At 41.6% G+C, this 143,350-nt stretch overlaps 7 protein-coding genes across 12 annotated transcripts in view; 3 read left to right on the top strand and 4 right to left on the bottom strand.

Moving 5' to 3' along the window:
• The window catches only part of LOC309396180 (G protein-coupled receptor kinase 5-like), a 78,449-nt gene extending 62,918 nt beyond the window's left edge, over positions 1-15,531 (bottom strand). Inside the window, exon 1 of the mRNA XM_081961069.1 lies at positions 14,649-15,531. Within this exon, the coding sequence (XP_081817195.1) occupies positions 14,649-14,700 (52 nt within the window). The 5' untranslated portion in view covers positions 14,701-15,531. The remainder of the gene's footprint in view (positions 1-14,648) is intronic.
• Positions 15,532-19,762: 4,231 nt separating this feature from the next.
• LSM1 (LSM1 homolog, mRNA degradation associated) lies at positions 19,763-27,937 on the bottom strand. Its single transcript, XM_081960524.1, has 4 exons — positions 27,700-27,937; positions 26,014-26,082; positions 21,298-21,413; positions 19,763-20,287 (listed from the first exon to the last, which is right to left on the bottom strand). The coding sequence occupies exons 1-4, from the start codon at positions 27,899-27,901 to the stop codon at positions 20,117-20,119; spliced, it is 558 nt and encodes a 185-aa protein (XP_081816650.1). The 5' UTR covers positions 27,902-27,937; the 3' UTR covers positions 19,763-20,116.
• Positions 27,938-30,324: 2,387 nt separating this feature from the next.
• BAG4 (BAG cochaperone 4) lies at positions 30,325-39,425 on the top strand. Of its 3 annotated transcripts, none has more exons than XM_081961141.1 (5): positions 30,325-30,633; positions 35,096-35,197; positions 36,003-36,221; positions 36,882-37,124; positions 38,533-39,425. In XM_081961141.1, exons 1-5 carry the CDS (start codon positions 30,484-30,486, stop codon positions 39,019-39,021), a joined length of 1,203 nt encoding a protein of 400 aa, XP_081817267.1. In that variant the 5' UTR covers positions 30,325-30,483; the 3' UTR covers positions 39,022-39,425. The 3 variants fall into 3 exon arrangements, with proteins under 3 accessions (XP_081817267.1, XP_081817266.1, XP_081817268.1); XM_081961140.1 differs by having other exon boundaries at positions 30,327-30,633; positions 36,003-36,257; XM_081961142.1 differs by lacking the exon at positions 30,325-30,633 and adding an exon at positions 30,695-30,995 and having other exon boundaries at positions 36,003-36,257.
• Positions 39,426-46,778: 7,353 nt separating this feature from the next.
• On the top strand, positions 46,779-71,893 carry DDHD2 (DDHD domain containing 2). The gene is made up of 18 exons (XM_081961063.1): positions 46,779-46,920; positions 49,443-49,661; positions 50,683-50,873; positions 52,845-52,934; positions 55,079-55,199; positions 56,458-56,547; positions 59,206-59,338; positions 59,909-60,117; positions 61,034-61,101; positions 61,876-61,998; positions 62,755-62,850; positions 64,067-64,183; positions 65,587-65,742; positions 67,317-67,419; positions 68,418-68,591; positions 69,272-69,434; positions 70,012-70,135; positions 70,360-71,893. Exons 2-17 carry the CDS (start codon positions 49,451-49,453, stop codon positions 70,091-70,093), a joined length of 2,127 nt encoding a protein of 708 aa, XP_081817189.1. The 5' UTR covers positions 46,779-46,920; positions 49,443-49,450; the 3' UTR covers positions 70,094-70,135; positions 70,360-71,893.
• Positions 71,758-96,315, bottom strand: PLPP5 (phospholipid phosphatase 5). Of its 4 annotated transcripts, none has more exons than XM_081961065.1 (7): positions 96,053-96,315; positions 78,877-78,985; positions 78,000-78,090; positions 77,484-77,547; positions 76,404-76,528; positions 74,075-74,245; positions 71,758-73,219 (listed from the first exon to the last, which is right to left on the bottom strand). In XM_081961065.1, exons 1-7 carry the CDS (start codon positions 96,142-96,144, stop codon positions 73,050-73,052), a joined length of 822 nt encoding a protein of 273 aa, XP_081817191.1. In that variant the 5' UTR covers positions 96,145-96,315; the 3' UTR covers positions 71,758-73,049. The 4 variants fall into 4 exon arrangements, with proteins under 4 accessions (XP_081817191.1, XP_081817190.1, XP_081817192.1 ...); XM_081961064.1 differs by lacking the exon at positions 96,053-96,315 and adding an exon at positions 80,077-80,303; XM_081961066.1 differs by lacking the exon at positions 96,053-96,315 and adding an exon at positions 80,048-80,204.
• Positions 80,371-109,118, top strand: LOC309396177 (uncharacterized protein). Its single transcript, XM_081961062.1, has 3 exons — positions 80,371-80,389; positions 96,507-96,601; positions 104,766-109,118. The coding sequence occupies exon 3, from the start codon at positions 104,776-104,778 to the stop codon at positions 106,942-106,944; it is 2,169 nt and encodes a 722-aa protein (XP_081817188.1). The 5' UTR covers positions 80,371-80,389; positions 96,507-96,601; positions 104,766-104,775; the 3' UTR covers positions 106,945-109,118.
• A 1,091-nt stretch (positions 109,119-110,209) lies between these two features.
• Positions 110,210-121,525, bottom strand: LOC309396182 (major prion protein-like). The gene is made up of 2 exons (XM_081961071.1): positions 121,307-121,525; positions 110,210-113,202 (listed from the first exon to the last, which is right to left on the bottom strand). The coding sequence occupies exon 2, from the start codon at positions 113,189-113,191 to the stop codon at positions 112,493-112,495; it is 699 nt and encodes a 232-aa protein (XP_081817197.1). The 5' UTR covers positions 113,192-113,202; positions 121,307-121,525; the 3' UTR covers positions 110,210-112,492.
• Between the last annotated feature and the right edge of the window lie 21,825 nt (positions 121,526-143,350).

The following is a 143,350-nucleotide window of genomic DNA, read 5'->3' as shown; positions in this document are numbered from 1 at the left end:
ATTTACGATGGCACTGAAAAAAAAGCGACTTAGGATCATTTTTCACACTTACGACCGTTGCGGCATTGCGATTTACATTCGGATGCTTGACAACCGGTTGATATTTATGACGGTTGCAGTGTCCTGGGGGGGAGGGTCATGCGATCCCCTTTTGCGATCCTCTGACAAGCAAAGTCAACGAGGAAGCCAGATTCATTTAACAAGGGTGTTACAAATTTAACAACTGCACTAATTGACTTAACAGGTGTGGCAAGAAAGGTCACAAAGTGGGGCAAAAGTCACTTAACAAATTTTGCAATCAGCATCCTAAATTTGGGGTTCCGATGTGTTTGTGAGTCAAGGTCTACCTGCGCAGGCATTGCACTAAGCCTCAGCACGTTGTGCAAATCTAGTCCCTGTAGTTTGTAGAGAGTATTTTAGTTCAGCATGGAGTAGACAGGCAACCTGTACTTTTCCAGATGTTGCTGAATTGCAACTTCCAGCTTCCAAGAAATCAGGGTCACTAATGAGAGCCTGGAAATTGTTGTTCAGCAACATCTGAGCGCCATAGGTGGCCTGGCCTTATCAGGTTTGCTGAAAAGAGCTTGGCAGAATTTCTTAAATAATACCCAGCATGGCTTTGTGATTTAAGGCTGTCTGCATATCGCACACAGCTAGGTAACACATTTTTTTCTTCTTCAAACAATTGACAGCCTTCTGTGAACACGAAGGAACAATTCCTTGTTTGTATTTGCTGTATTATAAATTGACTTTTTCCTCCCGCCCTTTAATGGACTCTTTGCCCTGGACTTTCTCAGCCTCAAAGCTGTTCAATGGTTGTTTGTTGACACAACTTATATGACTGTCCTGTCCTGCAAAAATTTGGTCCTCGAGGTAACTCCTCCACCCTGGCTGTGCATATAACTCATAATCAATCCTGGCTTAATCAACAAGCCATGGCTTCATGCAGAGGGTGAGCTAGATTATAAAACTGTTCGATTGCCTTGAGATCTTGCTCTTCCACCAAGTTGCAGCCTATGTTGTCAACTTTAGTTAACCACTGTTTGTATTCTGACAGAAACCAAATTTCTCAATTTCGTTCTTGCAACTAAACAACAGGAGGGAGGAAAAAAAATATTAACCTGCCCAAATTAGCTTTACGAAACGTACATTGCAGTCATTCTTCCAGATGTTTCAGAACACAAGCCCTACTGGTTCACTCAGATAGACAGTAACTGGGAACGCTGGTCAATGGGAGTTGCCCCAAATATCTGAGAGATGCTAGATTCTTACTTCTGGTTTAGCATCATGAATAACGTCTACTTTTTAAACCAGGAATGAGCAGTAGTTTGCAGACAATGGCATGCTTTAAAAATATAAAGACTGGTGTGTGTGTGTGTGTGTGTGTGTGTGTGTGTGTGTCACACAGAGTATTATTGATGATATCATGTCCAAATCCAAATAACTGATAAGAATTGGAAGGACTGGGAGTGGGGTAAAGGGCTAATATATCTCTTTGGGCCTCCACATCAGGAAGAAAATGTGAGCGATGAGCATTTTATATTTACACGTGCACTCTGGATGTAGCTTAAATAGTCTTCTCTTAAACCAGGGGTGTCAAACTCACGGCCCACGGGCCAGAGGAGTTATGTGTGGGCCACAGCCACCGTTTTAATATAGGGAGGGGGGGAAAGTCATGTAACAACAATGTGACACCGTGAGTTTGACAGCCCTGTCTTAAACCCTGCTTTTTTGTAATGTATTGTTATTATTCAAACCAACCTAGAACTGAAGAGAAATTTCCCGACAGTCAGAAATCAATGGAACCACTTGCCTCCAGAAGTTGTGGGTTCTCCAACACTGGAGATTTTTAAGACAGTGGACAACCATTTGTCTGAAATGTTACAGAGTTTCCTGCTTGAGCAGGAGGGTTGGACTAGAAGACCTTTGAGGTCACTTCCAACTCCGTTAGTCTGTTATTATTTTAAAAAAAAGAGCTGCCTTGAAGAGCTCAAGCTATGTTACACAGACTGATTCAGTTTAATTCTATCCCATGTGATATTCACACCAACAGAAGCTTCCTTCTTGGGCGGGGGGGAGGGAAGCATCTTTGCGGACATGATTTGGTTTTTTTTAATCAGCTTCACAGCAGGAAACACAAATCTTCTTTTTCACACGATGCTGATAATCCCATAGTGCATAGACATATTTTTAAGGGAACATGTAGTCCAGTCCATACCTGATAGGAAGATTCACAAAAGGGAGTGGTATATGTGAGACAGACAAATCCATCCTCCCATTTTAATATCATTAAATTTAGGAAAATAGGAGAGATGGACAAGATATTTTTCAGTCAAATATAAAAAAAAAACGTTATTCTCTCAAAGTCATGAAGCTTGACTTACAAAACATCAGACTTGTGAAAAGCCCCAGCAGGAAGTTGATACACAATCTCTCTCGCTTAACAAACTCTATAATTGCAGTAAATCATTTGGGCTCGAAAACTTTGATGTGCAGAACGGAAAGGAAATTGGTTTCAACTGTTTTGTCGCTTTAGAACTGTGAGCTGCCCAGAGTCATTTGATTGAGATGGGTGGCCAGAGACATTAAATGCATAAATAAATCCCGAAGGCTCTGAGGAGTCTTTGTTTAGACCCATACCCAGCGATATCCGCATGTTCAGTTGAGATCTTTGACATACTATATCAGGGGTGTCCAAACTTGGCAACTTTAAGACTTGTGGACTTCAACTCCCAGAATTCCCCAGCCAGCTGGCTGGGGAATTCTGGGAGTTGAAGTCCACAAGTCTTAAAGTTGCCAAGTTTGGACACCCCTGTACTATATATACTAGTGATGGCGAACCTTTTAGGGACCAAGTGCCCAAATTGCAACCCAAAACTCACTTATTTATCACAAAGTGCCAACATGGCAATTTAACCTGAATAATTTGTGAGGAATTTCAATCACTCTTTCACAATTTGACTTCTCTCTGGTGGCACTGGATTTCTTTGTGCTCAGTGCTTGGCTGGGGGAGTGGAGCGCTTCCCCATGCCGCCCCCTTCTTTCTCTTGTCCCACTGACAAGGGAGGACGAAGGCCAGTCTCAGGGGATGGCCCCCACCCTGAAAGATCCATCCCGCTGTCCTCTCCCAGCCCTCTTTGTTGGCGGCAACAGCAAATGTACCGCGATGAAGGCGGAATGCTGTTGCCACTCAAAGACAAGCGCTTCGCTCCCTCACTAAGGCTCCGGCCATCGCCACCGCTGCGACGGGGCGACAGGCTGCTGCAGCAGAGGGGTGAAAGAGCCGCATGGGTCGCATTGTAGCTCCGTGTCATAATGGGCTTCAGGAGGAGGAGGGGACCCCATCTCCCTCACTGTGAAGTGCAAGTGAAAAAGTTCACTCAATCCATTCCAACTTCACGAGATCTTTTTCTTTTGCGAGAAGTTGGAATGGATTGAGTGAAACGCAATGGAAAAACGTGATTGGAGCTGGACTGGGGCAACGGCTTGTCTACCCACAGAAAGGGCTCTGCATGCTACGTCTAGCCATAGGTTCTCCATCATGGGGATATGCCAACTTTTGCAATCTAGGTGTCTCTACTTGTGTTGACTTCAATTCCAAGAATTCTTAGCAATGTCTGGACTGGCTGCAAAATCTAGAACTTTATACCTGCACATCTGAAGGGAAGGCTGATATATAGATCTTTATGTTTGAACCTATTCCGTGAATTACTATAATTCCATTTGGCTAAAATGAACCAACTATATAAACGATGTTTTGTAGAAAACTCGTTTCAACCAACTACTTCAGAAAAACCTTTGAATGTTGCCTTAATGCTCTGCAGAAACCATCCTTCTGAACTGAGGCTAGATTTATGCCTAGGCTAGATACACGAACATTGAGGAGTAGAAAGACTCCTCGATGTTCAAACCTTAGGATTCACTCATGCTGATCATTCATTTTATCTTCACTGATTCCACGAACATGAAATTAAGGGAAGAAAAATCAGGGATGGCAGGAGAAAGAAAGAAAGAAAGAAAGAAAGAAAGAAGGAAGGAAGGAAGGAAGGAAGGAAGGAAGGAAAGAAAGAAAGAAAGAAAGAAAGAAAGAAAGAAAGAAAGAAAGAAAGAAAGAAAGAAAGAAGGAAGACTATTCTATTATTTCACCCAAGAGCAAGGAGTCTGTGAACTGAGGAAGTGTATGTGCTGTTATCTCTGTTCAGTTTTCCTGACATCAGTTAAATTCCATGGAAGACACATGATGAACTTTTCCTGTGGGACTTTTTAAACCCTAATCTGGCAACAAATGTATTTATATTAATTTTACCAAAGAAGTTATTCTGAGAAATCAGGTCGCCCCCTTTCTGCCTATCAAAAATATACTTTGCAGACAAGTCTAATTCTTCCCTTGGCATTAAAAATAAAATAGCACACTTTTTTCCCTTTCGTCATTGGTCAATTCTAGAAAGTACGAAAAGCAAGCGTACATGGGGAATCTCTCTGACACCATTTTGCAATTTGAAATTAAATAGGGTTTGGGGGGGTCAGAAAAAGCTGAAGATGACCTGATTACAGATGGGCAGATGCTAAATTGGGATCTTCTGGGAAGAAACCAGAATATTCCAAGGCAGATGGGTCAGAGTTACTGACGTTACATGGCTGGAGAACAATTTCCCAAAAAACCACAATTTTGTTTCTTTTAAGAAAGCTTGTGAGAGAAAAAAAGAGAAGCAAAATCTTGAGCATACAGGGGCAGAATTACTGAGCAGATGGTCAGCAATTTTAAATCTGCCTACTTGAGGTGCTATAGGTAAGTCTTTTGTTTACGATCATCCTTAGAACCAGAATTTCCATTGCTAAGCAAAGACGGTTGTTAAGTGACTCACATCTTCATTTACCGCCTTTTTGCCACTGTTGTTAAACGAATCACTCCAGTTGTTAAGTAAACCATGTCATCATTAAGGGAATCCCCATTGTCTTTGCTTGTCGGAAGCCGGCTGGGAAGGTTGAAAATGGCGATCCCATGACCCTGGGAATGGGGCAACCATCATAAACACACATCAGTGGCCAAGCATCTAAGAACTAAGGTCGCGTGTCTGTGGGGATGCCGAGAGGGTTGGAAGCAGTGACGTGCAGTCAGGTGAGGCAAGTGAGGCACAGCCTAACCTCTCATCATCAGGGCAGCGAGTCATTCGATGGGAAACTTGCCTTTTGGGAGGAATGACCCAGCTTGGCTCCCGCTTTCGATCTGCCGCCCAACGACCGAACGGAGAAGCAAAGAGGCAGGAGAGACAAAGCAGGAGCCAAGCCGAGTCATTCCTTCCAAGAGGCAAGTTTCCTATCGAATGACTCGCTGCCCTAGACTCGAGGGGGGGGGAGAGGCTTCCTACGCTCTGTCCGCTCCCCATCTGCACTGCCCTCGCCCAACAAGCGCGTCCCGGATTCCGTGCAGCTCTGGCAGGCGGTGCCATGGCCGAATCCCAGGGAGGAGGGCGGCAGGTCGCAACTGAGCATGCCTGACTGTGAAATTCTGGGAGTTGAAGTCCACAAGTCTAAAAAAATTGCTGCCTCACCAAGTATAAACCTCACCGCACGTCACTGGTTGGAAGAGCCAAGACCAGTTGCAAGTCATCTTTTTCAGTGCCACTGTAATTCTGACTGGTCACTAAACAAATGGTTGTAAGTCAAGGACTACCTATAATTTGTTGCTAAGTGTAGGTGGTGGACTTTCTGGTTTTAGTGAAAAACACAATTTTTCTACCCTAGTGTAGCTACGGCTCTGTAAGTGGATTTCTAAATCTTTCACTTCCAACGTGAACTAACTTTAGTTTACTGATCTATAATTTGGTTTTGATGTTTCTGTTGTTTTAGAAGCAACTAGCCCATCTTGGCTGATCTTGATCTACTAAGCGGGATTAGTTCAGTCAGGGTTGGATAATATTCAGATAACCGGAGAATCATAGGGATGTTAGCTAGGTGAAGGGATAAGGAAAAAAAAAATCTTGAAAAAGGGCATAGCAAATCACTTCCACAACTCCGACAGAGGCAGTTAGTAAGAGTTAACCAAGAACTGATGACATCTTTACCTTTGTGTTACATTGCAAAATTATCCCCTTTTTATTAATCTGGATATTTAGCATCCTGCACAGTTTCCCCCAAATAAGGAAAGAGAGAGAGACTGGAGTTTTAAAATGGGCATCCCAGTTGCACATTTTACCTTTCATTAAAAGAAACCTCACTCGTTAAAATCAGCTACTGTTCCAGTCAGGAAAATTATATTCATTTTATTACTGTTTTTTTTTAACTTCTGCATAAAGGCCTTTGATTAATTAACTGACCAATTAACTGATTAATGGAGCATTGCAAGAGGACAATCCAGGCTACATTGGTGCAATAAGCAAAAGGCAAATCCGAAAAACTGCCTCAGAAAAAAGGATCACACTGACAAATAACTTGAAAGAAAATTTGGAACTTAGTTGCTATATATGTTGACCGCAGTGTGAATCTTAAATACACAAAGATGGAAAGACACATTCATTCCCACAATGGAAGCCTGGATGATAAAAATGAATTAGCAGAGATCAATTAAATAATTTATCTACCTTTGTTTCTACCTGGAAATTTTTGGACTTTTTGCTTGAATGAAAAAAATGAAACTGTTTTTAGATGTTGATGATTCAAATGATTCTGTTATTACAGAAGTGATTAAAATGCTATGAAACTTAAAGCAAAAGGTTGAGGTTGCAATATTTGTTTTGTATTCCACCGCACTGGAAAAAAAAAACCAGAGGTCCTTGCTCCCTCCCTTTTCCTTTACACTTTTCTCATTCTTTCTCACAGTTTTCTTACTTTTGTTTCTTTTTTTCTTATAACCCAACTTAAGAAATGTAGTATGCACTGTTTTGAATCAAGCAAACAAAATGCAATTCCTTTTAGGATACAGCCAACAAGCTCTAAAATGCCCCAGATTGTAGGGCTGCCCAAAATACCTTTGGCATGCAGAAGAGACAAAAGGGAAGAGGAACAGAGGAAAATGCAAAGAGGCTGGAAAGAATCACAGAGAAGACGCATTTTAGGAGATTCTAAAGCAACTTCAGACTGAGGTAGAAAAACAGAAGCTTTTTTTTTTTTAGAGAAGAAAACTTTCTGGAAATGGAAAAGATTAAGAAAGAAATGCCTTCTGTGCTTAGAATTCTAATAGAAACTTCAACCTAAAATAATTCACTAAATTCCCCAATAGTTTTAAAAGACATTTAGAAAAAGCTTTCAAAGAATTCCATGTTCAGTTCCAGCTGTGCATGGTTTTCATTAGGAACGCTTATACCTTCTAGATTTTTTTGTAAAAAAAACATTAGTTTCCATTTGCTTAGGAAATTTTCATTGCGTCAAGAAATGCTGTCTTAAAGCCAGACTTTTTATAAAGTCCCCCCCCCCCAAATATTTGATTGCATCTGCTCATTAAAACAATCGGAAGCATTTGTTTTCATATTTCCCTCCACCATTTAGGTGATTAGGAATTTATACAAGGTCTGGTATATCTTCCTTCCTCAATTATTCTTGCAAGATGCCTCTGAAGCAAGATAACTTGAGAGATACTTTAGTGTCATCCAGATATAGTTGTTATTCAGTGGTAATCTGATGAATGAAGGCGAATATACAGTATGTGTCCTAGGACAGGGGTCTCCAACCATGGCAACTTTAAGACTTGTGGACTTCAATTCCCAGAGTTCCTTAGCCAGTTTTGCTAAGTCCACAAGTCTTAAAGTTGCCAAGGTTGGAGACCCCTGTCCTACGATAATGTTGCAGCATCCAATTTGGGTCGGTTACCGGAACCAGAGGAGGTTTTTTTTTTTTTTTTGTCTTCTGAGATTTTGGATTCATGCTGGAGCCCATCCTCTGGGAATTCTCTGTGTCACAGAAAGAGGTTTCCTGAGGATGGGCTCAAGCACGAATCTGAAAGCTTGGAAAACAAAAACACCTCTGGTTCTGGTGACCGACCCAGATTGGATCCTGCACTGGTAATCTGAATTTGATTTTTCCTGGACAAAGCCCAACATTATCCACTGCACTACAACAATTTTCTTAAGTTACACACATCTGAACTTAGGCTAGGGCCAAACCAGATGAAACCACCATTCCTGACGCAACATAGCTCTTAAACTTGGATTAAGAGCATAGAGTTATATTAGGAAAAGTCTACATACAGCAAAATTGTTTCTCTCCCTGATGACCTGGGTTATAACTTTTATTGCTAATGGTCATGTTGTCTGGAGCTAGTGGAAATACTAATCTGAAAATCTAGAAGACATCACACTGGAGAACTTTGGTCTAGTCCATTGGTCACCCAATGGTTGGTGGGTCTAGGGCAGGGGTGTCCAAACTTGGGAACTTTAAGACTTGTGGACTTCAACTCCCAGAATTCCCCAGCCAGCATGGCTGGCTGGGGAATTCTGGGAGTTGAAGTCCACAAGCCTTAAAGTTTCCAAGTTTGGACACCCCTGGTCTAGGGTGAAAATTTTGGTGGTCCGCAGAAAAATTATTTGCATTTTTTATATTGCACTAAATACTATTTATCTTTTTTTTTAAAAATCATATTAGTGGTCCACCGCATTTACAATTATGAATTTAGTGGTCCCTGATGTCCGAAAGTTTGTTGACCCCTGGTCTAGAGTAGACCAACATGGACATCTTCCAGATATCCTGACTTCAACTTGTAGAATTCCCTAGTCAACAATCGCTATCAGAAACAACAGCTTAGATTTCCCAACTTATTCTAAGTTTTCTTGCCTATTTGGGGAAGGCTAGTTTCATCCAGACAAAGCTAATCATGTCCTTCATTCACATCACACTAAACTAGAGTTTGTTTTGTCTAATTAGGGTTCATTGAAACTTTTAGGCCACAAGCCACAATTTAAACCTATGGATTGAAGATCATGGCTTGATTTAGCCTGGCCTATTCATGTATTAGAAATGATGATTTACAATTTGCTTCTGTGTTCTGGCCAAGCCCCTACCAATTTATAGAAGTGCATAACAGCAGCTAAAAATAGGTGGAAAACCAATCCACACCAATCCCAAAACATTGCTAATTTGTCTTGTTAAAAAAAAAAAAGTGGAAAAATCCTGACTTTCTCCTCATGTATATCTGGTAAATATAATAGAGATTTTTCCTTTCTAGCCTATCTAAAAATTGCTGGGGAAAATTGAGGATGATTGTAACCAGCTAGGACTTTTAAGTTATGGAATTGCACATTTTGTAATCGTTGTTCTCTTCATCCATTTTATTCCGAGACATTTTAAAGTGTACACAGTGTGCTCTCAGCTAATGCATATTCATACAAATAGCCTCATTGTTTGAAATGCTAACAGACATGCTGGAAAGAGCATGCTTCCTGCGGACATGTAGTGTGAATGCTGTTTTAAGCACGGAGATTTCTGCTTTTAAAAAAATCCACTAAGCCTTGAAACATCCACAAAACAATAGAATCCACTTGACTGATTAAGGAACATGGATCAAGATTCTGGAACACACCTTAGTGCCACAAAATGAAGCACGGGTGCAAAAAGGACCACTTATATGAAGAAAACTTCAGATTTAAATTCTAAGGGGGGGGGGATTTCCATCTGAAAATCTGCCAGAGTTGAAGAAGAAGAGAGGTAAGCAACCTGAAGCCCAAGATCCAATATGCCTCCAGGGATTCTTCCATTTGGAGGCAAGAATCACGCGAATATTCCTAAAAGAAGCTTAACATATTTAAGAAGAACAGCCACAAAGTCCAGGGGGAGATGGGAGTGAAACAAAGAATCAAAACTACACAGCATCTCTTCTCTGTCCCATATGTGGCTCATGACGCTGGTATTAAAGTTGTTCAACCACTGAAATAAATCAGAGGAAATGTGCTTTTCGAACAAGATCTTGGTTTTTTTCTTCTTCTTGTTAAAATTGCTTTGATGTAGTTTCACTTTTCAATCATATTTTGGAAATAGAATTACAGGTAGTCCTTGACTCGTGCCTATTTGTTTCGTGACCTTTTGAAGCTAGCAAAAATTGTGAAAAAAAGGGAGGTATACCCAATCCCTCCACTTAGACACGTCGTGGCATGCTCACGTTCAACTCATCAAAATTTGGCTGATTGGCAAAGGCAGCATATTTATGACAATATGATCACCCTTTGCAGACTACTCAGCCTTATGACAAACCATCAATGGGGGAAGCCGGATTCAGTTCATAACGTGCAGTGATTCATTTAACAACCGCTGCAAAAAAAAAGTTGTAAAGTCAGGCGTCACTCACTGAAAAAATTGCCTTGCTTAGCAACAGGAATTCTGGTTTCAACTGTGGCCATAGGACTACCTGTATACAGCTTAGTGACAAGAGAGTTAAAAAGTAAGCACTCCACTCCTCTGCCCACAATACAATCTCTAACGCCACCAGGCTCCAAATTTTGGGCTTGGATAACCTGGAACTACGCCGCCTATGGTCTGCCCTAAGCATAGTACAAAAAATTGTTTGCTACAATGTCCTACCTGTCAATGACTACCTCAGCTTCAACCTCAATAATAAATGGGTAAACAATCGCTACGAACTCAAGGTAAACTGCTCCAAACTCGATTGCAGAAAATACGACTTCAGCGGTCAACGCCTGGAATGCTCTACGTGACTCCGTTGTTACATCCTCAAACCCCCACAGCTTCAACCTCAAACTGTCTACCGTGGGCCTTACCCCATTCCTAAGAGATCCGTAAAGGGGGCGTGCATAAGCCCACCAGCGTACCTACCGTCCCTGTCCTACCGTCCCCATTTATTCATGCTCATTTCCTTTTTTCATGTCCATGTTTATACTTGTACCTGTTATCTTGTACATGTTTGACAAACAAAATAAAAATAAAAATAAAATGAAAAACCACACTTTTTCCCTTCTGGAGCCTTAAATTCCGGGGTCAGCTAGAACTGTCACTTTCTTCTATCTTTCTAAACAGAAGTAGTGAATCAGAATCACGTATCAGTGCCTCTTTATAAAGCCTTAGTAAGACCACATCTGGAATACTGCATCCAGTTTTGGTCATGGCATTACAAAAAAGATGTTGAGACTTTTGGAAAAACGTGCAAAGGAGAGAAACTAAGATGATCAAAGGCCTGGAGGCTAAAACATATGAAGAACACTTGGAGGATTTGGATTTCACTAGTTTAGAGAAAAGAGGGACTTGGGGGTGTGGGGGAGGGACACGATAACAGTATTCCAGTATTTGAGAGGTTGCCACAAAGAAGAGTGGGTCAATTTATTTTCCAAAGCCAGAGAAGACAAAAACAATGGATGGAAACTAATCAAGGAGAGAAGCAACCTGGAATTAAGGAGAAACTTCCTAAATAGTGAAGACAATTAGCCAGTGAAACAGCTTGCATTCAGACATTGTGGGTGCTTCCTCACTGGGGTTTTTAAAGAGACTGGACAGACACTTGTCTGAAATGGTATAGGATCGCCTGCTTGAGCAGGGGGCTTGACTAGAAAACCTCCAAGTTTCCCTTCCAGCTATATTCTGATTCTGATCAACATTTGGATGACATTATGGCTCCCTAAGGAAAGGAGTGGGGAAAACATCTCTCGTTCTGAAGGGCTGTAACCACTCAACAAAACTCATCATTCCCAGGCTGACTTACAACATTTATACAATTACAAAGGGCTTAGGAATTCAGCAACTGTGTATGTGCATTTTTTTTTAACAAAAGAAAAGGGCATGTGAGGACAACAGCTTTTCGTCACTCAATTGTGTCTTCCTGTGCTGTTCATTCAAACCTCTCAAGACATATTTTCTTATCCTTTTTGAGCTCAGGAGTTCCTAATTTCTCTTGAGAAGGCCTAACCGCCCCATCCACCCATCCAGCAGGGTAACCTTTACAGCAGATTATAGCCAAGCAGCTCCCAATTATTGGTAGTCCTTAACTTGCAACCATTCATTTACTGACAGTTCAAAAGGCCCCGAAAAAGTGACTTGTGACTGTTTTTTTCACACTTACAACCATTGTTAGCATCCCCATGGTCATGTGGTCAACATTCAGAGGCTCAACCACTGGTTCATACTTATGACGGTTGCAGCATTCCGGGGCCACGTGATCCCCTTGGTGGCCTGCTGACAAGCATAGTCAACGGGGAAGCCAAATTTACCTAACTGCCATGTTAGTAAATTAACTGCAGCGATTTATTTCACAACCAGGAGAATAAAGGTCGTAAAATGGGGCAGAGCTCATTTAACTGTCTCACTTAGCAAAAGAAATTTTGGGCTCAATTGTGGTCATAAGTCGAGAATTATCGGTATATCTGTCTTTGGAGCATCTTCCCAGAGCACTTCTGAATTACATCTTGTAAATGATAAGCCCTATATTGGGGTGTCCAATTTTGGCAACTTTGAAGACCTGCGGACTTCAAATCCCAGAATTCCCCAGGCAGCCATGCTGGGATTCTAGGAATTGAAGCTGGGATTCTGGGAGTTGAAGTCCACAGGTCTTCAAAGTCGCCAAAACTGGACACCCCTGCCCTATGCCACGAATTTTTCTGTAGTCTCTCCGTTTTTTCTACCCCCATCAATAAAGGCCTGCTCTCCTTGCCCTAAAGCAGTGATGGTGAATGTTTTAGGCACCGAACGCCCAAATGTGCATGCCCGAACTGAAAGGTGCGCGGACATGGGTGCTGCGCATGCATAGCAGAGCCCCGAAGACCAGCTGGCCGGTGGGAGGTGGGGCGTCTCAGCACTGGCTACATGGCAAGAGGTCAGATCTTTTTCTTTTGTGAGCTTCTGTTTTCTCGTTTGCAGGGAAACAGAGGCTCACGAAAGAAACGCCACGGAGATCTGACCTGGGGTGACTCCATGCGTGGCATCAGAGAGGGCTCTGCGTACCACGTCTGGCATGAGTGCCGTAGGTTCGCCATCATGGCCCTAAAGTTTCATGACCTTGCCGAAAAACAACTGCAGGGGCCTCGAAGATGCAGGCCTGGGCTTTGCCTTCTAAAGGCCACCCTGTGTTTTACTAATTCACATAAACAGCAACGCAGTCTTGACACGTAATGGCACCTGAGATTCCCACCCCTAACAACCACCGTTGAAGATACACACAGAGTATTTTTGTCTATAACGAACTGAAGCGTGCCACTGTTTATTTGGCATTTTCAGACTCTTCCAGAAAGAGCTGAACATAACTCTACCGATCTGCGTAAAGCAGAGATATCTCAACGCACCGTGGAAATGTAAGGCATGTGACATCTCAATCTTGGTCACACACAGGAACTGAATTCAGCTCTGAACAAGATACTGTAGGCTTCTTTATTCTAACCTACGTAACCGAGACAACAGCATAAAATTGATATTTATAGCGAAAAATGCATTTTAGAACACTTAACTATTTTGTGGTGCTTTCCGAGCTTGGTGGTTTGCTTGCAAATGCTTCATTATCTGACTGGGTAACATCGGTGCACTCGCTGATGTTGTTAGCAAGTCATGTAATGAAATGTGCGCAAGAAAATAACTAAACTCAGAGAATATCAAGGATTCCACAGGTCAACCCTGAGCCACATATATTCTCTCCTGTTGGAACAATTGATTTTGTAGCCTTTAATTTGCTGATCTTTGCCTTCTTCCAAAAAGGCCATTCACTTTCCCATTGCTAAAAAAAAAGGCTAAGCATTTTGTGCATAAATGAATGAACTGGGATTTAGACCCAGTGGCGAATTCAACATTTTATCCAACATTCTTAATGTTTAACTGTTCTTAAAACAGTTTTTTATAAAAAAAAATAACGAAGGAAGGACCCTAGGAGTTAGAAGTCTTGATCTCTGATTGTATGGCTCATAAAAAAGGCTACAACATCATCGCTGCTATCATTAAAATCACACTCTTACATATTTCATTGCATTTTATTGTTGCCCATCTCGCCACACAGCGACTTTTTTGTAGCATCTTGCCAGGGCATTTCTGGCAAGTAAGCTGCAAATCTAAAGAGAACGTGCGTATGTTTAAGAACCTGTTATAGTCAGTTAAAATTTCACTTATGGAACGCCTATAGACCATAACAACTACCTTTAAGATTTTTAACATACTGTACATCCATTTGGAATTTTAAATAAAATATGCACTGCTTACATCCCCTTAGATTTAACTCTCAAAAGTAACTTTATAAGGTATCCAGGATTCCTCTCTGCCCCCCACCCCCAGTTCTAGATTTAAACTATGGTACCCCAACACCAGCCCATATCTCTGGATCTATCCCTTTGGCTGTTCTTTTATGAGATGTACAGTGAGAATCATGGTTGTTTATGCAAACCATCAGTCTTACACGGACCAGTCTCTACCTCTAAAAGCAGCCAACCCTGCAGGAGAGTTGTGAAAATAAAACTCGAGGAGGAGATGACTGAAGAGTTGTGAAAAATTCCAGGGCAGCCACGCACAAGGCTTTCTTTTTTTTAAAAAAAATGCAAAAACTCCATACATTATTCGTTTCCCTTAACACCTTTGCAGGACGCAGCTCCATTCGGAGACTCTGCCGGCCAGAAGTCGGTGCGCTGGCTCAACTTTTCTCCCCCCCCCCTCCACTCAAATTGCGCGGTGGTCTTCGGAAACCGCCCCCGGCTCCCCCCACCCCCCTCCCCCACCCCCTCCTATGCCGCTGCCTCTCTTACCTTCTCTGGCTTTCAGTAAAACTGTATTGGCTACAATGTTCTCCAGCTCCATGGCGCTCCAGCTTGGAAGATGCTGCGGCGCTACTCAACCCCGAAGGAGAAAAACAGAGGGGCGAGGAGGGAAGGGGGGGAAAGCGGAGGCGAAAATCGAGGCTCTCGAAGGGGGAACCGGCTGTTTCCTCGCAGTCGTCTTCCAAAGGCCGGTGTCCGCTCCAGCTTTTTAAAAAGAGGCCGCCAGCATCCTAGACCTCAAGGTATCCCCTTCCCTCCAGCCCCAGCGCTGGCTCTCCGGGTTGCTCGCGGGAGGATCGCAGGAAGATCCGGCAGGGCGTGAGGGGGAAGCAGGATCCTCTCTTTCCCCCACCTTTGCAACAACCGCCGCAATGCAATCCAGGCAGAGAGAAATCCTCTTAGCCGCGCTCCTTCGTCCGTCCGTCCGTCCGTCCCCCCCTCCGCCAGCGTACCCACGGCTTTCCGGCGCCGGCGAAGCTCTTCGCCTGGGGCGGGCGGAGGGGGTCAGCAGCGCGGAGGAAAAAACGCCCCCCCTTTACCCTCCTGCCCAGCAAAGCATGCCCGGGGAGGGGGCCGTGGAAACAAGCACGCTAAAGCTCAGCCCCGGGGAGATGTGCAGGCGGAATGGAGGGGCGCGATCCTACTTCTCGCCCGCCGCCCAAAGCAATGCCGATCAGGGTGGGTGCGGGGGCTGGGGTCCTTCCAAAAGGGGAAAGCCAGTTAAAAGGGAAATTCTTCCCGCCGACGCAGAGCGGAGAGAGCGCGAAAGGGGGAAAAGCCAAGGCGAGACCGCTGGAATCTTTCTGTCCCGGCAGGAAATAGCAGAGATACTAGAAAGAGCCCCGTAGCGATCAAACTGGCTACAGAACGTTCCAAGAGGGCGGGGCTCCGAGCTGGTGACGTCGACGCTCACGGGGGAGGGCCCCGATGTGTCAACGTTCGAAAGTTAGGTAATCGCCTCGGTCCCACCTTAAAAAAAAAAAGATTCCCGAGTGCATGCTGGGAAATGTAGTTTGGCAAGGGAAGCGCTGGAAAGTTTGGCTCTCTTAATGCAAGGGGGGGCTCCAATCTTGGCCAAAACTTTAAGCCTCAACTCCCAGGATTCCCCAGCCAGCAAAACTATTTGCTTCTATTGTTCAGTGAGACGTTTATTAAAAAAAATGAGTACCGCCCCGTTTTACGTACCTTTCCGCCCCGGTTGTTAAGTGAATCATTGCCCTTGATAAAATAGATTGTGAAGCGAGTGTGGCTTCCCCGTTGACTTTGTTGCAAAAGGTGATCACATGACCTTGGGACACAGCAACAGTCGTAAGTATGAAACACTGGCCAAGCAGCTGAATTTTGATCACGGGGAGCTGCAAAGGTCATCACTGCGAAAAACGATCATGTCACTTTTTTCAATGCCTTTGTAACTTTGAACACTCGCTAAATGAACTGTTGTCAGCCAAGGAGTACCAGTATGAAGTCTAGCCAAGAATGAGCATTCCCTGGTTCCTTAGAAAACCTGAGGATACATCTCCAGAGGCTGGACAGCTGAATTAGACGTAGTTATGAGGCCACTGCCATATATTCACGTGGAAGTTTTGTAGATAGTTAGATGGATTGTGCGTCTATGTTTACTTCTCTTTGTGATGTTCTCATCATAATGCTAAAGACCAAGTCTATGCATCTGAGGAACTGAGCTGCAACTCAGGAAGGCAGAGATGCTTGTTTATCAAAATTTGCTAAATCAGAAAAAGTACCACCAAGCTCTTCCTGATTTTTCCCCACCATGGATCAGTGTTTCTCAACCTTGGCAACCTCAATTTCACAACCAGCTTGCCATAACACACCTCTACTACAATGCTGTCGAGGTATTATACAGTAGTTAAGATACCAGTGAGCTCTTGAACAATAGACCAATTCGCTCTCCAACGGGCGGTGCCCAGGAGTAGGGCCTTCTCTGTGATGGGCCCAACCCTCTGGAATGACCCCCCCCCAATATTAGAACCATTACTGACCTCCGCTCCTTCCGTAAGAAACTCAAGACCCACCTGTTCCAATTAGCTGGCCTAGCCCATCTATAGTTCTATTCTTATCCTCCTGGCAGTTATTTTTAATTATTTTTAATTTTGGGGTAGATTTTAGGGGTTGATTTTAACGTTGTTCTTAATTTTATTTTACTGTAGAGTTTGTATATTGCCTCCTCTATTTATATTTATATGTATGTATGGTGTTTTTTACTCTGACTGTACACCGCCCCGAGTCCCTTTGGGGAGAGGGAGCGGTTTATAAATCTAAATAAAGTTAAAGTTAAAGTTGTAAGGAATGAGTTGAGGCTAACTTACTAGATATGGGATCGATCAAGATTCTATTATGAACCTTGTTGGCTCACAAGCACAAGTAGATGGCTCAATGGGTCCTTTACAGATTCAATGGGCAAACCATGATGAGTTATCAGTTTTTTTCAGTCTGAACTAGGATCTTTTTAAGTTGAACCCCTTAAATAAAATGATAGTGATACAAATGGAACACACCTCTTTTTTTCCCCCTACCAATTTGAAATGACAAGGGGGCAGGAGGGGGCAGGAGGGAAAATTAACGTATTACACTCTTGAGAAGCAGAGAAGTAAACGAAGCTAATGAAGAAGCGCACAATTTGCAAAACAAAAGCCAGGATTTGGGGAAATGGATACATTTGGCCCCATGGCATGCAGAATTCTGTTGTTTTAGCTTATCGGATTTTTGGTTGGGCACAGAAACCAACCAACCTATATACGGTAGCTAACATATAGCCTAAAACAGTAGCCTGTCGGCTATGGCTACAGGGAACCTCTTCAATATACATCGTCAGAATGAGAGGTCTCCAGGCTGCTTGACTCCCCCCCCCCCTGGACTTTCTTTTTTTAACTTGTGGGTATATGTTTGCAATTATCACAGGTAAAAGCAGACAGGACTCCAGACTGGCAGCTTATATATTATTCATTTATCTTTTCCCGTTCCATTCAAGATGGCATTCAAGGCTATTAGGCATCAGCTAAATTAAACTAAATTGAGAAGCAGAAAACACCACAAGCTCGCTGCTTGGCTGTAAAAACCTATAAAAAGAAATTTTCCTCCTATCTCAACCCCAAAAGGTCCTTTGCCATCGATATTGCCCCGTGGGTCACATCTTGGTCACTGCTTAAGGAAAACAATGCATTTTTGCTTCTTAAAGACCTTATTCTCCGGCGACTTCTGCAAATTAAGTACGACGGGTCTTCAGAAACCAAAAACCACAACTTCCAAGTAGACACTCATTGTTTGCTGCACCACGTAACAAGACTGCAATGGGGAAGTGTCAATTTTCTCACGTGAAATCAGTTTTGGGCTTTGCTGAAGTCTCTGCCCCACCTGGCTTTGAATTTTAAGGTTTAAAACATTTCTTAAAGAAAGTGAGAAACTGACCTGCTGTGACATAAACCTGCCTTTGTTTGAAAGTGAGCTCGATTTCCGAGAAAACAAGACTAAATTGAATGAATGGGGATCATTCTTGGGGACTAGAAGAAATGGCAGGAACAATCATACTTCCTGCTTTCTGGTAAATGGCTGCTTACACGATTGCATTTAGTTTTGGTTGCCACAATGCAAGAGAGATGTGGAGACTCTAGAAAGAGTGCAGAGAAGAGCAACAAAGATGATTAGGGGTCTGGAGGCTAAACCTTAGGAACAATGGTTGCAGGAATTGGGCACATACAGTCTAATGAAGGATAGGGGTGACATGACAGCAGTCTTCCAGTATTTGAGGGGCTGTCACAGAGAAGAGGGGATGACAAGAAGTAACAGATGGAAGTTTATCAAGAAGAGATCCAACCTAGAACTAAAGAGTAATTTCCTGACAGTGAGAACAATTCATCAGCGGAATGGTTCGCTTCCAGAAATTGTGGATGATCCCATCACTGGAAACTTTTAAGACGACAATGGACAACTAATTTGTCTGAAATAGTATAGGGCAGCGATGGCTAACCTTTTTCAGATCGCATGCCAAAAGCGGGGGGAGTGCTGGGGGGTCGTACATGGGTATGCCCACATCCATAATGCTATGCGCATGACCCTGCGTGGATGCGCACTCAACCCCTGTCCTCCCCTTTGCTTTTGGCCTTTGAGGGACCCCTTTTTCGCCCTCCCCGGGCTCCAGAGGCTTTCTAAGAGCCTGGGGGTGTGTGAAAACAGCCTCCCCCGCCCTCCCAGGCGGCTTCCCTGAAGGCTCCGGAGGGCAAAAAACAGCTCTATGGACAAACCGGAAGTCCGGGTTGCCTGTATGGCCGTTTTTCGCCCTCCAGAGCCTTCAGTAGGCTTCCCTAAAGTCTCAGGAGGGCGAAAAATGTCCCTACGGGCAACCCGGAAATGACTTCCGGTTTGTCCGGAGGGCTGTTTTTTGCCCTGCGGAGCCTTCAAGCTTCCCTGAAGGCTCTGGAGCTTGAAAAACAGCCCATCACACAAATCAGAAGTATGTTCCTGATCTTCGGGTTTGCGCGTTGGGTGTTTTTTCAGGGAAGCTTTAGGGAAGCCTCCGGAGGGCGAAAAACGCCCGAAAAAGAAGGCCGAAGTCAGCTGGCCAGCGTGCAGTTATGTGCTGGAGCTGACAGGGCAACGCCTCGCGTGCCCTATCAAATGTGCCATACGTTCACCATCACGGGTATAGAGCTTCCTGCCTGAGCAGAGATTGGACTAGATGATCTCCAAGGTCCCTTCCAATTTCGTTATTCTGCCATTTTACAGATGAGAGTAACAGAAGAGAGTATCTGTAGCTCAGGGTTAACTATAGAATTATTGGTGCTACCTGAGCGTAGCACCGATAATTGTTTGCAGATGTTACATTTTCATCAATGATGGATGTTACCCGGTTCAGCACTGAAACATCTGCAAGCAAAGCTCAGAGGCCATCAAGAACTTTTCACAGACAAGAACTCAGATGTTCCTGTCAAACCTTCTCCCTCCTATTTGTGGGTTTTAAAGTTTCCATCAGCCCAGTTCAGAAGACAAAAGTGTTTTTTTCTTGTCATTTCTTTCTCCCCCTAGAAAAAGGCCCTGGCAACTAAGAAAAAAGACAAATTCCCAGTAGTGCTCCCACTCTGGCTTACGGCAGTGTTTAGAATCACCTTTTATTTACAGGTTAGAGAGGGTTACTTCCCCACTTCTTCCAGAAGTCATCCCTGTAATAAAAAATAAAAAATAAACAAAATGTCCTAATCCAACCTACTCTTTTACAATTGCGTCATCATGCCGGATTATATTTAATCTTCAAAAATAATGATTTTTCGTGAAATGGGAAGAACTACAGTTTATGTCATGGGGATCCAACTGTTTTCTGCACTGGGGGCGGGGGCAGGAATCTGAAATAATAATAATAATAATAATAAAAAAATAGTTGTCCATCACTTGGGCACTTCAGTACACAGTCTCCTCAATCTTTGGGAGACAGTTCAGGTAAATACTTAGTATTCGTCTAATGTATCAGCCCTTGGAATGGAGAGGCCCCGTTCCTTCAACGCTTGCATTTTTAACTTGTCTGATTCTTGCTTCGTTTGCTGCTCTACCCGTTGAACTTCCAAGATTTCCTCTATCGAGACTTGCTGCAAAGGGGTGTCACTTTCCTTTTCCAGATCCTGCAGTAGAAAAAGAGTCAGTACTTCAGGGCTTGAATTTGGGAAGAAACGGTAATTTCCTCCCTCTGAGACACAAAACACATATGCTGTGAATTTGTACAGGTATGTTTAGTGCCCCTGTTCTATTCCACATTATCAAACACTTCTCAATTTAAAAAAGCACCAAAAGAAACCATTTATCATACAATAAGAATAAAATAAAGCAAAATGGAAGGGGAGGGATTACTCAGTTGTTAAAGATGTTTATTTATTTATTTCTAGGATTTATAGACCGCCCCCTCTCCCCGAAGGGACTCGGGCGGTGTACAGGCGTCTCATTAAAACAAATACAAAAGATAAATATCTTATCCCCTTAAAAACGAATTAAACCTGATACAGCTGTACAGAAAAGTAAAAATTAAAAGCAACTAAAAAGCATACCCCTAAAAAATTTAAAAATGCAGGCTTGAGGGACTAAAATTGGGAATTAGGCCAGGCCGGCTAAATTGAACAGGTGGAGCTTGTTGAGCTTGTCAGCTGGAAAGCTGACAGTCCAAGTTTGCGACCCAAGCTTCGTGCAACAGGGTAAACTTCCGTCCACCTAGAAGTTTGAAAGCATGCAAATTCAAGAAGACAGGTACCACTTCAGTATTCTGTGCTCCTTTGGCATTTAGCCATTCTGGACAAAGGACCACTGAAAATGTCTTTAGACCATGTTGGCTCCCTCAGAAGAGCACCGTGCTTTAGATTTGGACACAACGGGACAGGGAAACTTTTACCTTTTAAAGAATAAAAAACTCCTTAAAAAAATCAAAATCCTTCCCCAACCTTGTGGCCTCCAGACAGATCAACCTACAAGTGCCTGCAATCCCGATTTAGGTCAGCTAATATCAATTCAGAATTAAGTTGTAGCAGTGCTTCTCAACCACTGCAACTTTTAGCTGTAAGAATTTCAACTCTCAGAATTCTGCTCCAAGAGGCCTGCAATTCATTGAAAAAAAAACAGAAAAAAAAAACAGTTGCTGACTTACAATTTCTCCCAGGAGTACAACATTCTCGCCTCTGACTACGAAGATGCCACGAGGGATGTCACCATACTTTTTGCCCACATGAATGCGCTCCACTGTTTGGTGCAAAACCAGATTTGCTGAAAGTTCAGGGAGAAGGAAGGAAACAAAGATTGAAAGAGTGATGATGAAATGTGTGGCTGCAACACGGGTGTAAAGGAATAGGCTGCAACGTTCCACCTTTGTGTTTATGTGCAACCGTGTTCTAAAGAGGTAAGCAAATAGTACCAATTAGCAAACAAAGTAATGAAAGTACACAGCTCAGGAAAGACTAGCTAGTGTCTGGGTTTGCACGTTGCTTGAAATCACAGTTCCCTTGGCTACCATTTGTTAAACAATCCACAGTTCACACAATACTCTAAGTCATAAACAAAATAGCTGAAGTCACATTCCATGTTGTCGGAATTAAATATGCTTGTGAATCCAAGAGTACACACCTCCAACATTCAATTTTGGTGATCTGAGAACAATCCATCATTTTTTAAAGGTGTTAACAAGCCCAAAAGCTTCTGTTTGGTAATCAGGAGATTATGGGATCACAAAAAGTAAATGTGGCTATTTACAAATATGGTTTTAGCAAAGAATGGTTCCTTTGGAGAGATGTGCTATCAGGAAGTATATACCATAGGTAGTCGTTGCTTAGTTACTGCCTCGTTTAGCAACTGCTTATGTTTAAGATGCAAAAGTAACTTTACCACCAGCCTCTGATTTAAGGACCTTTTCGGGTCTGTAAAGGAAAGGACAGCTGAAGGAAGATCAGAATTTGCAGTTTTGCTTAGCTATTGTTTCACTGAATGTTACGATCCCAACTGTCTATTTCTCTATGCTTTCTCACTGAGTAGTTGCCCTCCTTCAGCATTTCATATGCATAGCAAAATCAAAAGCAGTTGACATCCCTCATTTTTCCAACAGGAAGTCTACTCTGCACAGAGGTATGCAAATCCAAACTCACACAAATTTACCCTCTAACTCATCTGCTAGCCAACGATGTGCAGGATTTCCATACATATAAATAAACATGATGACAGAACACTAGTTTCCATTCTTTCAGCCCAAAATGGACTAACCTACAAACAAATTAGCACCATCAGCTTCCAAGTTGGATGTAGGGCAACGGGCTTGCTGTCCTATATGGCCATCTTGAAATTGCAGAATGCTAGGCATGGTTCAGGGGGAAAAAAGTTGTATTGTACATATTGGATCTGAAGTAAAAAAGATTATGAAAAATGGAATGGAGATGCATTCCAGATCAGTTGGCAGTTAAGCAGTTGTATCTTTCTCTGGGCTCGTACAATATAATGCCATGAAAAATGCATTTGAGCTATGAGGACAGTAAAAGAATGAACAAGGTACTTAAAGTATACATGTCAGTGTTCCTTGCCTGGTGTGATTATCCTGGGTTTCCACAACTACTGTGTAAGCCCAAGAAAACAAAACCCGTAGCTTGTATAAGGAGATTCCAACAGATGTACCATGTGTGCTTATCCCAAAACATTTTTTCAGTGTTAAATCCAAACCACAGCATGTCAGTACATGCTCTCTTGCAGTTATTTGTAGGTTTACTTGTGAGGATGTGGTCAAATGCAACAGTAAGTATGCCTACCCAACCACTAGTGAGATTTGATTATTTGCAGACAAGCATTATTTAATAATTCCACATCTGGAGAGAAATGAACATTTCAGACTTCTGCTCCATGACCATACACCAAATATTAAAATCAGCCCCCAAAATATTACAAACACCACTGCTTATTCTCATTCCAGAAAATGGGCACAAATTTCCGTTTCAGTTCTGTTCCTCTGGTCAACCCCATAAAGATTACAAACCATTAAACATTAAAGAATAAATTATGGAAACCATACAGAACATGGCTTCTGAAATTCTTTCCAAGCCCTTTGCTAATAATGTCCATAGGAGGTATTCACATTTCCTTCTGTTCATTTACACATATGTTCAATCTCCATGTAGGATTTTGCTTTCCATCTGTGTTGCATTTGTGTGCATGCTTACCAGTGGTGGGTTCCGAATCCCGACGCAGCTGGTACGCTGCCACGGGGCCGGGCATCCAACTCATGATGCTCCAGCTGCTCGGCGGGGCACTGCGTAGTCGCTGTATGCTCCATGTAGGTGCGCAAATGGCCCGGTTGGGTTAAATACAGGTAAGGAGGACGGGCGGGCCCTCCAGAGCACCGTACCGGAACGGTACCTGGTGCTTCCAGCAGGCACCGGTACACCCGTACTGGGGCCTATCGGCTGTATCCCACCACTGATGCTTACATAGATAAACACAGGAAGAACCTTAAGTCCTATGCCCACAGCAAGCTTAGAATGGTCCAATAGAAAACATTTCTACCATTGACCAATATCACAAGAGATACACAGGAAGTCCTTTTCTTCTGCAGTTCCCTTTGTTCTATTTGTTTTCAAACTCAGTATTTCTTTTCACAGTTTCTCATCCTGCACCCAATTTTGTCACATTTTATTCAGCTGTCAGACAATTGCACTGCTTATAAACGTACAGATAGATTCCCATGCCTCTTTATATAAACTTTATATAAACATTCCAACTTTCTCCGGCACGGAAAAGAAAAATTAAAAATAGAGAAAAAGAAGGACAAGGACCTATTGGGTCTCTGACAAAAAATACAGACTTCTGAATTAAATCTGAGAGTTGGGTCTATTCTGGCTCTTTTTATTTTTGTTCAATTCTTAGTATACCCGAACTAGCCTAAGCTCTAAAATAGTTGTATACAATACTAGGGATTATATGTCGTTCAGAGTTGAGTTCTTGATATTCTGAGCCCGTTTTTTCTTTTTACAGATGTTTCCCATCTGCACAAAGAAAACAAGCTTGATAAACAGCCCCATAGCAATGCACTTCTAATCTAAGAACAGAAACTACTTCTAGGATTCTTATAACCAAGATTGTCCAAGTTCAAGTGAAGCTCTCTAAAACCCAATTAAAGGCATGCCTAAGTCTTGATCTTCTGTAGCGTTTGCTACCCTCTAGCGGTAGTGGTACAGCAGAGTTCAGCAGCAAACTGGACTTTTATGTGCAGTATTTAAAGCCTGAATTAACAGCTAATAGCTGCCGTCCTTACAACCCGCCCCCCCACTCATTTACCTGCCCCCACCGCCCACTACGAACTACCTCCCAGTCTTTTTATTCACCAGCTGGCTAGTTCACCACTCCATCATTTCCACCTAGGATGTGGACTATTTCCATCTGTCTATCCCCTCAGCCAGGACTATTTCGTCCATTCCATCTAGGATGTCTACTAATACCATCAGCCTATCCCCGTTAGTGGGGAACTGTGGTTTGCTAACTGATATTAACACCAACAGCACCCACTTGACGAGCTTTGGCCCTGTTTATTCGAGGTTAGACCTACTGCTGCTGCGAGGGTCCCCCCTCTCGCAGGTATGGCCTCCAGCCCTTTCAAGGGCCCACCTTGAGGACGGGTTTATTAACCCAGAGAGGTGGAGGAAGCGTAAATTAAGGGGTTTTTTAACTAACTGTTTAACTGTTACCTCCTCCTTGTATGTATATGTATGCATATATATGTTTATATGTATTATGTATGTTTTTCTTTTTATTGTACGCCGCCCCGAGTCCCTTGTGGAGAGGGAGCGGCTAACAAATTAAATTATTATTATTATTATTATTATTATTATTATTATTATTATTATTATTATTATTATTATTATTATTATTATTATTATTATTATTAAAATCAAATTCCATGGCAAAGCAGCTGAATTTCAGTACCACAATGTCAGGCCAGGTACAGTTTTTAAAGAGGAAAAGACTGCCTCTCAAAAGTCATTCTTGCTTTCGAAAATGAATTTATTTGCTGCTGCGTTCCAGTGATATGATTTTTGGGGATGCTCACACCATTGGTCAAAAAAGGGTATTGGAAGGCAGTTCTCTTCCCCCATTTTCACATTAATCCGGTGCTGTATTAATCAATGTTGAATACTCAGATTTCTGAATGCTCTTTCTGATCACCTGATGCTTTAGAACTTTAGAACAATACGCACTGCATGAAAACTAAGCTTGGGATGACTTCTGCATCCTAGCTTTTCCCCAGAGGCTATGAAGCAAAATTCTACAGGGTTATTGCAGAGGGGGGAAAAATATGAGGAATGAATTCCATGTACATTGCTTTGAACTCCGGCAGCAAAGGCAGAATAAAAAATTATTTGCTGGCAAACTTGTTTTGAAGATATCCCAAAAACCCAATCATTTATTTTGATCCTAATCCAGGAAAGTCCTTGATATTTTTTTTTGCTTTGAATCAGTTTTGACGCCTGGTGTCTGCACTGACAAATCCTTGCAGTTTCTTCTTAGCAAATTGTTTTGCAAGTGTTTTGCCAATGCCTCCTTCCTAGGGCTAAAAGAAACCCCAACTGGCTTTGCGTCTAAGGCAGGACTAAATCTCAGTGCCTCCTGATGTCTTCACCATTATACCAAACTGATTCAATATACTGTCAGCAATAAGTGCTATTAAGTACATTCAAAACAAAATGTCATTTTTTTCTTTTTTTCTTCTCTCCCCCCCCCCTTTTTTTTTTCCTCAATCCATTTTTTTCCTTTGAACTCCCGGCTTTGGCAAAATATTAGCTGCACGAAGGACTATCAAAAGCTACATAAATGAAAGGAGAATATTTTGGCATACCAAACTGATCAATGCTGCGTAAATATCCAATCAGCGTTCTGCCATCTCTAAGGAGGACCAAGTGTTTCTCTGGAAAGGGGAGGGAAAAAAAGAGAAAACTCCCATTAATTTGCAAAAAATCAAGCCTTTTGGAGAGTTCAATCAGCTTTTCTACAGTTCTGAAAGTCTATATAAGCTTTCCAAAATATATTACCATTTGTCTTTGTGTGTTTTCTACCAAAATACTTATTGCTTGGCCTTGCTATTTGAAATTATAAAGAACGATCAGATTCACTGTAAAAGCAGAGGTACAGGGATCCAATTATTAGCCTTATTGTTTGGATTTGATTTTCATTGCTTGAATTTGCTTTTTCTTCCTCAATCGCTCTAAGCCAACTGAAAACTCTCCAGTTCACACCATTTTAAAATGTTGGGTTTTACAGTGTTAACAGTCGGTCACATTTTATGCTTATAACACACCATAAACCATGGTTTACTCAGTTCAGTGTTCAGGGGTTCTTTTGCACGGTGCGGCATAAACGTACTATATGGACCGCACATATACAACATGCTAGTCTAAAAAATATAGCTTGCTATTTTGTGGTTAAAGGTTATCTTTTGACTAGCACTGGAAGGATGTTTGCCTTTAAAAGCCATTAAAAAATGTCTCACTGAAGGAAACTATCGTGTAAAACAGCGGTTCTCGACCTGTGGGTCGGGACCCCTTTGGGGGGTCGAACGACCCTTTCACAGGGGTCGCCTAAGACCATCAGAAAACACATATTTTCCATGGTCTTAAGAACCGAGACACCGCTTCTCTATGGTTGGGGGGTCACCACAACAAGAGGAACTGTACTAAAGGGTCGTGGCATTGGGAAGGTTGAGAACCACTGATGTAAAACATCAGACAAATGTAAAACAGGATTGACTGATATTTCAATGTCTCCTGTAGGTAGGTAGGTAGGTAGGTAGGTAGGTAGGTAGGTAGGTAGGTAGGTAGGTAGGTAAGGGAGGGAACAAACTTACTTAGGCTTCAACCCGTCCCCTTTTGTAAAAATTCACCATGGCTTTAAAAACTATGGAATACAACTTAGGGCATTGTGCAAAACTCCCCAACTGTAGCTTAGCCCATTAACAATGATTTCAATTAGCTTGCTCAAAGCCCACAGCAAGTCTTCCCAAGCCACTTCCAAGGCAGAAAACAAGAGAAGATAGTGCCAAGGGATCCGCCACACACCCTCCAAGACAGAGAGAGGAGTCCTGCTACTACTACACGGAACACTCGCCAGCCGCAAATCCTTCAAACCGAAATCGGCCGACAACGCAGCGCTCTGCGCTTCTCCTTTTGGGGAAGCGGGCTGGGTGGGTTTCCTCTCCTCTTTTACAATACAATACAATACAATAGTAGAGTTGGAAGGGACCTTGGAGGTCTTCTAGTCCAACCCCCTGCCTAGGCAAGAAACCCTATGCCGTTTTCTCACGCCCTTCGCATTCGTGGCCCGACCCCAGCCTGCTGCTGCCCTGCAGAGCAGCAGCGGCGCTTAAATGAGTGCCACGCCGTTTCCTAAAGCAAAGGCATTTATGGAGAGAAGTGGGAAGAAAGCTGGTTCAAAACCCGAGGAGAGGAGGAGGAGGAGGAGAAGACCGGCTCGCTTTGCAAGGAGACACACGCCGGGCTCAAGGCGGGGCGCCCCGCAAGCAACTCACTGTCGATATCTTGGATGAGGCTGGCCGTGCCCGGCATGTAATTCATTTTTCCCCCGGACGCAGCGGAAGCTCCGCCGCCCGCATCGGCCCTGGGAGAAGCGGAACCTGCTCTTGGCCTCTCCCCGCCCGGTCCGGAAGCACAAACTCCGGCGGGGCGGGGAGACAAAAGAGGACCCGTGCCCGGCGGCGAGTTGGTGCGCATGGGAGTTCCCAGGAGGGAGCCTGGCGCCGCCGGCCTCAACCCTTAAGTAGGCGGCCCTGCAGGGAAGGGCGGAGGGGTCGGGGGCGGCCGCGCCCGGTTGGCTGGAGCGCAATCAAAGACGGGATTGGAAAGGCGTCTCGCCGGTCGTCGAGAACTTGGACCATCCGTTTTGGATCCATGGGCTCCACAGCATCAGACCCATGTTCGCTTAGTGTACCTGGTTCATGAGCTCCTAACCCCCCCGGGATTTGGGCTGCAGCAAACCACGTGCAAACCCGGTTTGCTTTGGGAAGCCTGCCACATTCTGGTCTGCAGTACACCAACTGATGCGTTTTATTCAATAAACCATCATTTAGGGTGCTAAGTGATGGATCCTAGTTCCCAAATTATGATGTAGCTTGCAGGATCCTAACTCAGCTTGAAGATCACTGGGTGACCTTGGATTATTATGGCACAATCATTTTGTCCTTTTGTTTCTTCATTCTACTCCAAGTGGCTACCTGGACTAGTCCCTACAGTTGTCTTGGCATGGTTTCTCACAAGGAGTGTGCCATTGTCTCCTTCCTAGGGCTGAAAGAAAGGGACTGGCCCAAGGTCATCTAACTGGCTTTGGGTGGGACCTGAATTTACAATCTCCCTAGTGGCTTAACACTACATCAAACTGGCTCTGTTTTGTTTTATGTTCTTAGTTTTTCAAAAGCATTACGAATGCTAAGAATTCTCATTTAAAATAGTCTTTTATATTACATTCTTACAATTCTAAGCTTGAGGTATTATTTGTATTTATATATTTTATTATTATTGCTAAATGCTTGTAATTTTTATTTACACTGGTCTATCACTGATGTAAAGATATGAACAGTATCTGTGCTGCTCATTTTAAGGATAAAATAGGTGAAAAACATATTTAAATATTTGTACGTCATTTGTCCTATTGTGTTAAGACTAAGAAAATCTTGACTGTAAATGCAATTTTCCTAATCTTCCAGATATATATGTAACAAGTCAAAATGGCTTCAAATATCACTGCAAATTCGAGTAACTCAATGCATGCTGATTTTCCTTAACATGTACAGTACAGACAATTTATATTTTAAACCTGTTTAAAAGAAAGTAATATAAAAATAATCTTTTAAAAGTGCTCTTTCAAGTACCTGGACAACTACACAACCTGTACAATATTATTTAACTTCTGTTTTGTCCCCAATCTTGTTTTGATAGGGACTCTCCATTGGCCTTCCAAATTTATTATTCAATTTGTGGAATAAACTATGCTCCACCCATGACAATATTCATCTTGGGAAATAAAGTTTGAACCAATTGCAAATACAAACAAGATATGAAAAAGATGTTAAAGAGTATGGTTTTAATATAGAAGATTCAGAACTAGATAGGATACTCATGGGAACGGATGAAAAAATGATTAAAAAATTGTATAGGTATTTACTTAGAATAAATTTAGAAGAAGAGGTTAAAGAAATAATGATAAGATGGGCAAAAAACTTTGGATATACAATAGAACTAGAAAAATGGCAACAACTATGGGAAAGGAACTATAAATTGATAATGGCGACAGCATATAAAGAGAATTTATATAAAATGTTTTATAGATGGCACATGACACCGGAAAGATTAGCAAAAATGTTTTAAGGATAAATCAGCTAAATGTTGGAAATGTCACCAATTATCAGGAACATACCATATGGGGTGGACGCCTAGGGATGCAAAAAACATCAGCCCGTAGAGTTTAAGCAAGAGGTATTTTTATTGGGTATTCTGCCAGAGAAATATAGTAAAGAAGATTCATATTTGATTGTACAAATAATAAGAGCAGATAGAATTGTATTTGCACAAAATTGGAAAACAGGCCAAATCCCATTGGAAGGGGAGGTAATAAAGAAGATATTAGATTGTGCAGAAATGAACAGGATGACATTGAGAGTAAAGGTTAAAGAGGAATCTGTACTACAGGACATGGGGGCGATTTTATGATTGGCTTGAAAAAAGATTCAAATAGAAAGAGAAAGGAACAAAGCATAAAACCAATAGCAGATGACACATTATTAAATCGGGGAGGGGAAATAAAGTATGAAAAGGTAAACATACAGGTGGAAAAATGGTATGAATTGACAAATGTTAAATAGCAATTATAAGAATGTATATTTAAAAATGAATTTGAAAGGAAAAATAAACTTTTTTACTGGAAATAAAGTTTGAAGGCAAATTCTGCTATGTAAAATAAATAACAATTTACAAGGGGGGGCAAATTTCTCATCTGGGCCCTAAACATCCGAATTCCTCTTTTTTTTCCCTGGCGCTTTAAGAGTTAATTGAAAGTTGCTTCTAAATCAGACTTGCTGATTCCCGGCGGCGTTGGAGAGCGGTCCCCGCTTATTGACGTCACCAGCAGCCGCATTTATTTGTTTAGCAAAACCCTACCGCTCGCCCCACATCCCGGAATATCGTAAACAGCCAATCGAAGCCGAAGAGGTGTGTTGATCGTTGTGATTGGTCGCTTGGTGAGCAGGCGCACTGATTTACAAGGGGGGGGGAGAGAAATAAATACTAATTGAGGGTCCGTAATGGCGGCGGCGCTGAGGAGGTTACGCGGAACAGAAGTGGAACGAGTTCGACCTGAGCCGGAGCCTCCCCCACCACTGTGGGGCATGGCACCATTTAGGTGTGCCCAACACCGCAGCAGTGGGCAGAGAGCGGTTCAAGGCGGCTCCCAGGTAACGGCCCCAGTTCCTTTTTTTTCCCCCTCTCCCGGTTATTAACGTTATGTTACGTAATTGACCCCCTCAGGCCACCGTCCGCGCCTCCTTTGCGCTTCCCCCTCCCCCGAAGTGCTACCACGTGCTCTGGTGTGTTGCGTCTACTTTGAGGAGGAAGTGAAACGAAGCCAGTTCTGTTTTGTCTCCTCTTTATTCCTCCCCCTCCTTATTTGTTTTAATGATTAAATTAATGAGCTCACTCTGCCTGATGCATTCCTCCCAAGTGCACGCAGACCAGAGCTGAGCCATAACAAAACCTTCCTTTGGTTCGGCTAAGAAGAAGAGGGAAACCCTTGGATTGGTTAGAAGTTAAGAAAATGGTAAGTTCTGGACGAAATGTCATCATCTTGTTCCTATCTAAAAAAAATTCATCCTTGTCTGTCTCCAGGAAAATCGTACAGACTTTAATTCTTGAAAAAATGGAGCCCAGAGACTTAAGGAAATGTTATGGGTGGGTGCTATTTCCTATATTGGAAAAAGACTTGCTGGCTAACAGATTCAACTAGGGTTGCTGTTTTTTTTAATAAAAAGGGGGTTCATAATGGAAGTGTGATAATATTGTGTAAAAGATGCTGTTTTGAAGCAGCTATTTTTAGTTTATTGTACCCTAGCTTTTTCTCAGCTTAAACATTGGGATTGTAACAAAGGATTTTAAAGAGAGTGATAAAGATTCTGAATGAACAAAAAAGAAATCCTAAATCTAACCTGTGAACGCTCGTCTAATATAGTTTTAACACTTAGAAAATCCTTAAAGAGCATGTATACAGGTATGTTCTGAATTTCTCTTTCTTGTGGAGATTAGTTTTCGTGCAAATAACTGGCATTGTGAAGAGGAGGCCTCTCCTACAAAAGTTAGACTATTAGAGATGAGATAGCCTTAAGCATCAGTTAGTGAAACTACTGAATGTAACTAGAGCAATACAATGTTATTACTATAATTCTTGACATCTTATTTTAATGTTGGAATAGAAATAAATTTAATGTGTTTTAAAACTCACATTATATTTTGTTTTATTATTCACTTCCAGTTCTGGAAAAAACATTTTAGTCTCTGGAATTTTAAGAAATAACTACAGTAAATATTGTATGCCTCCAGTTAAACCATATTGAGGACAGATGACAAACTATTTATACTTGCATTCTATACATTCTTGGATAGTTTGATGGGCTGTGAATAAGAGTATCAGGCAAAAAATTTAATTGCTGAAGAGAGATTTAAGATAAAGCCCTTCAGTAAGTGGTAAGTCTGTAAGTGTAAAAGGAAAGGTGTTGCCCAGACGGTTATTAAATTAAACATACATAGGCTTACTAATGTTATTTTAGTGCATCACAAATACCAGCAGATATTAAAAATGTAAAAACAATTATTTCAAATTGTGTTTTGACACCACTTAAATTAATAGCTCAATCAGTGAAATAGCTCCTGAAAGACAGATATTTACTACTGATGGTTAAAGATTAGCAGTCCAAAATATCTAAGTTTAAACAATTCGTTAAGAAGTCTCATAAAATATAAGGTGGATATTGTATTGATTTAAGAAAAATGGATAGTAGCTGAGACAGTTTTCCTTGAGGAAAGGAGGATGGTATTTTATAATCTTTCTGTAGGTACTTACAATTCTTGATATTTCGAGCAGCATATTAACTCTTCCATTTCTAAAAAATACAGCTCAATCTCAATATCTGTGAGAGTAAATGGAGATCCACAAGAGTTTATGCAGTGGTAATTTGGTTGGTCTTTCAGATGCCAGTAAGATTTTTTTTTAGAGGATTTAGTGTTCCTATCTGACTCACTGTTATATAATTGAAATAAAATCAAAGATATAGTATGAGAGAGTTATTTGAATCTTACATTTTAGATTACTGTACTTTGGGGTATGCCTAAACACTTTAAGCTTGTGTTTAGGTATTGTTGGGATACATGTTGGTTATTCTGATATGATCGTTATTCATAGCTTTTATCGTTTGAAGATTACACATTTTCTAGTCATTGCTTGGAAGAAACCATTGCTATATAGCTACTATTTCCAGATCATTCCTATCAGATTATTATAATATCCTTGCATGAATGTAGTATCTAGCCATTTACCTAATACCACAAGAATTTCCAAATCTTTTGTGTATTGTAATGATCACCAAACAAATGAGCTAAGCTTTAAGGGGTTGTAAAGCATTTCAGAAATGTAATACTGGAAGTACTGTAGAGGAAAATACTTCATTCACCTGCTCTGTGATTCTCTTATCCACCCCCTCCCAGGATTTGATTTTTGCATGTAAAATCTAGATTTGTTGTTAATCATAGCTGTGTGGTCATATAAATATAAATGATGTTGCATTATGAAAAACGAAGGCCCTGCTCTTTCCATTTCCTGATATGACCTTGAAAAGACTGGAAGTTTTCTACAAAGTGCTCATCCTATTTTTGCGAGTGGTTATGAGTCTTAATGTATGATTAATAAAACAAGACTCTTGCCTGTCTGCCAGTCACCACTTGAAAAACACACACACCATCGTTTCCCTGAAAATAAGCCCCAATCTGTTTTTTTTACAAATGTGCCTACCCCAAAAATAAGCCCTAGTGAGGGTCTGGGCGTGGCCAGCATAGGAGGTGGTGAGTGTGCGCAGGCCGATGGTATCTGATAGTAGCCTCATCCTGCATAGCACAGGTGAGTTGAGTACCTGTGCAAGCAGCAGGCGGAAGCAGAGGTGGGAAGGCAGAGGATCCAGACAAGCTAGATGGGCCACAGGAAAGCCTAGTGACGTTGGACTGGGGTGGCTGGGGGAGGCTCATCTTTGCATCTCTTGGCTTGCCCGCACAGCGCATTGGGATCGCCTGCCTTTTGCTCCGTGCCTTCTCTGCGCAGCCCCAGAGTGTGCTAACCAAGAGACCGGTGAGCTGCAGCTGCTGCCAGATACCATAGGTCCCTATGCGCTTGCTGGCTATTGAGTGGGTGCCCAGGCGGGGTGACCAACTTGAAATTGGGGGTTTCTCCAAAAAAGTTTTGGGTGGGCCCAAAAGAAAATAAGACCAGGTCTTATTTTCAGGGAAACACAGTGTGTTTGCGTATGTATGTGTGTGCGTGCGTGGGTGCATGTGCACGCACGCCCAGGGGTGTGTGGAGCGTCGTTAGCACCAGAGGTGGTGAGGGCACAGGGGCCGATAGTATCTGGCAGCAGCTGCAGGCCGCACAGTACAGGTGAGTTGATTACCTGTCCAAGCAGCGGGGGTGGGTGGGGGGGAGGCATGCAATCTGGATGCATCATGTGGGCTACATTGAAAACTAAGAGTCGATGGGACGGTGTGGGAATTCACCCGCGGGTGGCTTGTTTTTGCATCTCTCGGTTGGCCTGCGCAGCGCATTTGGATTGCCTGTGTTCCCCCCCCCCCCCATGCCTCTGCCTCCACCTGCTGGTGCCGCTATGTGAAGACATGCCTCCTACGAATGACCCACCACTCTGGCCCACAGATTCTCAGTTTTCTCGCAGCAGGGCATCGTGCCTCCCCTACCTCCCACGTCTCTGCCTCTGCTGCTTGGACAGATAATCAACTCACCTGAGGTGCCCAGCCCCAGAGCGAGCCAGCCAAGGGGCCAGTGGGCTGCAACTGCTGCCAGGCACCATTGGCTCCCGCGTGCTTGTTGCCTCTTGTGCATGCGCCCGGGTGGGTGGAGTGCCCAGCTGGGCTGATCACCCTGATTATCTTGTTTCCCTGAAAAATAAGCCCTAACGCATCTTTTGGAGCAAAAAATTACATAAGAAAGGTGTTATCTTTGGAAAACACTGTGTGTGTGTGTGTGTGTGTGTATTAAACTGTTCCATGTTTACTCAAATGAAGTCATACTCAAGTTATGCATTTATTAGCATTGCTAAAGCACATAGTAGCACCTCGTGGATTGTGTTGGAGCTCGGTTTTGTGTCTCATTCAATTTGGCTGGAACTCTGGAATACAACAGGTTAAAAACTACCTTATGAAGTTGAAAAACATCTTGGATTAAACTAGAGGCAAACCTTTTCTATACTGTAGCCAAGAAAGCTGTATCAGTACTCCCACACAGTCACCAAGAGTCAAGCCATTCTTTTTTAGAGCAGTGTTTCTCAACCTTGGCTACTTTAAGTCCTGTGGACTTCAACTCCCAGAATCCCCCAGCCAGTGTAGCCTCTGAAACACTGTTTTAGAGGCTTCTCTGCTATAAGGATCTTCTTAGAACAGAAGTCACACTTGTTGCTACAAGCAGGCTGCTGAATTTAGCTTGGTAGCCATGGATTAACAAGAAGATTTTCCAGCAACGTTCTGTTGAACTTCCTACTGATGGTGTGACATTCAGCTTGAACGCAAAAGTTAGCTATATACTATTCTAGAAATATCCCAGGTGTGAGTCTAATCACTTGCAGAAATTAAATGTATTGTTTCTTCCTGTAGGAACAGCCTCCTTATCCCGGGTATGCCCCCAATTACTGGAATTCATCTCCAAGAGCTTCCTATTCAAATCCATACCCCGTTGGATCAGAGCTTCAAGGCCAGGTAGAGTAATAGGAATAATGTACTGCATTTTGTCTGGACATGGCTTCTGATAGAATAATTAAGCTTCTGGTTTGAGAGTTGATATCATTTTGGATAAAAATTTAGGTGTCACCTGGGTGCAAAACTTAAGACCGGAGATTTTGCCCTAAATGATGGTTTGTAAAATCTGTCTCAAATTGTTTATTAGCCTGTCATCACTGTTCACAAGACTTCTTGTTCTATGCAAATAGTTTCTTTTATATAGAAGTATCAGCGGTTTTAGTATCTGCTCAGCTGAGTCAGTTTGTTTTATTGTTACCAGAAACAAGCAAACTGTAATGACAGTAATAAATAGAACAGCGTCTTTTGCTACTGCATCCTTGGTACTTTCTGAGCTTGCTTGCAAACATTTCATTACCTAAATAGTATCATCAGTGCAGGATTTGCTGTCTGTTTATATATAGTAGCTTCTCTTCTTGCAAAATGTGGGTGTGGTTTTCTCCTTGATAATTTTTTGATTAGGGTATTGTTTTCTGCTTGATTGTTTGTCTGGTGTTAATCTCTGCTTATCTAGGTGTTGGTTGCTGGCGTGGATATGTTCTGGTCTTTTTATTTACTTCTTAGCTTTTTTACAAGCAATATTCTATATTGTCCGTAACTAATAGTTGCAAGATCCCAAAAATCTTAATAGATGTCATTCTGTTTACTGGGGCTGCTTAAGCAAATAATTCTGGAACTGTCTTTGAATAAGGCACTGATAGCCTAATTAATTATTGTCTTTAAGCTAGGCAAGCTGTTTCAAATAGCTTCTCTTTTTGTCCTTTAGGGAATTGATTCTTCCTACACAAATGGTGTCTATGGACCTTCATACCCAGCTCCTGGGGCAGGGCCGCCATATCCCAGTCTCCCACAGTCAAACACATACTATTCTTCAGAGCACCCTCCTGCCACTTACTCCACAGAGTCTTCTAGCATATATAGAACTCCATCATCGGCATCAAACTGGAACTACCCCCCTCCAGACTGTCCAGCCAAAGGTTCCATGGTGAGGAGGCAGGTAGCAGGTTACACCCCTCCACAAGTAAATATCTGATATGAATCATCATTGTGCGTGCCTGTGTATTTGGTCATTTTAAGACAACAAACATACCTAATCTTCCTGCCTCCTAGTCTCACCCTAGCAACAAACCTACAAGGTGGGTTGGGCTGTAAAGAGCGACTGGCACCATGTCACCCACCTGGCTTACATGCCTAAGGGAAGCCTGGCACGTGTCTCCTGGTTTCTAGGCCATATTATTTTGTCTGTTTCAACTGCTGCCCTCCTTTCTTCAGATGTAGAGACAGTAAATGAAAAAGAGCATTCAAATACTGAAAGAAGGGAAAAGCACCCAGGATGTTGTGGAGCATCTATTCTAAAGTGCCAGCATGTGTCCTGGTCGTGAGAATAAGGAAATGGGGGAGGGCAAACCGCTGCTTACTCAGCTGTATTACATCCCGCATGGACGGACCATAATCAGATGTGTCCATCAGAAAAGGGGCCAGCCTTTTGAAGCATGAACAGATAACGGGAATGTTGTTTTTCTATTAAAGTATTAATTAGTGCCATGGAAACACTGCTACTAGAAATGTCTTTTGATGTTATTTAAGTGATGAGTTTTCCTGGGCGATTAAAGAAATGTATCTCTGTATCCCCCTTTTCCTGCAGTGCCCAGCGTTTCCACTTCCACCCTATCCGTATGGAGATTGCAGTCCTAACATTCCACAGCAGAGGCCGCCCCCTCCTCAACCAGGTCTCCGGGATGCCACTTGGCAAACACCTGGCGTTTATGGAATGCAGTCTCCCTATGGTTGGCCCCCTCCCCCAGCAGGGCAAGGGAATCAATATGTTGCAGAGTCTTGGCCTAGCAGTGATGTGTCTACTCTACATCCCCCAAATAACAATCCAAAGGTATGTCTTTGAAATGCACAAGGAGCTTACTTATCCTTTAATGCAAAATATTAAAGAATATGCTGAAAATTTAAGGTTGTGTCTTCAAATACCATAGTTTCTATTATTTTAAATTGTGTTGTCCTTGCTTATAATTGTGCTATGCTTCTAGTTTTGCTAATGCTAATTTGTAAAGAGCTAAACAAATGAGGATATACAATTTGCAATACTACGTGGGATAGTGAACAACACATACTCTGTCTCCCCTCCCTCCCTCTCCCTTCTTTCGTTTTTTTAAAAGGAAAGTCTGATAGAATTGAAACTGGTTGAAAACACTTAACAATGAGCCAAAATAAATTATTTAGTAATTTAATTTAAAATAAACTTGTCAAAGTATCACTAACTTGCAATGAAAAAGCCCAGCCGAGAAAAATTAAGACAGTTTTGTGCAAACAGATACAAGAAAGTGATATAAACCTTTTCAAATACATACTGTGAGTCTTTCTATACTAACAAACTCACTAACATACGGTAGGAAATTAATATAAAAATATCTGAAAGTGTTTGGAGTGTAAAGGATTAGATAGAGTTAATGCAAAACTTATTAAAAATAAAAATCTATGCGGATTTATTTTCAGCTCTCATCTGAGAAACAAAGTATGGATTTATATTACTTGTACTATGAGAAATCTGATTTAATAAGAAATGTGCAAATCCAGGCTTTAAATGTTAAAATAAATGTAGTACAGTATTATCGTGCATATAGAGGAGATTTGTATAAATGCAAAATTGCAGAGGCAAATAACTATTTAAAAAAAGCAAAGTGATTAATATTCAATAAGTATTGATATAGAAACATTTTGCCAAGAGCATTTGGGTAGAATACTGGAGAAAACTTGTTCGGTCATAGTTGAAATGCTTTGATATTGCAGAAATTGGTATCAATAAAATAATGAAGTTTTAAAAAGAAACCTAATAGGAAAAGTAATTGCTGATGTTCATCATTGATAGATTTAAAACTTATAAGTCTTCAGTGTAGTAGCTGTCATCTTCAGTTTCATTGCTGTTTCCAGTTGACAGTTTTGTATGTATGTGAGGAAAGAAGCACTTAGTCTAGTGAGCTCTTACATTCTTGTTTTTGGGGAAACTGCTTACTATGCTATAGAACCCATGAGAAGGTCACCTAGGTTTTAGGCTATTGGATCATGGCGCAATTGTGATGTCATTCTGACAGGTTCAAAGTTCAGGTCCTATCCATAGTGGCCTTCAGTACTACAGCCTTTTTTGCACTGACATCTTGAGGATGCAGATCTTACAAATATGCCGAGAGGCAGGCTGGCAATATTGGCCACCTAGGGATCTTTTTCGAAACAGGATGGGGGGAAATGGAACTGATAGAGTTGTTGAATTTGCTTTTTTTCTGCTTTAGGACTCCTTTAGCCAAATGGATCAAGGGATTGACCAACATGGTTATCTTCCTGAAGACAATAGTTTGCCTTCTGGGACCACGAATGACTACAGTCCAGCACAGGTTGATGTTAAGCCATCTGCTTCCAACACCAAAGTGCAGTACAGTGCCCAGCCCCAGCTGTACGATAATGTACATAAGAAACCATCTGTGATTAACAGTGGATCGGCCACTAAAATAAACGTACAGTCTCCAACTAATGTGCAGCCTGGAGTACAGAAGATCGCACAAGTTATGGAGGGAATTGAACTGTTGGAAGAAGAAGTTGATGAATTTGTAGGTAAAAAGACCGACAAGGACTATTGGTTGCTGGAAGAAATGCTGACCAAGAAGTTATTGGAACTGGACTCTGTGGAGACAGGTGGTCAGGACAATGTGCGCCAGGCAAGGAAAGAGGCAGTTCATAGAGTCCAAGCTGTCCTGGAGGAACTGGAAAGGAAGGGTCTTTAATGTGAATGACAAGTTTGAAATTATCACAGGTCTCTGGCTTTTCTCTTGACCTCCAAAGCAATAAGTGGGGATGTGCATTTTGACTTTAGAAAAAAAACAAGCATGGTAAGTTTGATCTGATTTAACAAATGGGTCAGATTTAGAAATTAGTATGGGGGTCATCCCACTCAATGAGTAAGAAGGGACGAAATACTAGCCCTTGTTGTTTTAAGGGTTTCGCTGCATAGTTTTACCAGCTACAAGAGAGAAATCATTTTGGCAAAAAGAGACTGGGATTTACATCTCAGGAAATCTCCTGGACCATCAAGGATTTCAGCAAGTTTCTTGTCATATTTGAAAGGTAGAAAAAGAAATCTTTTAAGTTGCAATGCAGCATCAGTAAAGCCATGACTTCAGGCTCTTTAGCTACTTTTTCTGTGCATTATTTATAGATTCTTCCTGTTTTTGTCATATAAATTGGGGCGTTGGTTCTTACCTGATACGCCCCTTCTCGAGGCAGGTGGAGACAGCGGTCATGCATGGGTTAACTCAGTAACCAATAGAACTGAGTCTACCGAAGTGATGTAATCACCTCTGAGGAGTGTCCTCCCGTTTTGATGGCGAAGAAGATAAGTAGACTGCTCTCCATCCTCTGAATTTCCAGTGTTTCTCCCAGATCTCTCACTGCAATTGGTCCCAGGTCTCCCCCTACGAACTAGGCCAGGACCTAAAGAGTGGGGATGACCGCTGTCTCCATCTGCCTTGAGAGGTGGCGTATCAGGTAAGAACCGACGCCCCATTCTCCAACGATGGTGGAGACAGCGGTCATGCATGGGACGTACCAAAGCTGGGCTCGTCCCTGGGTGGGAATGAGACTGAGCTAGGAGCTTGAAGCGGGAAGAACCTGTTGAAGGACCCGCCGCCTGAATGCCGCATCTGCCGACGCCTATCTATCCACCTTATAATGGCGGATAAAGGAGGTAGGAGTAGCCCAAGTGGCCGCCGTGCAGATCTCTTCCACCGAGGCCTGCCTTGTCCACGCTGCTGAATGCGCCGTGATGTTGGAAGGAGGCGTGATGTGCCAGGTAAGCTCTAGAGATGGCTGACCGGATCCAGCGCCCAATCATAGATGGAGGAGCCTTTAGTCCCTTATTTGTGGGATGAAAGGACACGAAGAGCGCTTCAGTGCGCCCGAAGACGGCCGTCTTGGCAATATAGATCTGAAGAGCACGTCTTGCGTCTAACTTGTGCCAGTTGCGTTCAAGACTGTGAGAAGGATTAGGGCAGAAATTCGGAAGGGGGAGGTCTAGAGATCGATGAAAGGCCGAATTTACCTGACAAGCAGGGTGTAGCTGCTTTAAATAAAAGACGGTTGCACATGATGATACAGAAAAACACATCATAAATATGGTGTTGTAGTTCCTGGTTTCTTGTGCCCCAGTGCTCTCAATATCAGTAGCAAGAAAAATATACCATTTGGCTGTAACATTAGCTATTGACTTTCCTTCCTTAAATTTTAAAAGCCCAGTTGATACTGTTTGTTGCCATATGTGTCCAATGAACGCAATCTCCCAAACATCATATTAGCTGGTAGTTTTTTTAAAAAAAAATTTGCATGGCCTTTTTCTGCTGTAAATCTGAAGCCTTTATAAACTTTATAAAACCAGGATAGGAATACACTATAAAGATAATATAATTCGGCAACGAATAAAAGAACAGATCAGCCAAATTAAATACATTTGTGCAACAATTCTATTGTTAAAAGTATTGGATAAGAAAGCCACATGTTCTCGGTATCTTCAGAATACAGCATAGTTTTCTCCACGGTAGGAAAGAAACGTTCACAGAAAAATCATGTTCAGTTTTCACATTTTTCACTTTTTTTTAAAAGAATAACTACTATTTACTGACTGTAGAAAGCCTTTCTGTTGCATAAGGAGAACAAAAAGCATACCTCACTTAATTCATGGGATATTTGTAGTTAGGTTTCTTCTTGTTCTCAACTTATCAAAGAAATTCCAGTTAAATTTTGTTCTGTAATTATTTGCATCAGTTCCAGAGCCAAGCGCAGTCTCTGAGGCTTTCATGTGAGACTAAAAGACAAGTGGGAAAACAATATAAAATAAGAGATGGGAGAACTGTGATTGATTTAAGTTTACAATGTTAGTTTGTTTGCGTATTTTACTAAAAAAATCCCACAATGTGGGACCAGGAAGAATAATAATCTCACCAAGTAGTTTGGAACCTGGCATTTTCTTTCAGCTTGAGTCTGCCTAATAACATGGTTGTTGGGATAGATTAGGGAAGTGTGGTTGAATGTAGTCTGGAGTCTCGGGAGGGAGGGGCTGCTTCGCAGAGGGCAGAAAGACAGCAGAATGTCTGGTAGGCAGGAAAAGAGCAAGGACAGACCTCCCAAACAGTTCAGGGTATATCTATAGTTATGCAGATAGTAGCATTCATCTGGCAAGATTGATGTCAGGTTGCACAAAAGAAGAATGACATGGACTTATTTCTGAGCAGCTGCTTTATTGTTGTTTGCCTATAGACAGAATCTTGCCAGACTAAAATGACTATCTGCATAACTATAGATATACTCTGCGAACTGCAAGGGAGGACCCTCTTCCTTCCTACCAGATATTCCAAGCTCCACTGCCTTCTTGCCCACTGAGATAGCTCTTCCCTCCCGGACTTCAATGACAGAAACACTAGAGATGATAGATAAGTACTGTATGTTTCATATCTTACATCACTTTGCAGTTGCATACTGTCTGAAGGAAATTGAACTTTTATCTTTCTACTACAAAATAATGAACTGTCTTGAATAAACTTGTAAAGTTTAATCATATCTGTTTTTAAACAAACAATGTCAAATGCTCAGAAATGAAACTAAAGAAGGCCAAGGTAGACTTCCTGATCCTTTTCCCTACTTTGTGTTTGGTAGAGTTAAGTGGAACACATATCTTATACCTTCCATTTTTAAGACAATGTATTCTCAATTACTGCCATTCTTAATCCCTATCAAAGAGTCCATGTAATGCTACCAAATTATCGTTTATTTGTACAGTGTTTTAGCTAGCAAAATGTGTCTATCATATGGAATTTGCTCAATGAAGTGATTACCTTGATTACAAACCTCTTGTTCTTTTATTGTTTTCGGTGATCTCCCTCTGGCACAAGCATCAATCCATACAAACGTCCTCTGCCAGTTGGCAGTTTAACCAATATAATTTTTAAGAGTGGCTTGTTGGGTTTGGGGAGGTAGTGGAGACATCTAAGAATTTATAGTACAATCTATTTGGAAGAAAGTATCATCTGATATGTATGTACAACATTAATTGGGCTGTGCAGTTTAGTTTTCTGTTAATAATTTAAACCACTTCAGGATGTTTCAATAGCTTCCCAGGTAATGTTTGCATACAACTATTACACAGTATTGAGAAATGTAGTTAAAAATGTGACTAAATTGTCATATGAAAGGACCATCTGTAATTGCTGAAGTTTGGTTCTCTGATTAACTTTTTCTTCATCTCACTAACAAGACAATGCAAAAACCTGGTTTGTAATTGATGTGCTTTAGCATATTTAATACAGATAGCTCTCGACTTACAATTATTCATTTAACAACTGTTCAAATGTACGATGGCGCTGAACTGACAAAAAGTGACTTATGACCAGTCCTTGCACTTTAGACCATTTCAGTGTTGCATGTTCATGTAATAAAAATTCGGAGGCTTGGCAATTCAGAGGCTTTGGCAGGTATTTATGACCGTTGCAGTGTCCTAGGGTGACATCATTGGCATTTGCAACCTCCTTAGGATGCTTCTGACAAGCAGAGTCAGTGGAGGAAGCTGAATTTGCTTAAGGACTGTGGGATCAACCACCACAAAAAGGGTCATACAATTGGGCACAGCTCACTTAATGTATATCTCTCTTTGTGATGGACGTTCCTGTTCCATTATGGTACAGTAGTAAACTAAGACGTATCTATACCCGCAAGAGAATGGCTGCCATTTGGATTACGTTATAAGATTAACATTTATTTACTAGTTATGTTGTAGTGGATGTACCGGCCCAAGGCTAGGATGGTTCATTGGAATGGACATGGCCACAGAATACCAATACAGCAGGGTAATTTGGGATGTCAAATCATTTCCATACTGCTTCCTGAATAAATGTATTATACGAAAAGGAGTTTTGTTTTAGGAGTCATAACTTTATAGAGATGGTCCTCGACTTACAACAGTTCATTCGGTGACCGTTCAAACTTAACAGCAACACTGAAAAAAAGCAACTTGTGACCGTTTTTCAAACTTATGACCGCTGCAACATCCCCATGGTCACATGATCAAAATTTGGATGCTTCGCAACCGATTCATATGACAGTTGCAGTGTCCTGGGATCATGTGATCATCTTTTGCGGCCTTTTAAGCAAAGTCAGTGGGGGAACCAAATTCATTTAACAACTGTGTTACTAACTTAAACAACTGCAGTGATTCGACATGGCAAGAAAGGTCGTAAAATGGGGCAAATTCACTTAACAAATGATTCACTTAGCCACAGAAATGTTGGTCTCTATTATGGTCGTAGGTCGAGGACTATCCGTATATATGACATCCTAACAGTAATGCAATGTGGCAGTGTAGTGAAAAGGCCATCTATTCATTCATTGGTTGCTGATCTTTAGCTTTATAAAGCGTGAAGGGCACTTACTGCATCAAATCTAAGCCCATGAATTTACACCCATCTTATGAAGGTGTAGCTATATGTCTCCAGGCTGCAGCAAGTGGAAGCTGCTGTTTCTACTTCATATACCATGCCTTATCTGGAGGTGTGAGGTGAATTGACACAAGGTGTTTTCCCTAACACCATTGCTCACTGTTCTTGCCATTCAGTTAATCTGTGAACATATTCTTGGTTAAAAGCCATGCTGTGAATCCTTTGGACACTAATGCTGTTGAATGACAAGACGTGGCATTGCACGCAGAGAGTCTAGCACCCTGGGGATGTTTCCATAAAATTGTGGTCCAGAAATATATATTTGTATAACCTGAATGGGGAATCTGACCCAGATGCTGTAGAACTGCAGTTCCCAGCAGGCACCATCATTGCATAATTTTGAAAAGAGCACTAGGGCAACGATGCTCATGCCTTTGAAGGACATTTGAAGGACACCAGATGAAAGAAGGCTGCCTTCAATTATAATTCCTCTTTAGAGATTGGTAAACATGATGCAGTAATTATGGTGCTGGACAAGAAGGGCTCAACTCCACCCCTAGACGCAAAAACTCACTAGGTGATGTTAATCTAGTTGATACTTCTCATTCAGACCTATCTCACAAGGTCATGTCTGAAAAATATAGAGCAACATAAAGTATACATTGGATTAAGAATAAAACCAACCACTCTTGTCCTTATCAAATGACTCCACCTGGAATTAGCACTGAAGATGTTGACTACTTTGCTTTGAAAATGGGATAGTGATTAAAATTTCGAAAAGGTGGCTGGAATATTAGTTCTTCACTTTTGATATTTGTTTGCAGTCTGTTCAATAAATATGATCAACTTCTACATTTTTTGTGTTATTTACTGCTTTTAACTTTAAGGTGTATAAGTCTGTATCTTCATTTTAGGGTGGTACCTATGTAGGCCCAGCAGAGGAGACCAGGGAAGAACTTTTAGACTTTGGATGTAAATGGTTTTATGCCTCTTTCTTTTCAGATAGTACTGTTTATTCACAGTCACAAAAACTGATAACCCATCCCTGGAGCGCGTGGCTTACATTTCTGTCCCAATGTCCTACCTTGATGTCAGAAGTGTTAGTCAGAAAAATTATTGAGGGGTTAAGTTAAACTGCTGAAGGCTATTAAAATGGCTGGCAAGCTTGGGTTTTTCATCCTTTATAACCCTTACATAGAAGTTATATGGACGGTAAAGAAAGATCGGCTCAATAATCTACCATTACAGTTTAATTCTGCTTTCTGATCTAAGGGCCTCCACTTCTCTTTATGTTGCCAATTCCTGTTATGCTGCCAGTAAGACGTTCAAATTGCCTAATCCCATCCCTCAATATTACTGTACAGTTACTATAGCTAATGTAAACTATTGAATAAGGATGGGTAGATATTGGTTTATTTTCAATCTATTTCTGTCTTAGAATTTTAATTTCTGTCTTAATTTCTAGAGTTTTCTAGATTTTTTTAGTTCTATGCATAGCTTTCAGGGATATGAATAGAATAATATTCTGTGTTATTTTGCTAGCTTGTGTTTTGTTTGCTACATTCCTTTTTACTTTTAAACAGTTTGTTAATTGTTTTGTTCTATACTCGTCTTTGACTGAAATAAACTTGTGACTTATGGCAAAGATTTATCTTGGAAGACCATCTTCAACACTTTGCTTATACCCACAAGGGGATCCTCTCAATATTTCCACATATTAGACATGTTATAAATATGATTAACTTCTACATTTTATGTTATTTACTGCTTGTAACTTTAAGATATATAAATGCCAAAGATGCACATCAGCTACAACCATCTGCCTGCAATAATAAGCTGATTACAAGTGTGTGTCAAGCTGTCATCTAGAAATTAATTCTTCTGTCATCTAGACTTCATTCTCCATTATCCCCAACCAACATGGGCAAAATAAGCATTGTAGTCAAGAGCACCAAGCTACGTTCCCCTGCTCTAAGCAACCCATAATTCAGATTAGCCCTTCATTATCTGCTTAAGACGCAGCACAACCAATGTTTTTGGATCCCGGGTTGGGAGAAACAATTCCTATTTTTAGAAGTGTTGTTCTTACAGCCAATTATGTTCTATACAACTGTCTCATGCTTAGCCATGTGGGTGGGTGACTGCATCAGTCACAAAACTTTTTTTTTCTAAAGTGGGTTGTAAGCATTGGGGGGAAAAGCAACCCATTGTGCAAAGCTCTTACTCAACAGTTTTATGGTATGCGAAAGGTCAGATCAGCAGGCTTCTGAACACAACCACTTCTTAAAGGGACAGGCCTATTCTTAGAATCTTTTATTCTTCCAGCCAAACTCTGGAGAGTTCCCCATGCTATAAACTGTAGAATTATCCCCAAGGTGCTCGGTCTTGGCTATTTTCTCAGGAGTGGTCCCTGGCTTTCTCTGGAACTCTTACGGCAAGCCATGTGGGTGAAATTCTTATTTCTGCTGCCTTCCACCCCTGTTAAAACCACTCATTACAGACTCTTCCCTGACATTAAAAAAAAATCACTACAAAGGTGAATTTCTATGGAGATTCTCAAATCATCCATGTCATGGTTGTCCCCAAGGTGCTTTTTCAAAAGGCAACTGAACTTCCTTGGGTGGTGGTGTTTTTTTTTTAAAAAAACTTTTCGCTTCTCATCCAAGGTGTTGACTTCAGAACTGGAAAAAAAGGCTGCTTGGGATGAATAGCCCAACTCTTCCAAGGAAGTCCCAAGTCCAGTTTTCTTTTGAAAAAAAGCACCTTTGGAACAAAAGGGAAGCTGAGCTAATAAAGAAGAGAGCCTTCTGCTTACTTTCACGCTGTGCCTTGAAGGGGGGTGAAAGTGGAGTCTACAACCTGGGTAGGAACCCTAGGAGCGGCTTTGCACCGCTCTCTTCTGACGACTACCCGAAGAAACGCGTTGACAACCCTCCCTCCCCAACCTGCTCTACCTCCGCCAGCGGAGGGTGCCTAGGAGCCTCCAGGGGGCGGAGCTTCGGAGCCCGGCTGGCACAAATCCGCACGGCGGGGAAACTCACCAGAGGCCCCGCCCCCTCCTTTCGGCCCCGCCTTCTGGGCGGGCCCACTGCCCGGCGTTCGTCCGCCCGCCCACCCTCAACCGCCGCCGCGTCTGTCAGTAGCCGCGGCGGCCGTGGCGGTGAGGAGACGGCGAGGCCTGCTGCTCGGGCTCTCGCCACCCGGGTGAGCCGGGGAGAAGGGGCTTTTAACCGGGGCCGGGAGGCTAATTTGGCCCTTAGAAGGGGGAGAGCGTTGGGCTTGGGGACGGGGGGAAGGCGGTAGAAGAGGGAGACATTATGCCCTCTCCTGGTTGGCGCGTTCAGACGTTCAAGGGATGCGTGTTGGAAGGGATGCGGCTCTCCTCCGCCTGGCCGCGGAAGGACGGGGCAGGTCATGTGGGGGTAGCGACCTTGGAGGATGGGATGGAGGTCCCGGGTGACGCTGGTCAGGGGCAAAATGCTGAGTAAAGGAGGTGTGTGTGTGTGTGTGTGTTTTGTGTGTGTGTGTGTTTTCCAAAACCACCCAGCTCTTCCGTAGTATCATTCCACGGATTCCTTTGGGTTTTCCTTGTGGTTTCCTTCCTTTCTTTATGAATGCCTGTCAACGTTGCCCTGGCATAAAGGAGATAAATGCCTCTGGATTTACTCAGCGTTGCAATTGGTATTTAACAATTTACCTCTTGCCTTTTTGGGGACGGGGGGGGGTTGAACTCAGGAGCTCCCACCTGGGGACCCCACCCCTTTCATAGGTCCCAAGAGGTTAGGTTGTGGGCAGAGGACCCGAACCTAGGTCTCTTCCAAATCTGCCCAGGTTGGGATTTCCAAGGCTGGCTCTCTAGAAGGGGAGGAGATAAATGGGGATGGGGATGGGGGGGGCAGGGAGACCCCTGGAGAGAAGGGGCTCTGGCTGGCAGCCCAACAGGCATCATTATTGAAAAGTCACGGGTCATCCAGTAGGCAAAGGCTTGGTTGTAGGCGTGACCTCTGGAGAAAGTCCCCAGAAGCTGATGGATCAGGTGCAGGAGAAAAATTGAGCAAAGATGGCCAACGAGACCTCGAATGGGGCTTTGGTACCATCAACCACGGCTGGGAGTGGGCACATGCCAATGTGACAGAAGGACGTTTCTTCCAGCTCCTTCTCCAAGCTGAATTCAACACATTGTGTGCTGCGACTGCTGAGCACAATGTCTTTGATGAAGCTGGGAGCAAGAATTGTAAATGTCCACATTTTCCATATTTATCCAGGTTTGTCATTGGGCTGTTGCCAGCGAAAGCCTACCCTTGAATGGGACTGGGAAACGGATACTTCACTTATGTTGCAAACTGTAAATTTGTCGATGATATGAATGATCCACAAGGTTAACAGAGTGTGTGTAAATCACATCCTGATTTTTCATAAAGGCCTGGAGTTTCTCAGAGATTTGGGGACCGTATTAATTCCGAAGGTCTCACTGTAAATACTGTAGCCTATAGCAAAGTGATATGGGAGAGGTAGTCCCAAAAATTTGGAAGACCCTGCAGAAATAACAATTGTGATTTAATTTAAGCATAATCCATAGTGGCAAAAAAATAAAAATTGAATTAGTGAGACAGTTGCACAGTTAGAAATGTAACATTTCCAGAAATGAGATGCAATGAGTACTGTCTCCTTCCCTTTAAAAAAGAATATACATTTTGGGGAGAGAAAAAATGAAATCGGTCCACTCCTGAATTTTTAACTGCTTTACAGGATTAGCTACTTCGTTACTTTATAAAATATGTGATTTGTAACTGAGTTGCTTCCCAAAGTTGTTTGTAGTGAGTTATTTGTACATTGTTTTTTGTTACAAATGAAGTTATAAGTTTCTAAACTCTGAACCACATGGTATCTTTTAATTTTGTTTCTTCAGAAGCAGGCAAAAAAAATGAACAGAAAACAAGATGATTAAGACTAATCCTTAATTTTTAGAAAAAGAGCAGACAGAAATTATGAAAGACATATTTTTGGCACAGGAACCATTGTTTAATCAGATCAGTGTTGCTTGACTCCAAATAAACTGGATGGTACCAAAATTCAATTCAATCGATGGATGTTCTTTGTTCACCTTTTTTTTTAAAATGGGCACTGGGGTAATTGTGGAGCCCTTCGTTATTAAATTTTAAAATGTTCCTTGTTGAGGGAAATATATTAAAATGTATAATCCACATGTATAAGAAATATATAGAATTGAGTATCAAAGTCATTTTTGATTGAATGGTTGCTAAGCATCAAGTGTTCTTTTATGTTCTTATAAAACACAATTTACATGCTGATTCTGTGCATATTTGAAAGTACAATCTAGTGAACTCAGGAGCAACTACTTTGTGTAGGATTGCCTTGTTAGCTTAGTTTCAACAAAGGTGTGTGAATTAGACACAGGGGTGCAACCAGTTGGGCTAAAATTGCATATGTTTGCTCATCCCAGGCTTACTTGGTACTAAGGTTGCTGAGCTTGTCCATATCTAGATACTTGTAGATGATTCCAGGGGCTTTTTAAAAACTGAGTCATCTGTAGTTGCTGTTGGTTCATTTGTGGCTTTTTAGTATTATTTCTTTTTCATTTTTGACAAAAAGCACTATACCCTTTTCACAAAAAAATAAATCATAAATTTTTACTGAGTGAAATCTGAATGAAGTTCTTAACGTATTTGGGGGGCTTGTTTGCTTCATTTTCATGTTTGTACCAGGCAGTACAATGTCCACAACAGAGCAACAATCAACAGAGGCCTCTCCATCTTCAAATTCAAATTCATCCACTTACTACGAAGCTGTAGAAGCAGAAGCAGCCAATAAATATGAACCTGTTTCTCCTCACTGGTCTTACTGCAGGACAGTAGATTCCAGAGACAAATGGATTCCCTTCAGTGAACAAGATTCAGAGAAGTTGGAAACAGCTTATCAGTCTAGTAAGTAGAGATGTGATGCCACAAAAAGAAGTTCTGATTTTTATGCAGTTAATTCTGCATTTTAATTGTGTCTGTTGCAAAGTGATCTGATTTAATTCTCAGCTCCATTCTGGGGGGGGGGGATATCTAAAGCAAAAGTGTAGCATCCTCTACATCAGTGTTTCTCAACCTTGGCAACTTGAAGATGTCTGGACTTCAACTCCCAGAATTCCCTAGCCAGCTGGCTGGGGAATTCTGGGAGTTGAAGTCCGGGCATTTTCAAGTTGCCAAGGTTGAGAAACACTGCTCTACATCTTGTTGGATTCTAGTTCTTTTCTGTTGAGAAACTCTTGTCTACGCAAGGAGAAGGGGGTCAAGTGGGATACTAACCTTGAGTCTTTGTGCAGCCACAAAAGGCATAAGCCTGACCCTTCCCAAATGCCATGAACCTTTATGTGGTTGTTCCCAGGGGAAGCCAAGTAGGTCACAATAAAGTTGTTGATTTGGACCTTTTAGAAATGGATCTGGTTGCACTTTAGCTTCACCTAGTGTGGCCAGTGATCATGAGTGATGGCAACTGAAGTCCATCAATAACTGGTAACTGTATCTTCTCTACCCTGTGAAGAGTCCGTGTCTTCCCTGTATCACAAATGCACGAAAATAAATAAACAGAGATACAGGAGATACAGATATTCTCAGGCTAGATCAGCCATCATTTAAACTGGAAATCTACAGTATATTGTATATTAAATTAAGGTTTCCAGGACGCAAGGAAAAGACTAACCCAACTATGGGACAAGACATTTGCCACTTGCCTTCTGATGTATTTTTTGTAAATATTATCCAGTGTATTTTCCCGGGCATTTTGCCACCTAAGTAATGTGTCTTCTAAAAAAATAATAATATGGTTGTCATTTATATGAATTTTGACTTATAGGTTCTCCACACCCCACAACTTTGTGTTCGGTTTCAGCCTTTTCCTTTTAACAAAGCCTTATTGATAGGAAGCATCTAGTTTTACGATAACCCTCGTGTTCTGTAGGCAAGCATTGCAAGGAGCTGATTGTGCCTACCGAAGGGGGCCGGTATGATGTCCACTTAAAGAAAAGGATGCGCTATGCTGTTTACTGGGAAGAAGAAGAATCAGAAGTAAGACGCTGTACTTGGTTTTATAAGGGCGATAAAGACAACAGATACATTCCATATCCTGAAAACTTCAGTGAACAGCTGGAGGTAACGTTGATTAAGAACATGAGTCTTATTCTTTATTGCATCACTTTTATTTCTGGCAAATGCCCTTCACATTATCCGGGAGCTGATCGTGGGGGACAATGTGACGGGGATCTCTTATATAATTTGGAAATATAAATACCAGTCAAGAAATTTCCATTAGACTCATATGCTGTGTGGATTAGTTCTCTCTGTGATACTTCCCCAGTTTAAATTCATCCTGCCATATGTTCTCACTTCCCTGGAAAGAAAATATTTCTTCCACAGAACAAGTGGTAAGAGCTGTCATATCTATTTATTTTGTTAACGGGATAGCAATAGCAATACCACTTAGGTTTATATCTTCATAGTGCTTCACAGCCCTCTAAGCGGTTTACAGAGTCAGCACCTTGCCCCCAACAATCTGGGTCCTCCTTCTACCAACCTGAGAAGGATGGAAGGCTGAGTCAACCTTGAGTTGGTCAGGATCGAACTCCTGGCAGTGAGCAGAGTTAGCCTGCAATACCGCATTCTAACCACGGCACCAACATGGCTCTTTAGTGGGTAAATAACTGGGCATCACTAAATCAACAAAAGCACAACCCTGAGCCAAATCAGGATCCCTTCAAGGACTGTTCTTTTAAATTCTAAAATATTTTACTAACTTTTTGGTTTTGGAGGCCACATTCATGAATCAGCTATTATGAATCTAATCTAGTCCTTGGTCATTCAGCTCTTTCTGATCCAAAGGGGACTGAGGAGGCCCTTTCAAATAGAAAAATTTAGATTGTATGAGGGCTGCCTCCTCAGCAGTCCTCTCCATCACCTTAGAGCAGTTGGACCCTCTTCCTTAGTTATTAGTAGCTTCCCTTCTTTTTGTTTTATGACCAAGTTGACTTGATATCATCTGCAAATACCATTTTTTTAAAAAAAAATCAGTCTTGACTTTGCAAGATACCTTGCCTTTCTACTTTGCTTTTTAGAACCTAACATCTGCTGACCATCACACTGCAAGGAACAATGTGTGGCTTACCTGATAGGCCTATCTACCTGAGAGTGGCTCATCTTCCAATTCCTTGCTGCATTATGTTCTTTGAGTCCATTTTTCCTTACAAATATCTGCTTCATTCTGGATATTTGTTTGGAAGTGAGGATAAGTCTACCCACGTTCTTTGAGAGGCAAATGACATTTTAGGACAAATTCATTGTGGTGAATTTAGTTGATAACTGTAGGTAACAGTAAGAGATACAATTTTTCTCTGTTAACCCTCACCTAGTTGTATAATATTCCTAGACACTAATTTGTTTGTATTCTGGATGAGTATCATGGTTTCAGAAATGCTTAGATTACCTTCATCAGCTGAGTTTGAACAGAAACATTTTTGATTATAGGCAGTACGTTTTGTAGTATGTTCCAATTGGAAATTGAAAGCATGTAAATCTAACTAGTGGATTCTGATCTCTAATGATATGAAGCTGAACCAAAAATCTTAAGTGTTATATTTTGGGACTCAAAATATAAATTGCTTCCAAAGTAATTAAAGTGGAATCAAGCCATTTGAAATAGTAATCCATACAAACAAAAAAGAAGCAATAATTTCTCTACAGAGAATTCTCATGATTAGTGAAGAAGAATACCTTGTTATGTCTAATCATGCATATGGTGGAAAACATGCAGCAATTTGTTCTCTTGGTTTTTCTAAACTGTAATCTTATTGAAACAAACACCATATTAGAGAGCACAGCAGTGGAAAAGAAGGCTTAGTTTCCTTTCCTTTTCCTTTTCCCTTCCCTTCCCTTTCCACTGTCTCTGCAGACATCTTCTGTTTGACCTGCAAATGTAGAGAGAATGATACTGACAGTCATTTGCAACACTTTTGGCTTTGTGTAATTATTTAGTCAACTTTGAGTAAAATTTATATAGAGTTAGATTTCTATAATGTAAAAGTAAAATATGCTGACTCTCAAAGTATTCTATTTTGGTTTCCTCTGAAGGACACTTATATGATTTGTGTGACCTTAGATGAATGGAAGAAGAAATTGGAATCTCCAAACAGAGAAGTAATCATATTACATAACCCAAAGGTATAGTAAAGTTGATAGTTTTCTCTTCCCAAGAAAAATGTTGCTTGTTCTTAATAATTTCAGCTGTATTAAGGAAACTTCTGAAAGTTTACATAATAAAACACAAGCTTTTGTGTGTCCAAGGAATAGGTCTGGGAGAGGAGAATTTTCCTGCTCTTAGGCCAATATATATTTATTTCCTTTAGGAAACATCTCTTAACGGTCTGTGATATTGCCCAAGGTCATAAGCTTTCCAGTTGCAGTTAACATGCTTAGAAATTCATGTTAGAATTACATCTGGTGGTTTATAGAGGTGTTGTAAGAAAAATAGAAGGAAATGTATGCATCCTTGAACACTTGAATGAGGTTTTGTATGAGCTCTTGTACATTCTACATTAAATTCAAATTAAATTACATTAAAAGTAATTATATTAAAATATGTGATAAATTAGAGTGAGATGATACCTTGCTTAGCATAGGTACAGTATATTTTCCTTATCCTGTATTAAAGATATTGAGCAGGGAGAGCAATTATATGGGGCATGTTAGGAGAGGATAAATATGCTCCCTTTTTAGAGGTTAACTCAGTTATCAAAGTGTCTTGCAAAATTCTAGGAAAAGAGTTGGCAACCTATGGTACTCAGATGTGCTGCCTGAATGTTCTGTCCCGTGATTCTAATGAATATGCAGACACAAGCTTGGCTGTCTGCCACAACTAATTATGGAGATAAAGCCACCCCTTGGCTAGGAGCCTAGAATGCTATCTTCAAGAAACCAAGATTAGGCTTACGGAATGCTTTCTCAACGGCTAGTAAAATGGACTGTTGTTTCCTGAAAAGATTCCCCTTCCATCACTCCACCTATAAACTCTTTGGGAGGGGCCACAACCGTAGCCAGCTGTCCCTATTTCCTTCTATGATGTCTTCTCCACAGCTGCTCCCTTCTCCTCTCATGCACATCAGGGACAACCTCCCTCTGTTCCTCCTCACTGCTCCCTGACCTGGTGGCCAACAGGCCTCTTTAGTTCCTGCTCTGACTTCAAACACCCTCCAGAGTCTTCCTCATCCTCCAGAGCAGTCCCACAATGGTCTGAGCTGTCCACCAACAGCTCAGCCGACCGCTGCTGGGCCACAACACTGAGCTATACAGGCAGTCCTCAACTTACAACAGTTCCTTTAGTGACTGTTCAAAGTTACAGCAGCACTGAAAAAAGTGAGTTATGAGCATTTTTCACACTTACAATCATTGCAGGATCCCAATGACTATGTCATCAAAATCCAGACACTTGACAACTGGCACATATTTATGACGGTTGCTATTTCCTGGAGTCAACCCCTTTTGTGACCCTTTGACAAGCAAAATGAATGGGGGAATCCAGAGTTATTTAGCAACTACGTTACTAACTTAACAACAGTAACGATTCACTTTCCAAGTGCGGCAAGAAAGGGCAAAGTTCACTTAACAAATGTCTCGCTTAGCAACATAAATTTTGGACTCAACTGTGGTCATAAGTCGAGGACTACTTGTACTCCTGACAGCTACAATTGGTCCCATCCCCAAGGATATGATCAATTTGGATGGATGCTAGGAAGTGTAGTTCAGCAACGTCTGGGTTGCTATAAGTTGCCTAGTAGGGCAAGAGCAAAGGGGATGCTTTTTCTCCTAAGGATCCTCAGGTCAGCTGGGGTTGCTCTCTTTCCAAGAATCGAGGTTGGTTTCTATGAACTTTGAGCTTTTTTGATTGTGACTCAAGAAGTGTGGAATGCTGAGGCTCTCTCAAGTGGTTTCTTTCCATTGCTCTTTGGTCTCATTTTGGAGACCAGCAAAATTTTTGTATTTTTCGCTCTGCCAGACTTTGGAAAATGACCGGGAGGCAGAAATTCTGTTTACTGTTTTTAAATGGATTTAAGAAATATTGGCATACATGTAGCTGTTTCATAACCTGCCCTTAGGAGACTCTCAATTGCCTCTCTGTGGTGCTACATAAGTCAAAGCGCAACCTAATCAGTAGCAGGAGGCTGAAAGCTGCTACATGGTTGGTGTCTGTGTGGCCATTAGGATTTTCTTTAGTTTCTGTGCTTAGTTGCAGTGACTTTTATTAATGCTTGTCTCCATTTTGTCATCAGATTAGCTGACCTGATTTCCTTGTCTTTCTTTCCTTCAAGTTAATGGTACATTACCAACCAGTAGCAGTCACAGACGACTGGGGCGTGAGTCCTGCGGAACAAGGCCGGCCAAGGACTGTGAAGAGAGGAGTGGACAGTATATCTGTTGAAATCCCTCATGGTGAATAATTACTTTCATCTTTGTTTGGAACACACTTTCATTGTTTAATAAGTTTTGCTCAAGGAGTGCTCAGAGATTATTTCTTAACACAAACCAGAAGCATAAAACTAAAACATTAAGAAAGTCTTATATATTTTTAGAAAATTATTCTAAGCAAGATTTTTAAGAGTAAAGAGAAGAGAACAGAGGAAAGAAACAGAAACAGCAGAATCTGCATAACTGTTTTAGACTGTCTTAGGTCAAAGTATATTTACACATGAAGTAAGTGTGAAGTGTACACATGAACCAAAGTACAGATTAGGTGAAACCTGGCTTAAAAACAGTAACTGTGGGTGGGACCTTGGAGTCCTAGTGGATGATCACTTAAACATGAGCCAGCAGTATGTGGCAGCAGCCAAAACTAACACAATCCTTGGTTGTATAAACAGGCATAGAATCAAAATTATGTGAAGTAGTACCACTTTATAAAGCCTTAGTAAGGCCACATCTGGAGTATTGCATCCAGTTTTGTTCACCACAAAACTGATGTTGAGACTTTGGAAAAAGTGCAAAGAAGAGCAACTAAGATAATTAAAGGCCTGGAGATTAAAACATATGAGGAACGGTTGCAGGGGGGGGGGGTATATGATAGCAGTATTCCAGTATTTGAGAGGCTGCCACAAAGAAGAGCGGGTCAATTTATTTTCAAAAGCACCACAGGGCAGGATAAGCAACAATGGATGGAAACTAATCAAGGAGAGAAGCAACCTGGAATTAAAGGAGAAGCTTCCTAACAATGAGGACAATTAACCAATGGAACAGCTTGCCTTCAGAAGTTGTGAGTGCTTCATCACTGGAGGTTTTTAAGAAGAGCCTGGACAGTCTCTTGTCTGACATGGTGTAGGATCTCCTGCTTGAACAGGGGGCTGGACTAGAAGACCCCTAAGGTCCCTTCCAGCTCTATTGTAATTGATTGATTATTCTGTTGTTTTGCGTGTAAACAGAAGAGATTCTGCACTGGATGCAAATTCCTTATGTGTGCAATTACACTTGGCCAAATGAAGCTGTTCCGTTCCATTCTGTCCCATCCCCATCCCCTTCTGTTCCATTCTACTTCATTGTAAAAATAATATCAACCAGAATAAGCTTGAATATTATCAAATGTTTAATCTAGTTCCAGCATTTTTAATTTGCAAAAAAACAAGGCACTCCAGATATAATAATATTTGATACCTTTTTGGAACAGGACCCTGAGTAGTTTCTTGATTGTTTGTTTCAGGAGAACCAACGCAAATTGATCATTTAGTTTTTGTTGTTCATGGAATTGGACCAGCTTGTGATATTCGATTCCGGAGTATCGTCCAATGTGGTAAGTGCAAAGAAGAAAAGTTGCTGGTTCTGCATCCCCCAAAGGAATTTGAGTGTGTTGAATGGACACATATTATTACCACGACCATATAAAGCCAGGTTTCCCCAAATTTCTTCTCCTGTACAAATGGATACAGATGACCCTCGACTTAATACCATAACTGGGATCAGGATTTCTGTTGCTAAGCAACGTGTTTGTTAAGGGAGTTGTACTCAATTTTGGTTTTTAATCAAACCGCTGCAGTTCTTAAGTGAATCACAATCATTAAACAAATGTAGTCGCCCCCTCCCCAATTTTGCTTGTTGGAAGCCAACTAGGAAGGTGAAGATCACGTTACCCCAGCATAAATATATGTCAGTTGTCAAGCATCTGAATTTTGATCACATGGCAATGAGGATGCTGCAGTGCTCAAAATTCGAAGGCTTTTCCTAAGCCATTTTTTCCGTGGTGTTATAACTTTGATCACTCACCAAATTAAGTTGAGGACTACCTGTACATTTCTACTAATTTATGCCAATGCTTTTTAATTGCTTTTATTCCACACTAATTATAGGTTTAGCATTGTAATCGCCATCGTAATCAACTTGGTAAGAGACTTTGATGTTGGGAAATCATTTATTTCTAGCTACTGTTGCAATTACCTGGAGATGAGCCAGATTCCAAAGAAAGATGTGCCCAACTATAATGGTTCCTTCATATTAGGGAGCCTTCAGTTACATGGGATTATTTGGTTGGGAATTATTTGGGAATTAATTTTACAACACCTTTAAAACACATTTTACTATGACATAAAGATTGTGTTAGTGTTGACTGTGATCCATGAAAGCTTATGGCTCAAGATTTGTGAAAAGATAAATTGCATTGTGTTTAAGAGAAACATCAATAAATCTTGATTAATATTGTAGGAGGTGAGACTTAAGCAATGACATCCTTTGCAATGCCAGGTTCTCCAAAGTAATGTTTACATAATGCTGCTATCATTTGAAATTTAAAATGAGGAAGCAGTTGAAGCAGTTGCTTGGACATTCCCCTTTTTCACAATGAATCTAGCATTTTAAGGTTAATGAGTTTCAAGTCCATCTTGTCCTATTGGATAAAATGATCCCACTGCATAGATTGCATTAAATGGATTGCATCAATATGGAGGTTGAACTACATTAGTGAAGTAACCTTGTTATAGAAGCTACCTCTACAGTAACACGCCAATGATGAGGCTTCTAAGGGGAATTTCTTAAAAATCTTCTGAAAAAATGTATCTGTGGAAATGCTAAATTTCCAGAATCGTAACTGGAGAGAAGAGCCAAGAATCCGGCAATTGCTGCTACTGCTAGGACTAACAACTTCTCTTTTTAATAAATATATGAGAGTTATAAACTGCTTGCAGAGCCAGTTGGATGTAGTGGTTTACAGGAACCAGAAAAGAATTGTTGAATTCTAGTCCCACCTTAGGCACAAGCCAGCTGGGGGACTTGAGGCCAGTTCTTATCTGTCAGCCCAAGAACCAGACAAGAGCTAACTATGAGCCAAAATTGTTTTGAAGTGTTACAAACACTTTAGGATTACAGTAGACGAAATGTAGATAAGTCTTGTCTCTGCATTTATTTAACAACCTGGTATAAAAACCAGGAGACTCAGACTTCTAGGTCCCCCTTAGGCAGGAAAGCTAGCTGGGTGACAGGGCCAATCACTCTGACTCAATCCAACGCACCTTTCGTGGTTTATTTATTTATTCTTCGCATTTCTAAACCGCCCCCTCTCCCAAAAAGGGACTCGGGGCGGTGTACAGTCCACTCAACACATAACAGGTAATAAGTACAATATAAATATAAATATAAATATACATATACACATGGAGGAGGTTAAAAATTAAAAGAACTGTATAGAAGAATAACATATGGCTCTAAAAGCCCTAAAATCAATTAAATTTAAAATACTACCCTTAAAATAAGCAGTGAGAGTATACTTCCAGGAGGTAGAAGTTGTAACAGTTATAATTATAATTATGCCAGGCCAGCTAATCGAAACAGGTGAGTCTTCAATTTTTGTCGGAAGGAGCGGAAGTCCGTGGTGGTTCTAATGTCGGGGGGGAGGTCATTCCAGAGGGTTGGGCCCATCACAGAGAAGGCCCTATTCCTTGGCGCCGCCCGCTGGCATTGCCTGGTGGTCGGCACCTGGAGAAGGCCCTCCCTGTGAGAGCGGATTGGCCGCAGGGATGTATGTGGGAGGATGCGATCCCGCAAGTAACTAGGTCCTGTGCCATGGAGCGCTTTAAAGATAGTAATCAGGACCTTGAAACGCACCCGGAAAACCACAGGCAGCCAGTGTAGCTCGCGCAGGAGTGGTGTTACGTGGGAATATCTAGAACTTCCCATGACAACCCGCGCGGCCGCGTTCTGGACTAGCTGCAGTCTCCGGGCGCATCCCAAGGGAAGTCCCATGTAGAGGTTGTTGTTGTGCCTTGAGTTACTTGTAATGAGGTGGGATAAAAATCTAATAAATAGTGTTGAGAAAGAGCAACCCCTTCTTCCTGTTCTGGTTTCCCATTTGAGTCTACTTCCGGTCTTGAGTCTACTTGCCAGTACCATTTTCCTTCCCCATTGTTAAGTGTGCAGTAATAGTTACCTTGATTCCAAATAGTGTTTGCATCTTCTTCTCCAGTCAACGACTTCCGCAGCGTTTCCTTGAACATGCTCTCAACCCATTTCAAGAAAGCTCAGGAACAACAACAGATTGGTCGAGTTGAATTTATTCCAGTGAACTGGCACAGTACTTTACATACAGGAGTAGATGTGTAAGTGCATTTTGCAATGCTTCTGTATGGTTTGATGACAGCCTGAGATCTACAAAGATATTTTTCGTTTCGTAAAATGCTACAATTGTAACTCGCAAGAGAAGGCAATAAAGATGGATTCCCTGCATTTTAGACTTTTGCGGACTCTATACAATGTATATAAAATAGATAAAGTAGATCTGATTTCCTTAGTCTCAGAGGATGATACCTCACTCTTCCAGACCTCCTGTGATCTCACCCAAGCCAAGCTAAGCCAACCCACAAATCGTTCTTTCCTTGATAAGAACTGTAGGGTAGATGTGGACATTACAAAGAATTAATTTGCAGGTCAATTCTCATTATGTTGGTTTGGAAGTTCATTGAATTCAATTGCGCTTATGGGTTAATAAAACCAATCACAAGAGGGCTTTAGTATTTTTTATTAGTGTGTTTTATTTTGATCCAGCTTTTGTAGTGAAGCTTCCTTACTATAACAAAAACTTCAGAATATAGAGGTTGGTATACTAAGAGGGGAAATGACTGGTTTAAATCACTGTTCTTTTTAAATGTCCTTCTCCGCTTTACTCACAGAAATTTGGAGAGAATCACCTTGCCAAGCATCAACCGCTTACGTCACTTCATCAATGATACCATTCTGGATGTGTTTTTCTACAACAGCTCTACCTACTGTCAAACCATTGTGGATACAGTTGCATCAGAAATGAACCGGATCTACTTGCTTTTTTTGGAAAGAAATCCTGATTTCAAAGGAGGCGTCTCCATAGCTGGCCATAGCTTAGGTATAATTATTTTTTCTTACTTTGATGCAAAGCCTATCAGCATACAGTATGTTATTTACAATCTAGAAATGTTTTAAACTCTTCGATCAACATAGAAAAAAAAAATTTCCAGGGAGAAAACAAAATATGCATGATTATCTTAAATTAATTTACGGTTGAAACGTATACAAATCACCGGAAAAAGAAGAATTAAAACCAAATACATTGTTTGAATCAAGTATTAATGATCTTGAGCAATTCGGCCCATGGGCTGCAGAAACGACATACCACTTGCATGAACAGCGGGTAAGCTTGCACACACATCCATTTGTGTGAGTGGTGGGCACAAATGGAGCTGCGCATGCATGAGCTTGCCAGCTGCTTGCACAGAACCGTCCCCCCCCCCCCCCCCTCTCTTGCCTGGTCCTCAAAGCTGGAAAGGTTGGAGAATGCTGGTCTAGTCAATAAGTGGTCTTATTTGGTGTAAGAGTAAATTAAAAATTTGCAGGGCTGGGAGATTTGTTCCTCTCCTTGCATTTTTATGTCTAGTGTGTGATATACTGATAATACATTTCTGTATAGCAAATAATAATAATAATAATAATAATAATAATAATAATAATAATAATAATAATAATAATAATAATAATAATAATAACAACATAAACTTTTGAAGTCTTCTTTTTTGTACAAAGTTAAAAAAAACCTTGAGGATAAGATTCCTAGGTTATAGATTTTAAAAGATACTAGTTCCTTCCATTTGTTCCTCTTTTCAAATTGTAAAATCAGTAATTTCTCCATTATTTTGTTTAAACTAACAAGAATTGTGGATCTATATTTTATTTGAGAAGGTTGAAACCTTTTGGCAAGTTCTGACACCCCCTATTTGTGATTTTCTCCAAGACATTCATACCTGCTCATGGTGTTCCTTTCTTAGGGTCTCTGATATTATTTGATCTTCTCACAAATCAGAAATGGACATCTGATGAGCAAGAAAAAAAAGAGGTACACATTTGCATTTCTTGTGTTGTTTCAATTTGCGATAAGCCCAAGTTCACCGATACTTTCACAGTGTGCTTTCGTTTAGCCAAGATAACTTTCAAAATCTTCAGAAATACTGTCAGGTCGTCCTAGGAGAAGAATGGTCTATGGCGATTCTCAGTCATCCAGATCATGGTTATCCCAAAGGTATTTTTTTCAAGAGGCAACTGGTCTTTCTGTTTTTTCTTTGAAGAAGTTTTGCTTCTCATCCAAGAAGCTTCTTGGGTGAGAAGCAAAATGTCTTCAAAGAAAAACCAGAAAGTCCAGTTGCCTCTTGAAAAAAGCACCTTTGGGACCACCTTGACTGAGAATCTAGACGTAAAAGTTGTATGCTCCATTGATTTCAGTGGTTGTGCTCCAAGCATGATTGAACTTTGATTTACCCGTTTGTTTGTTTGTTTATTTATTTGTGTTCGATTCTATCCAATTCCCGGAGACTGCCTGGACAACTCGCTGCAGTTTTTTTGGCAAGGTGGTTTACAACTGCTTGAGTAATTGGTCCAAAATCACACACCTGGTTTTCTACCTAAGGGGGTGGGAGGGACTAGACTTCAGAAGTCTCCTGGTTTCTAGTCTGAGGCCTTAACCACTACACTAAACAGGTTCTACAACTCAGTATTAGGAGAATCATTTGTAAATTTCTACAATTTGATTATTTATTTCAGTGATAACATTTGTGTACATCCTAAACTGAAGGAAACTAGGAGCCTTAAAAGCTTCCCAATTAACTTTTCACAGGGATTACAAAGACTGGTAATGCATCAGGAAGTCAACAAATCTATGAAGGACATCTTAGCAGAACTTGATCTTTCTGAATATTATGTTGTGTTTGAGAAGGAAAAAATGGACAATCAAGCATTGGTAAATGAAACTGGGGTTGCTTCTGTTACCTAGAACATGGATGCTGCTAGCTTTTATATACCTGTCTTCAGCATGGCCTCTTAAGGCAAATAAACTTTGGGTCAATAATTACCAAAGGGTGGTAGATATGGATGAGTATTTTTTTTTCCATTGAATTTTTGTTTGGATCTACCATACTTGGAGATCATCATGTGGGATAGTTCATGTTCAGAATTAGATATTTCTTTGGCAAGGAATAACATTCTACATTTCCTCTTTATTTATATTACTTCTGTCTTGCTTTAGAACCCCAACTGCATATACAAGAATGTCCCAATCTTATAGTTAAGGACAGTGATATTTAAATCTCTCTCTCTCTCCCTCCCTCTCCCTCTCCCCATCCCTCCCTTCCTCCCTCTCTCTCTCTGTGCTAGAATCTCTGGGGAAGCATTTTGTTATTCTCATTCTTACTCTTTTGTAGTGTGGCATTTCAAAGTAATTGCCTCTTGGGCAACAGGACTTAGTCTGTGAACTAGGGAAGGTCACAGGAATTGCTTATGGACTGTGACTTAGGTGTCACCTTTTCTGCAGTTTTTTCCCCGATTCTGGGCTTTGCAGACTCTTTGTTTTGTGTGGGATTAGTATGTTGGTTTTACAAAGCTGAGTTGCCCCTTGAAATTGCCATGTAGAAGCCTAAGCCCCGCCCCTTTCCCTCTTCCTTTCTGTATTCTGTTTATAGTAGAACTGTGTTTCTGAATGTGGAATTCTTATGTGCAGGCCTTGTGCACAGACAAGGAACTTAAAGAGATGGGGATCCCCTTGGGACCCAGAATCAAGATCCTGCACTATTTAAGGAAGAGGAGCAACTCTCAGGTATGCCTTGTGTAAGCCTTTGAGCCACTGAGATGTGCATCTTTGATAATATAGCAATAAGGTTATGCTTTGGGACATAGGACATGTTGTGTTAATTTCATCACCTAAGTCAAAAGGAACACTTTGTCACTGTTTTGGCACTCTCATTTTTGCTTTCTTGTCTTTACCTTGGAATTGAAATTCTGTGTTTTCTATTAGTTATAGTAGTCCTTGACTTATGACTGGTCACTTAATGACCATTTGAAGTTACAATAGACCTCCCTCGGGATACTTACAATCTGGTTCTGAAGTTCTGACAGTCACATGACCCTCTGGTCACGTGACTGCATGTCGGGCACTTGACAATCAGCCTACTATTCATGGCTAATTGCAGTGTTCCACGATCATACGACCCCCATTTTACAACAATTTCCCCCCCAACCAGCAATAACTTCAAATTTTCAGCAAAAAGTGGCCTATGGCAAGCCATTGATTTACTTAACAACTGGTGCAAAGAAAATAATAAAACCAAATTGATCATGTGGTGACCGATTTTACGACTATCATGGCTTATAATCTTATGATCAGGCTCCATTATGGTCATAACCCAAGGGTTATCTGTATGTATGCAGTTATGAGGCCACCACCATGTCCCCATAGAGGTATAAAAGTGCATGGATTGTATGTATAAGCTTGCTTCTCTTCTGTCGTGTTCATCATACGCTAAAGAAATAAAACTCCCCGTTGGATAGCCTTTGCTGTTAAGGATATAATCCTCCATAGACTTTCTAAAGTGCCCGTCAATGCTACCTAATTGACAGCCACCACTCTCAGTGAATTCCATAGTTGAAAAATGTGCTCTTCGTGATGAAGGTTTTCCATGCTTTTTGGGTTCGTGCTTAGACCCTTTTCACTCCTGATACATTTTCCCATTGGGGTCACACCACCTTCATCTGCTTTTCCACATAAAAGTGCTTTGCATGGCCCCAACATCTCTGATCTTGGTGGAGCCCTTGCATCGGTTTCACCTTTTGCTTATTCCTTTTGGTTTTTCTCACATCATTCAATAATGAGGTTGTGGGAAAATATAAACCCCTGAAGCCTTGAATATGTTCTAGGCAGAAGAATCAATAATATAATACAAATAATTGAATCCCCCTGTTGTGGAGGTAGCAGGAAATTTGAAAGCAACTGCAGATTTTTTTTTTAAAAAAAGTTAAAATTATTTTCTTTGTAGACTTTGAGGCTAACCTCTGGCGCTGCTGAGGAAGGGGGAGATGCCAATCAGGAAACATCTGCAATGCCCACATGTGCAGAAACCAGTTGCAGACATCCGGGTGTTGTAACAGGGCAGGTAACTTTAATAGACAACAGACTCCCATTAACTGCATCATAGATATAAAAGTAGGATTTGGTTGAGGTGTTCAGAAGGTTTAGCTAAACCAAGATAATGACCAGGATGCAAAACATACAGGATCTGAATTCACACTTCATGCAAATACTGATTGGAGTAATAATTCTCTGTCTAATAAACCATGATAGCTGAATTAACACATAACACTAATCTGGGTACCAGACAACCAAGATCACATAGCACAGTGCAATTACTGAATTCTTGAATGCTGTAGAGATGCAAAGTATTATGCTCTTGTGATTATTATTTTTTTGCTTTACATTTTATTTAAATCCAGTTATTCGTTGGCTTATAACCATTCGTATAGCGTCAGTTCAAAGTTACAGCAGCACTGAAAAAAGTGACTTACGACTGGTCCTTGCACTTACGGCTGTCATAGCATCAACAGGGCCACGTGATCAAAATTCAGGCGCTTAGCAACTGGCATGTATTCACGATGGTTGCAGCATCTCTGGATCATGTGATTCCCCAGTTGCAACCTTCCCAGCTGGTTTCCAGCAAGCAAAGTCAGTGTGGGAAGCTGGCTTCACTCAACAACTGTGTGATTCATTTAACAACTGCATTGATTTGCTTAAGGATCATGGTTAAAAAAAAAAGTTTGTAAAATTAGTGCCACTCACTTAACAATTGTCTTCCTCGGCAATTCTGGAAATTCTGGTCCCAATTGTGGTTGTAAGTCGAAGACTACCTGTAATGCGTCCCCAAAAAATAATAATTCTATAACTTTTTCAAAAAGTCATGCAGGCAAAAATATTACATTTATATAGATTATGGGAAGTATTTTTTTTCCTGAGCAATCTGCTGATTGGGCCAGGACCTGAGCCCAGACCATATTATCTCATATCAGATCCTTCATTGGGGTGGGGGCAAAAGTATCACACTAAACGCCCATCCTTTTTTTCCTTTGCTATCTTTGTTTACATTCTTTCATCCTTGCTTGTTGACTATCTCCAGCCTTTATGAGCTGCTCAATTCCACAACTCATCATGCAAATGGGCAAGCTACAAAATATTTTCCTGTTTCAGAAAATGCTGTATGTAGCTTGGAGGACTGTCTTGAAATTTTGAAGCTTTTAGATAGGTTTTAAAGGTACCTTTGAAAGATAAGTTGTTTGCCTTTTTTTTGTAGCAGCATGTTTCTGTTTGGATTTTACATTATGGACGTTTGTAATTTTTGTAAGTGAGTCCCACAGATCAGTAATGATATAAAGAAGAAGTAAATTATTATAGGTGTTAATTGAATTGATATATGCCAGTACTTTGGATTGATGGATGGCCAGATAGACAGACAGAATGGAATTGCTTGTTCCTGCAAACTGTCAATTCTATTTCTTATTCCACCAGGTCTCTGCAAACTACCCTCAACTTATCTACAATCCAGAGATTTTTTTTGCTTTTGGCTCACCCATTGGTATGTTTCTCACTGTTCGAGGTGTGAATAGGATTGATCCAAACTACACTCTGCCTACCTGCAAAGGCTTCTTCAATATCTTTCATCCCGTAAGTCTGAGTATCTTTTCTTGTTCCTTTGTCCAAGGAGTACAAAGAGAAAATTACAGTGGGCCGCATTGCTGTTCAAATGAATCATGGTTAACTTGATTCAAGTCCTATTGAAATTGATTGGACTCAGATATGGCTAGGTTACACTGGCTCCAGCCCTTCGTATTGTTCATTGGATGGCAAGATATCTGCATAGTATGGAATAAGATTTTGGTTATCCAGGTAACTGACGAGAAATTAACAAATCTGCCAGCCGAAGAAAAAAAGATAAAAGAAAACCAAGAATCACATCAAAGAGGTGGAATGTAGATACACTAAGATTATGTGGCACTTTGCTTATAGATACATATCCATCCACATTCTGGACTGTTCAAAACTATGTAGCATTTAAAAACAATTAAAATCTTGAATCCACTTTGTAAATTATGCAACTTCTAAATTAGACAAACCTTAATGTGCCCTTTCTGGAGATAATCTCATCCTCTATTGGTGCTTAAGTTAACCATCCAGTGATATTAGAATTAGGATAGAGCAGTTTGGAAAAGAAAGTTTACCTCTCTTAATCTTTTGCTACTTTTCAGTGATGGGTGGAAGTATTGATTTCTGAGGATTTATTGTTAATTGACAATGCTTAAGCCCTACTGTTGGCTCAAATGGTCCTCTGGGCAGCTTAATGAAAAGTGGCAAAAACAAAAATGGCACCATAATAATACACAGGTATAAAAATCCAAACAGTAGAATTTATACAAATCAAACAGAAAAAGATGTGCAATTTAAATCAATGACCTCATTTTCTCCATTTTCATTAAGAAAAAGTCAGTGTAGAAGGCAAAAAGTTAAGCTTCTTTTGGTAGGGATGGTTATTATCCTGGTGTCAAGATAATACAACTAGTCCTCATTTAGTGACTTTTTTCTATAGTGACTGTTCATAATTACGATGGTGGTAAAAAAATAACTTTGCAACCAATGCTCACATTTGCAGCCTTTGCAGTCTGTAAAACAAAAGAAAACTGAAGTATGATAATTAGCACAGTTATGGTTTCACTTAGCAATCACTTTGCTTAATGAAAAGTTGCCAATTATGGTTGCTAAATGAGGACTACCTTCAAGATTGTGTGATTGAAAGTTTTCTTCGTAACAATGTGAAATTAACTCTGGGAAGATGAATACAACTGAGAGATGATCAGGAAAAAAATGGAAATGTGCTGAAGCATCTTGAAAATAATCTGTTTTAAGTTTTTCAAATGAAAGAAAGTGAGGGGGGGGGAAATCAAAGACAAGGAAAAGAAATAAATTTAGAACAAATCCAAACAAACAAAATTGCTCTTAAAATGAGTGTTCTTCGGCACTGAATTTCAGAAGCAAATTATGCATCAGAATTTGATATCAATCTGTAAAGAGGATCCACAAAGCCCCATGTGATCTGCAGGTTTCCCACTCCTTCAAAAAATGTATTTTTTTTAACTTAATCATGGCATTAATTTCTTTTTAATAGTTTGCATGCTTCCTTTGGGATTAAAGGTCGTATAGAAAATGGACAGATTGTAATATTCTGCAAACCCTTTCTTTTGTAGTTTGACCCAGTAGCATACAGGATTGAGCCCATGATTGTTCCTGATGTGGAATTTGAACCCATGCTGCTTCCCCACCACAAGGGCCGGAAGAGGATGCATTTAGGTAAAAAAAAAAAGTGTTGTTCCTTCTTCACCTTACATACCTAAATATTTCATGAGTGATATTTCTAGTTTAATGAAAAGAAGGACTAGGGTAGCAGTGTTCCAATATCTCAGGGGTTGCCACAAAGAAGAGGGAGTCAAACTATTCTCCAAGGCACCTGAGGGCAGGACAAGAAGCAATGGGTGGAAACTAATCAAGGAGAGAAGCAACTTAGAACTGAGGAGAAACTTCCTGACAGTTAGAACAATTAATCAGTGGAACAGAAGTTGCCTCCAGAAGTTGTGAATGCCCCAACACTGGAAGTCTTTAAGAAGATGTTGGATAGCCATTTGTCTGAAACAGTATAGGGTTTCCTGCCTAGGCAGGGGGTTGGACTAGACGACCTCCAAGGTCCCTTCCAACTCTGGTATTGTATTGTATTGTATTGTATTGTATTGTATTGTATTGTATTGTATTGTATTGTATTGTATTGTATTGTATAATTAGGGATACAGTTGAATCAGGATGGCTGGCAGGTAACATCGCATCCATCCTAGAATGCTTCTTCAGATGTCCCATGGGCGCATATGTATGAAGTCACTTATTCAGAATTTTCCCTTTAATGTATGCAGGAATGCTTGCAAAGATATTCGTGCTGGCTGGGGAATTCTGGGAATTGAAGTCCACGCATCTTAAAGTTGCTAGGGTTGAGAAACACTGATTTAGGAATGACAGGCTTTTCCAATAGGAAACACTCTAGAACCAGGCCCAACTGGCTTGAATGCAAAAGCGTATAAATCCTTTCCATTCTCCACCAGTTAGTTAGAACTGAAGAGGTTTCTTGGATGAGAAGCCAAATCAGTTCAGTTGCCTTTAAAATAAAAGCACCTTTGGGACAACCACTCCCTGGATGAATGAGAACTTCCCTAGACATTAGTCTCAAACTTGCATTTAGGGTTGCACATCTATGCAATCTTGTCTTTCTCCTGGTTTCGAATTTTTCTTCTTTATTTTTCCAGAATTGAAGGAAGGCCTCACTCGGATGAGCATGGACCTGAAAAATAACTTGCTGGGTTCCTTGAGGACCGCTTGGCAGTCTTTCACCAGAACATCATTGCCAGCTGTGGAGGCAGGAGCCACCGGAGATGTGGAACCGGAACCGGAAGCTGAAACATGCACGGAGAAGCAACCCGGTTGGTTTAAAGCCTAGGTTTAAGATGTGGTTTGCACACCCGAGAGAGTTTGGTCACCTTTGGTGCATGCAAAGGAACACGTTTTGTGTTGCTTTTCAGCTGTTTTTGGCTCAGGCTTTCCACTTACAAAACTCCCACTGCAAATAAAGGTTTGGGGGGGAATAGTGCAGAAGGAATACAGTGGGTTATATTTGAGAGATTCTGAGTTGCCTAAGGGCCTCCTTGGCACCAGGTATAAGGGCTCCTTCTGCTCTGTTGAGTGAAGAGAGATCTAGTGGCCTCTGGACTGAGCTGGGCAGTTTCCAGGGCTGGGCACGGAACAGTGTAACTCTTCAACTGAAATTGGCATCTAAGTACTTGTGGGCAAGAGTCACCATTTCTTCTTAGTATTGTCTGAAGAAAGCTCTTTTGAGAATATTCAGTGGGCTCCAAGCCTGGCAGCTTTAAGACTTGTGGATTTCAGCTCCCAGGATTCTGGCTGAGGAGTTCAACTCCCATGGCGGATGAGAAATCCTGGGATTTGAAGTCCCCGCGTCTTAAAACTTGCAAGGTTTGGAGATGCCTATAAGACTGAGCTGCCACCATTGCCTTAGGCAGGAAAATTAAGGCTGGTCTTAGCTTAACTGGCCTGTTCACTGACTGCTACTGTGTTGATTCAGTTTTCTTCCATATGAATACAGAGGAGAAACCAGAGGAACCAACCACATCAGCAAAAGAGGATCCGCCTCCAGTGAATGTGGGGCTGCTGAATGGGGGCCACCGCATTGACTACGTGCTTCAAGAGAAACCCATTGAAAGCTTTAACGAATATTTATTTGCACTGCAAGGCCATTTGTGCTACTGGTAAGCTCTGCCTAGCGGGCTAATCCTGATCTGGTGCCCAATAGCCTTGCTGGATGGGGGCTGTCACCAAATGCCCTTGACCAAGGATATTGATCTGGTCTTTCACTAAGCGTGCAGGTTTGGGAAGGACACATGCAAAGCCTGGAAGGAAGGAGAGGATACCACCCTAGAAATCTAGATCAGCCAACTCAACCCTTCCAGCCAGATTGCCATCTCATCTGAATTATCATGCAGTTATGGCAATCGAAGACAATTATTGTCTTTAATCTTCTCCATCATTCCTGTTCTTCTCCGAGAGGCTCATGACTATTTATGTATCTCCCTCCTTTGTATTGTATTGTTTTAATTGCTGAGGTAGAAGATAGGCTTACGCCCAGTTTTCACGGCTTTCACATTTAGTTTCTAATTGTATAAAGCTGGGAGAAGCATGCTGTCCTGAATTGAATTTAGCTAATTACATGCATCACAGCTAGGATTCTAAATATGTGAAATATATATACATCAGAAATTTGCCAGTGTATGTAATCAATCATGAATAGCTTTATTTCTTTTCCCTTTTTTCTGTCCCTTCTCCTAGGGAGTCAGAAGACACAGTATTATTATTGTTGAAAGAGATCTATCAAACAAAGGGCATCAGCATGGATCAGCCCCCTTTGTAGAGAGACAAACTGATCAGCTGCACAACTCTGGATACCAAATATGTAAGTCTTTGTTTTTCTGATTTGGGGCCAGTTGGCTCTGGCTATCATTTGAGAAAAAGACAAAAAGCAACTGAAGATTTAGAAATGATTCTGCTGTGTATATTGTATCCCTTCTGTAATATTTTCTTTGAATATTTTCTTTGATCTCCCTTCAAGATCAGCTACCTTCAATGAAAAGCTAACCTAACACGGCTGATATACCATGTTATTTCTTTGTTTTACAGATGTCCTGTGTCACCTTCCTCCTCTTTCGTCTGATGTGACCAGCATGCTTCCTCCTCACAGTCTGGAACTCTGGAAAATTCAGTATCCTCTTCAGGGATGGTAGTGAACATTGAGATCCTGTCTTGATTCTGGGTATATCCAGGCCCTTGTCAATTAACCGATCTGCATTTTCTGTCTGCAGCCAGTGTGTCTTTAGATCCGGTGCAATACCAGTTGTGTCACCTTCAGTTTATGCACTAGTCAAGACTTGAAATTGGTGCTAGAATTCCACATCTTGTCTCCATTAGAAAAACCTCAAGATGAGTGATGGGCAGTGAAGGATTTTGACTTTTAGAAGCACTTCTGAGGCCGTGCCAAGTGATCAGCATTACATGTCAGATTATTTGTGGGGAGTTCATTTTTGTTTTGTGTTGTCTTATTGCTGCTTTATTCAATACAGGGCCCAAGGTCAAAGCGAAAAGCTGGGCAAGCCAAGTCCCATTCTTCTCTGAAATAAGTAGGATAATGGTGATGACGACGATGCCAGCAATAGCAATCCTATCAGTCTACTTTTCTAAAGCAGGGAAAGTAGACAACTACTTACCTGGGAAGGAACTGGCAAAGCTTGTAGATCTGATCTTGTTCACAATGATCAGGATATGGATGAATGATTCCTCTCCCTGTGTTCTTGTAAACACTGTTTGTAGAAGCTGTGATGTGAGAGGTGCCAAACTTCATATAAGCAGCAGTTTGATACACCCTTTTCAGTGCATGCAATTGGGCTCTTGAAAGCATCTGAAGAACGAGGTCACATCCTAGAAACCTCTACCCACGTAGTCATTGGATAGATGATTGTTTCTTCAAGCACCAGATGAGGGCAGCTCTATACCAGCAGTTTGACTTGGGAGCTCTTGGGGTGATTGGCTGACCATTTGGACAGACAGTTCACATTGTTTGTTTAGTCTGCCAGAGTGTAAATTCAATGCATGGCTCAACATCTTGACTGGCTAGTTGTGGAAACACATCTGTGATTTCATGGTGTATGTATGTTGGGTGACTTTTTTCTTTTGTCACAAAGTGGTCAATTGCTTTTCACTTACCTGACATTCTACAAAATTTCTCTGTTCAAGAAAGCCTTGACCAAGGGAGCAGCAAGCAGCAGGTTTACCAGTAGGATGTGATCACGCTGTCGCTACCCTCTGTTCACCTTGTGTATTCCAATTCTGCGCCGGATACTTAGTTGTTCTCGTTGTTTGCACTGTTATTGCGTCAGTGAATTTTCCAGCCTCTCATGCTACGCTTGTGGCTGAACAGAATGCCATTTGATACAACCAAATTCTCAATTGGAGTATCAATAGGAAAAGTCAAGCAGTTGGAAGTTACTGCACTTTGTAAAATATTACCTTTTTTAAAAAAAAAAAGTTATTTAACTTTTTTCCAGCAGCTGTCTGCCTTTGGTGAATTTATTGATCTTTGCAAGGAGAACCCTGACTGATCGTTAGGCCTCCTTTCTCTCTAATAAGCAGTTGTTACATTGTTAGGATTGACTATTTATTCAGTGATCACCGTGGTTTCATCTTGTTAAGGCACTAAGATCATCATCCATAGATTGGCTGTTCATTGGCTGTTCAAATGAGATTTAAGGATGTGTAGGATTAATGTCACAACGCAACCACAGATACCCTAAAAAATACCCGAGTGCTGTTATTCTGCACAAATTTGGTTATTCTGTAAAATTTTGCAATTGTCATACCTATCTATGGTAGAAAAATGTTTCACCCTAGACTACGTCTACTAGTAATCTGCTGTATGGTATGAATAGTATAGAAAACCCAATTTCTGATGTTAGAACTGCAAGGGGGGGCACCATACAGAACAAGTAATTATGCAATAAATATAATTAGTCTCCTAGATTTAATTTTGCCTCCTTAAATATTACACCTCAGTGGCAAATGTTGGAGAGGCCAGAGTCCTTTGTGATTTTTCTTAAGAGATAGCAGAAAAACAACAAATGCTAGCACATCTCCCTTTACACCTGTTTCAATGCATGTCAATCTCCTTGATGAATGGTTTTGAGCTATTGCTGTTTTGAAAAAGGCTGGTGTTTTGTTGCACAAAATCATTGAATCCTGAAAGAATATAATTCACCACCACCACCCCTGTGCCACTATTTTAAAGCAGAATTTCGAGGAGACAACTATTAAAATTGTACCCATCTGTCTTTGGATGGAGAGGAATGGACCCTGGGCATCTGGGAAGAGGCAACAGATCTCTCATGTAATACATAGGTCAAAACTGCACACTAACTGAGATCATGTGACATCAATTTATAGGCATTTAAACTCAAGAGCAATGCTTGGCATTACAATGAGGGAATGGACCAGAGACTCCTATTGTTGCTCCATTGTGATCGGATGAGGAATGGTTCAATATTGCCAGGAATGAGTTGACCACAAAAAACTAAATCGTCCCAAACTGTGCAATTATGCTGTCCTGAAAAACACTCCCTCTCTTGGCCACATATGTGTGATGAAGGGGAAGAGATAGAGGCCCTGAGTTTCAATCAGGCTGGTATACTTTGAACGACGATGCTTCTCCCCCTACCTCCTCCTGGCCTTTGAGCAATGCAGAATATGGATGATTTAAGCTCTCTCCCCCCACCCATCCCGGAGTCTGCAAATACACAGAAAGGAAACCCCTGAGTCCTCCTTCATACATCTAGGTTGAAACCAGAAAGTGTCAGCTTTTGCCTCTGTGGAGAAGATAGCCTGGATACATGTTGCAGCGGCTGATGGCATCTGGGGTCGGTCAGTGAAGGGTAATGCTGTCTGTAGCAGAGATACGCAAAGGTGAAACCCATTCCAGAGCCAACCAGCACATCTTAAAAGGAACAAAAGAATGAAGATCAATATCTAACACATCATCAGATATCAACCCACGCTAAGCAATGGTCTTAATTTTGCGCAGGGGCCATGCCACTGAGGAAGGCAGAGCTGGCTGGGATTTTTCCCAGTGCTAAGAGGCTGAGGGATTTGGTTTTGTAATTGATTTATCCTCTTGTAGAGTTTGGGCGGTGTGATGGCTCAGTGGTTAAGACACTGGGCTTGACAGCTGGAAAGCTGGCAGTCCAGACTCAAGACACAAGCGCCACCCGACAGGATGAGCGCCTGTCCTCACCCCAACTTTTGACTTCTTTTAGAGTTTACATGCTACTCCCACCTCAAGCAGTCATAAAATAACAATTTGGGCCATTAAGATTTGCAGTGTGGTCAGAGGATGCACTGAAATTTGCCATACCATTACAACGGGGGTGGTGGTGGTAAGGGATGGCCTGAGTCGAGCAGGAGTTTTGGCACAAAAAGAAGGTTCCACTCCCTCCATTCCTTTCTTTAGGAGCAGAGTTGTACAAGCTAAGACTCCAAAGCCATCGCCACCTCCACCAAAGCCCAGGCTTCAAAAACAGTTTCATCATACGACAGAAAGGGAAAGTTATTAGATGCCCTGTTGGAGAATGGCCCTGTGACTCTCCTTCCATTTGAATTAAATAGAGATGTACTGAGTTTCTTTTGTTTGCCCATTCTTTGGCAAGTTTCCTGCAATCATGAAACTCAAAAACATGGCTGTCAGCCAAAATATAAGCAGAGTTGGGCTTTTGACCAATGGGGCAATGAAAGAGACTTGTAGAGCGATAGAAAAACCATCCTTCCCACATACATACACACACTTTCCCCTCACCTTGCCAGTGATGTTTGTAATCACAAGTACGGGACAAGGCAATGAGCGTGGCAATGAAGAGGGGTCCCAAGAAGGCGCAGAGGCGCCAGGATTGGCCTCGACCACCAGGTGCAAAGCAATGCAGCTTCCCTGCAATGTAGAAGGAGCCAAAAGCAAGCCCAGCAAAGGCAACTGGAAAACAGAAAAGATCCCTTAGGAGATCCAACAGTGCAAACGGCCGTCACTAACTGTAGCTAGAAATACAAGGGATCTCAAAGAAGAAATCACTGCTTTTCTCAAAAAGAAATCTGGAATAGACCTAGACGTGGGAGAACGAGTGGCAGAACCTGGGGCAGAATTAAAAGAGTGATCAGCCTAAAATTCCTGCATAGTCACAAACAAACTAAATCCAACTTCCCCTGAATTCTGCTGACCCTTATTTAGCTCCTAGAAGTTCATTGAGAAGATTCCTCTGTGTAGGCATGATTAACAATAAATCTGTTTAATTGGTCCTTCCCATGTGCGCCTGAGCTTTCTGTCAACAATGCTGTTAAGAGTAACCCTATGCCAAAAAGAAAGTACTCCCAAGTGATGCAACACTCTTCCTCCCAAACAAGCAAACAAAACCATTAACATGAACTAAAAAGAAAAGAATGGGAGTTGAATACAGTAACTGAAGGAAACGAGAGATTTATCATTTTTGCACTGGGTAAATTGCAATTGGGTCCAATATCTTGTGACCACAGTAGATACAGGGCACTTTTCTGCTGGTGCCAATTGAAATATTTTGCAATTAAGAGGGTTTATCAATTCTATTCTGCAGGAATGGCAGATTGGGCAATCCAGGAGGATAGCTCTGATTGTTTCAATGTTAGTATCAGACCAGTTAAATGATCAATCTTGGAAGGGAATGTTTTGTTCTTTTCATACAATTCTATAGAAGGAAAGGAAAGGATCTCCTGAATTAAATACAACTTACTGTCAGATCAGGCAAGCAGGACTACAACACGGTGGTTTTTCAGTGTTAATGCAATTAAAGAAGGGGGGAACCATATATAGCCCAGTGGTGGGTTTCAAATCCCGTTCCGCTACGGTTGGAACGGGCCCGGCAGCGTCCTCATGGACGCGCGCACTGCACGCATGCATCTTAGAGCCTCTGCGATGCTCCAGCTCCTCCGCGGAAGCCCTAAAACACAGGTAAGGAGCTCGGGCGGGTGGGTGAGCCCTCCGGAGCACCGTACCGGAACAGTATCCGGGGCGTGCCGCCTGCAACCCACCACTGATATAGCCCTACCAATGTTGGAACCTGCCATCCATCCTTGCCCAGCTAACTGAGAGGGAATATACATGTACACATACATACATGCACTTACTTAAAAACACTTTTGGTTTGGTTAAAAAAACAACCCATAAACATGCTACAAAAGGTGACACTGCCCATTAAAAAAAGTTGAGCCCAAAACAGACTTTAAAAAAAAGGTACTTCTCTCCATGAATTTAAGAAAACGACAGGGCAGGAATTGTATGATCTTTTCCAAGGAAAGATGATTTCCTTTGCCTGCATCACTTGGACTGCACTGTCAGCATCTCAAATATAGCAAGGGCGCTTGGCAAGATGCATGTATGTATGTACACTGCAGATCTAGCCGAAGAGACAAAATGACATGACTTTAATAATTGCATTTTTTCCAACTGAGGCAATAAATAAGTGAGAGATGGGCAACTTAAAAAACATAGTGAAGCTGTTGTATCCCTACAATATGATGCTCCAGTGAGCACTTATGGATAATGGAACATTTACACAGAGGAACAAATCACACAAATAATACTCTATAGATTGTAAGGCAATCTACAAAGGATGGTTATCTCTTGGGACCTAATAACTTTTAAATGAAGCCCCAGGGGAGAGAAATACATTCATAACCACTGCAACCGCTCTTTCCTTTTAATATCTGCCTAGGCTTTTCTTGAGTTCTTAGGCCAATTCTGTAAACTGAACTGGAACATTTAAAAAAAATGATTTCATGCCACATTAGATTGGAACCTAGTGCATACATCATGTATCATGATGTAAAGACTCTTAAGCAATGTGTTGTGTTTAAAGTTAAATATTTGCAAACCCAGCCATTCTGACTTATAGTTTTGTGGCTAAATGTGTTGGGTACAGCCAAACAATAGTGGTTTATTCAATGAACTGGTTATTCAAACCATGTCTTAGCACAATGTATGAACCAGTTCAATACAAAATGAATGTTCTTGGAAGGGGTAATTAAATGTCCCCAAAGTAGCCATAATCTTATTGCCAGCTTTCTATGGGAAGTTCTCACAGGAAAAAAAAAATTGTACTCACAGGAGGAATGTCCACTGGGGAAGCTTTTGCGTCCTTCAATCACTACTTGTGCATCTCCTGTGCACAAGAACTGATGAGTTGCCCGTCCATCAGGAAAGCAGCGGTAGAAGAAATCTGGCCGAGGCCTAGAAGAAGAGAAGTGTAGGTCAAGGTTTCTCGACTTAAGGAAGATGGAGAAGAACAGAGGCAAAGAGCTAACCCGAATCTCCAACTTTGCTGTGACAGCTGTAGACTCTATTGTGGTGCCTGCAAATACCTCACTCCACATCCAATGTCCCTTATTCAACTGGCTTCTATATTGTGAGATCATCTCTTTCTTTTCACCAGAGCTTGAACTGTTGCAGATGAGATTCTCCCCAAATATTATCCTTTACAATAGCTGCGTAAGAGGAGATGTTTGACCGAAGACCTCACTGGGATGTCTATGGCTGAGTAGGGCCTGGCACTTAAGATGTCCAAGTCCAACATCTTAACTAAAGAATTAATAGCCACAAATACCATAAAAACATTTAAGCCAGGTACTCCTGTCCTCTCCACTTGGCTTGCTGGTCTTGTGAAGGAGAAGGAAATGCCCTGGCATCCCTTCCTCTGTGTGGAATAAGGGAAATATTTTCTCTATCAGTGACCCCTTTTTTTAAGTATGAAGGAAATGGGTGGAAAAATAGGGATTAGGGCAAGGAGATGAGAAGGTAACTTCACGGGCTTGATAGGAAAGCTCCATAGATTTCCTATCAAGGAAAGTATCCAGTGATACTTTAACCTGGATCGCAGAAAGGAAAAATTAAGGAGCGATAGAAAAAACAAGACCATTTTCAAAGATGGGATGGAGACACCAATGGGAGAAAAATGATATTTTTCAACATACTCTTTGGACAATCTCTTTGGAAAGAAATACAAGGGAACATTTCTGCTGTTTCTTATATAACATTATGGGAAGTGGTCAAACTTGAATAGTTTGCTCTTCCGTACTTCAATCTGGTTTCTTCCACTTCGTTTCTGATCCTCTCACATTACTTCTCAGAATATCAGCCCCCTGCCTATAAGCAACCAGAGGGGAAAAATAGCAGAAAAGAATCTTACCTGCCCACGGCCAGCTTCACAGCATTGGTGAAGATACCATTCAGGACAAGTGCCAGGCTAACAGCTGCACCAAAGAAAAAGAAATTCCACCTTAGATCTCCGTGATGGGCAAGGTGAACAACTGGACAGAAATTACCTTTAAAGCAATCCAGCTCAATGGGTCTCAACAGTCAATTTGTTTTCTATGGGAAGTCCAAATTTGGGTTACCCTGAATGAGGTTCTTGGCAGGTCCGATCAGCAGGTATGACCCGAAAACTGTGGAGTCACCCTCCATAAATTTTTATTGAAATATTCATTCATTCACTCACTCACACATTCACTCATTCTAGATTGTCCATTTCCCTCAAAGGAGGATGAATGCAGATGGAATACTGGGAAATTGTTCCCAACATTAAAGTGACAACAAACTTCTCATCTTTCCCCTACTAGGCTGATAGGGCTAATTTGATGACCCTGCTCCGTTATTCAGCAATTTAATGCAACCCCCCAATTTTCTGCAACTCCCCTGTGCTCACCCAAGCATGCTTCCCGGGTATCTTCTTTGCTAGCCTTCATGAAGAATTTGGCCAGGAAAATCAAGACCAAAGGAGACACAAAGGAAATCAACTGCAACAAGAAGATCAAGATTCAAATGCTACACTCACAAAAGCAAAAGAAAGCTGCACAAATGATTTTAAAAAAAGACATTGAGGATTGCTTCTTAGCTTTCAAACAGTATTATACCACTTTGTACAGAGAAGAGGATTCATTTAGCTCTTTGGATGCTTGCTGGGAATTATGCTGAAATAGCAGTTTTCAGAAAAATGGGTGTTTCTGACAAAAATGAGAGCAAGCAATGTGCATAGGCCTTCATTTGGACTAGTGTTTTTCAAGCTTGACAACTTTTAAGATGTATGGACATCAAGTGCCAGAATTCCCAGCCAGCAGAGAATTCTGAGAGTTGGAAGTCCATATATCTTAAAGCTGTCAAGTTTGAAAAAACACAGATTTAGACTTAACAGGCCAATATGAACAAAAATTAACCACAGAAAAACAATCCCGCTCCTCCCCAAAGCACACAATATGCACTGAAAATCCCCCCCCCCTTCATACCACTCAGATTCTCCTTGTTCCGTGGCAGCCCTTTCAAAGCATGGAATATTTTTTTTTTAACCATAAGAAAGAAGATTCTATTTTGATGTCAGGGAAATAACTTTCCAACAGTAAAGACAATGGAAAAAATTAACAAGGAAACTGGTGAGTATCCTTTTGCCATGTCTCTTCAAACACACCTGGATTGGTGTGGTTTAACTTGGGTTCATTGCCCTGAGCAAAAGTCTGGGCTTAATGTAAGCAAAGTTCTGATTGCCAAGAAACAGGCATGCAAATAAAAGAGTAAAACAAAGCACTTACGAACATAGAGTTGGTGGGCACGTGGTCAGACTCTACGTAAGGGTTTTTGTAGAGCCACATTTCTTCAGGCTGTATAACTCGATGGAAAGGTGGTAACACTTGAGTGAACCTAAAGAAAGTAGGATCCAAAAATGTTTGGCGCTACAGATTACGGGCTGCTTTCCATAGCAATTTATAGCATCCCATTGCCCTTTCCGTTACATGTAATCACACATCCTTGGTCCATGAATATGGCACCCTTTATCCCAATGTTTGTAAACATACATTTGACTAACCCTGGGCTGTAATAAAGTATCTTTCTAATTCTACGCAATACAGAATTGTCATTCCTGTTTAGTTATTTTTAACCTTAACCCATCTTCCCCAGGGCAAAAAGAAAGGCTCATAATCATCAAGTTTATAATCCAAAAGACAACATGCAAAGAAAAGGGAGAATTGTGCAAACCCCAATTGATCTCTCCCCCACCCCACCTCTCTCTCTCTTCAAATCCATCTGGATCTCTTTAGGAGATGCCTATATATAGAAAATGCAAGACAGGTAGGTATCAGTTGTCTTTGATGGAGACTGGCATTTTTGTTCCAGGCATTTGCAACTCGAGCACTTCCTGAAGATATGGCCTACCCGACCCAATTGTATCATAGGTCCCTGAGTTTCATTGCAATGTACGGCAGCCCCTTAGTTCTAAGGGCCACATCTAGCAACATAAACCCTCTGGCTGGTGGGAATTCTGGATCTCAAGGGCCTTGACATCTGGCAGGCTTTTGTTTCCCCATCCCCTCACTTGCAGGCTCCGAAAGAACAGGCCAACATCTACCACCAGCCTACGTATCCCCCGCGGGATGCCCAGCCTGACGCACAGCGCAAAATTGCCACCAAACACTGCAGGTGCAATCTTTCTTTTGAGGGCCTTTAAGCCCACAGAGGACATGCAACCGGGCTCCGGCCAATTCCTAGCAACCACTGCGCCGAGGAGGCCGGCCCAAAGCTTTCCGAAAAGCCACGTAAATTCTTTGCAAAAGCTCCGGATGGGCAAGATGGTGAAAGGGGGAAGGAGAGACGAAGCCTGCCCACTGGCATTCCGGTAAGGCGTGGGAGTCCCCGAGAAGAGGGAGAGAAACGCCCCTTCCCCTTTATCTGCTCCTGCCTCGCGACCCCCTCCTCGGCACTCACAAGAAGAGACCCAGCAGCAACGCGCGCACCCCCACTTCCAGCAGCAGGGCCAGCCCCGCCCGCGGGACCGGGCACATCCTTCCCTCCGGCTGCGGCTGCAAGCCACGCGGCGCGCGCTCTTGCTCGTCTCCCGGGGAGGAAAGAGGGGAGGAGCCTCGCTCGGCTTTTCTCTCCTCCTCAAACTCCCCCCCCCCAACTTCCAGAAGCGGGCAGCGGAGTCCAAGCGGAGTGAGTCATCCATGCTGAAGTGGGAGAGGAAGAGCGCTAGGGGGCGCTGTTTGTTGGTCCCTTGCGTTAACCCGCTTTGGGGAGGGTAGAGACGGGGACAAGAAATCCTGGACCGTAAGTGATGAGGAGAGTTGGGGGGGCGGCGATGAAGGAGGGTATTTGTAGCTCAGGGTTAACATGGGGGGGGGGTCCTTGTGCTCTTTGAGCTGGGGGTTCGTTACCCCTCTTTCCTCCCCTTCTCATCTTCCGATTACCTATTTCCTTAGCTCAGGGGTGTCCAAACTTGAGAACTTTAAGACTTGTGGACTTCAACTCCCAGAATTCCCCAGCCAGCATGGGGAAGTTCCCAAGTTTGGACACCCCTGCCTTAGCTTCTTATGACTAGAACTTTGTTGGTTTGTATCTTAGGATTTATGTTGATTGCTTTTGTTGGGTATCCTATGGCTATCATTTAGTGTGGTGTCATGATTTATGATGGTTGAATTTTATGATCATGGTTTATCACTTGTTGCTTGCATGTACACTGAGAGCTTTTGCACCCGAGATAAATTCCTTCCATCACACTTGGCCAAGCATTGATGATGTTACCTAGCTTGGTAAATTAAACGATTGCAAGAAAACCACCAAGTTCAGAGAGTACCAAGGGCCCCACAGTTCAATCCTGAGCTGCATATATTCTCTTATATCAGTATCCAGACCACTGCTTTTCAAGTACAATAAATGAAGATGGCAGATGAGGAGATCTTTGGTAGAAAATGGGGCCCATGCCAAACAACTCAAAGCATTGCTTGTGTTTTCTTTGTGGTGTATCTAATGGATGCTATTCAACTGATTACTTAAGAGATAATGGTTCAGTTAATGGGAAGGAAAGTTCTAGCCAATGAAGACTCTGATCAGAAAGACAAGATTATTGTGTACATTTGCCAATAAGGCCATACTACTACGATGGATGGAAAATGAAGAATCAGGCTTTCCATTACCTACACCAGGGGTGTCCAAACTTGGGAACTTTAAGACTTGTGGACTTCAACTCCCAGAATTCCCCAGCCAGCATGGCTGGCTGGGGAATTCTGGAGTTGAAGTCCACAAGTCTTAAAGTTCCCAAGTTTGGACACCCCTGACCTACACGAAAAAGCTCAAAGCAAATATCAGTGAGGCATCCACTTATGGACAATTTGTAGGAGAAGGTTTAAAAGGGATGTTTCTTTTATATGGCCAAAACTAGAGAAAACTTCTCTAGTCCCTGATGGTTGCTGACATTTATTGTAAACTGAGGTGATACATTGGACTAAATCAAATTTTTCTATAACTGTTACGGTATTGATTGATTGCATCACAATCGATTGGATTTGCATAAGGCCGTGAGCCAAAAACAGACTAATCCCAAGATGATCAGTCATAACCTGGCCAAGTTAATCAAGCATTGTGGTTTACAAGTTGAGAATTATGGTCTGCTTTGTGGCAATTGGTTCATGCCCACATTTGGCTGTGATATTTAAATTAACCAAATGGATGGTATGGATACCACAATATTTTATGTCCAAAATATTAAGATCAACCTTGGCCTGATCTCAAACAGCAGGGTAAGACCTGGTTACGATTTGGAGAGGAGCTGTAGGCTGACCTGAGAATTTGAAAGAATCTATATCTATCCATCCATCCATCTATCTATTCGCCATTATTATTTTCATAAATAACTATATTATATTGTATTATACCTTAAATAAATATGGCAAATATTAATTGCAGACTAACTAGACACATCTATAAGTTGGCTATAGTTTTTACACATGATACAGTGAGATATAGTTACAATAATAAAACTGCACATATCTATAAATCAAATAAGAGATATAACATTGATATGACATGGTATTATCCAAATATGTATCAGCATGCATTTTCAATATAATAAAACATGATTAATAGTTTCAGACGTGCCTAGAAAGAGAAATATTTCAAATGTAATTCCACAGGGACCTTGATTGACAAAGCTGAAAGGCTGGTTAAAGATGACCTTGATTTTTCTGACCTTAGTTAAACCACAGTTCTCTACATCATTCACACATTTACAACCCTGTGCATCTATAGCACACATTTCTTCCTCCGTTGTGGGGAGCAGAATGGGGAAGCTGCTGGTTGAATGAAAATTGTAAATTCTGTGCATAATTGACTAATCATTTCCCTATCCGTAGAAATTCAAGCATGGGGAAGGCAGCTTTGCTATTCGCAAATCTCCTCTTTGGTTTTGATCGGACTTTCTCCCATACTCTTCTGTGAGCTAAGAATGGAGTAAGCCACAAGGCACATCATTAGAATTTGACTGAAGTAATGGACACCGCTAACATTCGAAGATCTTGGGCATGGCAAGCTGCATGATTCATTGGCACACAAGTGACTGATCACATGCCACATAACCCTCTTGCTGGGATCGCTTGCATTCTTCCCATCAGGCAGGCTCAAGTTGCTCGAAGTGATGATGAAGTCAACACATCCCTCCATTTGAGTTTCTCTGCTCTCATTAAGCTAGAGCAGTTGGGGTAGAAAACTCAATTGGGAAACTCCTTGGCATTATCCCTGTAAAAAATGGTGTCATTGGCCTCCAGGGTCATATTCTCAATCATTGCACTGCCATAGCAAAGATTTTTCAGCCTGGTGGAATTTTTCTTGACATTTTTGAAGAACTTCCTCCACATCCTCCTCCTATGTAAGTTGCTCCACCTCAAGCAGAGACCAACATAGGTGCAGAGGCCTGCAAGGAAGACCGTGACCAGCAGATGCTTCCACATTGTGAAGGCTTTGGGGGGGAAAAAAAGATACGTGCTCAAATATTGCATAAGTAGCAGTACTGAAAAAGTATTATACCTAAAATAAATGTGGCAAATATTCATTGTAGACTAACTAGACACATCTATAAGTTGGCCATAGTTCTGTTGTTGGGAGCAGAATGGGGAAGCTGATGGTTGAATGAAGATTGGAAATGTCTGCACATAATTGACTAATCATTTCCCTATCCAACATATTGCATAAGTAGCAGTACTGAAAACGTTTGGAAACCATTGCAATTATAAGAATTCACCGTAGTTTAATCCTTGTTCTGCCTGCTAGAGAAAAAGAAACTTCCGTTGACATGCAAGAACAGTACTAGACAAGAGCCAACAGAAACTCCATTTTCACTAAGATTCACATCCAAATAGATTCTTCTGCACTACTCAACCAAGATCAAATTAAAACCCCTTTACATCTTAGCCGTAAAAAAAAAAAAAACCTTGTGTGTGTGTGTTGGCTCCAAAAACCAAAAAAGACATCTTGTGATTCTTTTCAACTGATTTTTTTTAATTGTCACTGACTCATAGACAGAAATCTTGCTAAATAAAAGGATGCCAACAGTTCCTTAAGGCATATACTCTGGAAACTATTAGGCAGGAACTGTCTTCACCCTGCGTCTCTCACACAAACTCTCTGAACTGAGTTCTCTCTTGCTCCTCTGGAATGCCCCTCCCTCCACTGGGAATCCTGACTATATCCTTGTGTGTGAAAGGAGGAGCGAGACTGAAAAGCAGATAACAGCAAAGGCATAGATGAAATTTTGTATTTATTTTTTGTTCTAAAATAACAGAAAAGAAAAGGAATAAACACAGATGCAGTTATGATGCAATTTTCTAGAATAGAAAATTGTTTTTTTTAAGTGAAAAAATGCGTGAGGGAAAAGGAATCAAAGCATAAGATATTGATAAAACAGTCAACAGTTACAAATCTATGTATATTTATCTAATGCAAATATCCAAGTGCATGCATACCCTGTTTCCCTGAAAATAAGCCCTCCTCAGATAATAAGCCATCCCCTAAAATAATTAAATTCATGTGCAGCAGGTCCCTGCCATTTCCTGGGGTTGGAGGAATATGCCCTACATGCACCTGCCATCCTCCCCCAAATGCTACCTACCACGCCCCTTCTCTTAGTGGCGGCTGCAAAAAGAGCAGCAGGCCCAGTGCACTAAAGCTGGCAAGAGTGGGCCAGAAACAGTGACAGAACTTCCGGCCCTCTCGGGATCAGCTGATCCTCAGGCTGCAGGCTGAGGTTAAGGGGCCTCATGCACCTCAAAAATAACAAGACCTCCCCCAAAATAAAGCCAAAAAAAAAAGACCTGTCTTATTTTTGGGGAAACAGTATTTGTTTCTAATACAGTTAAATTGTATCCCTTAACATTAGTTTTAAAACTAGGAGTATATGATCATTACTCAGGGGTGTCTGAAGGTCTTGTATGTGAAGTGCATATGCCTCTGAATACAATTCTAGCAAAGTCAGATTGATACAATATGACAGTGATGGCGAACCTATGGCACACGTGCCACAGGTGGCACGTGGAGCCATTTGTCAGGGCACGCGAGGCGCTGCCCTGTCAGCTGGCCAGCGCGCATGTGCGTGCTGGCCAGCTGAGTTCACCTTTTTAAAAGCCATTTTTCACCCTCCCCAGGCTCCAGAGGCTTTATAGGAGCCTGGGGAGGGTGAAAAGAGCCCCCCCGCCCCCCCCAGAAGCTCTCTGGAGGCTTCAGGGACCGTCCGGAGGCTTCCCTGAAGTCTTCGGAACACTGAAAACAACCCTCTGAGCAAACCGAAAGTCACTTCCGGTTTGCTCGGAGGATCCTTTTGAGTGCTCCGAAGGCTTCAGGGAAGCCTCTGGACGGACCCTGAAGCCTCCAGAGAGCTCCTGGGGGGGGCGGGGAGGCTCTTTTCACCCTCCCCAGGCTCCTATAAAGCCTCTGGAGCCTGGGGAGGGCGCAAAAAGCATGTAAAGATGGGGGGGGGGGGTCGCACGTTGTGCGCGCATGCGCATAGGGGTCACGCATTGCATTATGGGTGCGGCACGCCCGCACATGACCCCCCTTCACTCCCCCCACTTGTGGCACGCGAGCCATAAAAGGTTCGCCGTCGCTGCAATATGATGTCACCCAACCAGCTAGATCAGACTAAGAAATCAGTATATGTATAAATCAGGATCTTTTACTCTAACAGCTATAGTAACTGACCATGTTGACAAAAAAGCTGGGACATTCAGCCACATTTTTCATTACCCCTGAAACTTCAGCAAGCATATGTCTGTTGCTGTGGAAACTTTTTCCTCGGTAAATAAAACGGAATAAAACTTAAGGCCATTGTTCTTCTCCAAATTGAATTATAGTGAAGGAAAGAGATGCAGATAGATATTTTGGTACCGATCAATTGTTTTCTTGGATGTTTCTGGAAAGGATACTTGCAAAGAAGTGATACATCCCTTTACATATGCGATTCTGGAGAAAAATGGCAGGCTTGGAGGCACAGTAGGAGGGTGATAACATGCTGGTGAGCTAAAAAGTAAACCTGATTTTAAAAATTGCCAACAGAAGGAAGAAAAACAAATCCATTTACTGAGAGTTGCTAAATTTCTTTTACCCATGCAAGATTTGGTGCATTGTTTAAACTACTTTAATGCTCCTAGGATCAGTCCAGGTGGACATTTGTTGCACTAAAATTAACTTTTTTTAAAGGTACAGTATTCATCTTTATCCTCAGATGCTAATATTGAAAGGGTAGGTTTAGCTAGAAGCTACTGAGCCATCTGCTTTTCCTCAGAAGACTGGGAATTACTCATCAAAATATCTGATTTCCAAATCCATTTAGCAGCATGGTAATCTGTTTCAAAGGCTGTTCTTATTTGTTTTGCTTTCCAAGGTAAGCCTTAGGTGATATTTGACACTGAATGTACTCCAATACCTGCTTATCATCAGACAGCTGGATAAATATACAGGGGGCCACAAACTTCAACTAGATTATTTGATTGTCTCTAGAGATTCTCAGTCATCCAGGTCATGGTTGTCCCAAAGGTGCTTTTTCAAGAGGCAACTGGACTTTCTTGTTTTTTTTTCTTTTGAAGACGTTTTGCTTCTCATCCAAGAAGCTTCTTCAGCTCTGACAGGATGGTGGGAAATGGAAAGATGTATATTCCTTGCAGACGTCTGGTCATTTGCATCATTTTAGAGGGTCATTGAAGCACTTGGGGGTTTATCTGTGTCCTCAGGGTCACCTTGAGATTATGGATGATCTAATGCAGTTGCCCCAATAGCTTACTTTCTATGATTATTACTATTGTGGCTTTGCTGAGATGAAATTGGGAATGTCACATGGTCAAGTTGAAATCATGTCCATAGCTGTAATAATTTGTGTTCTGTTCCTCAGATTGGACGGAGGAGAAAAAAGAGAAAATTTGCACCGGCTGTAGATAGGAAGCACGTCTTCATATACACATGGCATTGATGTTTGGAAAAAGAATGATTAATTTCATACTAAGAGACAGAATCAAGAAATGGAATCAGATGTTCTCTCACCTGTCAAACACTCAACGGATGTTTGACAGATGGCCCAAAACATTTGCATCCTTAGAAACAGAGTCCAGAGGCAAATATTTTCTGCTTTGTAACAGCACTCAAGCCTTCTCATTTTCTAATCCAATTAGTAGAAGGTGGTCCAGAGCCTTTATGGCAAATTTGCAGTCATAAACAATGTTCTGTTGTTTACACCCACTTTTAGGGAAGAGAACTGAATTTGAGGATGCTCACTTTAGAAGGAGACAGGCAGGGAAACTGACTCCAATCAAATCAAATCAAACTGGACGTAGCTACAAGATTGACAACAAACCCCACTCTCCCCCTGCATTAGCTGCTTCCCCTGCCCATCTTTTAATCTCAGTAAGGTATTTTTATTATTTCGTTGTTTTATTGTTTCACTATGTTGTTACTGTTACATTTTCCTTTTCATTCCTTGATTTTTACCGTGGTAAGTCACCAAGAGTAGCTCTATGGCGAGATACATAGAAAAGAAATTTAACAAATAATAAAAGCAAGCAAAAGTAATACCAATAGTAATAGGTGTCTTGGGTGCAATCCCAAAACAACTGGAGCATCACTTGAACGTTATTGGCATTGACAAATTCACCATCAATCAATTACAAAAGGTGGTTTTATTTAGAATAGCTTATATCCTACAATGATATCTTAACACGATCAAACACCCACATCTGCCTCTCCCAGATCTTGGAAAAGACTACTTGGGAAAGGTAGACAAAAATGCCAAATCCAGTCCAAACATCTGGCTGACTAAATAAAATTTCAAAACAACTGGGGCACCACTTGAACATCATCGGCATTGACAGATTCACCATTAGTCAATTGCAAAAGGCAGCTTTACTTGGAACATCTTATAACTTGTGATAATATCTCAATACCATTAAATATTTACATCTGTTTATCCCAGTTCCTTGAGAAGGACTCAAGGATGCCAAATCCAGCCTGAACATCTGTCTGATTGTGCAATGAATCATCATCATAAAATTATTCCTGTAGGCTTTGCACATTACATTAGAACACTCAGAATTATTATATCTTGAGTAATTTAATAAGGTTCTTGCAAGGCAATTTCTAAGGAATCAGGAGTTTGTAGGGACTTGTTAATTTTCTTTGGGAGTGGTAGGAATTAATTAAACCTTTTCTTCTTTTGACGGAATCAGCAAATATATATATATATATATATATATGTATGTATGTATGTATGTATGTATGTATGTATGTATGTATGTATGTATGTAGTTAGGTAGGTAGGTAGGTAGGTAGGTAGGTATATGTATGTCTGTATGTACTATAAATGTTTCTAGGGTGAAGAAATGTATACCATATTGGGTGGAAGCCCAGTTTCATTTCTGAACTTGAATATGAGTGTTTGGTATTGGAAGGGCCTTGTACCACTGTTGACACATATGGCAGATTGCAGAATAAGTGAAACCAACCACACCCCTGATTTATTTGTAGTCTGACTTCAAAGAAGAAAAGAGACAATGGACTGGGGGAGACAAATGAGGCGGAGATTACCAATGCCGAATACGAACAAGATTTTGTTATGCTAGTTACATTGGCAATCCATCTAAGCAGTATGGGAAAGCTGCGTGAGAGCTAGTGTGCTGGTTAAGTTATCAAGGCCATGATTCTAGGCTGGATGAATACTGTATCCAGTTTTGGTCACCATATTATAAAAAAGAAGTGAAGAGAAGAGCAACCAAGATGATTAGGGGACTGGAGCCTAAAACATACAATGAATGGTTGCAGGAACTGGGCATGGCTAGTCTAGTGAAGAGAAGTGTTGAAAGAAATGTCCTTCTGGGTTCAGCTCCAAGTGAGGGAAAAAGACACTGGAGACATGGAGGCTGCTTGGAAAGATGGTTTAATGGTGGACAGGACCACATGGCTTGAGCTCCTGAACAGAAAAGCTGCAGGGAGCTACTTTGTCTTTAAAACATGTTTTTCCCTTTTCACATCCAGGGAAATATAATATTCTGCCTTTTCAATATTTCCTAGGATATTTCATTTTTTCTAGGAGAGGGACGGGTTTTAACTTCCTACAGAAGGACCAGGGGAGACAGGATAGCAGTCTTCCAATATTTGAGGGGCTGCTACAAAGAGGACTGGGGGTGTCAAGGTATTTTCCCAAGGCACCTGAAGGCTAGACAAGGAATAATGGATGGAAACTGATCAAGGAGAGATTCAAACTAGAAATAAGTAGACATTTTCTGACAGTGTGAACTATCAACCGTTGGAAGAGCTTGCCTTCAGAAGTTGTGGGAGCTTCATCACTGGAGATTTTCAAGAAAAGATTGGATTCCCATTTGTCAGAAAAGATGTAGGGTCTCCTGCTTTGATGTGGGGTTGGATTAGATGACCTCTATAAGGTCCTTTTCAACTCTATTAATCTGTCAGGTCTGGGTTAGTCTCAGGCACAAACCCAGGTTGGTACCTTGGGCCAGTCATTCCCTCAACCTCAGGAAAGAGACAATGGCAAACCACTTCTGAAAAACTACTGTTGCCAGGAATCGGAAAAAAGCATCCTCTCCTACAAGACACAATGGCAGATGGTACCGCTTCCTGCCGATGTAAAGATTTGCATTTTTAGAAGGGACAACATTGGCACCTCTAATCTTTACAATATACAATACAATAGCAGAGTTGGAAGGGACCTTGGAGGTCTTCTAGTCCAACCCCCTGCCTACAAATGGCTATCCAACATCTTCTTAAAGACTTCCAGTGTTGGGGCATTCACAACTTCTGGAGGCAAGCTGTTCCACTGATTATTTGTTCTAACTGTCAGGAAGTTTCTCCTCAGTTCTAAGTTGCTTCTCTCCTTGATTAGTTTCCACCCATTGCTTCTTGTTCTACCCTCAGGTGCCTTGGATAATAGTTTGACTCCCTCTTCTTTGTGGCAACCCCTGAGATATTGGAAGACTGCTATTATGTCTCCCTCAGTCCTTCTTTTCATTAAACTAGACATACCCAGTTCCTGCAGCCGTTCTTCATATGTTTTAGTCTCCAGTCCCCTCATCCTCTTTCTTGCTCTTCTCTGCACTCTTTCTAGTGTCTCCACATCTTATCTATATCGTGGTGACCAAAACTGCATGCAGTATTCCAAGTATGGCCATACCAAGGCATTATAAAGTGGTATTTATAATGCCTTGGTAAGGCCACACTTGGAATACTGCATGCAGTTTTGGTCACCACGATGTGCTTTGATATCCTAGGGCAGTACCTATCTAGTCGTGGCCTAAAGCTGTCCATGACCATGACTAAAATTTATGTTGGGACAATGCAAATTTTACCTCTGGAGAATCCCAGAGTGAGGTTTTTTCTGCTTTAAAGCAACAGCTATGCAACATGTTTAAAAACTGGTACGCATACTAAGTGTGCATGACCTTGGACTTATATCCCGATAGACGGGATAGTCACGGGATTATTCACTTTCTTGTAGAGTCAGATGACAGAATCCTAATATATTTCCCTCTATATACCGTATTTTCTGATGTGTAAGATGACTTTTTAACCCAAAAAAATTATTTCAAAAATCAGGGGTCGACTTATACACCAGGTATAAGAAAAGCAATACCAAAAAAACAAAAACAAAACCATCAGCCAGTGTATGAAAGATAAAAGAATGATATTAACATTGATTAAAATGAGGTTATTTGCAGGGGGGAAAGTGGCCACTCTTCCCAGCTCGCCTCCTCCACTCCGTCGCCCCTGCCAACCCGCCCCGTGCCTTGGGGACCCAAGCACCACCTCGCTGCCTGGCTGAGCTGTCACGCTGCTGCTAACAGGTGGTGGAGCCGACAGACTGGGTGCTGGTTCGGGCTCGGAGCACTCCGCTGCTGCTGGTCCACCATGCGCTTTGCCACCCCCTTCCTCTTTGCAGGGGCCCAGCAGGGAAAATGGGCGCTCATTGCCTTGGAGAAGCTGAGGATTACTCTGTTGTTGAAAGATCCAACAGGATTGGCTGTTGTATTTTCAGTCTTGGCCATAAGAATTTCTTCTTTCTCTGACAAAAGGCAATAGGCTACTTGCTAGGCACAAGGCAGGCTGCAGAGCATACAATTTACTTCTCTAACGCCTTTCAGTTCCTACTGCTGTCTATCATATACTGCATAATAATTTTGTTGACTCTGCTAATGTAACAGAAAATAACTTGATTAATGTAATGGAAGTCCTGGAAGATTGCCAGTCTACTTCAATAACACTATTCTTCAGTGGAACTCCACAAGAGTGTAAGCAACTGTTATTGTGCAATAGCCTATCCTGATTATGCGGATTGGTTCTCAATCTACCACATTCAGCTTTTGGGATATCTCCGGGCTGATAAAATGCAGTGAACAACCATGCTAGATTGAAGTGTGAATACCACAGGAATACACGTCAGATGTTGGTTAGAAAGACCAGTAGTAACACTTATGGATTTTGAATAAATAAGTAGCACAGAAGCTAATTATAATTTTAGAGAGGAATGGAAAGAAAGGGAAAGCTGTCAGTAAATGATAAATAATGGTCATCTCATTCTAATTCCTTCCAGATTTACAAGTCTCTGCTGTCTGGAGAGTTTGGAATACAGTATTACATACAGTTTGTATCATGGGACCTGGAGAAGGAGGCATTTGGATAGTTCTTGGGTTAGGGCCACAATTGAGCCCCAAAATTTCTGTTGCTAAACAAAGACAGTTGTTAAAATGAGTTTTGGCCATTTTATGACTTTTCATGCCACATTTGTTAAGTGGATCACTGCAGTTGATTAAGTCAGCAACATGGTGGCCAATTGAACTTGGCTTCCCCATTGCTTGTGAGAAGATTGCAAAAGGGGATCACACGAGCCCGAGACACTGCAACCATCACGAGTCAGTTGTCAAGCATCTGGGTTTTGATCAGCTGTTCATGGGGATGCTGCAATGATAGTAAGTGGAAAAAAATGGTCGTAAGTCATCTCTTTCAGTGTCATTGTAACTCCAAAGGGTCACTATACAAAGGTTTGCAAGTCGAGGTCTACCTGTACTAAAACTATTCATTTGAAAACTGGGTAAGATCCTGCTGTACATCAAGGTGGGGAACCTGTGATCTTCAAGATGTTAATATAATTTCCAACTTCCTCATCCCCAACCATAACAGTATATAAGGCAATGAAGTTGGTCTTGTGAAAAGTAGTGGCAGTTAGACGTTTTCCCCTAGGCATTCATTAACTCACAACTCTAGGCACAAGCATTCAAGTGTTGCAGCTGCTTATGATATTTCAGCCACACCCTGGTGTTTTCAAGGACACGCTGATGTTCGGAGGCAGCGTCATCCTGCCCAGACCCACAGCTTACTAAAGCAAACGTTAAGACTCAGTGGAAAAAGCGGGTGCAGGAAAAAGGTTATAAGTAAATGGCAGAGAGGTGGGGAAGTGGAAGTGACGTCTGGAGATTATTAACAATCAGGCAAGAGGACTGTTATTCAACTGCCAGAAGCACAAGCTACGAGAAGCAGCAAATGCTGTTGGGAATCTGGTTGGAGCTTTGCCAAAAGCTTGATAGTAACACAGAAAGGAATGGAAACAGCACCTCATCCCAACTAGTACAAGAACTTTTGGGAAAAGGCAAAGGTTGTATGCAAGTTTGAGATTTTTGTTTGAACCGAGTATTAAGAAAAAAACTACGGTAAGTCATGCCAAACATGCTTTTTCAAAAGGCAACTGGGCTTTGTTTTTTCTTTAAGATGCTTCGCTCTCATCCAAGAAGCTTCTTGAGCTCTGATGAAGCTTCTTGGATGAGAAGCAAAATGTCTTCAAGGAAAAACAAAGTCCAGTTGCCTTTTGAAAAAGCACCTACATGGCTGAGAATCTCCATAAACATTTAAAAGACTTATTATAAAGGAATGAGTATTACAGAGATACGGGGGTGGCAACATCGCCTTGCAAAATCTAGAAGGCAGAGTTGACCCAGAATAATACCCTGTAGTTGGGGTAGGGATGTGCTGTAAACAGTGTGTACAGATTTACTACACAGTGGTATGTCCAGTCCTTGGAAACCAACAAACTTTCAAAAATGGCTAAGTTGGTGAGAACATTGCAACGTTATGCAAAAGCTTGGATGACAATGGTTTTTGTAAACCAGGAATGGGGGCCTTGCCTGTTCACTAATCATACCATTGTCTGTCTATCATCACAAACTGTTCTTCTTGTAGTTTATTTCACAGGTGATAAACATTCTTCTTGTTGTTTTGGAATACAAAAAAAGAAGACAACTAATTAAGATGTTTTGTAGGCTTCAGAGTGGGGATTTCTCTAATCCTTTAAAGTTGCTGTCAGGCCTTTTGGGATCTTTGGCCTGCCACACTAATATTCTATTCTACTATGCTGTTTCATTAGTGGGGGATGGGAGGGGGAATAGTAAGGAGTAGAATGTGATGCTGTCAAAATGAAACTCCTTTCTAGAATCCAAGCTCATTCTTTGCCTCTACACCTCTGCAACTGACTGGAACTGGATGGGTGGAACTGCCAGCATGGCAGTGGAAGATTGGGCCATGTGATGGACTTGTGAGTGTGGGGCCAGGGTCTTGAACTTTCAACTGGGTGGGGAAAACCTGGAAGTTTTCAGATTCGGGTTTTCCCAGATGTGCCAAACTGACTCTCTTAATAAATTGGAACTTTGAGCAATACTTTGCCTTGGACTCTGATTTAATTTTGGATGTTATTTGGAACCCTGACAATTGCATTTGATAGGGACTTCAAAATAGAAACCAGCATTCAACTAGGTACTACGGGAGTTCTCTTGTTTTGTCCCCTAAAATGAGAAATGAATCTGAACAAACATTACATAGGTTAAATTTAATTATCTCATTAGATTAGGGTTGGGCCAGAAATCAATTTACCAGCTACTTTTAATGTTTACAATTTAATCTATGTATTGTAGATGTTCTCAAGCTTTACATGCTTGCACAGGTAAGACTCAGAGTAAATATTAATGGTGCTGAAGCTTTCCCTGATCAGATTTCAAATATTTTAGCAATTCTTCCTCTAAATTGTTGACAAAACCCTGGAGTTTATCACCACAGCTTGGGAACATTGAGATTTATCAATATGTCCCAGTCATAGCTCAAGGGATATCTTTTCAAGCCACACCTATCCTCCTGAAAATGGGCTTGATAACATTTATCATTAGATTGGTCAACACTACAGGTAAAGAAATGGCAGTTTCAAACAAACCATCCCTCCTTCCACAAGTCCACTCTTTAAAGCAGCGGTTCTCAATCTGTGGGCCGGGACCCCTTTGGGGGTCGAATGACCCTTTCACAGGGGTCGCCTAAGACCATTGGAAAACCCAGGTTTTCGATGGTCTTAGGAACCGAGACACCAATTTGATGGTTGGGGGGGTCACCACAACATGAGGAACTGTATTAAAGGGTCGGGGCATTGGGAAGGTTCAGAACCACTGCTTTAAAGCAATAAACCACGAATACAGACAGTCCTCTACTTATGACCACAACTGAGCCCAAAATTTCCACTGCTAAACAAGACAGTCTTGCCTCATTTTATGATCTTTCTTGATGCAGTTAAGCGAATCACTGCAGTTGTTAAATTAACAACATGGTTGTTAAGTGAGTTTGCTTTCCAGAAGGTTGTCAAAGGTGTTTAACATGACCCTGGGACACTGCAACCGACATAAATACATGCCAGTTGCCAAGTGTCTGCATTTTGATCATGTGACCTAGAGATGCTGCAACAGTTCTAAGTGTGAAAAACAGTCGTAAGTCACCTTTTTCAGCATCGTTGCAACTTTGGATGGTCACTGAACGAAGGGTTGTAAGTCGAGGACTACCTGTAGACAGTCCAGCAAGAGTAAGTCACCTTTATGCTGAGCCAAGCAGGTTCCCCCTCCTTCTCGACAATCCCATGAATAAGATGCATTTGTTCCTCCTTTTGGGTAGTCGCAATCAGTTTTTTGACATGGTGGTCTCACATTGCTCCTCCGATTTGTTCATGGTATAGAGATGATTGAAGCTGTTAAGGGTTCAGCATTCATCATTTGAATTTTGGGGAGGCTGCTGTATTCTTTATGTCAGAGCTTAGATCTAGGATGGAAAAGAAAAGCAGCCTGGGTTCAAAATATGGACGCCGAAATATTTGAAACAACAAGCAATTTAGTCTTGGAAGGAGGACCTCTTGTAAAAGTATTTCTCTCTCTGAGAAAGAAGGTTGCTCTATAATCTATATGTCGCCTTCCTTTCTCTTTGTAAGCTGATATCTGTTGCCAGTCATAAATAGAATATTTGCCACTTCTACTGATCAAAGAAAATATTTGCAATAGTGTTTGATTTGCTAATCTGCACATATTCACCTCGAATGCTCCACAAATGTCCATAAAAAGGCATCCCTTATTTGAATAAACTGCATTTGTTTTATTTTTTCCTTTCCCAATACTTAAGATGATTTTTCTAGACATAAATGCCACATTTTGTGCACGAATGTATTAAAGCAGTCATGTAGCCCTGGATATTTTGAATTACAATAGTACATGAAAATCAACAGTGATGGCGTTTAGTAATATTTTGCAGAATTCATGTTTCTTTCAGCAAGATTTTATACAAAGAAGCTAATTTTAGATTATGCACACGCTCACATTTGCGAACCAATAGCGAAGGTAAGTTGATTTCACCCCTGCTGAAGACCCTCTGCAGAGAGATTAGTGAGCTTCCTTGTGCAGTTTATTGACCACTGTGGGAACAGGCTGTTGGACTAAATGGGCAACAAACAAACCACCATTGTTATGTGAGTCACAACTGGAAAATAAAATAATACAGGTAGTTCTCGACTTACAACCCAATTGAGACCAAAACATACGTTATTTTTATCCTCCTCACATATCTATTTATTTAATAATTTTAACTTGTTGTATTTTTGCTACTGACTGTACACCGCCCCGAGTCCCTTTTGGGAGAGGGGGCGGTCTATAAGCGCTAATAAATAATAATAATAATAAATAATAATAATATTAAGTCAGACTTTTGTTAAGTAAGTTTTGTCCCCTTTTACAACCTTTCTTGCCGCAGTTGTTAAGTGAATCACTGCAAATTTTAAGTTAGTGACACGGTTGTTAAATGACTTCCCAATTAACTTTGCTTGTCAGATTGTCGCAAAAGCTGATCACTGGGACACTGCAACCATCATAAATACATGCCAGTTGCCAAGCATCTGAATGTTGATCACGTAATCATGGGGATGCTTCAATGGTCATAAGTGTGAAAAATGGTCATAAATCATTTTCAATAAAAACAAACCACTTTTTTTCAGTGCTGTAGTAACTTTGAACGGTTCCTAAATCAACTGTTGTAAGTTGAAGACTACCCATAATATAATACGATTGGATGAGGCTAAAGGAGATGGTAGCAATTGAATGATCTTACCTTAATTCTGCGGAAGAGAAACTTCCATCTTCTTTTCTGGCTATTGCTGAGTGAATCTTAGCTGCCGTTTCTGAATAGATTGCTTTGGACATCAGCTCCTTCTAGATTTTCCTGAAGCTTAAGAGTCAGAGCCTAGAAATACAGTAAAAGTTCAAATGCCCTTAAGGTTGAAAAATGGTCACTTCCCCTCTTGTGGTGAATGAAAATCTCTCCTTTTCTTTCTATTTTCTTCTGTCAAACTCAGAAGCAAGGCTGAAAGTCTTGGCTATGTGCCCAGGACTGTTAAAAGGTTTCCTGCCCTTTCTGGGAACAGCCCCCATATAATGTGTCATTTCTTAATCCATTCAGTAGAGCGCAGGGTTGGTTCAGAGGCGGTTTTGAAATTGCGTAGACTTTGGTATAAACAACAGGCCATAATAGGCACTGAACATGCTCCACCTACTGTTGGCCACAGCATCTGGAGATTTGCGGAGCTGAAAAAGAACACGACCAGCCTCTCTGAGAAAACAGAGTCTCCAAACAGCCTCTCCTCAATTTGTCGACACACGGGTAAGTTTCTTTCATTGATTCACAACAATTAAACGCATAAATGCAGACACGGCAGCCCCGTTAGAGAAGCCACAGGGTTCCTATTTGGGGTAAAACGCCTCTGCCTTGTTTGCTGGGAAGGAGCACGTTTCCATTCATGTTACACAACTCTCTTAAGGTGATAAACTGCCTGGCGGAGCGGAGATGATTTCATGGGATCCAGATGAATTCTGGAGGCTATTTTTTCACTCGGAGGACATTGTGTTCTCCTTACATAATGCCACAGAGGAAAAGCGGGTGGAAGCATCTGAAACTTCTACCCAGGGTGCTCTGCAATTAAGGGCAATCAAAACAGGCACTTCTATTAAAACGGCTTTGCGGCTGTCTTTGATCTGGTATATTTTCTTGACTAGCAGCCGCTATATTTTGGAATTTCCCCTGCTTCCCCAGAGAAGCAGAGACTGTTTTGATAGAGGGGAAGCAGGCTCTTCCAGTTGCGTGCACTTTTGTCTTTTTGATAGAGCAAAACTCCTCTTAAATAAAAGGGCAATGGAGGAAGAAAAGAAGCACAACATCAAAAGTAGTTCTGGGTGGGATGCAGGCATGTGCTTAAGATTTGTGTGTATGTGTGTTTACAAAACGGCCTGCCAAGATGCTTCTAAGTGTTGGGGAAAGAAGGAGCACCCTCTCTCCTTTTATATACAAATAGTTTCAAGGGGGAGACAATGTTTTCATTGGGTTGATGGAACATAGAATAACAGGCTTGGAAAGCACCTTGGAGGTCTTCTAGTCCAACCCTACATCATTCCGAAAGGAAATGAAAGTTGAAATTTAGTTTGCATGATTTGGCACAGTGATGTGATCAGCAACGGAATTAGGCATGAAACAGATGCCTGCCTTTATCAATACATCTATAGCTTGGACCAAATCCAGTGCAGATTTTTTTAAAAAAAATTTCTATCTAGTTGTTCTGCCTGTTAATTCTGAGGTGATGAAAATTGGAGCAAGTTGGTACAGCCCATTTTGAGGGATCTTCCCTACCATGTACTAGCCACACCCATGGGTGACTATGCTACATAGCATTTACTTCTACAAATCCTTGGTAGATCCTCACCCCTTTCAAATGAATTGTTGTCATTTTAAGAACGGGTTGGTAGGAACCTAAAGCAACAGACTTAACAACATAAAAAAAAAATTAATGCACTAATCCTGTGCTGATCTGTAGCTCCTATGGAAGGTTAAAAGCAATACCAGAAAACAACATGGTATGATGAGCTCAACTAACTTTTGTATGTGGGATTTATCTTTCCAGCCCCAATCACTTAATTGATTCATTCCCTTCTTGTGAAACATTTTGGTGTAAATAATGACTTTAAACACATGGTCTGGCACTCAGGAAAATATTTCATGAGAGAGCACATCTCTTTTTCCCCCCTCCTTGCTGTGTGCTGGGGAATAATTTTTAGGAAATCAAGTTTGGAACTCTTAGCCAGTAACAAACCCCAGGATGTGTTTTTATTACATTTATTTCACTGAAGATGTAAAGAAGTTTCTGGATGCTTAAAAGGATGAGGAGAAGAGAGTGCTCTTGGTTCTCCCAAAAATTTGGATTCGATCACAAAGAACTCATAGAGCATAGAATAATATGGTTGGAAGGGCTCTTAGAGGTCTTCTAGTCCAACCCCCTGCTTGTGGCAGGCGATCCTACACCATTCCAAACAAATTGTTGTCCGGTCTCTTCTCAAAAACCTCCAGTGATGTAGCACTCATAACCTCTGGAGGCAAGCCATTCCACCGATTAATTATTCTCACTGTCAGGAAATTTATCCTTAAATCTAATGTTGGATTTCTGTTTAATAATTTTCCACCCATCACTTCTTGTCCTCTCCTCAGGTGCTTTGGAGAATAGGTTGACCCACCCTGTGATAGCCTCTCAAGTAATGGAAGTCTGTTATGATATTACAGTAGACATACAGTAGACATAACTACTTCCCTCAATCGTTCATCACATGGCTTTGGGTATTAGTGTAGGCTATGAGCAGGTTGTGGGAAAAATATTTGCTTTCATGATCATTGGAGTCAATATTTATCCGAGGAGTGGGAGATATATTTTAAAAAAATATTTTAAAGAAAATAAATAATTCCCCCCCTTTCTTCATAGCAATTTATAGATTGTAGAAATTCACAATGTCAGGCTGTTTAAGGACTGTTTAAAATTGTCTTTTGTGAGTATATAAAGTTATATATATACTCCCACACTCTTCATTTAGGGTGACTCTTTTCATTTTCCATTCAATTACTGAAGTTTAACATTAGGAGATATGATTTCAAAAATTGCATTAAGGAAAACAGAAGGAACAGTAAAAATTTCAGAACATGATGCCCAGAAATTCATGTTACAATTACATTAATAAAAATGTATAGCTAAATAGCTTTTTTTCTAGAGCAGGTCTGACTTTTTGGATTGATTTTCCTTCACTTTGCATGTTGTACCATGTCATTAGAATGTTCTTAATTTTTTCAATGCTTGCAATACACTTGCTCACATGTTTTATGAGTAAAGACATCCTGGCCAAAAGTAGCAAAATAAATGTGTCACAGTGAAAAAACATGACCTTGCACTTTAAAAGAATACATTATTGATCAAGTTGTGCAACATAAAGTGTAATAACATTCCTTCTTTCACTGTGGCACATCAGTTTATATTTCTAGTGAAGCAATTATGGGAATGAAACACTGAGATGAGAGGCTTAAAAGAAAACATCAGTTTATATTTTTTAGTGAAGCAATTATGGGAATGAAACGCTGAGATGAGAGGCTTAAAAGAAAACAAAGAAAGAAAAAAGCTCCAAAACTGTTTACCACAACACATTAAAGGTTAAGCAAAATAATATTTTTTTCCAAATCTGTTGCACTTGATTTATCATTTTGATCTGTGAATGAGAGGTTCTAATAGGGTTTCGGTATAGGGTTTCCTAAAACGGTATAGGGTTTCCTGCCTAGGCAGGGGGTTGGACTAGAAGGCCTCCAAGGTCCCTTCCAACTCTACTATTGTATTGTATTATTGTATAATCCTAACTCTAACCCTTCCCTTCCCTCTCCTTTCCTCCCCTTCCCCCCTATATTGTTATGCCTTCCAGGAGTTCAAAGCATAAGAAGCAGGTCTTTAAAACAATAAATTCAGAATTAAAAAATTCACAGTAAGAAGAAAGCAGCTTAAGTAGTTGTATTAAGGAAACCAAGACTATTTAATGAGCATTCAAGCACATGTATGCTATGTATACGTATTACAGAATACAGATGGGAATCTTCTGCTTAAGTTGACACAGAGCAGCCTGTTACACCGTCCTCCCATGATTCCCGAAAGAGCTCAGAGCAACATACAGGAGTCAGGTTAACGGAGAACATACAGTTCTGGCTGAATATAAATTTTGTACAGAAGCCAAAACTCTAAGTCTACAGGAGTCCAGATTTGGCAAGATAACAGTACATTTGTTGTTGCTTCCTAAATTGACACGTGTTGATTGACAGAAGCCATCTTCCTCCCCCACCTCCTCCTTTATAGGATAACACCAGAAGCAAATGTTAAAAATAGAGAAAAATGTTAACAATATCAAAATGTATTGAGCCTATTGATTGGTGAAAGAGTTGAGAAGGAGAGTTGACTAGAGCTTAGAACAGGGGTGTCCAAACTTGGCAACTTTAAGACTTGTGGACTTCAACTCCCAGAAGTCAAATGCTGGCTGGGGAATTCTGGGAGTTGAAGTCCACAAGTCTTAAAGTTGCCAAGTTTGGACACCCCTGGCTTAGAAGAAAGGCAGGGATCTAGTTTTGCAATTGATGGACCTCTGACTGAAATCTTCCTGCATTTGAAGGAATTGCCTAAGCCTAAAAACGTAACGTTGAAACCTGGTCAAAACTTGACTGTGCAGCCTTGCGGGGGTGGGGGGACCGAGGCCCACACAATTGTGGGGCTAGTTGGCCCCATAAGAAATCCCCCCTCCCCATCTGTTTTAACAACTGCTAATGTCCATCTTGGAATGTTTCACCTTTTGAAATTTTATCACGTTATTATTAAAATAATTTTACACTTTTTAACCTTAAATTATTCTGATTTTACTTTTACTTTTAATTTGATTATCTTATACACTGCCCAGAGCCTCTCTCTGAGCGATGTAAGTGGTAAAGAAATATGAAAAAAAAATGCATAAATAAAATAAATAATAATTCCAGTGGCAGGGTCTTCATCGAAACGTGCAAAATAATTTGAAGAGGACAGTTTTCCATAATGCTTACTTGCTCTATACTCACTAAGCATATCATGGATAGGATAGGATACAGGGACGTGCAGTCAGGGGAGGCAGGGGAGGCAGAGCCGCACCGCTCTCATCATGAAAATTTTTTTAAAAAAGGGAAAAGGCGCTGAGGAGCCTTCTGCACACATGGTTGGGAATGGGAGCGCTCCGTGGTCCCCTTCATGTTGACTCAGGAGTCAGGAAGGAGGGGAATGGGACCACGTGTGCAGGAGGCTCCTCTAGCCTCAGCCTCCCTCCTGCGCACGTCCCATTCCCCGCCTTCCTAAGTCAACATGAAGGGGACCGCGGCTCACGCTGCACGATCCCTCCTCCGCGATCCCTCCAGCCTCCCTACTGCGCATGTCCCATTCCCCGCCTTCCTAAGTCAACATGAAGGGGACCGCGGTCCATAAAATTTGTATGGACTTCTCTTCGCAACTTGTTGCTTGTTGCATATCTTATATAATCTCGAAACTCTCCATCTGCTTCTTTAATCAGCTTATCTTTGGTTATCAATAGTGCTTCTGACAAAAATTCTCTCCTTAGATCCATCAATTCTTCTCTTTTTTCTTCTTCTATACCTTGAAATCTGGGGTAGAGCTCCTGTCCATCTATCTCCCCTTTCCATATTCCACTCTTTCCATTTCCAACCATGCTCAGTTCACTGTTGGAATCAACAATTATCTTGTCTCTTTGTTCATTTTTCCCTTCAGTTTTTAGGACTCTAACCTCCACTTTTTCCATTTGATGAACATCTTCAATTTGTCCATTAAATTTTATTGTTTTCCAATCTCTTCTCAATTTTCTGTTACTTCTAATAATTTTTGAATTTCAAATATAATCTTTTGCAATGTTAAGGTTTCTTTTTGATGTTGAGCCATTCTTCCAACTGGTAAACACTGCCACTCTAGCATTCAAAACTTTTTATTAGATTTGACGCAAGTTCATTTATAATCTTTCAAAACAAGGCTTTGTTTTCACTTCTCTCCAGCTGCCAATGAAGCCCCCAAAGAGCACCTATATAAACAATCCATGCTCTTCTCCTTATCACTCTCTATAAACAAGCTGAAGAATCTTGAAGTGCAAAGTCAAAATGATCAAAGCGAAAAAAGAAACGGCAATGTTTCCAGGATTTAAGCCTCCAGCCTCCAAGTGGCAGTGTTACCTCCATTCCCTCTGATATTACAACCCTCTTTGTATTCCTTTTATATCTTCTTTATATTCCAGGCTTAAAAGAAACAAAATTCTTAAGTGAAGCAAAATGGAAAAAAAACCCCATCCAAACCAGTATTATAAAAATAAAGAAAAAGATTTTAATCCATAAGTAAAAAAAGTAGTAGAAGAAAAACTAATCCGTTCCCTTTAAAAAATAGGAAATATTTGCCAAAATTCCATCCAAAAAAGAAAATTAAAAAAAGATAACACACTGTCCAATGTCGCTTAATTTCACCGCTTATTTTCTTCTGTTTTCAAATTTAATTTAGCTTTATTTATTTTTGGCAGTCTCTTTTATAACAATAAGATTTCCTCCACAGATGGACACACTTTCTCTTTCCGCTTTCCTCCCATTCCGGGGCTGTCCCAACTTCAGCAGCTTTTGGCTGTGCTTCTGTCGCCGGCAAGAAGAGATTCTCTTGGATCAATCAGGGACTTTGCTGTGTCCCTGAGATCAGCAAGACATACTCTTCCCTGTCACAGTTTCTTCGGGACAGTTTAGGTCCAAAAGGACCGTCCAGCGGCAAAAATATTGACTGCGATCTCGGAGCTCTGAGATCGCATGTCGTGTCGTTGCGACGTCAGCTCCTGTCTCCACATTTTTTGTGTTTTCTGTGGATGAGAGAGAAATCACTCTGTTGGGAAATAAAGGCCATGTTGGCCCACCATCTGATACAGCCTTCTCCATTATGGTCAAATGTTCTGTATTAAATTTGCAGATTTGTTCTGCATTAATATATCTTATTTCTGCCCTGTTGCTCTTTCTTTCAAGATGTGCGAGTGAGAACCCAAATAAAGAGATCAAGAAAGAAGGCTTTCATTTGGATCTAATAAACAAAGATAGAGACAGGAGGCAAATAAGACTCTTTTTGGCAATAAAGACTCAAAATAAATTCCCTAGATGTGGTGGAATGAAGTTTGGGCATTTGGAAACAATCCCCAAAACTTAAAGAGTTATGGAGAATAATAGGAAGTCTTTGTTTGAAAAGGAAAATTCCTATTTCTGACTTCTCTTACTGTTTTCCAAGCACATAAATATAAAAAGGTTTCCTTTTTCATTTTTTAAAAAAGGTTATCAGTTTATTATAGAAGGAAACGGGATATGAAGTAGACACATTTTGTCAAATCTGCTGAAAAGCCAGTTCAAGAAATTGCTTTATTCTCTGTTCTTCCCTAAAGTTTCCCAAATTTTGAAATATCTACTCCACTCTAAACCTATCATTGATTATTATTTTGAATACTAGCCATTCTGGAAGCATTTTTAAATTTAAAATCAGGATTAAATATAATTAAGTAAATACATGTAAACTTTATAAAGAAAATATTGAATCCAGAAATGGAAATATATGTAATCTACTATTGAATGAACTCTTACATTTGCATTGATTCCTGGGCTATGGGCAAAAGCATATGTGTAACATTGAAGTAGACGTAAGGATTGTATTGTAGGAAGCCACCCCCACCCCTAGAAGAACAACATATTTGAGAATTAGGCTTATGTGAGCTTTTATTCCCCGCCCCCCAGTTGTGTAACTACCTAATCCTTTTCACAAATGTAATGTGATTCCTGAAGTATATAATTCTCCTGGGTTTTTGGTAATTTCCTCATCAAAGCTAATTGGTTAAGGAGGGCAAGAAGCGCTACAATTTTTTTGTACTGCTGATTCTACAAGCTGTCTGCCATGAATAATTTTGGAGAAAACACTGCTCTCCTTGGTTTCTATGGAGTTTCTCAGTTATTCAGGTCATGGTTGTCCCAAAGTTTTTTTTTACAAGTTCGTCTGCATTTAAAAGACGCAGGCTTTTGAAGACAATAAAGTCCATATTTTGGACAGGGAGGACTGCTGGTTTGAAAAAGGGTTAAAGAGTCCATCTATGTCAAAACTGAACAGCCCTCTCTCAACGGGGGGGGATATAATAATAATAATAATAATAATAATAATAATAATAATAATAATAATAATAATAATAATAATAATAATAATCTTTAATTTATAGACCGCACCCTTTCCTAAACAGGACTCGGGGCGGTGTACAGTCATATTAAAACAATGTAGATACAAAAATATAGATAGATATACATAAATAGACGGAGGAGGTAGATTATACACTGTACAATAGATTAAAATTTGAATAAAATTACCCTTAAAAATTACCCCAAAATCAGGTGTTTGCCAGGAGGTTGAAAATGGGACTATAAATCAGCCAGGCCAGCTAATTGGAACAGGTGGGTCTTAAGTTTCTGTCGGAAGGAGCGGAGGTCGGTAGTAGTTCTAATATCGAGGGGGAGGTCATTCCAGAGGGTGACATCCTCTATCTCCAATCTACAACACAGGCCTTTCAACAGTTCTAAGAAGGCTCCACCCCAATTTGCACCACTGGGGGGACAGGACCCTGATGACACAGCAAAACCTCCAGCTGGCCTTAATGACTTGCTAAAAGAATGCAAATGAACAGATGACTTCAAGGAGTATAAATCCTTTCATTCCCCACAATCCAGTCAGAGCTGAAGAAGCTTCTTGGATGAGAAGCAAAGCGTCTTCAAAGAAAAACCAGAAAGTCTAGTCGCCTCTTGAAAAAGCACACTTGGGGCTACTCTCCTTGATAAATTTGTATCATTTGTATCATGCTTGCATGTCTCTCAAACTAGATGTCTATCTCATTTTATCTTGCAGAATTGTCACCATGGGGAAATTCCTGTTGACCTGCTCAATTGTGATTCTCTTCATTTTGCTCCAGACCGAGGAGATCATCTCCGTTTCCAAAAAAGGAAGGAGCAGGCCGAGTGGCAGCAGCAGTCGAAATCCAAGCCGACCTAGCAGACCCTCCCATAATCCTAGCAGACCCTCCCATCACCCTAGCAAACCCTCCCATCATCCTGTAGACAGACCTAGAAAACCGGCACCCAAACCACCCGTGAACAGGCCTGCCCAGCATGAACCTCCAAAGAGGCCTGAACATCCTGCAAAACAGCCTCCAAACCACGCAAAACCTCCTCCACATAATCCGGCACAGCCCCCCCATAATCCTGCCAATCCACAAAATCCAGGACACCCTCCACCTTATCCTGTCAACCCTCAAAATCCTGCCCACCCCCCAAATAATCCTGTTAACCCAGGGAATCCCCCTCCATACAACCCTGCCCACCCCCCAAATAATCCTGTTAACCCAGGGAATCCCCCTCCATACAACCCTGCCCACCCCCCAAATAATCCTGTTAACCCAGGGAATCCCCCTCCATACAACCCTGCCCACCCCCCAAATAATCCTGTTAACCCAGGGAATCCTCCACCATACAACCCTGCCCACCCCCCAAATAATCCTGTTAACCCAGGGAATCCCCCTCCATACAACCCTGCCTATCCATATCCAGTCAACCCCCAAAACCCAGCCCGTCCTCCACCATATCCGGTCAACCCTCAAAACCCAGCCCATCCTCCACCATATCCGGTCAACCCCCAAAACCCAGCCCACCCTCCACCATATCCGGTCAACCCCCAAAACCCAGCCCACCCTCCACCATATCCGGTCAACCCCCAAAACCCAGCCCACCCTCCACCATATCCGGTCAACCCCCAAAACCCAGCCCATCCTCCACCATATCCGGTCAACCCCCAAAACCCAGCCCATCCTCCACCATATCCGGTCAACCCCCAAAACCCAGCCCACCTTCCACCATATCCGGTCAACCCTCAAAATCCAGGTCGTCCACCATATCCGGTCAACCCCCAAAACCCAGCCCATCCTCCACCATATCCGGTCAACCCTCAAAATCCAGGACGTCCACCATATCCGGTCAACCCTCAAAATCCTGGGTATTTCCCACACCAACCATATAACCCCCAAAATCCTCACTGGGGACACAATAATCCCAAACCCTGGAAACCTAAACCGCCCAAGACTAACATGAAGCATATGGCTGGAGCGGCAATTGCAGGTGCAGCGGCAGGAGCTGTTGGAGGCTACTTCCTGGGACGTGCCATGTCTAATATGCATTTTCAATTTAACAACCAGAATGAGGAGCGGTGGTGGCATGAAAATCGCCATCGTTATTCTGATCAAGTTTACTACCCCCAGTACATCCAGCCTGTTCCACAAGATATCTTTGTGAGAGACTGTGTGAACATCACAGTGAAAGAATACATTGAGCCCACAGGGAATGCAACAGCGGACGAGATGGAAGCCATGGTGGTGAAGCATGTGGTGAAGGAAATGTGCATTGAGCAGTATCGTACTTTCTCCAGCTCTCCGGGAGGACACAGTCCCAGACCCAATGATGGCAACCCAGGGGACCCTAAGCCAAAGGATGATGAAGTGAAATATGTAGTGGGGGAACCTGTTGTAGATATTCCAGTGGAAGACCCTGAGAACTACATCTTAGGCAGCCCCATAGCCGAGATGTATTTTCGTTTTAACGACAGTGAGGAAGAACGTTGGTGGAATGAAAACCGCCACCGTTTTGCCACCCATGTTTACCACCCAAACTCTAGCCAGCCAATTCCAAGATATGTTTTTCTGAGTGAGTGTGTAAATGTCACCATAGGAGAGTATGTGAAGCCCACTGGAAACCAAACGGAAGATGAATTGGAAGCCAGAGTGGTGACACAGGTGGCAAATGAAAAATGCATGGAGATGTACCACCGCTTGACTGTTCTCACTACACTGGAGATCAAAAGTGAGTTCAAACATGGAGAAGGAGCAGCTTTTGCTAATAGTCCCGGAAGAGCCAGTGGACCCAACCCCACAAATAATGCTGTGTCTGATTTGCATTTCTCTTTTGAGAATGCTTTGTTTCTTATTCATCCTTTTGCCATTTCAGTCATTACCGTAATCGCTCCTTTCCTGATCATCTAAGGGCTATGCTTTCTAAGTCTCTTCCATGGTTGCTATTAATTTATCAGAGGTCTGGAATATTTCTCTCTTCAGCAAGAATTTAGTGGTGACTTTATGTTTTTCTGGAGACTGCATCAGATGCAAAGAGCTGCCATACATAGGCTACTTATGAATGAATTCCAATTGCCATCATGAATCAGTCTAAAGTGATTCCTTTTTTGTATTTGTCAAGTCTAATTTAAGATGGAGACAGTGGACAATTCCCCTATTCCTGTTGCCTCGATCCTTCAGTGGAATCTGCTCAGTTTTCAGGAAACATTTTAGCAGGTCACATGATAGTAGAAGTTGCTTTTAAGAAAAAGTGAAGGAAGGAAGGAAGGAAGGAGACTTCTGAGATTTTTTTTAAAAAATGAATCCATCAAGATTTGAACTGAAGGTTCCATTCAAACACGCCTCAAGTCCAGTCTTGGGACCAAACGGACTTTCTGAACAATTGGGATCAAACAACTGGATAGGTTTGGATGCCTTTTGTTTGACTATTTCCAAAATAGCTCTCCTCTAATGGGAGCTGATAATTCCAACACGTATCTGATCAGTCAACCATTTTTGCTGAGTGGTGAAAGCTGTCATACACCTCAAGAGAGAGGCAGGCAGCATTTGATGGCAAACATGTTTTACAATGAACGTTGCAAACTTGGTGATGAAAAACCATGCACCTGGATGGGCTGCGAATGCTGAGCTGAACACTTTTTTTTTTGAAACTATGACATACCAACGTTAGAGCATTCCCTTCTGGTTCCTATCCCTGAACGGTGGAAAGCTGAATCATCACTTTTCAGGAGGAGTGGGTTGAGGGCTACAGAAAGAAGACTTGAGGACACTTGTGGCCCTGGGGTTGCATGGACTCCTGCTTGATAAACTGCTTTTGTGCCTTCTTTGTCTAAATTGTCATCCCTATCCTTAAATATGACTGGGAGGTTTCGTCTAGTCATTAGTAATTTGTAGACTGAGAATGTTGTTTGAAAGCCACATGGTTCCATGTTGTTTTCCATTCTTTCTTTTCCTTGACCTCTTAAAGATTACTGAATACCTAAGTGGGTTTAAACTCTAATTGTCTACAGAGATTTTCAATCATCCAGGTCATAGTTCTCCTATGGTTGTCCCAAGGTGCTCCCCCCCCCAAAAAAAGGCAACTAGACTGTTATTTTTCCTTTGAAAACATTTTAGTTCTCATCCAAGAAGCTCCTTGGATGAGAAGCAAAAGGTTTTCAAAGAAAAAAAAACAAGAAAGTCCAGTTGTCTTTTTGGAAAAAAAAACACTTTTAGGGTTAAGCTCTAATTCTATCTTTAGTATTCTTTTCTGCCATGCTGTGATGATTGTCACAAATCAGAAGTGGAAAGAGACTTGGCTTGGATTGAAATTATTCCAAAATTGAAAAGGCAGTTGACTTCAGTATGAATGTGCTGCTTTTCTTGAAACAAAGGATGCAGTTGGATTTATTCCATTTTCCTTCCAGCCCTAGGATTCTCAAAAAGGAGTCTCTTTGAGAAAAGAAAAGCTGATGGATTCTCAGCTTCAGCCAAAAAAACAAAAAACCTGCCTTCTTTAAACAAGATGTGAAGTTGAAGAATTTTTGTATCAATCCTTCATAGGAATGTGTTGATAAGCACGTCCTGGACATCCTTGCTTGACTTCTCCTATCGGTAGGTGTGGCTAAGCTAGTAAGACTAATGAGGAAGCAAAATCCTTCTGTTATTTCTGAATTTGGATCTTGCCTTAATTCAGCTGTAAAAGATAATTTCAAGCTAGCTTTAGCATCTATTTTGTTAAGAACAAAGAAATCCTGAAGGCGAACTGGGATATAATACAGTGTTTGCATTTCTGTTTCATTTTCCTTCTTTGTGTGGTGGAAAGAACTATACAAAACCAGCTGGGAAGTCTATCTGAGCATGAATGCTGTGAACTAGAAGCTAGAATTTTAAGCTATTTTGATTATTCATTACAATCTAACACACTCCATATGATATATAGTGCTCAGATTTGTTTCCTTTTGGTATGCTGATCACCTAATGTTCCAGCACAAAATGTATTTGAAGATTACTTGTTAACTGCTGTTTGACTTGCTAATCCCCATTTATTCTTCACACTTTTAGCTGAACTGCCAAATAAAACTGTGGCCTGTATAACACCAAAATAGGTCTGTTGGCCTTGTATTTGGTCCTTGTTTGCAAATCAACTGCTATAGTAAGGAAGAACTTGGATTAACTGATCTAAAAAAGTCCTTATTATTATTATTATTTTATTATTATTCATATTTATAGACCGCCCCCTCTCCCGGAAGGGACTCGGGGCGGTGTACAGTCACTAAAATACGTTATAAAATACATACAAAACAGTTAAATAATTAAATACGTAGGTGGAGGAGGTTGCAAGACTGTACATAGAATAATAAATATTAAATATAGTATATAGTATATATAAAAAAAAAAAAAGTAAATTGCTTAGTTTGAATTGGCTTTTCACGCCATGCTAAAATAACATGCATTGATTTAAGTTTGGATTAACATGACTAGCATCCCACCTGCAAGCTTCATAGTATTTTAAATTATAAGAATGGTGTGTGTGTGTGTGTGTGTGTGAGAGAGAGAGAGAGAGAGAGAGAGAGAGAGAGAGAGAGAGAGAGAGAGATTGTATTACATTCATTTTCCCAAACACTTCTGATATATACACCATAAACAATTTTATTAGCAAAAGTTGATAAGACTTGGTTGAGGGGCTTGCCATTAAGATGGGCAATATATACATTTAATAAACAAACAAACCAGTAAATAAGTGAGTAAATAAAACTAAGCCATGAATCATGTTTATCCATTTTAAAGACTGTTCTGGCTTAGTGAGATGTTCAGATCAAATGTATGCATGGTAAAAAATTATCCAAGACCATTCTAACACTTGAGAAGATGATGAAACACCACAAACAATTTTCCTCAGAAGCAAAAGTACTATTGGTCAAATGTTTATACTAATTATTGGAAATCCTATCCAAATAACTACTGTATCTATCCCCAAAATGCAGTTTAAAAATCTATTTGCTTTCTTTTCCTAAAACCAAAGTCCAGCTGCACAGATCATTCATTCCACTAATAACAAAACTGGACCCATTTGGATCCAGAATCTTGGATTTTATTCTGTGACGTCTGATATTTTGGGAAAGGTTATTTTGATGTATGTATAGGAACAATATGTACTTATATTTTTTAGGAATAATTTAACATAGTCCAAATGTTTTATTTCTCATATTTTATTTTTAACTTTATATCAAACATTTATTTTTTTTAAAAAAACGCAAATCAAAATGAAGCCCATGCATAGTTACAGAGTTACAAAATATCCTGATGACAACTGATATGTCACTTCAAAATCGAACATTTCCCCACCACCCCTCAATTTAGTTTTTTTTTGCTCTTATATTAAAACAACAATATTTAAAGCTGGCCTTTACAGTAATCACCTGGCAAAATATTCATATATACCAGATGTACTCACTAGGTGAAGAGCATATCCCATTATATTTTTACTGCACTTACAATTTTATAACTGGTACAAACACAGTGTCAATCAGCAAATCACTTGAAATACACCATAGTTTTTAAAAAGTGCCCTTTATAACCACCGTAGGCTGAAAGCATTAGGACAGACACAATTATTACAGTGCAATTTTCAATTAGCTCTTAAAATTAAATGAGTATGGGATCTTCAAACGAGCTGATTTCCAGTTACTGTTGTGTTTCTGGCAGTAATATTTCTAAGCCTTGCTGTATACAACGGGGAAATAACAAACGCAAACCCTGCTAACAAATATAATGGTCAAAAAAATGTAACACTTGTGGAGGCCACATCAGCTTTTGCATCCCAAACCCTCAAGGAAATAAATAAAACAAGAAGGAAGCAAAAGCCAAGTGTGGCAAGAGTGAAGTATTTGTAGCAACCTTGTTTAAAGAATCATTCTCGTATAGTGCCAAAGCTGGTCCCACAAACTCAGTTCACAAGCTCAACATTAGGTTCTTGCTCTCAAAGTTCATTAGAAGACCATCCATGAATTTCTTATTCTGGCCTGTAGCTGAAGACAGAGGGGATCACGCCCTCTTGCTTAATAGACCAGACAACCCTTTGACTGGGAGGGCATAAGGTTTCCTGCCTTGAGCAAGGGGTTGGATTTATAGTCCCTTCCTGCCCTATAATTCTGTGTTTTATGTTCTAACTAGCAGTATTGGGGCCAGCTGAGACTTCAGGATGGATGGCAGGCGTAATTTTCCCACGCACACAAATGATCTGTGAATTAGTAGCACTGTCAGGTCCTGCAGTTGTTCCAGAGACAATTTTAAATTGTCTTTGACTTTCTCAAGAAGCCAAAGAAAGGGACTTTGGTACTGGAAGTGGAAGTTAATTTCAAAGTTCTCCGGGGTTAAAACCCTTCAAATTCCTAGTGATTTTGTGGTCCAAGGATCTGTTGGAGGCTACCTTACTCCTGATGTTAACTGAATCGTTAATATTAGCTTTCTGATCAGCTTATCCCATTTGAGTCAGGACAATTATCATTTAAAAGGCGAGGAATTGAAGTCCTCTTTGGAAAATATGTGTGTATTCTTAGTCTACTTATAAGGTAATTTTTCATATACCCTTGGACTCTAAAGTGCCACTATGGCAATTAACAATTACCAATAGCTTTAGATTTCTGGAAATCATTTCAGAAATGTCTTATTTCTTAACAGAAATACTATTTCAACCTGCTCCTTCACCTTCCAAAAATGACTTTTTTCTTTGGCTCCGAATAAAGTATTTCCACCATGGTATCTTTGTTTCAAGGCTACTTGCCTTCAGCAAGAGTAATCACATGCTGTGTATCTGCAGCAATTGTGCTTCATAGGCAATAGGTTTTTCTTACATGTGGAATAGCCTTCAAAATGTCCATGTGTGAATCAGTCATGGTGGATGGGTCACTCAAGAGCTCCAAGGCTATAATACAGATCATCTCTGGTTGTCAAAGCCCTTTAAAAATGCAAACCCTTCCTTGTGAAGATACACTTGGTCCTTTGGAAAGACAGACTTTGTGATAATGCAAAATGACTGCTGCATTAAATATAAAAATTAAAAAAAAGGTTTTCTAGCAAGGTGCAGAGTAACAGTAGCTGGCCAAGAATTACTTGGCCATTCTTATGTACTGTATGTTACTATATTGGATGTAAGCGCAGGCTCAATGGTCAATATTTGAGAATGGAGTGAGATTTCTAGCAGGGCAGGGGTTGTTATAAAATGTTCTTATGTCCCTCCTTCCCCCATCCAAAACTGTTTTGCAGCTAAAGACAGAATCACAGGTGGTTATGAAGGGACCAGGTGTGCTCAGAAGAAGCCAGTATGTTCAAGAATACTTAAGAGATAGAACAACTCTTAAACACACCCACTAAAAATTGCATTTACAAAAATGTACTCTCCCACCAGGTGTATGCTTTTTAGAGGTCCCTTCTCCACATTGCTAGCTAAACAAGAGAGAACCTTCAGGAAAACAGCTCAGTGTATCAGGAAACATAAAACCAGTGTAAACATTACAAGCACAGAAGGGTTGGCAAGCAGCGAAGTGACACCTGACATCAACTTGTATTGCTCAGTGCACATCTGGTGTACCACCTGGGTCACTGTCTTTCTCTCCATCTCATCTGCTGTCCTGTTCCCACTGGGCTCCACGTACTGGGTCACGGTGACGTTCGTGCAGTCTCTCACGAAGATGTCCCTCGAAACTGACTGGTCATACTTCGGGTAGTAAACTTGGTCGGAGTAGCGGTCGCGGTTTTGATACCACCACTGCTCCTCCTGAGGATTGCTAAACATAAACTGCCTGTTTGACATGGCACTGCCTAAGAGGTAACCACCCAATGCACCTGCTGCAACTCCGGCCACAGCTGCTCCTGCCACATGCTTCATCTTGGGTGATTTGGGCTTCCAGGGCTTTCCATACTGGCTGCCCCCATAGCCGCCTCCATATCCACCTCCGTAGCCTCCTCCGTAGCCTCCTCCATGCCCAGGATAAGGTTGAGGGTAACCACCTTGTGGATAATTAGGTTTGTTTGGAGGATGTTGCTGGGGGTAACCAGGCGGGCGTTGGCCCCCAGTATTCCAGCCACCACCAGGTTTAGGCTTCTTCTTGGAAAGAGAGGGCTCCATCTGGAGCAGGAGAAGTAAAATCCAACTGGTTGCAAGGGATTTCCTCATTGTTGCTTATTCTACAAATCAAACAGAAGAAGAATCGTTAAGTGAAGAACAGTTTGGAGTTTAGGGTCCCTGAAATCAAAGAGGCCTTCCTATACCTTACATTTGAGCTCACACCAGAAGTTGAACTGACTTGCTGTAGAAAGGTCTACGTTTTAAGGACAGGGAACAAAGTTAACAGTGTCTCCTTTTACCTGTAGAGCTTGCGCATCACAAACAAATCTTAGGGGCTCCACCAGGGGTGGGGTCCTGCCACTTCTAACCTCTTCTATAGAAGAGGTTCCACAAATCTACAGTGCCGTTTAGAACCAGTTCCAGCTCCCTCCCCCGCCCGTCCACACATCATCAAGATGAAGAGCGAGAGGAGGAATTCTGGGAGTTGAAGTCCACAAGTCTTAAAGCTGTCAAGTTTGAACACCCCTGGGTTTTTTTTTTCTAAAGGGTTAGGGGTGTAAGGGTCTTGTAACTAGACAGCTTTAAGACTTGCACACTTCAATGCCAGAGTTCCTGAGCTAACATGACTGGAGGAGAAATTCTGGGAGTTGAAGTCCACAAGTCTTAAAGCTGTCAAGTTTGAAGACCCCTGGGGTTTTTTTTTTCTAAAGGGTTAGGGGTGCAAGGGTCTTGTAACTTGACAGCTTTAAGACTTGCGTGCTTCAAATGCCAGAGTTTCTGAGCCAACATTTTGGTTGCTAAACAAGAGCATTGTTAAGTGAGTTTTACCACATTTTACAAGTTGGGCCACGCCCACCCAGTCACATGGCTGGCAAGCCACTCCCACAAAGCAGGCCACACCTACAGAAGAGGTTCTAACTTTTTTTGAAACCCACCACTGGGCTCCACTGATTATTCAAACCCAGACTGTACAAATCTTCAGATCAATGTAGGTCAGCGTGGGAGTCCCATATGCATTTTTATCTTCTTATCCACCAATTAACCACCGCACATTGACTAACTCACAATTCATATAGGAGAAAAGAAAAGCAAACCAATAGCATTATGACTCAGCACGTATCTTTCTATACATTTCAGTATGTTTTAGAGTGTGAGTGGCGTCTGTCCAACTGCACTGGATTAAAAAAAAAAAGTGAAGCTGAATTACTGTAGCTAGAAACGATGAAGTTCTAATCGTCATGGTTACAGAGATACGACAACCAACATTGCAACTGGAAGATGTTTAGCAAACGTCTCTTTTGCAAAAAATTGCAAAACAAACAAATAAATATCCGAACATCTTGAAAAGGCCAAACACAGGATAACCCAAAAGGAGAGAATCCCAAAATAGCATCTTCTTGATATAAAACACGAACATTCTTCTCTTTTCATTCAGCTTAGCTCGGTAAAAGGGCTGAACTCCCCCCCCCCCCCAGCAGCCAATAGCAGTTGGAGGCCAGTGTGATACGGTAGTGGCTTGCACTTAGCTTCACTACCTGTTTGCTGATTGCGCGCACACATTCCGTTCATGTGGCATGCACAATCCACTGCCCCTGCGACAACCAGCTGATTGTCAGGGTTTGCACAGGGGCCCGTGTGCAAAATGGCCTTTTGCCATAAAAACAGGTGTAGAGCACGGGCGGAACAGGCAGGCCAAAAGAGTCACCATACCGGTTCTCTCTCAGCTGCTCCGGGGCTGAACCGGCAGCAACCTTCCTCTGGTGTGATAACAATAAAGCCATAATTTCCTCCCAAGCTTTCGTTTCTGCCACAGAGCCTTTAACAGAAGATGAAAAAGCCATGGATCTCCCACTTTCAAACCCGACCAATCGGTAGAATAATGTCTTCACCATTATGGCCAAGAACATATATAGTGAAAGCCATGGTAGAAAATAAAGAACTTGCTAAACAACATTTGGGGAAGATTCAAACAATTGTTTCATTGATGGTCAATGAATATATACACACACACACACCACATATATATATGAGCCGAAGGACAGAAGGAGGGAGTAGTGAGCTTCCTCCCATATTTGGGCATACCAGGGGTTGTAACACAAATACATACTTATTTCCCTGGCTCAGCTGATAAAGGAGGAGAGCCTGTGGCATAGTGGCTAAGACTCCTGCCTAATATGTAATACAGCCCAGGTTCAAATCCCAGTAAGGGTATGGCTAGCTGATGAGAGCTAATTAGCTCGAAATGGATCTATACTAGTCTCCCTTTATTTATTTATCAGCACAAATACAACACAAATATAAAAAGGCAACATTAAAAATAAAAAAAATATGGTTTTCTGCCTGGATGGTTTTCTGTGATGAGCCAAAGGACAGAAGGAGGGAGTAGTGAGCTTCCTCCCATATTTGGGCATACCAGGGGTTGTAACACAAATACATATACATACATACATACATACATACATACATACATACATACATACATACATACATACATAGTTTATAGCATGCTTGGAAACCACGGGGAAAAAACTACACTATGACATGGGCTCATGAGGTTGAAATAACAAATTTTTGCTGCGCTTCTAAACCTTGAACATGAAGACACAACAAAGAGATGCTTTGATATGTATTGTTTCTACTTCGTTAGGGAGTATATGAGAAAAGGATGCGCAAGCGATTCCTTTGTCCTTGAGGTATCTGATCTCCTAGGCAACCAACCTTTCTCACAGACCAAGAATGAGGCTCTGGAAGTTCCCTAGCTATCTCTTTTATAACAATACCATTAAGCCTTATCATTTTCAAGCAAAACAAGCACTGCACAATTCCCAAAGCTTTTGATGATCCAACGGAATCAAGAGCTGTTACAGACGCCATTTAAATGGAACTGTTCTGACTGACAGCTCATCTGGTAAAATCTGCAGGGCCTGCTGAAGCTGTTTCGGAATGCATTTGACATTGTTTTTTTTTAAAAAATATACACCATTTGTGATAACAGAACAATAATTTCAGCCTGGAATATTGACTTTACCAGGGATTGGGTGAGGTTTTCTAGGAATGCTGCATAAACTCTTCTAACAAAAGGACAGGATTAAATTTGCCAACAAGAACGTCTATGCTCTGCAGAAAGATAAAAAGAAAGCAATTCAATTGGAGCCGCGTGCCTTTTTAACCCTATCGCTTTTGCACGATAGCAGTGCTTGCTTTTCATCATGCAAAGGTTTTATTTATTCCTTGCTACACCTGCAATAAACCCCAGCTGCTCACTAAGTAGATCATTGCGGTGTTTTGTGTGCACAGCGAGAGAGAGTACGGTTGTAAAACTGAATGCTTTATGTCAGCCTTTTATAGTTCTTGCTGATCTGGAAGGATCGCCTTTTCTGTTTAAGCGGATGACACGAAAACAAGGCACTCTGGCATTTTAAGTATTATTGTGGTAAAATGCTTTGCACACCATATCCAACCTTTTGATGCCCCATGCTCGTTGCTTGTAGAAATGAACTCAGTGCTCCCCAGCCCTGCATCATGCAATACCACAGGGACTGTATAACCAGCAAGTTAAATTATCTCAGAAACAAATCCCTAATTTGGAGGAGTCACAAAGGCAGATCTGGCAATCTAATCCAAGGTGGCAAAATTGAACAAAGAAATTAGGTCAGCTAGAAAGCACATTTTTTTTTTGCATGCTTCCCTCATTACTTAGGGAAATTCACCTATCCTTAAGAAGGCACAACACATTTGTGGTCCTCATTGCCCGGTTTCTATTCTGTCTCTGCTGTATCTGTTTTGAGTCACTATGGAATGGTCCGCTTCTGCTGCATTGGTTTCCCCCTTGGGCTCTGTCCCCTGTCAATTGTCACCAGCCTAGAAGATCCACCAGTCAGAGCAGCAGAAATGGGTGAGTCTCATTCCTAGCCTCTTCCTGTCTCATTTGTCTACCCTACTTGGAATTCCCCAAGCTAACGTAGGAGAAACAGGAGGGAAGAAACAACCCCAGGGAGGAGGTAGGCAGATCCTGTCATGACTAAAAGTAGCCACGTCCTGTGGGTTCCAACATGGGGGACCAGCAAATTGAAGGTGAGTCTAGAAATTGAGTCATGGGAACAGGACAACTTTTCTTTTCCCGTTGTTTTGAAATGTTTTGCTGCTTATGCAAGTAGCTTCTTCAGTCGGAGCAAGTTGGTTGGGGGGACCTCCTTGTATATGTCCTCCGGGATCCTCCAACCAACTTATTCAAACTGAGAAGCTAATTGCATAAGCAGAGGCACGTTTCTAACCAACAGCAAAAGAAAGAAGTCCAGTTGCCATGACTCGACTTCCAGACATTTATTGGGATGACTGAGCATCTTCATTGACATATGAAACTGACTAGCTGTTGGCAAAGGGACATTTACTTCAAGGATGGTGGACTGGAGTTGGCTAGAAGAGGGAAAGGACTGTCCTAATTTTTGTGCAGTAAGGAAAGGCCACTTTCCTTTCTGCTTCCTCTTCCTCCCCAGGTAAAGGTTGTCTTCTCCTTGCCTACTGGAAGTTTCCAGAAAAGTGGGCATCAAGAGCAGAAAAGATGGAAGAGAAAGATGAGGGTATGAAAGAGGCAGATTGGTGTAGTGGCTAAGACATCAGCCTAGAAGCTGAGAGACCATGAATTCTAGTCCTGCCTTAGACACAAATCCAGCTGGGTGACCTTAGCTAGTCCCTCTCTTTCAGTCCTAGAAAGGACAAAAGGGAAAACCATTTTTGAAAAATGTTGCCAGGAAAACTGCAGGACTTTCCAGATAGAATTGGACAAGATTGAACTGGAAGGAATAAAATGAAGGGAAACATACTGTAAAGGTGGGGAGGTGCAATGTTAGGGAAGGTGGACCAAGTGACCTAACATTCCCCAGGGACATCTATGGTCACATCCACTATGCCTCTTAGTCCCTTTGACTAAGACTTTGACTTAGTCTTGGAGAGTATCAGAATAAGGGGCAAAATGTCCCCTAACGCAGTCCTTCATTCACAACCACAATTGAGCTCCAAGTTTCCATTGTGAAGCAAGACATCTGTTAAGGGAGTTTTGCCTCATTTTATAACCTTTCTCGCCACTGTTGTTAAGTGAATCACGGCAGCTGTTAAAGTTAGCAACATGATTGATAAGCGAACCTGGCTTCCCCACTGACTTTGCTTGTCAGAGGGTCATACAAACTGATCACACGACCCCCGGACACTGTAGCCATCGGTTGCCAAGATTGATCCCGTGATTGTGGTGATGCTGTCGTGGTTGTAAGTGTGAAAAATGGTCACACGTCAATCTATCCAGTGCCATTGTGACTTTGAATGGTCACTAAACAAATAATTTTAAGCCGAGGACTACATGTACTAATGCAGCCAAGAAATTAGGCATATTTAACAATGGAGTGGAAGAAGGCTTCTAAGCACAGTGGACCAAGGAAAGAAATTGCAGTCACCAAAACATGATTTTGATGGAAAGAGGAGTCTGGTTTTGGTTGTAGTTTAAAGCAGCAGCAGCTGCAGATGGCAGGACCTGGAAGGACCTTGGATCTTTTCTGTACAGCACAGGAAGCTGGAAGGAGCTTTGTCTACTTTTCCCTGCCACCCTGGATAAGAAGAATAAAGAAATAGTTTCCTCTATTGGGGCATATTCTTAACTTCCTTTCCCAGCCATCCTCATCAAGACTAAACTGGTCTGTGAAAAAGCACAGCAAGAAAAAAAAAACACCTGTTCGAAGAGCAGCCCTCAATTTTCCTGTGCATGAAAATGGGTGTCTAGTTATATTACAATCCCCTTTGCTCTTGATGGGCTGGTACTTGTTTTCAGACCCCATTTAAAGTCTTGGGACTGAGACTTAATGGTCTGGAGCTCCAGACTTTCATAGAATCACAGGGCTGGAAACGACCTTTGAGGTCTTCAAGTCCAATCTCCTGCTAAAGGTAGGCGGCCTTTCTCCATCCTAGACAAATAGTTGCCCAATCTTCTCTTGGACATCTACAACTCTAGGAGATAAACTATTTCATTGGCTAATCATTCCCACTGTCAGGAAATTCCTCCTCATTTCCAGGTTGGGTTTCCCTCTGAGGAGTCTCCATCCATTGCTTCTTTTCCTGCCCTCAGGTGCTGTGGAGAATAAATTGACATCCTCTTCCCTGTGATTGCCCTTCAGGTATTGGGAGGCTGCTATCAAGTCTCCCATAGGTCTGCTCTTTGTTAGGCTAAACGTATCTCATTCCCTGAGCCTTTCATCATATGGTTTAGCCTGCAAAAGCCTTATCGTCTTTGGTGCCCTTTTCTCTTCTCTCAAATAAGACCTCCTCCAAGTTCTTTACTGGTGTATTCCTGCCAAGTCCAGTGAGGCTGATGGCTACAAGCAAGATGGTCCTTTTGGCTGGAAGGAGCCACTTAAGAAGGGGCCATTGTGAATATGAAATGCTGCTACCTTAATGGTGCCAAGTTAAAACTCTTCCTTTAGTTCTAACCTTTGCAATCGGCTTGTTTTCACGTCCCTGTTCTATGCTGGGAGAGTAGATGTTAGCTTGACATCACTCAATGTCATTAACTTTTATTGTTTTGCTTTTTGTTCCAGAGGCATTCGTGTAATCTACCCAATGGACTTGGATCACAAGGTAGAGGCAAAATACAATAACAAATCAGTAAAAGAAGGGATCCAAATAACAATACAGGTAATCCATGATTTACAACCACAACTGAACCCCTAATTTTTGTTGCTAAGCAGGACAGTTGTTAAGTGAGTTTTGCCCCATTTTATTTGCTTTTTTTGCCGGTTGTTAAGCAAACCACGGTAGCTATTAAGTGAACCATGCAATCATTAAGTGAATCTGGTTTCCCCATTGACTTTGCTTGTCAGAAGCCAGCTGGGAAGGCTACAGATGGCAGTCACATCACCCAGGATAGCACAGCCGTCATAAATACATGCCAGTTCCCAGGCATCCAAATTCGTGACAAACACGTGACTATGAAGATGCTGCAATGATTGTACTGTGTGTGAAAATCAGTCATAAGTCACTTTTTTTCAGTGTGGTTGTAGCTCCGAATGTCACTAAATGAATGCCTGTAAGTCTCAGGTTCTACCTGAAAGGAAAGGATGCCCGTTTCTGGGCTAGAGGGATAACGAAGCATCTGCTAGCAAACAAGGAAGCTCAGAGAGCATTAAGGGCTCCATCCTTAAGCAACATCTATTTTTTTTATTAGTACCACAGAGGGATAAATGGTAAGATTGGAGAAAAGGCAGCTTCCTAGGATCCTGAAACATGAGCCTGAAGACTGAAGGGCCGCAATACTGCAATACATTTGGAATTCTATGTGACGTATCTTTAAAAAGAAAAAAAAATACCCTGGAGCTCCAGAAATAGCATCTCATATTATTAAGGGCCAAGAGTGGAAGAGGGGAAGGTTACAAGTGCAGCTTGGAGGTGCCAAAGAAGAAAAGAGGTATAACAGTTACCATATAAAGTAAGGTATAAAGGTGGCATAAAAATGGAAGAAGAAGAAAAATGAAATTTCTCTCCCTTTGAATTCGGTGCAACTGATCAAGCCGGACACAACCAGAGGAAGATTGAAAGTAAGAAACTCCCCTACGCAAGATGCAGTCAGCTTAGCTGCCAATATTTTAAAAAGGGGAACAAGTAACACCCCCCCCCCGCAGGATTTTGCCGAGTAGGAGGAGCAGGGGAGGGAAAAGTGAGATCCCGGCAGAATTGTCTTGAATTCCGCTGCTAACGTACAGAAGATTAGAGTTGGGGGGCAGAAGAAGCTGACGGGAAGTGGCTTTTCCACGCAGGGGCGAAGTCACCCCAGTCTGCCAACCGTACCCAGCTCCCTCCTCCTCCTCGCCTCCTCGGCCTTCTGGGATTCTCTCCCTCGGCGTGGCTCCAACAGAGACACGAGCAGCGTCTGGAGCCACCGCTTTGCCGGGCAGAGGGGGTCGTGGAAGACGATTTCTCACACTTGCCCCCGACCCCCTTCCTTCCCCAAATCGAGCTGAGCCATCCTCTGACTCGCGCTCCCCTCCGAGTGTGGCCGACCTAGATAACGTTGGGCGGATTCTTGGCTTCGTTGGGTTGGGTTCGATCCACCGTTGGGCGAATCGAACCCAACGACGCTCCTCCGTCTCAGGTTTGAGCCCTCCACGAACAGGGTGGGCGTTTTGATCTCCCTTCCCCATCAGCCTCAGCCCCTTGGCTTAAACCCCAACTCCCCGCTCTCACCTGCGTCCGTCTCCTCCCGAAGTCCTGGAGCTGCGAGGTGCAATGCGACCGAGCAAGTCACCGAGCGCGCGCCTGCAAAGCCGAGTTGTCGCTGTTGCGCGCGGTTCAGACGGCGCTTTACTCCAGCCAGGAGGAAGTGGTGGTGGTGGTAGTGGTGGAAGAGGAGGAGGGAGGAGGAGCGCTCCGCCGCAGCTCCCGGGAGGCTAGTCCTTTCAGCTCTGAGCCAGGAGGTGGAAACAATATCTGCACAGTACTTGGCCAGCTCGTGACGCCAGCGCTCTTTCTAAGTAAGCCCCGGCCCTCTGTTTATGCTCCCGCCAATTGGAAGGTGGCAGAGAAGCGGCTGGAGTTGGGTGTGTGCACTCGTGCAATGTCATCCTTTCGAGGTCGTCCAGCCAAGAAGCCGGACAATAAAGGCTAGCTCTCTCTTTATTGAAATGTGGCCTTAATAGAATCTTGCAAATTTGAAAGTACCCCTCCTGATGACCTTACCCGTTTGGGTAAATAGAATAACGGAGTAGGAAAGGACCTTGAAGGTCTTCTAGTCCAACCCACTGCTCAAGCCGGAGACCCTGGCCTATACCATTTCAGACAAATGGTTGTCCAATCTCTTCTTCAGAACCTCCAGTGTTGGAGCATGGACAACTTCTGGAGGCAAGCTATTAATTGTTGTGACTGTCAGGAAATGTCTCCTTAGTTCTAGGTGGCTTCTCTCTTCAGTTAGTTTCCATCCACTGCAAGAAAACAACCAAGCTCAGAGAGCCTCAAGGACCCCTCATTTCAGCCCTGAGCTACAAATGTTTTCTATTATTATTAAATAGTTTCCTTTATTCCTCCTGTCCCTCACTTTACTCTTCTCTAAACCAGGCAAGGTCCTGCTTGCTCCACCCTCCTCCTCCCTTTGGACTCCAAATTTTGTTTATCAGATCAATGATGGGGCTGTGATTCTTCTTCCTGCTCCCAAGGTCATTCTCACATACCTTTACAGGTAAATATGGGATGTGTGCAGTGGTGGGTTCCGGATCCCGTTGCAACCAGTATGGTGCAATGGGACCACATGAACATACTTATCGCCCGCAATGCCTCCGCGACACTCCAGCTGCTCCGTGGTGCCATACGCTCCGTGCACATGTGCAGAAGCCCCAAACAGCTCAAATACAGGTAAGGAGCGCGGGTGGGCGAATGGGTCCTCCGGAGCACCATACCAGAACGGTACCTGGTGCTCCCAGCAGACAGTCGTATCCCACCACTGGATGTGTGCATAAGCTACTCTTGGCTAGACTCACAAACCAAGGTTGGACTTGCTGGGATGGTGTGCTAAGCCACCCTTTCTTGTCTGTCAGCTGTGATTTATGGCTGGGAATGTTGTGTAAATCTTGCTAATGATGTTTTACAAGGAGTCCTTGACTTGCAGCCACCATGGAGCCCAAAATCTCCATTGCTAAGTGAGACAGTTATGTGAATTTTGTCCTATTTTAAGATTTTTCTTGCCACAGTTGTCATGTGAATCACTGCAATTGTAAGTGAATAACACGGTTGTTAAGTGAAACCTTGCTTGTCAGAAGGTCACAAGGGGCGATCACATGACACTGCAATTGTCATAGTCAGTTTACCAAGCATCCACGTTTTGATCGCATGACTGTGGTGATGCTGCAACGGTCGTAACGGTGAAATGTGTTCATAAGCCACTTTTTTTTTTCAGTGCCATTGTTAACAAGTCACTTAATAAACTGTTGTAAGTCAAGGACTATCTGTATTCCATGCGACATTGCTAACAAACCATAGTTCAATGAACGAGGCTTATAATTTTGACTGCTGTAGTCCATGATACAAATTGCCTTTGTCTTCTGCATGATACTTCATTAATTCAGGTCTTAAAAACTTTCAACAGCCCAGTATTAGCTTGTGCGGGAACTTGGTGCCAGCCAAGGCTGAAGTAAAAAGCAGAATGAAAGATCTGGGTGTGTTTGCATTTCCAACAAGCGAGGCAGATTCCAGCGGGCTCCCACCCATCCCTCTTTTGCCTTCCAATGCTGGAACACACAACACTCTGTTTATTTCGAGCTGGAAGCCTGACTGGAGATCTATGGAGTTTCCCTATGCAGGCCTCCTGCTAGAGAGTTGCTATGGGATGCCACCTTGTTTCCTAAAGGCTTTCTGGGCAATAGAAAAGCTGAGTTCACCATCTGAGGAGACCAGTTTTAATCGATGCTAGGGGAAGGTGAGAGGATTAAATGCCTTTGGCCAAACGGGGGTAAGAAAAATTCCCAGCACTATGATCTCCTTGGAGGAAAGGTGAGCTAACAATAACAATGGCCCTGCATGGTTTCATTAGTCCCAGGGATGTTCTTCACAGATAAGAATCTTAAGGAAGTGACACATTGTTGGGGAATCCTTAATAATACCTCTTAAGGTAAAAACTTGGTAACAGATAGATTTGTCAGGGGAAGTTTCACCCTGAACTAATGAGGTGTGGATCGTCGGCTTTCCAAGCAGCATATGTCCGAATAAGGAGAAAATAAAACCTGAAAACATATTCTAATGAACAACTTTAATATAAAATAAAATAATAATACAAATCCTACTATCTAAATCTTACATTTTGGCAAGAGCTGTGTTGCCCACCTCCTTCGGCAGGCGAACGGAAGATCAGAGAAAAAAGTAAAGAATGTGTGACGTATTATGAGACATGCGCTTTAACCATTGTCAGATAAGAAACAATTCTACTGCATAACTCAGAATATAAGCACAAGTTGACAAACCAATTAAGCAGTGACAAGATTGTTGGAAGAAATGTCCTTCTGGGTTCGGCTCCAAGTGGGGAAAAAGACACTGGAGACATGGAGGCTGCTTGGAAAGATGGTTTTAATGGTGGACAGGACCACATGGCTTGAGTCCTGAACAGAAAAGGTGATCACAGGCTTCAAAGTTGGGGAGAAGAAGAGAAGGGAGGACTGAGATGCTGAGTCCCTGGTTTTATGCCCTCTCTGGCCTTTGATCTTGAGCTTGTCTTCTGATTGGTTGTCAGACTCCCATGGGGTCATGCAGGGGCAACTCTCTAGGCTGCGTTTTGAATCCAGGTTTGGTTGAGTTCTCCGATGCCATGTGGTGAGTTGGGTAAAGGGCCAATATTATCATGCCTTAATCCCATCCCCCTGGAGCTGAAGGGGAGAACTCTTTATTATGTAAAGGGACTGGCTTGGCCACCTTAATGGCCCATTGACAAAGTGGGTGGGGGCAGGAAGCTACAAGGAGCTATTCTCTCTTTAAACATGTTTCTTCCTTTTCACATCCAGGGAAATGTAATATTCTGCCTTTTCAATATTTCCTAGGTTATTTCATTTTTCTGGGAGGGGGCTGGGTGATAACTTTCCATAAGATAGAATGGCTAGAATGGCCTGGAACAATTTTCCCAATCTGTTTCTTTTTCAAAAAAACAAATATTTTATAGGTGTGTATTTTGATTTCCTTCGATAGCATGGGAAGCATCAAGACATGGATCCCTTCACTTGCACAGTGAGATGGTAGCTCAATTTACTCAACCGCTGCAGAATCCCACCACATGGAGCAAATATATATTTATTTGAACTGTATTATTTTAGTGTTTCTTTGTTGCTTTAAGGAAATAGGCTAGGTTTTTTTTTTTTGCAGTCCTGCTAAGCGTTTCCAGGTTGAAAGGATTAGCTGGTGACATCACCGTTACCATGGAGACACCTAGTTGGGGGCTCCTTTCATATCCTCTGAAGGAGCTGGAGTGAAAGACCACTGCTCAACCCTGCCTCATGGCAGCTTTTGGGTCTCGAATGTGGGTTTGCTAATCTCCTGCCAATGTCTCAAGCCACCACGCTCCTAATAGGCTAGGTTAAGTAATAGTTAATTTCCAGCTCGCCCAATGAATTTGTTGATCAGATAGGTTCGAGATCATAAGGCACCACGTTGGAATCTCAGTCAAGAGGTCTCTATTCCTCAAAACTCATGGTTAGCAACCCTTCCTCAGCAAGATGGAATAAAATCCAATCCATTAAACATCTACACCCTGCTGGAACAAGTATCTCTCACCTTGCTGGTGTAGGAAGTTATCACCTAGCCCTCTCCCAGAAAAATGAAATATCCTAGGAAATATTGAAAAGGCAGAATATTATATTTTCCTGGATGTGAAAAAAGGGAGAAACACATTTTAAACACAAAGTAAATTCCTACAGCTTCCAGCCCATCCCCACTTTGTCAATGGGCCATTAAGAAGACCAAGCTAGTCCACTTTACATAATAAAGAGTTCTCCTCTTCAACTCCAGAGTGATGGGATAAGGCAGGATAATATAAGCCTTTATTCAACTGACCACATGGCATCTGAACTCAATCAAACCTGGATTTAAAACAGCCTAGAAGGTTGCCCCTGCATGGGCCCATGTGAGTCTGACAACCAATCAGAATACATTTCTTACACAGGAACAGGAAACAGAGAGGTGGGACTGAACAGGTTATAAAAAGCCTAGCAAGCCCCTCCATCTTCCCTTCTCTTCCCTTCTCTTCTTCTTCACCAACATTGAAGCATGTGATCACCTTTTCTGTTCAGGACTCAGGCCATGTGGTCCTGTCCACCATTAAAACCATCTTTCCAAGCAGCCTCCGTGTCTCCAGTGTCTTTTCCCCCACTTGGAGCCGAACCCAGAAGGACATTTCTTCTAACACTGGTGAGAAATTATCTTCATTCAATTTGCCTTTATAGTTTAATCAGATTGAAACTTTGTCCTTGGAAACTTTGTACCTGGATCAGATGGGGGCGCTCACTTCCTGAGAAAACCTGTGTATTCAGCAACCTTCAAGACAGTGACAGGTTTTTTTTTCTACAAAGCCAAGTTGGAGTCCTGGTGTTTGTAAAGAAAATAGGAAAAGGTCAACCACAGAAACCTCTCCAAGCTCCTGGTGGGAGCTAATAATGGCAATAAAAACAAAGATGTGGGAAACCTCAGAGAAGTGAGGATCTTTTCTTAGGAAATCATTGCATTTTTATCACCACAGAACACTTACCTATTGATGGAGGGAACTTCCAAGAAAATCATTACAGGGAAATTGTGAGTAATAGGGTAAAGGAACCTTAGCTAACCATCAAAAGTGCTTGGTTAGATTTCAGTTTTGTTTCCAAGCGTGCTAGAGTTGATAATGGAAATATTTAGCTAGCAGTTGGCAGAGGGTAAATTGATTTGTACAGGTCTGTCAATGGTAGGAGGTATGACTCAAGACAGAATACCCGTTTGGGCATGTGGAAAATTGCAAATTCATTTATTGGTACTCCAAGATGGGATGATCAAACGCCTGTCCCAAGTCCAGGAAAATCGTGGCAAATCTGTGCTGACGAACAAGAATTTGATTTGATAAAATACAAATGTCTAGTTTTCTTGTGTGTGTGTTTTTTTTACAAGGGATTAGCAAGTCAAGTCAAGTTTAATGACACCAAGTCAAGTCAAGTAAAATAATAATAATAATAATAATAATAATAATAATAATAATAATAATAATAATAATAATAATTTTTATTTGATTAGCCGCAACCCTCTCCCGAAGGACTCAGGCCGGCGTACAATCAAAACAAATAAAAATACACATAAGACAAACATATATACAAAAAGAACAGAGACATATACATATGTGCATGGAGGAGAGTTGACTTATAAGTGAAAGACAATTAAAAACACAATTTAAAATCCCCTTAAATAAGATTACTAAATTAAAAAACCCATCAGGAGCGATACGAAGTTATGGTTGAGCCAGGCCAGCTATTTGGAAAAGGTGGGTCTTGAGCTTGACACGGAAGGAGCGGAGGTCAGTAGTGGTCCTAATATCCGGGGGGAGGTCATTCCACAGGGCTGGGCCCGCCACAGAGAAGGCATGGCACTGTCTGGTGGACGGCACCTGGAGAAGTCCCTCTCTGTGCGAGCGGATGGGTCGTAGGGATGTATGGGGCAGAATACGATCCCGCAGGTAACTAGGTCCTGAGCCATGGAGTGCTTTAAAGATCGTAATCAAGACCTTGAAACGCACTCGATAGACCACAGGAAGCCAGTGCAGCTCGCGCAGGAGAGGTGTCACATGGGAGTACTTGGTACTCCCTATAATCACCCGCGCGGCTGCATTCTGGACCAACTGCAGTCTCCGAGTGCATTTCAAGGGAAGCCCCATGTAGAGAGCGTTACAGTAGTCCAGGCGAGACGTCACCAGCGCATGGGTGACTGTGCGTAGGGCGTCCCGGTCCAATAGGGGGCGCAATTGGCGCACCAGGCGAACCTGGTGGAACGCCCCCCTGGCCACGGCTGTCACATGTTCATCCATGGACAGCCTGGCATCTAGGAGGACGCCCAAATTGCGCGCCCGCTCCACGGGGGCGAGTTGAATGCCCCCAATGGCCAGAGATGGAATTATCTGGTTGAACCGGGGAGCCGGAACCCACAGCCACTCCGTCTTGGAAGGGTTGAGCCTGAGTCGGTTGTCATCCATTCAGATCCGTACGGCTTCCACACACCGGGACATCACTTCGACGGCCTCGTTGGGGTGGTTCGGGGTGGAAATGTACAGCTGAGTATCATCAGCGTACAGATGATATCCCACCCCGAAACCACGAATGATCTCACCCAGCGGCTTCATGTATGTGTTGAACAGGAGTGGCGAGAGGACCGACCCCTGTGGCACCCCACAAGTAAGGGGGCATAGGGTCGACCTCTGCTCCCCTGCCAACACACGTTGCGTCCGGCCAGAGAGGTAGGAGCCGAACCACCGCAAAACGGTGCCCCGGACCCCCAACCCCTCCAGTCGGCGCAACAGGATACCATGGTCGATGGTATCAAAAGCCGCCGAGAGGTCTAATAGGACCAGGATAGAGGAACAGCCCCTATCTCTGGCCCTCCAGAGATCATCTACCAACGCAACCAAGGCCGTCTCTGTGCTGTGCCCAGGGCGAAAGCCGGACTGGCGCGGGTCTAGATAATCATTCTCCTCCAGATGTCGTGGAAACTGAGAAGCCACCACACTCTCTACAACCTTCGCCAAAAAGGGAAGGTTGGAGACAGGACGATAATTGGCCAGCTCCGTAGGGTCCAGGGAAGGCTTCTTGAGCAAGGGTCTCACCACCGCCTCTTTCAAGGCGGCCGGGAGAGACCCCTCACCCAACGAAGCGTTCACTAGGCCCAGGAGCCAGTCGCGTGTAACCTCCCAGGATGCCAGTACAAGCCAGGAGGGACACGGGTCCAGTAAACATGTGGTAGGTCGCAGTCGTCCACGCAATCTGTCCAAATCCTCGATGACAACCAAGTCAAACTCCTCCTAAAAAGGTTTCTCAAGACTCTTACTTTTACTCAAAAGTAAAAGTTGCTTATTGCAGCCAAAGGCTAGCCAAGAAATTAGCAAGAATTTCTACAGGTTTAACAAGAGCCACAATCCTTTGAAGATAACAACTCACCTACGTTGGTTGGTAAACTTACACTTAGGGTGGGGTAGGCATAACAGGAAGAGATTTGGGCAAGAAAGAATATGTCTAGGAAGTGAGACTTGGGAAGAAAATAATTGTTTATTCTCATTAAACCAGAATCAAAACTCTAGAAGCCATGGAAGAGCAAGCTGAAACACTTACAGCTGAAGAGCAACTCAACAAAAACAATTTTAAAATAATAAATCTACCTGTATCTATAAAAAAAGCCTTGGTGGTACAATTGGGTACGAGAACGACCGAATAATAACAACTGAAGCAATAATATATGTTTAAATCAGATACTGGTAAATAATATTAATCAGAAATTAAAGGACGAATAAGAATTGATGATGTAGGTACGCTGACTAGATGGGCTGCATATAGTGTAAATGTTGGTGCTAAATATTAGGCCTATTATTAGGACGGTAATGTTAAATTTAGTTATTTAAACGTTATGATTTCTTGCACTGTGACGGCAATATGTTTGAAATTATGTTTGTATGATTTTATTTTTATAAGAATAAATAAAAATTTAATTATTAAAAAAAAAGCCTTTCTATTAATTCATATGGAATTATATTTTCATGGCATGTTTTCATTACCAGCTGATTATAACCTTAAAATATAAGACACTGTAGCTAACCAGGCAAGCCAAGATTAAAAAAAAAAGACCTGGCTTAACACAATGGATAATAATAATGCTATCTCATTCATACGTCACCTCCTGTTTTTCTTTAACTGTGAGGTAGATATTTGTTAGGGCTGCAAGTGAATTATGCATGAAGGCATTTCAGTATAGCCTACATATCAAAAGCTATTTCACAAATGAAAATAAGCTTCTTAAGAGCTAAATGAATCTGCATTTAGGTCAAGGAGCACTGATGCAATAAAAAAGCTGATGGGGGGCTGCTGCTATGGGAACCAGCTTTGTGATGGCATGTACTATAAGAAGCCTGGAGGTAGGGCTTCCTACTGTCCAAAAATAATCTATCTGGGATGCTTTCTCACTTGGAAATTCCTGGTACTCACAGAGTGACATGCATATTGTGTTGTGGCTTTATCCATGACCTACTTACATTGCCTTATGCAATAGCAAACAATTGCCACTTCTATTGCAAAAGGCGAATAAGCAGCCACCGCATATTTAGCAAGAGACAGCATGTATTCTGCTTCTACAAAGTAGCTCTTTGAGCATTGCTTGTGCTACGGTTCTGATTTGTGTTGTATGAATCAACACAACAATCAAGCCCTTCTTATTGCCTGACCAAACATGATCCTGTGAGCCTTTTCCTGGAAGAGGCAGTTAGAGTAATCAGTGTGGGCTTTCTTTTTTATTAGCAGAAACTATTATAGGAATTAAAAAAAAATATTTTGAATGCCCATGGATACTGAGATTCCATATTAGCTATGTGATATTATTCCTACATTTTAAAAAAAGCCACATTGAATGCTGTTTAAAAACAAATCTGAAGGTAAAACAAACAGGTAAAGACTTCAATGGGTAGTTAGGACTATAAATTATTTGTGTTTCTTTCTCTCTCTCTCCCTTCCTCCCTCCCTCTCTCTCTCATTTACAGTACCTACCTCTGACCTTTATACTGCAGAAAGAGGGCTGAGAAAACATTCATGGGCCTTCACGTCCCAGACATAAATTGTTTTAAATCTTCCCCTCATAACGCCGCTACAGGGCATTGCATGTCAAAATAACTAGACACAGCTACAGTTTTTTTCCTTGTGCCATCACTGCTGAACATCTAAGACTCACAGCACTATCTTAGGTCTAACTATATTTAGCCATGTTGAATGGCTATATTACGATTATTCTCTTATCAGTTTACAACCTTCTCTTATTGGTATCGTTATTATGACTAATATTACCTTGTTGTTTTGCATGCAGACTGAGAGCACCAGAGACAAATTCCTTGTGGGTCTGATCCCACTTGGCCAATAAAGTATTCTACTCTATTCTGCATAGAGACTTTTTCCAAGTCAGGGATATGAAGTAAATCTTTTAGCTTTTTTTGGAAAGATCCTCATCACGGTAACATTTTAGGAGAAGCAAGTCACAAAAGGAGGGTTTATTTTCATAGGAAAAAAAATATGCTTTGGGCTGGTTCAGTACAAGGCTATTTTTCTCTGGAATAAAAAGACTAAAAATAGAGCCCTTTTTTTCCCAACTGCAGTATGTAATTGGCCCTTTAGAGCACCAGAGTGTTATGTACACTAGCTACACTTTTTAAAAAAATGCTGCAGTTGCTTTTTAATTTATTTCTCAAATTTAGCAATTTTTAGATGTGTTGATTTCAACTTTCCAAATTACTCAGCCAGCATGGGAAAGTTCACACATTTTTAAACGGCCAAATCTGAGAAACATAGCCTCAGATGATATCCAGAACAATCCTCTTTGTTTTCTAATCCCTATGAAACGGAGACTGTTTTCAAAATCTTGGATCAAGTGCTAAATTTAACAGGCTATGGAAGTTCACATCGCTTCTTGTGGAAGCTTCACTGGTGTTAATGGATTGTTTGGCACAATTATAGCATAATTTGTAGCTCCAAATAGTCTGGTTTGATATGTGAAGATGCACTGTAATTCTGTAACCTATGCCATTCAACAGAGACAATCAAAAAGCTAAAAAGAACACCTCCTCACCAGCAATCCCTATACAGATAAACAGTGATTAACACCAGGATTAATATTGACAATCAATACCAAGTCAAGAAACCACTCAGGCAATCCAATAGTAAACAGCCTAATTGATGCATTACCAAAAAGATAACAACTCTGCTACCTATATTGAAAGGGCAAGCCACTGTATATAAACAAAGAGCAAACTTTATTCTCTTTTAGCACTGATGATGTTACCTAGTTGGGTAATAAAAGGTTTGTAAGCAAGCAACCAAGTTTAGAGAGAACCAAGGACTCTAAGCTTCAATCCTGAGCTACAAATGCTCCCTTCTAATGGTATTCTATAAACTACTGAGGGAATGTAGGTTGTCATAACTTTCATTTCCTCCAAGCATATTTTCCCACGCCAATCCAATTTACAGATGTAGTTATTGGTTCCTATTTAAAAAAGAGCAAATGTTGGCATCCATTAAAAGGAGAAGGAGAATTTGATGACGCAGCTAGGAAAAAAGAAATATAATTAAATTGAAAGCTGCAGAACATGATACCAGTTGTAAGTTTATAGAAAGAAAAATCATAGGTTTTTTTTAAAAAAAACCTCATATTTTTCCCTGATCAAGTTTGTTTATATTGTTTATAGAATATAACATTTAATACAGTTAATTTTTCATATTTATGCTATCATGATAGATATATAATATTGTGTATGTGTGCATATACAATTAGGAATTGTGATTGGATTTAATATACACAATTTAATTAAAGTTGCAGTGTTTCTGATAACAAGTTTTCTTATTTATTTATTTTAAAGGAAAGCTTTTGCTAAATGGGCTTTGTTCAAAGGTGCCAGATATATTTGCAGAGGGTCTCTCTGGTGATGATATAATTGTACAAAGACTATTGGACATTTCCTATATTGTTTTTGGAGAAAGATAGTTGATTATCACTGTGTGCATCTTCACTCATTACAAGTTCTCAATTGATGCCCATTAAAAGATCACTATAAATCTTTCTTAAAACTGCTCTTGGTAATTTGATGCTAGGACTACCAGCTCAAGATACGGTTACCCAAGTGAACACTAGGGGGCCACAAATGTATGCAGCTGTTTTTATATCTCTGCTGCCCTCTTGTGCTTTTTTGCACTGCAGATAAAGGAACCTGTGACACTTTATGCATGAACCAACTCCAGTAATAATTTCCAGAATACTTGAAATTCTGTCAAAGACTGGCAAATGTGATACTTTGCCCTCAACATGCCAGATAATGAGGGAGAGGAAACTGGTGAGCAAGCTGTTTATTGTCAGGGTGTCACAAGCAGAATTGTGCTATGACATCACAGAAAAAGGCAGGGAGATTCTGTCTGCCTGTCTGTTTATCTGTCTCTGTGTCTCTGTCTCTGTCTCTGTCTCTCTCTCTCTCTCTCTCTCTCTCTCTCTCTCTCTCTCTCTCTCTCTCTCTCTCTCTCTCTCTCTCTCTCATCTATCCTTTCTTCCACCCACCCACCCATCCATCTACCTATCTATCATCTATCTATCCATCATCATAATCTATCTATCATTCTCTCTCTCTCTCTCTCTCTCTCAACTCTCTCTCTCTCTCTCTCTCTCTCTCTCTCTCTCTCTCTCTCTCTCTCTCTCTCTCTCTCTCTCTCTCTCTCTCTCTCTCTCTCTCTCTCAATACAATAAATAGGCCAAGACCCTGAGTACAACCTTGAAATTCATGCGAATATAATCATTCTGAAAATGTAAAAGAAGGACAATTACGCTCTTTGTGGTCATTGCTGAACAGATTACTACTATGCCTATAACTCTAGGAGGGATGTCCTCCACTAGAATTCTTGAAATGGTTCAGATATTCAAGTAGGAGAAGAGCAGGCAGAGCAGAGGGGGGACGGGGCGAGTTAAGCACGTCATCAGTTTAGAGTCATTGTATTCCCACAAACGCTCCAGGTCCATCCCCTCCTGAATTCCACTGATCCTTATTTGGTGCCAAATTGATGTTGAACTTTAGTTGACCAGATTCTCGTGTATAGGCTTGAATGAATCTTCTATGCTGCAATACTTATGAATGGTCCCGATTATTTGCACTTGCCCATTCTCCATGTCTCAGAAAACATTGATTTTTGTGGATAATCAGTGGACAATTGGCACAGAGTTATATAATGTACCTTGAGATACTTGCCTCTCCTACTAGGTTAGATAAGATGTGGGTGCTCCAAGACCCATTCCTTAAATGTTGTCATCTGATGGGACCTCAGAGGTACAACTTCTTGATTATCGTCCCAGCCCCTTGGAACAACCTCCCACTTGAGTTCCAAGAGATCCCTATCCTTTTAGCCTTCTGGAGGGCTGTGAAGGCCGCTTCTTCCCCACAAACATTGGGCTAGTATTGTGGTTCAGTTGCAGATATGTTTGGTCTGATACCTAGTGGAAGGGTACCTTTAGAGCTCCTGGTGGGAAGGGTACCTATGTTTTTGATAGATTGTTGTGAGCCATCTAGAGTCATAATTTGAGATAGGCTGCTATGTAAGTCCTGCAAATAAATAAAATTCAGTTTTGGAGAAGATCCAGAAAAATGACCAAGGGGATGGCTTTTTTCCTCTCTGAGAAAAGTTGATACTGTTGGGAGCATTTTTATAAACAACCATGTGGTTAAGGGAAAAAGAGATAGAGTTGTACAATGAAGGTGCGCACCAAGTGTTTATGGAGCATTTTATCTTTCTCTTAATGCAAACCCTAATGGCAATTTAATTTATTAATATTGAATGCATAATCCAGTAACAGCTACTTCTGATGTTTGAGCTGGTCTGGTGCCAAAGTTTCTAAATGTGGAATGCTTTCCGTTTGAAGCGGCCATTCCAGATACTTATTGGAAGTATTCTGATGCTTTTTGGACCCATCTGGAGCTCTAAAATCTCTTTCATGTTTGAAAGATGTGTTTGGAAGTTGGAATGGGGCAGTTTGAGCTGGAGTTCAGTGGGCAGAACAGCATTCAAATATTTACCAATAAAGTTGGAACGGGGTTTTCCAACACCAGAATTTTTTTAGCTTGAAGTAATAAATAAACAGAAGAATAACAAATGGAGAAATAAATAATAAAACAAAAATGAACAAAAAAACTCAAAAGGCAGACTTGATGGACTTCTGGGTCTTTTTCTGCTATCAGTCTTCTATGTTTCTATGCTCCTAAATGTGCAGTGCTTTGGATTCAAAGACAAACAAGTGCTTCAGGGATGCACATGTGGTATTGGTAGTCCTTGATGTATGACTGTTTGTTCAGCAACAACTCAAAATTCCAATGGCACTAAATGAAAGGACTTACGACCCCTGCCTGAAGCATGGTGGGAAGTGGAACATGGGTGCCTCAGGGGATGGGGAGGTCCTGGGAGGCCCAAGGGGAGGCCATGGCTGAGTTGGGGAGATGCTGCAATCTGGGTCTGGGCCTACATGAGACACCCCAGGGCCTCGCCTTCCCTTGAGGCATCCTGGGTGCTGCTTAATGACTGCATTAAGGAGAGGACAGACTGGCATCATAAAGTGTGGCAATCACATAGGCTCCACGCTTAACCTGTCTTGAACTGCACTGGGCAGGATCCATTATGGTTGCAAATTGAGAACTACCTATACACGATCAGTAATTTTTAAACAAAGGACTTATTTTTCCCAGGAATGAATTGTGCAAGAAGCTGAGGACAGATGTAACATGAATTCTCCTATAGCAGTGATGGAGAACCTTTTCGGCACCAAGTGCCCAAACCAGCACATGTCTGTGCATGTGCCAGAATGCCAGAAGCCCAAAAACCAGATCGCCAGTGTGCAAGTGTGCGCCAGCCAGCTGGTCTTTGAGTTTCCAGCACACTCATCAGTGGTGGGTTCCTACCGGTTCGGCCCGGTTCAGCTGAACCGGTAGTGATATGGCGGCCTGGGTCGCTGGAACCAGCAGCGACCCAGGGCTGCCGTCTTCCCGAACCAGTTCCCTGGTTGCCGCTGTCACCGCTGTCACCTTGTTTTTGAGTTCTGCGCGTGTGCAGAACAATGTTAATTGAATTGTGCATGCACGCAGGTGAAGCGTACGAATGAGCATACCAGCAGTAAAGCCGGCTGGAACCTACCCCTGGCATGCACATGTGCCCCAACCAGCTGGTCTTTGGGTTTTTGGCACTCCAGTGTGTGAAGACCAACTGGTCGGTGCGCATGTGCATGCTAGAAACCAGAAGAGAAGCTTGTGACGGCACGCATGCCCACAGAGAAGGCCCTGTGTGCCATCTCTGACATGCATGCCTTAGGTTTGCCATCATGGCCCTAGAGCCCTTTTTTCCATTAGCATCTGAAGACAGACAATTTAGAAAGGACACAAAAGATCTTTTCAGACTCAATTCTGTTGCAATACTGACATCTGTAGACAAATCTAAGAATTTCCAGTTACATTCTTCCTTCCCAGATTTGAGGCTGAAATGAGCTCCAATGCTCCTGTTTGATGATGCAGAGAGAATGTACGCACTGGGAATCCTTCCCATGTCTTTGCTTCAAGCATATTTTCTCTTCCCAGTTTATTTTGGAGAAGAAAACTGCTGATAATATGAAATGTGGCCAGTGTTAGGATCACACTGCATGTCTCTCCTCAAAACTATAATTGAGCCTGGTCCTCTTTAGGACCATCACAATGATGTGACCATGCCTCATTTTTTGTGGTGGTCATTAAGTAAACGCAACAGGGGCCCTGTCAGAACTTTGAATCCAGGTGATAAGTAGTTTTGAGGGGGAACTGTTTGATGGTCACTAAGCAACCAGTTGTAAGTCAAGACTACCTCTACTATTACTAGCTTATTTTACTAGCTCTCTATGGAATAAATATTAAGTCCTAAATGGACATTTTTTTCATGTAATTTCCATTCCCTATTTCTAAAGTATTGTGCTCATCCTATGAGCAGAAGGTCATGATCTCTTTGAATGAAAATCATAGAAAAGCCCTATCCTTCTCAGCAGCCCTGTGTTTGTGTATGTCACACAAGAGGCAACACAATTAATAAAATCAAATGAAAAATAGAAGCTGGGGGGCCTATAGATGTCACTGTTGCCTTGGATTTCAAGAACCCAATAAAAAAAAAACCCCAAAAAACAAAAAAAATCAGGAGAGAAGGGGAGAAATTCAATCATCCTAATAAACTTAAGCAGCACATCAGATAGCTAATCTTTAGGTGATACCATGCTGAGAGATGTTGTAGATGATTTTAAAGAAACAGAAAAGAATATAATACATGATTGAAACATAAGACTTTTTTTTTTTTGGCTCTGCATGCATGTAGGATAAAATCCAGAATCCTGTTTCAGGATCAGGTTCGAGATCAGTGTTCTCTGATCCCCCACCATTAAAACCATTGGTTGATAAATCAATTCTAAGCCTACCTCTACCATTTCTGGTCTGTGTTGGGATGATCACCATGTGTTCACAATTTTGTGGCAGTTTCTGGAGCGGTCTCTGTATCTGACTGACTTTTGGGCTTGGAAGATTTGCAGGATTACACTTGGTTAATAATTCACAGGAGATCTTCAGGAAATACCAAGCCTTGAACTAGAAAGGGCAATCAATCAATCAATCAATCTGGAAGAAGGTGAAAGCAAGCTACTTTTGCATTGCTGCCAATATATGTGCATGCTTGTGTGGTTACCATGAACTGAGCTCAACTCGAGGGCATCTTCAAGCGCCTTCAGTAAACTTATGAACTTTCAAGAATCCTTTATTGATTTCTTTGCTTTCTACTCGACCTTTTCTGAAAACCTCAAAAAAAGCATCAACACAATACAATACAATACAATACAATAGTGGAGTTGGAAGGGACCTTGGAGGTCTTCTAGTCCAACCCCCTGCCTAGGCAGGAAACCCTATACCGTTCCAGACAAATGGCTATCCAACATCTACTTAAAGACTTCCAGTGTTGGGGCATTCACAACTTCTGGAGGCAAGCTGTTCCACTGATTAATTGTTCTAACTGTCAGGAAATTTCTCCTCAGTTCTAAGTTGCTTCTCTCCTTGATTAGTTTCCACCCATTGCTTCTTGTTCTACTCTCAGGTGCTTTGGAGAATAGTTTAACTCCCTCTTCTTTGTGGCAACCCCTGAGATATTGGAACAATGCTACCATGTCTCCCCTAGTCCTTTTTTTCATTAAACTAGACATACCCAGTTCCTGCAACCGTTCTTCATATGTTTTAGTCTCCAGTCCCCTAATCATCTTTGTTGCTCTTCTCTGCACTCTTTCTAGAGTCTCCACATCTTTTCTACATCGTGGTGACCAAAACTGAATGCAATATTCCAAGTGTGGCCTTCCCAAGGCATTATAAAGTAGTATTAACACTTCACGTGTTCTTGATTCTATCCCTCTGTTGATGCAGCCTAGAACTGTGTTGGCTTTTTTGGCAGTTGCTGCACACTGCTGGCTCATATTTAAGTGGTTGTCCACTAGATGATACATAGAAAGACAGATGATAGAGATAGATAGATAGATACCGTAAATAGATAGATATAGATAGACAATAGATAAGTTATAGAAAGAAAAAACACAAGCATAAAATTCATTAACAGGCTATGTCTACAACAACTTCTAAAGCAAGGAATTTAAAATCCAGAGATACTCTGCTGTCATTCCCTGGACTCCACTCTTGGCATGATGACACTTTATGATTGGGCAAAGTATCTTGACACTAGGAAGCTTTGGGGGGGGGGGGGAAATGTCACGGGCACCACCCACATCTTGCCTGCAAAATGTCAATAGAAATCAAGGGACTTGTTCCATATGCAAGCAAATTGTTCAGAGTGAATATCCCTGCTGCTTAAACCAGAAAGGACGGATTCTTTTACTGCTGCCATGGGTGTGATCAGGGATCTATAGCGGCAGCAACAACAATAAAACAACCCCCTCCCCTTCCTCTGCATAATTCAATGAACAAAGGCACGCGCATTCTCAGTAGGTGTCTCTGAAATAACATTTGCTTTTTACAAATGGATTGTCAGCTGCTGAGCAACGGGTTTCCAATGCTTTGTCCAGAATTAAATGGCAGGGTGGAGGCAAGGTTGTTGTCACTGGAGTTTCCATTGATGCCGTGGGTGAAAGATAAGAGAGTCATCGGGCAATATTTTAACATTTGGCTTCCTTGACCTTCTGCACCAAGCAAAATTACATTCTGGCTTTACTGGAATAAAGATTGTAATATTTAAAGGAGAATATATGTAGCTCAGGGTTGACATGAGGGATCCTTGGTGCTCTCTGAGCTTCCTTGTTTTCTTGCAGACGTTTCATTAATCAAACTAGGTAACATCATTAGTGAGGTTACCTGGTTTGAGTAATGAAACATCTGCAAGAAAACAAGGAAGCTCAGAGAGGACCAAGGACGCCTCATTGTAATATTTCTACATCTGTTATTCTGAAGCCTATGTCAAGAGAGAAATTGGGAAATTACAGCTTTTATGCTTTATGCCAGTTGCAGGAACTGGGTATGTCTAGCTTAAGAGAAAGAAGGACTAGGGGAGACATGATAGCAGTGTTCCAATATCTCAGGGGTTGCCACAAAGAAGAGGGAGTCAAGCTATTCTCCAAGGCACCTGAGGACAGAACAAGAAGCAATGGGTGGAAACTAATCAAGGAGAGAAGCAACTTAGAACTGAGGAGAAACTTCCTGACAGTTAGAACAATTAATCAGTGGAACACCTTGCCTCCAGAAGTTGTGAATGCCCCAACATTGGAAGTCTTTAAGAAGATGTTGGATAGCCATTTGTCTGGAACGGTATAGGGTTTCCTGCCTAGGCAGGGGGTTGGACTAGAAGACCTCCAAGGTCCCTTCCAACTCTACTATTGTATTGTATTGTATTGTATTGTATTGCTTTCCAAACTGCTTTGTCTGTCCTTTAATATTTGATTCAAGATGACCCTGATAGTACTACCACTGCCTAATGTGTTCCTTAACTAATGCATCCCCATTTTGAATTGGTTTTGGACTGCCAATGTCATGGTTAAAGTTTTGTGACCTTAAGATGTGCAGACTTCATCTCTCAGAATTCCCCATGTTTAATTATTCCCTGCTTTTTTACTGTAAAGGTAAAGGTTTCCCCTGTCTAGTCATGTCCAACTGTAGGGGGCGGTGCTCATCTCCATTTCTTAGCCCAGGGAGCCAGCATTGTCTGAAGATATTCCTGTGTTCATGTGGCCAGAACGGCTATATGCCGAGGCTCACAGAAAGTTGTTACCTTTCCACTGAAGTGGCACCTCTTTATCTATTTCCATTTGCATGCTTTCAAACTGCTAGGAGGGACAGAAGCTGTGGCAAGAATGGGAGCTCACTCCATCATGCAGCACTCAGGTTTCAAACCTGGGCTGTTACAAGCTAAGCATCTTTAACCATTGAGCCATCATGTGGTGGTTTTCACTTTTAATTGTTCCTTGTTTGATTAGGAGTTCTAGAGAATTCAAAAAGCTAGCATATCTTTGAATGTACTTTTGGCTGACCTTCCTAAAGGTAAACTGCAACCATTTATTCCTATCTAATGGACAAATATTACTATAAATACTGCAAAATATAGATAGCATTTTGAGTATTGGGGCTACGTTTTGGAGACTCTCTCTGGGCTGCAACGGATAAGTTGGTGGTGATGAGGGGGACCAAGACATTCAGTTAATTATTATTAAGAAGGAGAGTTGTGAAAAGTAGATGGCCAGTTATTTGGGTGTCTTAGTTCACTAAGAAAATGTTTGTGAAGTTACACAAAAGTCTGCATGTAACCCAATGTCTATATCAGGGGTGTCCAAACTTGGCAACTTTAAGACTTGTGGACTTCAACTCCCAGAATTCCCCAGCCAGCAGAGCTGAGCAGAGCAGAGCAGAGCTGGCTGGGGAATTCTGGGAGTTGAAGTCCACAAGTCTTAAAGTTGCCAAGTTTGGACACCCCTGGTCTATCTTGATATAAGGAGACATGTAATGAATCCAGCCCAAGTCTCTTTTGGATTTGGTTAAACTAGACATTATTTTAATATCAGCATTTTGATGCATATCAAATTCTTTTCCCCCATAGGCATTCAGTAGCAGATATAAATCTGGCAACCATTGTCTGGCAAAATGACCACAAGACAACGGGCAAAATGCAACTAAACTTCTTGACACTAAATTTGTGCTGAACCTTCAGAAAGGAACCTGAATTTCAAAAGAGGTATTTTATGACCTTTTCTGTGAATATTTGGCTTTCATTTTAAAATGTCCTCTCATCCAGGGATGGTTATCAGACGTGTCCAAATATTTGTTAGCTCCAAGCAGTAGAAAAAAAGAAATGAGTTTGAGATTTCTTTTCGTGATATTCTCATTGGAAATAAGTATTATAATGTTTGTCTAACCAAGAATGTCTTTGGAATAAATGGCAACCAGGCATTCTGGTTCTATTGGCAAATAAACTTTCCAATTCATTTCAGTTTATGTTACAAACTAGAACCATGCTCAAATATTCGGTTTATCATTCCCTTCCGCTCATTGCAATTAAAAGACAAATTGTAATGGACACTTCACTAAACTACTTTAGCAGTTGCTGTTCTACGTTCTTGCAGTTTGTGAACACTTGCTAGGAATAATACACTGCATCTAAAGAACAATCCTGTATCCCAGTCAATGTTTGCTCAGCTTGTAGTTCTCATTTTCTCATACCTAAATATTTTTGTTCTATTCTTCATGCTTCAAATAGAAGGATTACATACTAGTATAATTTGCCCCAACGGCTCCTATAGGAAGGTATCACAACATATCTAGTTTGGGCTAGTGGTGAAGGCACCCGGCTAGAAATTAGGAGACTGTGAGTTCTAGTCCCACTTTAGATATGCAAATCAGTTGGATGACTTTGGGCCAATCTCCCTCTCTCCCTCCCTCCCTCCTTCCCTTCCTCCCTCCCTCCCTCCCAAAAACCAGCAAAAATGGTTTCTGCTGGTGGATTTGCCTCACAATCAGCTCAGTCCAGGCTCTTGCTTTTTCATCCACTCACTTCCACATGTGTTGATTGCTTTGGCCAAGTTTTTAAAATTAATTTCTACACTGAACCCTAATATCCTTCATAATGTCATTTACTTTTTTACTCACGCAACTCTGCCTTTTTCTGTCTGCTAAGCATGGCCACTTTAGTTGCTGTATGATTTCAATGACTTTTTTCCCACTCTCATAGTATGCAATTGTTTAAAATAATAACAATAATGGCAATGTTTTGCGGAGTATCCCCAACATTTATCTTTATACTTTTTTATTCTGAAGATGCATCCCACTGCTTAATTACAAAGTCTGTGAATGTTTCTGTTGGGGTTCCTTTAGTGATGCTTTAAGTCACTGAAGAATTCCAATCAGCAGGTATCAATATCAAACAGTTGGAAAGTGCACTCAAAAAGTCAATTGCCTTCTGGAGTTTTCTGTAGCCTCACAGGGTTTGAAGTGCTTGGATTTTTCTCTTAACAACATCTTACATCTGTTCTTTCCCTTTGTTCTTTCTCTTTGAATTCTTTTTTGCTTCTGTCTTGTGGCCATTGCTGACTTGCATGAACAGCAGGTGTCCAAAGCTGTTAGATTCCAGACTCTAAAATACCAACTAATCTTACAGAAAGAGAATAGCAGAGTTGGGAGGGATCTTGGAGGATCTTGGAGGACTTCCAATCCAAGCAGGAGACCCTATACCAGGGGTCAGAAAACTGTGGCTCTGGAGCCGCATGTAGCTCTTTCCTCCCTCTGCTGTGGCTCTGTCACCGGTCAGTGCCACAATTTGTAATTGATGGACAATGAACTGTATGTGGCCCAGGGGTGAAAAGGTTTTTTTCTTTTTTTACCTATGTGGGTTTTCACAGGAAAATCTCAGAGCTGACTTTGCTTCTGTTATGCCTAACTGGATCTTTTAATAAAGTTTTACTCTTGGTAGTTCCTACCTGCCAGGAGTTTTTTTTTTTTTTGAATGTGCCAAATGGGACAGTTGACAGTTTCCTTCAAGACTATACTTAATTATTAATGATGATTCAGGCCATATGCCTAGTTATGCTTATGATGCTCATCTTGATAAGTATTGCTGTAAGTTCCGCTGGGGTTTATTTTCACACAGTGGTTGATTTTGTGTTAAATAAAGGGAGTTTTAATGAAGGCTGTGAACATTTTGGATCATTAGGGTCTTCTGACTTCATCTTGAAGCACAACTAGCTGTAGCCTAGTTCTCTGTTTTAACACTGCTTAGAGAAAAAATGATTCTGTCTCATTGCATGGATATTTCTCTGTCACTCTTTCTGCAACAACCCACAACCCCATAAGGACTTGAAGGAATAGGACAGCATCTTCCTATACTTGAGGGGCTGTCACAGAGGATTAACAGATTAACAAAGTTGTAAGGGATCTTGTAGGTCCTCTAGTCCAACCCACTGTCCAAGCAGGAGGAGACTTTACACCATTTCTGATAGATGGCAGTCCAGTCTCTTCTTGAAAGCTTCCCTTCATGAAGCTCCCACAACTTCCAAAGGCAAGCTGATCCATCGGTTGATTGTTCTCACTGTCAGAAAATTTCTCCTTATTTCCAGGTTGAATCTCTCCTTGATCAGTTTCCATCCATTATTCCTTGTTTGGCTTTCAGGTGCTTTGGGAAATAGTTTGACCCTTTCCTCTCTGTGGCAGTCCCTCCTCAAATATTGGAACCTGATGGCAGGACAAGAAGTTGTTAAGTAAGTAAGCTCCCCATTAGAAGAGTGAGTGTGCAGAGAAGCGTAATGAGAGTGGTATGCAAGAACACACATAAACCAGCATACAGGGACACTGAATAGTATAAAATATAGTAGTTTACTATGTGGAAATATAGAGGTATTCAGAGTCCAGTTAACAATCCAAGTCATACATGGTTCAGTCATTGAGTTATCAAATAGTCAGTCTAGCACACAAAACAGCTAACAGTAGCAAACCACAGTACC

This window comes from Natrix helvetica (assembly GCF_964273705.1).
Source record: "Natrix helvetica genome assembly, chromosome: 8".
Taxonomy (NCBI): domain Eukaryota; kingdom Metazoa; phylum Chordata; class Lepidosauria; order Squamata; family Natricidae; genus Natrix; species Natrix helvetica.
The sequence above is the reverse complement of the archived record's forward strand: the minus strand, read 5'-3'. Positions and strand labels throughout refer to the sequence as shown.

What these genes read in the sequence shown, in the direction of transcription:
- LSM1 (XM_081960524.1), bottom strand. Translation starts at nt 27,901, where the DNA reads ATGCGCACCAACTCGCCGCCGGGCACGGGTCCTCTTTTGTCTCCCCGC. An exon ending in CCTCATCCAAGATATCGACA is followed by an intron (nt 26,083 to 27,699) that starts GTGAGTTGCTTG and finishes TCCCCTTTCCAG; the next exon opens with AGAAACACTTGGTCCTCCTT. An exon ending in TTGTACTCCTGGGAGAAATT is followed by an intron (nt 20,288 to 21,297) that starts GTAAGTCAGCAA and finishes TTTCTACTGCAG; the next exon opens with GATCTGGAAAAGGAAAGTGA.
- BAG4 (XM_081961140.1), top strand. Translation starts at nt 30,484, where the DNA reads ATGGCGGCGGCGCTGAGGAGGTTACGCGGAACAGAAGTGGAACGAGTT. An exon ending in CGGTTCAAGGCGGCTCCCAG is followed by an intron (nt 30,634 to 35,095) that starts GTAACGGCCCCA and finishes TTCTTCCTGTAG; the next exon opens with GAACAGCCTCCTTATCCCGG. An exon ending in CCCCAAATAACAATCCAAAG is followed by an intron (nt 37,125 to 38,532) that starts GTATGTCTTTGA and finishes TTTCTGCTTTAG; the next exon opens with GACTCCTTTAGCCAAATGGA.
- DDHD2 (XM_081961063.1), top strand. Translation starts at nt 49,451, where the DNA reads ATGTCCACAACAGAGCAACAATCAACAGAGGCCTCTCCATCTTCAAAT. An exon ending in ATCTGTTGAAATCCCTCATG is followed by an intron (nt 55,200 to 56,457) that starts GTGAATAATTAC and finishes TGTTTGTTTCAG; the next exon opens with GAGAACCAACGCAAATTGAT. An exon ending in CCGGAAGAGGATGCATTTAG is followed by an intron (nt 67,420 to 68,417) that starts GTAAAAAAAAAA and finishes TTATTTTTCCAG; the next exon opens with AATTGAAGGAAGGCCTCACT.
- PLPP5 (XM_081961064.1), bottom strand. Translation starts at nt 80,288, where the DNA reads ATGGATGACTCACTCCGCTTGGACTCCGCTGCCCGCTTCTGGAAGTTG. An exon ending in CCCCAGTGGACATTCCTCCT is followed by an intron (nt 74,246 to 76,403) that starts GTGAGTACAATT and finishes TCTGTTTTCCAG; the next exon opens with TTGCCTTTGCTGGGCTTGCT. An exon ending in TTACAAACATCACTGGCAAG is followed by an intron (nt 73,220 to 74,074) that starts GTGAGGGGAAAG and finishes GTTCCTTTTAAG; the next exon opens with ATGTGCTGGTTGGCTCTGGA.
- LOC309396177 (XM_081961062.1), top strand. Translation starts at nt 104,776, where the DNA reads ATGGGGAAATTCCTGTTGACCTGCTCAATTGTGATTCTCTTCATTTTG.
- LOC309396182 (XM_081961071.1), bottom strand. Translation starts at nt 113,191, where the DNA reads ATGAGGAAATCCCTTGCAACCAGTTGGATTTTACTTCTCCTGCTCCAG.